The sequence below is a fragment of the Chrysemys picta genome, chromosome 6 (genome assembly GCF_011386835.1).
Source record: "Chrysemys picta bellii isolate R12L10 chromosome 6, ASM1138683v2, whole genome shotgun sequence".
In the NCBI taxonomy this organism is placed as follows: Eukaryota; Metazoa; Chordata; order Testudines; family Emydidae; genus Chrysemys; species Chrysemys picta.
Window position 1 is genome coordinate 12,695,751 of NC_088796.1, and position 139,924 is coordinate 12,835,674.

At 46.0% G+C, this 139,924-nt stretch overlaps 3 protein-coding genes and 1 long non-coding RNA gene across 7 annotated transcripts in view; 1 reads left to right on the forward strand and 3 right to left on the reverse strand.

The window, feature by feature from the left end:
- The window catches only part of LOC135972443 (RING finger protein 112-like), a 4,090-nt gene extending 513 nt beyond the window's left edge, over positions 1 to 3,577 (reverse strand). The window contains exons 1-4 of the mRNA XM_065550570.1: positions 3,519 to 3,577; positions 3,310 to 3,360; positions 356 to 412; positions 1 to 26 (exon numbers count right to left, since the gene is read on the reverse strand). The exon at positions 1 to 26 is cut by the window's left edge and continues 513 nt beyond it. Coding sequence (XP_065406642.1) covers positions 1 to 26; positions 356 to 412; positions 3,310 to 3,360; positions 3,519 to 3,572 — 188 coding nt within the window. The 5' untranslated portion in view covers positions 3,573 to 3,577. The remainder of the gene's footprint in view (positions 27 to 355; positions 413 to 3,309; positions 3,361 to 3,518) is intronic.
- Positions 3,578 to 3,842: 265 nt separating this feature from the next.
- On the reverse strand, positions 3,843 to 5,633 carry LOC135972444 (uncharacterized). The gene is made up of 3 exons (XR_010588909.1): positions 5,459 to 5,633; positions 4,518 to 4,734; positions 3,843 to 3,975 (listed from the first exon to the last, which is right to left on the reverse strand). It is a non-coding gene; the product is annotated as an uncharacterized LOC135972444 (long non-coding RNA).
- A 25,126-nt stretch (positions 5,634 to 30,759) lies between these two features.
- LOC135972331 (uncharacterized) lies at positions 30,760 to 37,808 on the reverse strand. Its single transcript, XM_065549931.1, has 7 exons — positions 37,781 to 37,808; positions 34,704 to 34,834; positions 34,430 to 34,483; positions 33,910 to 34,002; positions 33,499 to 33,720; positions 31,339 to 31,686; positions 30,760 to 31,149 (listed from the first exon to the last, which is right to left on the reverse strand). Exons 1-7 carry the CDS (start codon positions 37,806 to 37,808, stop codon positions 30,760 to 30,762), a joined length of 1,266 nt encoding a protein of 421 aa, XP_065406003.1.
- Positions 37,809 to 47,026: 9,218 nt separating this feature from the next.
- On the forward strand, positions 47,027 to 121,231 carry ARK2N (arkadia (RNF111) N-terminal like PKA signaling regulator 2N). 4 transcript variants are annotated; one of them, XM_042850701.2, is made up of 6 exons: positions 47,031 to 47,222; positions 60,086 to 60,171; positions 65,070 to 65,879; positions 87,580 to 87,762; positions 105,921 to 106,047; positions 119,063 to 121,231. In XM_042850701.2, exons 3-6 carry the CDS (start codon positions 65,156 to 65,158, stop codon positions 119,250 to 119,252), a joined length of 1,224 nt encoding a protein of 407 aa, XP_042706635.1. In that variant the 5' UTR covers positions 47,031 to 47,222; positions 60,086 to 60,171; positions 65,070 to 65,155; the 3' UTR covers positions 119,253 to 121,231. The 4 variants fall into 4 exon arrangements, with proteins under 4 accessions (XP_005305464.1, XP_005305463.1, XP_065454768.1 ...); XM_005305406.5 differs by lacking the exon at positions 60,086 to 60,171 and having other exon boundaries at positions 47,030 to 47,222; XM_065598696.1 differs by lacking the exons at positions 60,086 to 60,171; positions 105,921 to 106,047 and having other exon boundaries at positions 47,030 to 47,222; positions 119,063 to 119,231.
- Positions 121,232 to 139,924: the final 18,693 nt, after the last annotated feature.

Sequence of the window (139,924 nt, forward strand, 5' to 3'; positions counted from 1 at the left end):
CAATCTCGCACCAACAGGTCCAGGCGCTGCAACAGAGAGCACAGGGGAAGGGTCACACTGGGGCTGGGGGCACAGAGAGGAGACCAGAGCTGGAGGCTGTTGTCCAACCCAGCCACGGACACTGAGACCCTGGGCATGACGTGGGCGTGGAGGGAGAACAATGGACTGGCTGTTTCTTTGGGGTTTGTCCAGCATCTGGCACAATGGGGTCTGGGTCTAGGACGGGGGCTCTGAGGTGCTCTGGCAATAGAGACAGTAAATAGGAATAGTAAGAATCAGGTGGGATAACAGGACTGGTGGGGGGTGGAACAAGCATTATATCCTCATATGGGGGTGATGGGAAACAAGGACCCACCTGGATTGGGGCCAGACTGCAGGTCCCTCCAACCTCCTTCGCAACCTGAATGAACATCTGAGATGCAGAAAGAAAGAGAGAGAGAGAGAGAGGGCAACATTTTTCCATCTTGAACAAACCATCCCCGCGCATGTGACCAATCAAGATTGGCAATGCAAAATAAATGAGTGAAATAAATGCCACTGAAACTAAAGGGATCCCAGACAACATTCAGTGGAAACTGATCATTGAAGAGAGAAAAATTGACAAAATGAAGAGAGAAAACATAATTTCAAACAACAATAACTCAACACCAGTAATCAAAGATACAAAAGCAATAACTGAATTCAGAAAACCCAATAGTTGGTTCTAGAAAAGCAGTCACAGAAGACACAGAAAGCCAAAAATCAAACTCATCAAGCCAACAATTGGAGACCAAAAAGAAATAATGAAAAGAAGAAAACTAGTCATTGGAATCAGAAAACCAATGATTGAAACCAGAAAAGCAGTGAAAGAAATCACACAATCACTTAACAAAATCAACACACTAATAATTAATGCCAGAAAACCAATGGTCAAAAATAGAAAACCAGCATTTATCAAAGTCAGAAAAACAGTAATCAAAGCAAGTTATCGGGAATTAACGTCTGAAAGCCAACAATAAAAAATAAGTATTTGAAATAAGAAAACCAGTAGTCAAAGAGTCAAAACCAGCAATGCAAGTCAGAAAACCAGATATCAAAGTCAAAATACTGTACCCCAAAGTGAAAGACAGAAAACCAGTAATCAATATCAGAAAAGCAATAACTGAATGCAGAAGTCCAATCATCAAAGCCAGAAAAGTAGTAATGAAAATCAGAAAACCAATATCCAAAACAGAAAACCAATCATTGAAGTATGAAAACCAGATCATAAGGTTTTCAAACAAGGTCACAAAACCAAGTCAAAGTTAGAAAATGAATAGTCAAAGACAGAAACCAATAGTATAAAGAAGCAATAAGTGAACAGCAGAAATGAAAAAAAAGTTTAAAGACTCCAAATATATAAAGAAAAATTAAAAGCCGGTAATCAGTAGAGAGACACTAATAAATGAAGCTCTGTAAACAAACACTGAAATCTTGTAACCAATAAACAAAAAGCAGAAAACCAATAATGAACTGCTCCCCTCAAACCAGTGAGATCAAAATCTGACAATCAAAGAATGAAACCCAATAAATGAAATGGGAGTGGTGATAACTAAAGCCACAAAACTGACAAGCATGGACCAAAACACAATGAACGAGAACTGAAAACCAAAGGCTGAAAATCATAGATCGAAACCTGAGAAACAATGAGTGGAACCCAAAAACGTGCAGAGAGAAACCCAAGAAATGCTAACATTTGGCTGTTCTTTGAAAGTGGAAATTGGCATGAAACCATTCTGATTTTGTCAGCTTTCCATTTTTCAACAAAATTTTTATTTTCCATCTCCCCACATGGTCACTATGAAATCAACTGACAACTAATGGTGGGTACGAAATAACAAACAGCTAATAGCCAGTAGTGACTCACAAATAATCAATAACTGGCAGCTATTAATGACTATAAAATAACGAATTATACAAGTTAGTTAATTGGCTAAGTGAAGTAAAAGGCCTAAAAGACAACCGGATGACATTTCTCTTTGTCTGTCTGTATCGTGATCACTTTTTGAGACCACATCTGATCAATTCCCTAATTTCCGGGGACACGCTGGGCAACAGTTGAAAGAAGGCTACTGACTTGGGGGCGGGGGAAATTGGAAAACGGGAAAGCCCAATTTCCATTTGGATCTGGTGAGTAGCATCAGCAGCCAATGAGCCAATCACTCTGGGGAAGGAAGGTAGCAGGGACTTCTGGGTGCTGAGCAGGGAGAATGGGGAGCACATAGACCCCTGGCACGGGGGGAGGGGGAATGAAGCACACACAGAGGTGGGGCTGGGAGATGGGACATAGGTTTAGGGTTAGGGCTGGTTGGGAAGATTCCAATGGAACATTTTTCCCATCACAAACCCTTAACTAACGCAGAGCGATGCAGGGTGCCCAGGGCTGGCTCCTGCCCATCCAGACTCAGTGTCTGGGTGCAGGGCATGTGCAGGTGGCTCCTGCCCCATATGGGGCACAGGCAGAGAGCAGGGCTGGGTGCCACAGGTATATTGGAGCGCCAGCCCAAGAAGGCCGAGGTACAATTGGGCGGGCATTTCCCTTAACTCTGCTGGCACTGGCTTGGCTGAGCACGACATTCTGGCAGGGCATGTTCTGTGAGAAATGCTGATTTCTGAGGGCACCTGTATCTGGGCTACCCCTTGCTCCATGGTGGCATGGTGCCAGGGCCACCGAGAGCGGGTTCGGGCCCCCCAGCAAGGGCGGACTGGCTAAAAAGGGCCGATGAGAGGCGGGGGAAGCTGGGCTCCAGACCCTGTTCTGGACCGCTGGGCCCCGGGCCCCCTTTCGGACCACCAGGTCCCGGTAATTTGTACTGGTTCCACCCCCTCGTCAGCCTTGGTTCCACCCACCTCAGCTCTGGGTCACCAAAGCTACCACAAGGCTACCTGACCCTCCCGGAGACCTGAGTCTGCAGGAGCATTTCAGATCACTTACAGGAGTGAACCGGGACACAAAAGTCTCTTCTCCACCAGCCCCCCAGCAGGTCCAGCACTCAGCAGTGAGAACCAGAGCTAATTGGTTAATGACAAATAGCCACCAGGTAATGATAAAGAACCAGAAATATGACAGTCGCTAATATTTCATTAATTACTGCTCACGTATTACTGTTCAGACTCATTGCTCGAATCCCAGCCTGGGGCAAGATCTCTGGGACTTTCTAAACATCAATAACAGCCTCTAGACTGCCCCTCTCCAATCCCTACATCACCCAGGGTCTTGGGTTCCCCCAGCAGAGAACTGGCTGGCAGGTCCGTGTCAGTAGAGCTGTGTGTATCCTCTGCCCCACCCACCTCCAAATAATCTGCCTCCGTCTGCTTAAACGTACTGGAAATGTTAAAGATCTGGAAAATAATAATAAGAAAAGGTGAGCCCCCCTGCCAACCCCACACCTCACCCCACCGCAGCACAGCCCCCCTGCTGGCCCCCTCACCCCGCTCCCCACAGCACGGCACCCCCTGCAGAGCCCTCAGCCCCGTCCCCCGCAGCACGGCTCCCCCACCCAGTAGGAGCTGAGCAATATGCCCAACACGGAGAGCTTGATGCTGGTCTCCATGCAGCGCTGCAGGTCCAGGGAGTCTGTAGGGAACTACAGGGCTGGGACCTTATCCCCATCTGCCCATTTCTTTCCCCCCTCCTCCAGTCCCTCCCGTCCCCCTGCCCCTGCACAGGACTTTACCCCCTCCAGACTCCCCCATTCTCCTCCCCCGCCACTACTCCAGCCCCTTGCTCCCCTTAGAATCTTCCCCCCACACCACTCTCTTTCCCCTCCCCTACTGCCCCATCCCCCATTCCCCTGCCTGCTTCCCTGCCCCACTCCCCCTCCTCCCCTGGGCTTGAACCCAGAGGGGCTGGTCCCACATCCACACGCCCCTCGTCACGGTCGCTGTCCCATTGCGACACTCAACCCCCCCCAGGGCCTCGTCCTCTCGGCCCATCCATGACGCATCCACAGCCTCCTGTAGGGGGTGACCAGGGCAAGGTCAGAAGGGAACGGGGATTGGGTCTGGCATTCTCAAGGGGCAGGGTGGTGGGACACTGGGGGAGGAGGTGGAATTCTAAGGGTCTGGGGGTGGGGTTACAGCTGGAGGATGGGACCAGTGGTACATGGGGAGGGGCCATGGCTGGAAGGTGGGGCCTGTGCTGCAGGGGGAGGGGCCATGACTGAAGGGTGGGGCCTGTGGTGCAGGGGGGGGCACGACCAGAGGGTGGGGCCTGTGGTGCAGGGGGAGGGGCCACAACCAGAGGGTGGGGCCTGTGGTGCACAGGGAGGGGCCATGGCTGCAGGGTGGGGCCTCAGTTGCTCTGCCCTGGGCCTGGACAGCGGGAGGGCCCTGCCTGGGGAGAAGGGACCTTTGCTGTCGGGGGCATGCCAGTCGTGGAGGGGGCCCTTGCCGAGGTGGGTGGGGTTTGTGTTGCAAGAGGCAGGGCCCTGGCTGGGGTGGGTGGGGTCTCTGGTTCAGGCGATGGGGCCATAGTTGGGGCTCCTGTCCCCACTCACCGGGCTCTGGAGCCGGCGCAGCAGGCAGTTCATCAGGAAGGATTTTCCCCGGCGCTGTTCCCCGATGATGAACACCAGGCAGACGGGGGGCGTCCCCCACCCCACCCTGCTCCAGGCAGAGGCTCCGGGCCTCCTCGTACAGGATCAGGCTGCCTTTGTCATCCAGACGAACCAGCTGCACCGGGCGCCCCGGCTCTGGCTGAGCCCCCGGCCCCTGCTGCAGGGACAGAGAAGGTCAGAGCTCGGACCCCATCCCAGAGCCAGCCAGTCCCTGCTTCTGGATGAGAGCCCTGTGCCCCATTCCCATCCCCTGAACCAACTAGTCCCTGCCCCTCAGATCAGATCCTCTGGAGCCATTTCCACCCCCCGTGAGCCATCCAGTTCCCTGCCCTCCAAATCAGAGGTTGCGCCCCCTAGAGAGGAAAGGCCCCGTGTCCCATTCCCCACCCCCTGATCCAGCCAGTCCCCGCCCTGCGCCCCTTTCCCCTGATTCAGCCTGTCTGGTCTCACCAGCTCCATCTCTTCCTGCAGGGGTTCTGTGATTTTCTTCACCAGGGCTCTCAGCCGCGTGTCTGGGGTCATCCTGTCCCTGGAGCAGGGAGTCCGGCACTCGGGCACTGGTAGCCCTGGGCCGAGACCCCGCGCCAGTGAGCCACGAGGCAGCCCTGGCAGAAGTTGTGGCTGCACTCAATGGAGACGGGGTCGTCCAAGACATCCAGGCAGATGGAGTAGGTGACGTCCTCCCGGAGTTGATCCATCTCTCTAGACCCGCTGAGTGGGGGGAACCTACTGGGTCAGGACCTGGCACCCGGAGCAGTAGAGCTCTGCTGGAGGACGGCTGATCTCTAGCCCAGGTGTGCCCCTTCCTGGCAGCAGGAGTCTGGGGAGGAGCGAGAGAACATGGGAATATTTCTGTGAACAAGCTGTGTGACTCAGTTTACCTGCCCACTTTGTGTCCCTGTCCACCGGGCAGCACCAGAGCGAGAAGACGGATTCCAAGAAGTCATGGCGGAGATTGGTAGATTCCCAGGCCAGGAGGGACCAAGGCTGAGCTCCTGGATAACAGGCCAGAGAACTGCCCCCAGTTAATTCCTGTTTGAACAAAAGCAGATCTCTTAGAAACACATCCCACCTCGAGGGAGAATCCACTGCACTCCTTGGTACATTGTTCCCATGGTTAATTCCCCTCCCTGGTAAACACGGATATCTTCTTTCCAGGCTGAATGTGTCCAGCTTCAACTTCCAGCCATGTGGTCACGTTAGAGCTTTCTCTGCTAGCCTGAAGAGCCCATTATGAAATATTTGATCCCCGTGTAGGTGCTTCTAGACTGGAGCAAGTCACCCTGGGAGGTGGGAGCTTCTCTTTGCAAAGCTAAATAGCTTGAGCTCCTGGGGTCTATCACTCCTTTTTTTTTTGTAATCCTTTAACCATTCGCTTGGCCCCCCTCTGCCCCCTCTCCAATATATTCACATCCTTCTTAGACTGCTCCGGAACTGGACACAGGACCCCAGCAGCGGTCGCACCAGCGCCAAATCCAGAGGTAAACTGACCTCTCTGCTCCTACGCGCGATTCCCCTGTTTGGGCATCCTTAGCGCCTTTGGCCACACTGTCGCACGGGGGCTCACGTCCAGCTGATTATCCCCCATGGCCCCCTGCACACTGTCAGCGTCTCTGCATCCCTGGAGAGACACCCACCACCCCACCCCTCCGCCAGGCTGGGAGCATGGCCGACGCTCTTTGGCCATATCACAGCACGTGTTGTTGGCTTGTGCCCAGCCTACCCTAGCGCTGGGGCTGTTGGTGACACTGGGCTATTCTCTGCTGCCTACGGCCTGGCAGACGCCATGTGCCAGGGGCTAATCACTGGCAGTGCCACGCCCGGCAGGGGCACAAGCCTCTGAGAGGAGTTTGATCTCAGTCCGACTCTGCCGAGGGCAGCTGGGGAGACACAGGGGCTCCTGGAGCCCGAGTCTGGGAGGCACCGAGCTCGGCCTTAGGAAAGGCCACGCTCAGGGCCTAACAAGGAAATAGCTTCCTTCCCATCATGCAGTGAGCTGGGTGCTGACTGGCCGAGCTTTCCTCCAGCTGGCGTGAGAGCAAATTCACCCTCTCACCCCCACAGAGCCCTGGACATTGGGTGGGGGAAACTGAGGCACAGAAAGGGGATAGAACATGCCCTGGCCCAACCCCACTCCCCTAACGCTGGGCTCTAGTCCTGGAGCACCAAAGTCTCCTCTTTTTCTGCTGGAGACTCCCCAGTTTCCCACCCTGGGATCCCTCCCAGCCACCGATGTGCCCCAAAGGGGACCGCCTCTATCTGTCCTACCATCAGTGATGTCTTCTGAGCAAGCACCAGGGCCGGCCCAATTCGTTTTTTCATCCTAAGTGGACACCCCTCCCCACCCCCATCAAGATAGAAAATGGGAATTTTGTTTCCCTCCCTCTTTGGACGAAATCTATCAGGATTTCATCCACCGAAAAGTTGCCAGATTCACAGGGCAGTTGGGGTTTTCCTGCAATCCCCAGCTGCTGGAGGCATGGGATTGCTGCGCTGTGATAAGGCAAAGCAGTGCGCATCACAGGCACAAACTAGCCCACGGAAAGAGCCAGCCCCCTAAAAAAGAGGGGTTCTATATATTTGCTTGCTGGTCTTTGGAGCCCCTTTTCCAGCTTCTCCCTCCGGTGGCAAGGGCTGGAAAAGCGGCTCCAAAGACCGGCAAGCAAATATATAGAACCCCTCGTTTTTGTGTGTGTGTGGGGGGGGGAGGGGTGAACATCTGAGGGGCCAGCTCTCCTTCCATAGATTAGCTTGTGCCTGTAAATGTCCCGATCGCGGCTAACGCAAGACAAGCCACTGTTCTGGGGGATTCCACAGGCCCAAGGGTTTGCCCTGGTTTTAGCTGGTTGAACTGGTCAGAGTTTGACAGTGTTTCAAATCACACCATGAACCAGACCCAGCGTTGGGGGTAGATTAGCCGCTGTCTGAGCCTATCTTTCTGCTGGACAGAGGGCAAGGTCCGAACTGACCCTGTTCCACCCCCCCACCCCCAGCTGCAGGGAATTTCCGCCCCACAGAGAGCCAGGACTTATCATGTGACTTGGCAATGCCCTAGCACAGTTAGGGAGGGTGAAACATGGGGAACAAGCAGGGACGATCCTGCTCCATGGGTGGGGAATAGACTGCGGGGGACAATCCTGCAAGCTGGGGGAATAGAGCAGAGGGGACGATCCTGCCCCTTGGTGTGGGAGGGGGGAGGGGGATAGAGTGGGGGGGGACAATCCTGCTCCTTGGGGGGGGGATGGGCTAGATTGGGACAAACACCCTCCACACGCCCTCCGCCTCTTGCTCTTAGCCGGCCAAATCTCCGCTTCTCTCCATGCAGGCAAAATTTTGTCTGAGAAACAAAAGCGTAACTCCCTGTGTCTTATCCTTCCAGCAGCCCAGCTGGCGGGGGGTTGAAGGTGGGTCGGGCGGCCCTGCTCTCACATTGTAGCGCGAGGGGGTGGGAGGCAGAGTGCGTGTGGGAGGGGAGCACAGAGAGGCCCGGAGAGATGGGGCCAGGCTGGAAAAGCAAGTGACAGAGACTGGAGGGTGCAGAGAATCTTCATTCCCCAGATCCCCCCACGGGCTCTTTGGAGCAGCAGGGTCTGGAAGTGCACGTGCTTTAAAAGGCACTGAAAGTGCCAGGAACTGTGATCAACTTGGGGGACCGGACAGCTTGGCCAGAGATACAGCCCCTAGTGGATTTCTGGATGTGACCACTGCCTCTCCGTCCAGAAATGACATCCCAACTGCCTCTTCTCAGAAATGAGGCATTTCTTAGAACTGAAAACAAAAACCCTTAGCAAATATTGAACTCTTTCCACTGCTGGGTAATGGTCACCTGGGGCTGAGATGCAGTCACCTCTGGGGTGGAACAGCTGAGGAACAGAAGCACAGCAACACTACATGGGGATGGCTCGCCCAGCGCTGAGATGCAGCTGTCTCTGGGGTGGCTTCTTCAGATAACGTGATCTTATGAATGGGTCCTTTTGTCTTTGGAACTCACTGCCGCATGAGCCCTGCTATGTATCCTGGAGCTCTTTGCTGAGGCTTTTTACTGCTTTTTACTCCTGTTTGATGGTCTCCTGTCTGGTATTTCCCAGGTTTTGGTTCTGTAGATTAAGGGTGAACCACTCAATAAGACTCATAGACGTTAAGGTCAGAAGGTCATCTTGTCTGACCTCCTGTATATTGAAGGCCACAGAACCTCACCACCCACTGCTGTAATAGACCCCTAACCTCTGGCTGAGTTACTGAAGTCCTCCAGTCGTGGTTTAAGGACTTCAAGTTACAGAGAATCCACCATTGACACTAGTTTAAACCTGCAAGTGACCTGTGCCGCGTGCTGCAGAGGAAGGCGACCCCTCCCCTCAGGTCTCTGCCAATCTGACCTGGGAGAAATTCCTTCCTAGTCCCAAATATGGGGATCAGTTAGACCCTGAACTTGTGGGGGAGACCCACTAGCCAGACACTTGAGAAAGAATTCTCTATAGTAACTCAGAGCCCTCCCCATCTAGTGTCCCGTCACCGCCTGTTGGAGATTTTTGCTGCTAGCAGTTACAGATCGGCTACATGCCATGGTGGGCAGTCTCGTCATACCATCCCCTCCATAAACTTATCAAGCTCAGTCTTGAAGCCAGTTAGGTTTTTTGCTCTCACTGCTCCTCTTAGAAGGCTGTTCCAGAACAAACTAACTTCTGCCTGAGTCTGTAGTGGGCCTCACACAACAGCTATCGCGGGGGGGGGGGGGGGGCGCGAGCTGGCCTCAGTCCACCTCAATGTGGTGCTAACTCTGAACCCTACTAATGGCAAGCCACTTCTCAACACCCCACATCTTCACTTTGGATCTCAGGCTGGGAGGCAGGAAGGCAGTGATCAGACAATGAAAAGTTACCCAGCCAGCTGTGAATGCTGTTGGGTTTTCTCAGAGTGCATCACGGCCGTGACACCCTCCACTCTGCATTGGGTTTGTTTCCTGTCTGACGCGGGTGGAAATCGAAAGAAACATGGGAATGGCTCTTTCTGGGAAAGAAAAGATTTAGCAGATTTTATCTGCTATCTAGGCATGCAGCCAGCATGAAGCCACTCAAAAAGCACTGAGTTGCAGCTGATGCTGGGGTGGGACAGGTGGGTAACAGCTGCAGAGTCGCACTGAAGTTCTCAGTGGGGACCTTGCTGTCACCAAAGGCTGTTCCAGGGGAGCATCTCCTTTGGGCTTTTACTGCCATTGGCCATGATACACTGACACTCTGGAACCCTGTATCCCTCAGTAGCACACAGTATTCACCACTGTGATATGATTATGAGATGGTTTGTATTATGCATGCCTTGTGAGGTGGTATGTAAAATGTCTGGATCCGTTGAACATTAATAACCTGTTGGATTGGATGTGCTGTCATTGTATGGGAAGTTATGCTCTATGTGCGTTTCTGAAATATGTTGTGAGGTTGGGAGATGCCCACAGCCAGCTTTACAGTAGAAACAAAGGAGGGCCAGAAAGGTGTTGATGGCCAATCAGGAAGAATCCACTCTCTGAGAGACTCCTTGGAGAGGGCACTTAGTCAGTGGGGTACTGCCTGACCAATGGGCTTGCCTGACCCCCATGACACAGCAACGATCTTTCTAGCAACTGAAAGAGAGTATAAAAGAGGGACAGAGACATCATACAATATCAGGGTTGGAAGAGACCTCAGGAGATCATTTAGTCCAACCCCCTGCTCAAAGCTGGGCCAACCCCAACTAAATCATCCCAGCCAGGGCTTTGTCAGGCCTGACCTTAAAAACCTCTAAGTATGGAGATTCCACCATCTCCCTAGGGAACCCATTCCAGTGCTTCACCACCCTCCTAGTGAAATCGTGTTCCCTAATATCCGAGCCTGGACTCTGTGACTGCATTAGTCGCCAACAGGGGAGTGTGGCAGGAGAGGACACAGAACATGTCTACAAATAACTTTTTCTGGACTGCTGAGGTGGGGGGGAGAGGCCAGATTCCATCTGGCACTTTAGGACTCTTGAGGACGCTCTGGGAGCGAGAGCGAAGTCTCTGGAGCCTCGGGAGGTGTAGGTTTGGAGACATGTGGCTCCTACCTAGTCCAAAGTAACCTGCCGTGCTCCCCCACAAGAGCCATGTTAACAAGCAACACTGCCTCTCTTTCCTTGGCCACATGTATCGTGTCCTTTTTCTGGTGGCTAGTCCAGAAAAGGAGGACAAGCGCTCACTACTGCTACCACCTGACGGAGTTGCTGGGTTTAGATCAGCTGGTAGAAGGAGGCAATAGCCCCAGAATTTGGGACTTCAAGCCCCTAGAGTGACCTCTTACCTTTATAGACCCCCCCCCCACCACCACCACCCATCATACACAGCTATTTAAAAGTTTAGCCTGATAGTAAAGAGACCCCTTTTCAACCCTCCACCACACACGAGAAAGCCGGCAGCATTTGTCATTAACTATTTATTTCTCCTCTCCTGGCTCCCAAACGACTTCTCCTCCCTACTGCCGCCAGCCACCTTCAGGTTCTCCCTCTTCTCTCCCCGGCTCTGCTCACTTGATTGCAGCAGCTCAGTGGCTGGTCCAGCTTTACTCTTTCACTTCCATTCTTCTTCACTTCTTTGGGTGGCTGCATTTGCCATTGAGCAGGCTGATGGAAATACCCGAGTGCTCTGTCTAGGCCAGGGGTCTCCAACACGCGGCCTGCGGGGCTATTTCTCTAGGTAAGCGGCTCCAGGCCACAGCCCAATGCCATCCTGCACCCCAGCCCCCTGCCCTGAGCCCCCTGCCTGCACCCCAACCCTCTGCCACACCTCGCACTCCCTCCTGCCCCCTACACCCCAACCCCCTGTCTAGAGCCCCCTACTGCACCCCAACCCCCTACCTCACCCCTCCAACTCCCTGCCCTGAGCCCCCTGCCTGCACCTCAACCCCCTGCTGCACCCCAACTTCCTATCCTGAGCCCCCTTCTGCATCCCCCACCCCTCCTGCACCCCAACTCCCTACCCTGAGCCCCCTGCCTGCACTCCAACCCTCTGCCACACATCACACTCCCTTCTGCACCCCACACACCAGCTCCCTGCCCTGAGCCTCCTGCCTGCACCTCAACTCCCTGCCCTCAGCTTCCTGCCGCATCCCACATCCTTTCTGCACCCCAACTTCCTACCCTGATCCCCCTGCTGCACCCCTCATCCCTACTGCACCCCACACCCCAACCCCCTGCCCAGAGCCCCCTACTGCACCCTGCACCCCCTGCCTCACCCCTCCAACTCCCTGCCCTGAGCCCCCTGCACCTCAACTCCCACCCTGAGCCCCTGCCACACCCCTCCTGCCCCCTCTGGGGCAGGGCTGGGGACAGCGAGTGGGGGTGGGGTGTCAGTGATGCGGCCCTCAGGTCAATGAACTAGTCCTCATGCAGCCCTCGTGGTCATTTGAGTTTGAGACCCCTGGGCTACGCTTACAGGCCCAGCAGCTAAAGCCAAGCCCCACTGAGAGCAACGGGAGATTAGCCTGGATTGGCAGGAGTTGAGGCTTGGCCCATGGGGACCCCAGGCACTGCCGCTGCTGCCACCTTCATGGTGAATCCTCCAATGCCTCGCCAAAGGGCTCTTCCACATTCTGCAAACTGGCCTCACTGGCTGACTGTCTAGGAGAACAGAAACCCTTTGTTAGAGCCGGAGAGTCTCTTGCCACGGCTCCCTGAGGGTCACAGTCAAACACCTGCGAGTCTCTAGGAGGCTCAAGCAGTTACTTGCTCAGGCACTTGGCACCCACTAGCAATGGTCTCTGACAGCGGAATTGCCAAGGGGAGCTCAGCAGATGCTCCCTTCTATGGCTTCCTGAGTGGGAGGGAGGTTGGTCTTGTCATTTAAGGCCTAGTGTCAGAGTCAGGGCTCCTGGGTTCTCGGACTTTGGAAATGGGTGGAGTCTAGTGGTTGGAGCTGGACTGGTATCAGTCCCACGCTTCCTTCCTGCCTCTGTCAGGGATGTTGTGTGTGACCTTGCAGCCAGTTGCTTTCTATCTCTATGCCCCAGCGAACAGGGATAATACTGACCCCCCTCAGAGGGGCTGGCAGGGGTCACCAGCGTCATGACTCAAGTTGGAACGAGTTGTGCTCTTCGTAGTGAAGGGCCCAGATTCAGTCCCCATGGATGCCCAGGGTGTCTGTATTGTGGCCATGGTTTGACTCACCTAGCATTACAGGTTGTTTAGCCTGGTCCTGGCCAGGTGTGGTGCATCTGCTCCTGGCCCTCTCATCACACACAAGAACCTGGCCCACCAAGGACAATCCATCAGCTCCCATCTAGTGTTCAGCTCCAGGATGGATGGGGAGCCCTAGCCGGACCATAGAAAGACAGGGGGGTGTTCTTTGGTGGAAACTGCTGGAGCTTCAGCCTCTGCTCCCACCTCCACCCCCACGCTAAGGGCTTCAAAAGTGGTGCCTGACCCCAGGTAAACAAAGTAGCCGAGCTGAGGCCAGGGTGGGACTGATCCTAAGAAAAGAGCAGATTTCTCCTCTGCTCTAGGGAGATTCCCCTAGGAAAAGCAGCTGGGGTGGGGGTGGGGCGATACAAGCACTACCCCTCAGCCCTTGAATAGTGGGCAACTGGGACTTTGGGAGCCAAGGGACTGGTGCATCTTGCTGGAGATCAGAAAGGGGCATTGGAGAAATTGTACCAAAGTCAATGTCACGGCTGGGTCAAGGGCAGCCAGACCTACTGGTCAGAGCCAGAGTCCACACTCACATGACAGGAGTGGAGAGTCAGCCGGGTCAGGATACTGGAAGATGAGCAGCAAAAGACAAACTTGCTATCACCACCACAACTCAGATGCCCGGAAATCAAGCCAGGGGAGCGGCAGCAGAACCAGGCAGCGCACGGTCCAGAACCGGGAGCAGCCCTGGTGTTCAGTCAGCTTCGTGTTCCTGCTGCTGTCTTAAGCAGGGCCAGGGGGCCAGTGAGCTTTCCTGGGACTCCTCCAATAGGACCTCAGGAGTGGAGCCTCAAACTGGGGCTGAACTTCATGGGTCCGAGGTAAGCAATTTTCAGCAGGCTTCCAGGTGGAGGGTTGGAGTGTGGCTGCTCCCATGAACCCTGCAGACCCGGGTTGGAGACCCCTGGGTCGTGACAGTGAGTGATCTCTCCCCGCTCAAACCTCCTGTAGCAGGAAACAGACTCCAGGATCCTGGACACCGCCTCTGAGAATAAAATGAGAATATCATGAAGAGAAATAGGGCTCTGTACCAAGTCTGGGATCCAGGGACAGGGAAAGCTCCCAGCCAGGCTATACATCGGGGATGCCATTTCTCCCCCAAGAGACCCACACGCCCCAAGAAGTAAATGGCTCTTACCTCCATGAGGGACTGGGGTCTTCCATCTAAGCCTTTTTGAGAGCCGGCATTGCTGGGACAAGGTGACCTGTCCCCACTGCTCCCTGACGTGGCTCAGCTACAGGAAGCGCCCGTCTGGGAGGCTGTGCCAGATCCCAGGGCCTGAAAGACAGCTGGAAGGAGGCTCCTATTCCTGTCACACCCAGAGACCCCATAGAAGGGCCAAGTGGAGAATAAAGGGCAGAAGGTGAAGCTAACCCTGAGCCTCTGTCCCACCCCCACTGCCTCAAAAGTGAAGCTTTCCGAGCTCCAGTGGGGCTGTGGCTCTGACACAAAGGCTTTTCTGCACCATATGGGGCAGGGAGAGCTCTGCCTGGGCGCAGCAGGAATGAGGGGGGGTAGACCAAGGGAAGGGGAGTGGGTGCAAGGGAAAAAGGTCCTGCCCCATATGAAGGAATTTGGGGGGCAGAGGGAAGAACCCTGCTCCACAGAGAGGGGAGAGAGTTTCTGTGAGTGCCCGGGGGCTCCATTTCCCCTTCCACTAGCTCCCCTTCTCGCTCTCCCAATCAGAGGGAGGCCACTCCGGCTGGCCCAGTCTGGTCCTGACCAGAGTCTGCAGGGTAGCAGTGGGCCCACAATAGGGCTAGGAGATTTTGTCGGGGTTGGGACTCACCAGCATGGCGCCTCCCGCTGGTCGCTCTGGGAATTAGCTCAGTCCATGGGGAATGCCCTCTGCTGGCAGCGTCCCATCCGTCTCTTGTCCTCCGTTGGCATCTGGAGCCGCGTTGCTCACTGATTGACACTGCCCTTCAGGCCACTGCCCCTCCAGCAGTGCCCACTAGTCCATCCTCACCCCATTCCAGGGGGCGGGGGTTAGCAACAGTCCTTGCACCTGCCTCGGTGGCCAACCGCAACCCCCAAAGTCTAGCCCCTTGTCTCAAGGGCCGGTTACAATTTGTCTCGGCCATCGGATAGCCACATGCAGTACTGCCTAGCCCGAGATGCTGGTCTCCTGCTCAGGACACAGAACTTCCCCCACGAAATTCTGGGACCGACTACCTGCTGCTCTCCTGGGCAGCCATTATATAGGGCCTAGTCTAGCCCTGATTGGCTGGCTCTAATCTCGGCCCTGATTGGCTCTCAGTAGGCCCTTCCCTGAATGGCTGACGGTTTGCACAGCCATTCTGGCCTACTCTAGTTCCCTCTCACATGGGGGTGGGGCAGCCATCCCACCACAAACCCTCCCCCTTAAAAAATGCTCACGGGGGAGGGGAGGAAAGGGGTCCCTATCACCCCAGCTTCCTTCATAGTGGGGCCTGCAGGGCTGAATCCCTTTCCTCTCGCAGGCCCTCCAAAGTCTGGAGCCAGCTGCTTCCCAGCTGTAGGGTCTGGGTCCACTGTTGAACGCCCTGGTCCTACGTGGGTTCCTACTTCTGTTTGGGTTCCCACATGGACCCTCCTGGCTCCTATGTGGGTTCCCTCATTTCGGTGTGGCCTATCTGCTCCAGCCTCTTTCTCTCTAGGGGCCTCCGTCTTCACCACCTCTTCTCTGTGGCTGGTCTCTGACGGAGCCCTTGTCTCGGACACTCCCCCTTTCTGCCTCAGGGGGCAGTGCCTCTTTAAATGTTCCCGTTGGTGGCAGTGGAAGCCCCCTGCCACATCCCTATTCCTGCTTGTTTGGGCCCTAGCCCCTCCTTCTGGGCTGGCCCGGGCCTTGGGAGTCCTGTAGGGGCACTCTCTCTTCAGGTGCCCTGGCTCCCCACAGACCCAACAAGCTGGGGGCCCCCCTGTTACTCTCACAGGGGGTGCCTTTTCTGGGTGGGGCCTCTCTGCCCCCTCCCAGTAGGGACTCTCCCTCCTTTAGTGTCCCTGTCGCCTATAGGCAAAGCAGTTCAGCGTTCCTGGCCTCTCGCCTTCGGTCCCGGATCTCTTGTTTGGTCTGGGTGCCGACCTCCACAGCAGCCAGAACAACTCCCTCTGCTGTTCGGCAAGCCGAGCCACCCAGGCCCTCCAATAGAAGTCTCTTTTCTCCACCATTTTGGTCTCTCCATGTGGCTCATCTCCTTCAGGCGGGGAGGGGGGAAGCAGGTTAGCAACAGTCCTTGCATCTGCCTCAGTGGCCAACCAAAACCCCCAAAGTCTAGCCCCTTGTCTCAAGGGCCGGTTGCAGTTTGACTCAGCCACCACATGGCCAGGTGCAGTACAAGAGGGAAGGGGGGGACCCAGGCCCACCCACTACTCTGGGTTTCAACCCAGGGATCCTCCAGTGGCAGCCTCCCTGCTCTCCCCTTGTCCAACTGTCCCTTTCTATCAGGGCCCGCAGTCTGGCAGGTCTTGGGCCAGAGCTGTAGCATGCTCCCTTGAGCCTGCCCAGCACTGCTCTTTCGGAGATGCTTGTCTCCTGCTCTGAAGACAGACCTTCTCCCATCAAGGTCTGGGACAGACTGCCTGCTGCTTGCCTGGGCAGCCTTTATATAGGGCCTGATTGGCTGGCTCTAATCTCGGCCCTGATTGGCTCTCAGTTGGCCCTTCTCTGATTGGCTACCAGCCTCTGCAGCCGCTCTGGCCTACTCTAGCGCCCTCTTGCATGGGGGTGGAGCAGCCGCCCCACCTCAGCGATCAGCTGTCGCAACCAGGCTGTGGCCTGGGCTGTGGGGCTGGCTCCAGGCACCAGCGGAGGAAGCACATCCCTGGGGCGGCATTCCGTCCATTCTTGGGGCAGCACAGGCCGGGCGACTTTTTTGTTTTTTGCACTTCAGCAGTTCGGGCGGTGGCAGTCCGAGCGTTGTTGTTGGGTTTTTTTCTGCTTTGGCAGTTCGGGTGGCAGCAGTCCAAGTGGTTGGGGTTTCTTTTTGGCTTTCTTTTTGCTCACTTTGGCAGTCCGAGCGTTGTTGTATTTTTTTTTTTTTTTTTTTGCTTGGGGCAGCAAAAATGGTAGAGCCGGCGCTGCTGGGCTGAGGTCGCTCAAGTGGTCAGCCCCTCAACACACTGTATCGGGGGTGGCTCAGACCTGGGCGGGGCCCAAGCACCCCACAAACAACCAGACTTCAAGGGCGGGCCCTGGCCTGGGTGGGGCCCCGGTGGCCAGCCAACAAACAGTTCCTGTCCTGGGCTAGAGCCTCCTTGCACCGTGTAGGGGGTCAGCCACCCGGGGTGGGGTGGCAGGGGGACGCGGTCCCACCCTCCTGCCCCGCGTCCCAGCCCAAGGCGCTGGCAGGGGCAGGATTGGTTGCCCCTGCGTCGGCGGGGATCCAGCCGCAACACGCCGACTGAGCCGCGCCGGGCTCTGCAGCCAGCAGCTCCCGGGCTGCCCTTGGGCTACTTCCTGCCTCCCCAGGGTTTGGTACCTGCGGCCTCCAGGCCTCTTCCGGCTCCTTGGGGTAAACCGCAGCGGGTATTCCGGGCCAGTCCTCGTCCATGTCTGGGGTTAGGGTTAGGAGACTCTGGAGAACAGGCCAAGTGTCCTCCTCTGTTGCAGGCTGTCCCCCAACTGTGGTGAAGGGCCGGCCTTTTATATTTCCGACCCCACGCCCCGGTCCTTATGGCGAGGGGGGTGGGGTGATATAGGCTCCGCCCTCCAAGGGGCGTGTAGGGGGGCCCTCGCTCTCCCGCTCGGAGGGAGGCCGCTCAGTTGCAACAGAGTCTACCAGAGGCCCCGGTGGCCAGCCAACAGGTGAGGGGGGTGGGGCGATATAGGCTCTGCCATCCAAGGGGCGTGTAGAGGGGCCCTCGCTGTCTTGCTCGGAGGGAGGCCGCTCAGTTGCAACAGAGTCTACCAGAGGCCCCGGTGGCCAGCCAACAGGCAAGGGGGGTGGGGCGATATAGGCTCTGCCCTCCAAGGGGCGTGTAGAGGGGCCCTCGCTCTCCTGCTCGGAGGGAGGCCACTCAGTCTCACTACACTCCCCGTTTAGAGGGAGCAGGAGTTGCTGGTGGCCTTGGAGGCAGAATTCCTGCAGCGCCTCCGGCACTTGGCGCAAGTGCCGGATGATGTGAAGTTGGTTCATTATGTTGGCCGTGACGACCTCCTGCTGCAAGGGAACGAGGACCTGTCAGAGACTCAGATGCCCCCGTGGAAACAGGGGGAATTAAGGGCACCTGGGACCAGCAGCAATTCCACCCAGCACCCGCGCACCTCTGAGGGATGAAGTCCCCCTCCTGACCCACAGAATGGAGTCTTGTTTTCCTTTCAAGGGACCTCCAGTGCCAACAACCTCCTTGTAGGGGGAGCTCCTGCCACGTCCCACCCAGTGCCCCTGACAGCTGTTCCACCTCCAATCCACAGCTCAAGTTCTCTGACCCCTCTCCTCCACCCCCACCCAGGTTGGGCAGGGAGGGGGCTCTAGCGGGCCGGGGGGCGGAGGGATTCTGGCAGCAGTGAAGTGGGATGTGGGCAGCTTGATACCTTTCCCCAAGTCATCCCAGCCACTGAGGCTGAAGCCGCAGGATGGCAGCCCTGGTGAATGGGGCAGATCAGCAGCCCCTGCTGACTGAATCCTCCCGTTCTCTCTAGAGCGAGTCCAGCCCTGCCGGCAGCAGGACGAGCTTCCCCTGCCCATGTGCCTCAGAACTGCCCGATCAGTCACCATCACCCCTCAGTCCTTGGCCTCCCAGGCTGCCAGTGACGGGAACAACTCTGGGTGGTGGCACGGGTGACAGGAGAGGCTCGCAGAGGGCACGTAGAGGACTCTGCTGCCCTTCCCAAGAACAGAAGTCCGTGCTGAGGCAATGCTTGTCATTCATTAGCCTTGCTAACGAGCTGGGCTGGAGCTGCTCCGGGGACAAGCTGGCTCCCTCCTGCTCATGGAGGTGAATTCATCTCCCTTCCCAGGAGCAGCTGCTCTCACTCTCATTCCCCACCAGTCGCCTTGCTGCCAGGCCGGCGAATGGCCAGAGGATGGGAATGAGGCCTGGGCCCCGCCCCAATCTCCTGAGTCTAATGCAGCTGCTCACCTTGCTCCCCATCAGCTGCTCGGCTTGCCCCAGGAGGGAGTAAGTGAGGAGCAGCCCAGCCTGGCTGACACGCAGCAGGGGGTCGTGCATGGCCAGCACTGCTGTCTGCAGGAAGTATCTTCTCTGCCCCTCCGAGAAAAATTTGGCAAAAACCTGAAACCAACCAGATGTGAGGCTTCAGCAGATTGCCCCGAACCAGGCTCCAAATCCTGGCCTAGAACGGCAACTCCGTCACGTGGCTCCTGGAGGCAGCCACCTGCCCTGCAGAGCTGTGCCATGCCCTGGCAGAGTGTCCTTACCTCCCCGACCCTGGCTGTGTTCTTATAGCCGAGGAGCCTGCTGTCCTGGTGCCAGTCCCAGCACCAAAGGTCTTCGACCTCACGGATGTTCAGGTCTGGGAAAGAGAGAGACACATACACATTGGTCATTCTGGTTGCAGGGCTTGTGTCCTTCCAATCCCATTGGTGGCTGCACAGTGGGCAGAGCCCAACAGAACTGCAGGGGTGGTGGAGAACACAGAAAGAGATAGAGAGAGACTTATCCGCCAGCCGGGGTCACTCGGAGAGAAATTGGCTGGGGTCCCAGTCTCACTCGTCTACCCGGGTTCCTTACCCCTCTGGCGCAGCAGGAGCTGGTAGAGCCGGTAAACCCCCTCCCTGGCCTGCCGGCTGATGTCCTCATCTGGGTCACTGATGGACAGAGCCAGCTGGGCCACATGGTGACCCATCCTGGGGAATTCGGCTGAGTTCTAATGGAAGGGAGAGGGGATTCCATCAGCATTTTCCTGTCAGCTCCCAGTCCCCGCCTGGGCCAGGACTCTCCTTCCCCTCAGCCCCTCTGCAGGAGATGCTAGAGGATAGGAGCTAGAGCTGAATCCTTAGTTATCTCTGCCCGCAAGGGAGCCCGGAGAACAGAGATGTGGGCAGGGCCCTCCAGGAGGATTTGCTTTCCCAGCTGCTCCAGGATGACAAGAAGGCAAGAACCTGGAGCATGGTCTCCTTACAAGCGAGAGTCGCCACTTAACCAGGACAAGAAGAACTTGACTCAAGCCAGGCTCATTCTCTGCTCTGACTCTGCCTCCCCAAGAGGAACACTCCTAGCCCGCAGCCCCTGCAGCAGCAGATCCTCCAGCCCGTTGGAGCCAGCCCGCCTACGCCTGGAGTCAGGAAGCTGGGCTCAGAGGCCACTTACGTCAAAGTCAGGGAGGGAGATGACGAACGTGAGCAGGGCCGCGCTGCTCCTGATGGCCCTGGCTCTCTCTCGTGGCACCCTGGACACGGTCCAGTAGTTAATGTGCTGTGGGGAAAGGAGGCAGCTCAGGATTGATGAGGGGGTGCATGTATAGTGCTAATGGCCCCCCCATCCCAAGGGGGCTGAGACATTGCATGCGGTGGGGGTGGAATATCTGATTCATTGACTGCAGAGCTTTACAAGGGGACTCTTGCCCCCAGGACGATGCTTGTATCCTGCAGGTCACAACTTGTCATTGTCTCTCTAGATTGGGACAATGCTCAGTGTCGGGCTGGTCCCATCCTCCCTGAACTGCTGATTCCTGAACAGCTCCCCAGGAAGGAGACAGACCCCTCCCCCCTCCCTGGCTCTCAAGTCCTTGGCTGGGTGAAGGGATTGAGTGTGAGCACAATCCCCCCAGGAATCTTGGGGCCCATCAGAGACAAGGGCTGATTCTCTGGGGCCCTCCTGTTTCTCTAGGAATGAGGCTGTGGCTCTTCTCTGAGGACCATCTTCTGGATCTCCCAGGAGGGGTTCAGACTCTCACTCCCCAAGCCAGCCGGGGGCCCTGTGTTTAGTGCTCAACACAAGCAGGCAGAGCTCTGGCTTGAAGTCCCAGCTCCTTCCTCTGTCCTTCAAGGAGGAAAGGCCTGACCCTGCATTGCACTGACTGCCCTGACCAAGGATGGCCACTGGGGGCCCAGCTAGGAGGACAGACTGGAAAATGGATCTAAGAGTTAAAGTAAAATTACCCCCACCCCCTCATCGGGCTCACCTCCAAGATGTAGTGGAGCTTGTCCGTGTCTGGAGTCTTTGCCAGCAGGTTCCCCAGCATGGCGTCCAGAAGGTCTGGTATGACCCTATGCAGATCCTGCAAAGCAAGGGAGAGCCCTGGGTCAGAGTTAGGGAAACTGGGGCTACACCTGCCACAGGATGGGAAGAGGGGTCTCTGGGAAGCACTGGTGAGACCCCCAAACACATATCCTGGCCTCTCTCATTCACATCCCACTGCAGGCAATTAGCAAGGATTCGGGCAGGATAACAGCTGGCTGATCTACCTGGACTTGGTTGGTGTCCGTCTGCGTGCCCAGGGTGAAGACGGAGTGCAGGGTGGCTCGGAGGAGGTGGGTCTCCAGCTCCGGCTCCAGGGCAGGTGTCATGGTGCTGGCAAGAGAGAGGAGCCGGTATTAGACTGTGCGGCGCGGGGGTGGGACTGGCACCAACACGGACGTGAAACTGCAGGGAAATAGGCAGAGGCTGGCGAGAATGGAAACTGAGGCACTGAGCCAGGGAATGATAAGGCCAAGGTTTCCCAGACCGACAGTGGCAGGGCAGGAATGGCGCCTGTTCCCTGGACCCTGCTGCCCCTCCTGTATCTGATCCTGGGAGTCAGCCTCTCCCCAAAGCCATTGCAATGTGACTGGAGTGAAAAGAACAGAGCAGCCAGGAGAGGGAGTGACCCTTCCTGCCACCTCTGCCAGAGGAGCCACCCTTGGGAGGTGAGCTGGGAGTGGGAGGGGCAGTGACCCCCAGCCACAGGCCTGAGCAGCACCGGGGTTAGGGGAACCGGGCGGGAGGGTCTCGGTACCTGAGGTTGGCCACGGCAATGAGGGAGTTGGCCAGGACGGCGCCGGGTGGAGAGTTAGGAGGAAGCTCCTCAATGAGCTCCTGTGAGACGCAAAGGAGACAAAGGAGCGGGTGAGATTCGGGCCTCACTGACACTCCCCAAGGAGGAGATTACACAGCCAGCAGGATCCCCCCAGCTGCCTCCCTCTCCTCCGATTCCTGCCCACTAGTTCTCCCGTCTCCTCTCCCCAATCTTCAGCCCCAGCAATCCCTGCCCTCAGCTGCCCTCCAGCACCAGCCATCCCCCAACCCTCGGCCCGGGGAGACCCCTGCCCCTCCCATGTCTCTATCCACCCTCCAGGTCCCGGGCGCCGTGTCTCACTCACCACAATCCTCTCCACCACAGCCGCCTTCGAGCAGTGTGGCTCCAATGTGTAGTCACCTCTCTGCTGGGCAGCGAGGCACGCGGTGTAGATGGCGTGCAGGAACACGAGCTGCTGCGCCTCGTCCTGCGCCCACCAGGAGTGGGGTTAGGGGAGAGAGAGCCATTTAGCCAGGGACTTCCCTGCCCCAGCCACACCAGGAAGTTAGGCCTGAATGGAGGATAGTGGGGACCTGCCTTTTGTTCAAATCACCCACGACTCCTCCACAATCAGGGTCAGGAACTGGGACAGTGCCTGTGGGGGGAGGAGACCCCGGCTGGTGTGTGACAAACACCCCCATCTTGGGGGTCCCAGATCATGAAGGAGAAAGGTCCCCATTAGAGCCAAGACCTTCTGCAGGGGGTCGGGATGCTGGGAAGGAGCAGGACAATCTCAGTTCCAGCATAGCTGGGGAACGTTTGTACCTTTTCTCGGGCATGGAGCTGCTCTCGGATGTTCATGAGAGCAGCCTCCTCTGTCACCAAGTCTACCCGTTCTTCTTTCTCCTCGTCCTCCTCGGAGTCCCTGGCGGACGCTGCACCAGGGAGAGAAGGGGACAAGGTGACTCCTGCTGCCACTCGGGGGAAGGACAGGGGCATGGTGGGACAATGTGTCCCCTTCCCACCTCCGGGACATAGGGCAGATTGGGCCCCACACTCCCCCCTCTCAGTGATGGCATCAGCCCCCAACTCCTTCAGGAGCCCATAGCAAAGAGACCCTCCCCACTGTCCTGGACTCCCTTGGAGGTGCCTCCCCCCACCCCCGCCCAATGGAGCACCAAGGACCAAAGTAGCAGCATCTAGTGTCCGTGGGGTTCACATGGCTCATGCCAGACACCTGGGCTGGAGACCCGCCCCCATAGCACTGCTTGAGGGCCTGGGCCCAGGGTGTTCACAGCCCCCTCCTCACCCCTCCCCGAGCCCAGCCTGGCTCCTCACCTAGAGCAAAGCAGAAGCGTCCGTCGGCCAGGCTGCTGTCCGAGTCGCAGGCGCTGCTGCTGTTGGATGGGGAGCGGCCCGAGCTGCTGGGGCTGGCAGAGGGATCCTCCACCTCCTGCCCTGGGGAGGCTGGAAGGTCCTCACTGACCGGGCAGGGCGATGCCCCCTGTTGGAAGTTGGGGCTGGGCGCCTGGGGCCGCTGCTGCCCACACAACAACAAGCCCCAGAGCCACCCTGCCCGGTTCCGCCCCTGGGCTGGGTCCTGCCTGCCCAGCTGCAGCCTGGCCCAGCTCCATTTTGGCCTGGGAGGTGATGCTCCCACCTCGGCGCCTGTGCCGGGAGTGGGTTTCCTCCGCCAGAAGGCTGGGCGCTTCCACCTCCTGGCGCGGCCGGGAGCTTCTTCCCCTCCAGCGGGGACGGAGGGGCCGCTTCGCTCCTGGGGAAGATGGTGGCTGCTTCCCTCAGGCTCTGGGGCCACCTGCAGAGCCTTCTTCCTGAACATCCTCAGGAGCCTGGCCATCCTGGAACCCAGCGGGGAGCAGGCGTGAGTCTGGGGTCAAGGCAGCCTCTCACTAACCAGCCTGTTTGGTCCCTCCCCATCCCTGCCCCAGCCAGAGCAGCTCCTGCTCCCCCCACAGGGGTGCAGGTAGGGCAAGCTACCCCCACTGGCAGGAGTTCATTGCATGATCTGCTCCCCCTCAACGCTCCCCCTCGTCATCGCTGGGGCTGCAAGAACTGGGGAGTCTCGTCCTATTCGAACACTGGGGTCAGTCACAAAGACACTGGTCACTTTGGACAAGCAGCTCCCTCCTGCGACCCCAGACCACACTCACACCCCCCACCTCCCGCCTAGGCTAGAGAAGGAACAGAACCCAGGCAGGGCTGTCTTTAGGCTGATTCGCCCGATTCCCCAGAATCGGGCCCCGCGCACTCACCCCGGCAGCAGTCGTCTTCGGGGGCCCCACTCCCCTGGCCAGAGCGCCGGCCGGAGCGCGGCAGCCCCGCGGCCCCGCTTTCCCAGCTGGAGCTCCGGCGGACCATGGCAGCCCCATGGCCCCGCGACCGAGGCCGGAGCACGGCAGCCATGTGACCCCGTGACCCCGGCTGGAGCTCCGGCGGAGCGCGGCCAGCCCTGCAGTCCCGCTCTCCTGGCTGGAGCTCCGGCCGGACCACGGCAGCTCCGCGACCCTGGCTGGAGCTCCAGCCAGAGCGTGGCAGCCCCGCGGTCCCGCGACCTCCCCCAGCCGGCAATCCGAAGTGCTGCCCCAGGAATTGGGCCCCGCACTTGCTAAACCCGGCCCTGAACCCAGGAGTCTGGACTTCTCCTGGGAAACCATTCCCCACTTCAAAGTCCCTAGGCATAGCAAGGCCAGGGCCCTCTCGGTTCCCATTGATTTCCATGCTCAGCAGCTCACTGGGTCTGGCCCAGCTCACAGACTCTCAGCCTGGGGAACAGTCTCCCACAAGGGAAGGGCTGGGAGCCCCATTGCTGGGACCTTGCCAAACACACTGGAGACGGCTCTGGAGAAGCCCCTTCCCGGTCTGAGAGCGAGGGGTTCCTGGGGGCTGTTTGCAAATCCAATCTCCTTTGGGAGAGATTCTCTCCCCCTCTTTCTGCCTCTCCCCAGACAGACAGGGGACGCCACCGAGGAACCCTAATGCCACTCACTTGCTCTGGTGACGGCGAGATGGATGGAGGATGTTCAGGGTCGTCCCTCGCCCTTCTCCTCACTCTCCAAGCCCAAGGCAGGCTGGAGAGGGTGGTGGTGAGCTGAGGAGTTACCCTGCCCAGGAAGCAGGCAGGGTGATGGCACGGGGCGATCGGCTGGCTGTGAAAACAAGAGTCTGTCTTATTGTCAAGGGACAGAGAAACTCGGCCAGCAGCAGGGGTGCAGAACACCGCCCTAGTGCAGGGGAGACAGTGCCTCTGGGATCCCGACATCCCAGCACTTTACACACCTTCCTGGAGCCTCCCAACCCCCCTGGGCTGTCGGGACTGCGACCGCAACCCCACTGATGAGAACCAGGCCTGGGAGGGGAAGCTACTGGCACAGGGTCACACCAAGTGTCAGAAGAATGGATGGGACCCAGCAGGCCTTCTTTCCAGGCCCCTTCGCTAACCACTGCTGCACACTCCCTCCCACAGCTGGCAATTACAACCAGGCCCCCATGTCCACTCCCCCTGCCTTTGAGAGGGAGTGTGCTCCGCTGGAGTGACTGGACCAGGGGATTGGGAGTCAGGACTCCTGAGTTCCATTGCTGGATTTCCTGTTGGTTCCACTGATGGTTGTTTTCCTTTTCCTGTGGGACTTTGGGCAAGTTGCTCCCCCCTCTCTGTCTCTGTCTCCAGCAGTCAAACGGGGATTTCATACTTTCCCACTATTGGAAAGTGCTGGGAGAAGCCCCCAGCAAAAGCTGCTCTGACAGCGCTAAGCAGCATCTGCCCATTGAAGGTGGGAGCGCACTGCCCAGGAGGAGGGGGGTTTGGCTCTGGGGTTTCACTTCAGCCCAGTCTAGAGAGAGGGGCCCAGCCATGGAGTCTGGCTCAAGAAGGCCAAGTCTCCAATTTGTTAAGGGCGTTTTGAATTCCAATCCTGTGCTCCAAAGTGCTTGGTGTCATTTGCAAATTGTAGAAGCATGCTCTCCACTCCATTTTCCAAATCCTGAAGGAAAATATTGACTAGTACCGGCCCCCGGACTGATCCCTGCCGGACCCACTAGGTACACCTCTCCGTTGGACAGCCAGACATGGAGAAGGGCTCTTGGAGTCTGGGCTTTCAACCAGCTCTGCACTCACATTTCACTGATTACATCTAGACCACATTTCCCTCGTTGGCTTGTGAGAATGTCCCATGGGACTGTGTCAAAAGCCTTAGAAACACCAAGAGAGATCACATCTACTGTTTACCCACCTCCACTAGGCCCGGAAGCCTGCCAAAGAAGGAGCTAGGATTGGTTTGGAATGATTTGTTCTTGACAAGTCCATGCTCACTAGTAGGGTTACCATATTTTAATTTTTAAAAAGGAGGACACTCCATGAGGCCCTGGTCCCGCCCCAACTCTGCCCCTCACCGCCCCCAGCCCCGCCCCAACTCTGCCCCCTCCCCTGAACGCTCCGCCCCCTGCCCCTCCCCCTCCCCTGCTTCCCGCGAATCAAATGTTCGCGGGAAGCCTGAAACAGGGAGGCAGCAGGTAGGCTGGGGCGGGGTGCAGCGCGTCCCAGTCCGGCCCCAGTGGCCGAGCGGCTCCCTCCGGCGGCCGGCCGGCCCAGGCGAAGAGGCTCTGGCCCTGGCGTCTCCCGCCCGGCTCGGGCCCTGGGGCGCCGCCCCCCCGCCAAGTGCCCGCACCCCCGGCCGAGCACAGCGCCGGCCCCCAGCCAAGTGCCTGCGCCCCCGGCCCCAGCTCCGGCCGAAAACCACGCCGGCCCTCCAGCCAAGTGCCCCCGCCCCCGGCCGAGCACCGCACCGGACCCCCGCCCAGCACCGCACCTGCCCGCGGCCGAGCACCGCGCCAGCCCCCGGCCGAGCACTGCGCCGGCCCCTGGCCGAGCAACGCGCCGGCCCCCGGCCAAGTGCCCGCACCAGCCCCCTGCCCGGCCCCCGGCCGAGCACAGTGCCGGCCCCCGGCCAAGTGCCTGCGCCCCCGGCCCCAGCTGCGGCCGAACACCACGCCAGCCCCCCGGCCAAGTGCCCGCGCCCCCGGCCGAGCACCGCACCGGCCCCCGGCCGAGCAACGCGCCAGCCCCCGGCTGAGCACTGCGCCGGCCCCCGGCCCAACACTGCGCCGGCCCCCGGCCAAGTGCCCGCACCAGCCCCCTGCCCGGCCCCCGTCTGAGCACCGCGCCAGCCCCCGTCCGAGCAACGCGCCGGCCCCCGGCTCAACACCGCGCCGGCCCCCAGCCAAGTGCCCGCACCGCCGGCCCAGCACCGCGCCGGCCCCCGGCCTGGCCCCGGGCCCAGCACCGCGCCGGCCCCAGCCCCTGGCCCAGCACCGCACCAGCACCAGCCCCCGGCCCAGCACCGCGCCGGCCCCCGCCCAGCACCGCGCTGGCCCCGGCCCCCGGCCAAGTGGCCGCGCCCCCGGCCCTCGGCCGAGCACCGCGCCGGCCCCCGGCCAAGTGCCCGCACCGCCGGCCCAGCACCGCGCCGGCCCCCAGCCCCAGCCCCCGGCCCCAGCCCCTGCCGAGCACCGCGCCTAGACAGCAAGGCGGTGGCAGAGCCAGAAAGAGAAGCCACCAGTCCTGACTCCTGTTCTAATGGACAACAAACCCCCCAGAAGCACGGCAGAGGGGAAAGTAAACCAGTCCGGTCCGGTACAGCCTAGCGGCAAGAGCCAGTACGCCATGCCGGACTGGACCGGCTTCCACAGCGGTGATTTAAAGGGCCCAGGGCTCCAGCCGCTGTGAGGAGCCCTGGGCTCTTTAAAGCGCCGCTGGAGCTCTGGCAGCCGGTCTCCCGCGGTGATTTAAAGGGCCCAGAGCTCCGCGGTGGCTGGAGCTCCGGGCCCTTTCATTCGCCCCTGAGCCCCGCGGCTCCCAGCCGCCTCTGCAGCTGGTAGCTCCGGGGTGATTTAAAGGCCCTGGGGCTCCCAGCCACAGCCGGAGCCCCTGGGCCTTTAAATCTTGAAAGGCCCCGCCTCTTCCGGTTGAGGCCACACCCCCACTCAGGACTCCAGCGTAATGGTAAATCCTTTAAGTTCCTTTCACCCCTGGGCAGGGATAGAGCCCAGGAATCAAGATGGTGGGGAAATTTCATTGAAACCGTTTCTGTCAGAAAATCCCATTCAGACTAAACCAGTTTGTTTCTTGAACTCATAACAAGTGGGATGAAAGTTCTTTGCAAAAATATTTGGTTGCAAAACAAAAGCATCTCCTGTTTGTCACAGTGTGCTAAATTGTCTCCTCGCACACCAAGAGGAGACACTTAGATCTCGAAAATTAGATAAGATGCTTCAGTCTGAGCTAAGTAGTTGCTGCTCTTATCAATTTCAAAATAAAAAAATACAAATAAAATAAACTATTTCAGCTATTCTATTATGTCACAATCTGATCTGAGTAAATGTGATAGGACACCTCATATTATGCACTCCTCCTAGTGATACTCTTCAATGGATCTCCATCCTCCACCCACCGTGAGGTAAGTAGGAGCGGATCATTATTATATTTATTATTTATCATTATAAAGAGGGAGAAGCTAAGGTTGAGAAAGGAGAATTGACTTGTCTTAGGTCACACAGCCAGTCAGTGGCAGAGTTGGGAATAGGACCCAAGAGCCCTGATTTTCAAACTAACTATCGGATCTTGAATTTCCTGAATAAAGTGCTCTCAGATGAGTTCCAGACCAACAACAGTGCACAGTAATTATTCAGCAAGTATTTTAGGAGAACTGCAATGGTAGAGAGAATCATGAGCTGCTCAGAGACAATTAATGCAGAGAAGCAGCAAAATTCATCAAACCTAGAACTGCTTATGACTTATTGACTTGGTCTTAAAAGAGAACAAGGACCTGAGTCTCCTCCCTGTCAATAACCCCCTGCTCAGCCAGTCAGGGTAGAGGCTGAGGACGGGAGGCTGAGGGTTCTCACCAGAGAGCCCAAAGGATGGCTCCTCTGGCCGTGCCGTTCCGCCCCCGCGGCCCCCCCTCATGGCTCCTCCGGCCGTGCCGCCACCCCCCCATGGCTCCTCCGGCCGTGCTGCCCCCCCTTTGCGTGCAGGAGGTCAGGGCAGGCCAAGCTTCAGAGCGGAGCGTGGGCCCCGCCCGCTGGCGCCATGGTAACCCCTGACTAAGGTGCCACTTTTGGAAAATGTGCTGAGGGGAAGTGGCTGCTTCCCCTGCACCGCCCCTAGCTACGCTACTGGTGGGGATCGCTGCCGGGGCACTATTTCAGCCCCACATTTTTGGGTGGACCTCCCACCGTGGGAGCTGCAGAGCACTCCCCCGCGACACACAAACACACACCCCCTGGTGTTGGGAGGGGAACAGGGGAAAGGACAAAAGAAGCAAGAGAAGAAAAGAAAGGAGGGAGGGCTGGAGGAAAGGGTGAAACAAAAAGGAGAAAATCCAATGTCCCCAGTGATTCTAAGGGACAAAATCCCAGGTGCGGAATAAAATTCTGCCTCCTTAAGCTCGTGTTTTCCATGCCTAGAATTCAACTCTCACCCGATGGATCAGACTGAACAGGTTTCAAACCTCGAGGAGGCTCTTACCTTCTACACAGGGACGTCTGCTTTCTAGTACAAATCACAAAAAGGGAAGGAGAAAACTCGAAAGAGGTTCCTCCTGCCGCTCACGTACGTGAACCCGAATGTTCTCTTAGTCCTCAAAGAGAGACCTCGAGACAGAGACTTGCTGAAGCAAAGCCACAGGAGTCTCTGAGCTTTCCCGGGCCACTCGCCTCTGTCCTGCCTGGCTGATGTCAGAATCTCTCTGTGAGGTCAGCACCTTTGACCAATAGTCTGAGGTCCTGCAAAAGGCCTTTGTGATGTCACTGCCACGCCCCTCCCTTGCTGTGCTAATGTCCTGCCCCTGGCCAGGCACTTGGGAGCTTTGAGCTACTCCCTGTGGATCACCCCACTCAAGGAGTGTTCATTTTAGGAAGCAAGCCGACTAGACAGTAAAACCTCAGACGCTGCTCCCAATGCTACACTCAGTTTTTCAGAAATTAGTAGACTTGATGGCCAGAAGAGACCATTAGAGCATCTAATCTGACCCCCTGCATGTCACAGGCCTCCCGTATGACACCATAGCTACTTTGGGGGCAAACGCATTCCAGAAAGGCATCTAATCTACATTCAATGACATCAAGAGATGGAGAATCCACCACTTTCCTTGGTAGCTTGTTCCTGTGGTGAATCATTCTCGCTGTTGAATATTTGTGCTTTATTTGTAATATGAATTTGTCTCTTTTCACCTTTCAGCCACTGGGTCTTGTTCTGCCTTTCTCTGCTCGATTAAAGAGCCCTTTAATACCCAATCTTCTCTCTCCATTAAGGCACTTCAACACTTCAATGAAGTCACCTTTCAATCTTCTTTTGATAAGCTAAACAGGTTGAGCTCTTTCAATCGCTCACTAGAAGACATTTTTCTCCAGCCCTCAGAACATTTGGTGGCTCTTTGATGCCCCAGCTCCAATTTCACAACATCTTTTTCAAAGGTGGACACCAAAACTGGATGCAGTATTCCAATATCAGTCTCACTGATGCCGTGTCACCTCCTGTGACGCTATTGACATAATCTGGCAGGGAGTGCGGGGCTGGCTGCCGGCAGGGGCTGGCTGGAGACGGGCTGGTGGGGGCAGGGGTTGCGGGGCTGGAGGCAGGGCAGGGGGTGCGGGGCTGGTGCGGGCAGGGGATGCCGCAGGGGCTGGCTGCAGACAGGGGGTGCGGGGCTGGTGCGGGCAGGGGGTGCAGCAGGGGCTGGCTGCAGACAGAGGGTGCGGGGCTGGCTGCAGGCAGGGGCTTGCTGGAGACGGGCTGGTGGGGGCAGGGGGTGCGGGGCTGGAGGCAGGGCAGGGGGTGCAGCAGGGGCTGGCTGCAGGTAGGGCAGGGGTCCCCCTGCTTCTACCACCTTGGCCTTTTAAATAGCTGCCGGAGCCCTGGGGAACCTGTGGGGCTCTCGTGGCTATTTAGAGGACCGAGGTAGCAGAGGTAGCTGGAGGCCCGGCACTTTAAATAGCCCCCGGAGCCCCCTGCTACCCCAGGGCTCTGGTCCAACCACTAGACTGCCCACCATAAGCGCCATAGCTCCCCCTTCTCCTCCACTGGGTACATAAAACTACAAGTCCCAGAATCCCTTGCTCCCCCCGTCCCACCTCCTGAATGGGCAGCCAATGGGCCGGAGCCGTTTGCTGATTGGCAGGTGCACGGGCCAGTGGGGGCGAGCCCGTGCCCGGCAAGTGCTGGCAGCTGGCGATGGCCCAATGTACAGGCCCAACCACTCGGCCTTCTTCACTTTAAAGCGCTGCCCGTAGGCCGACAGGAACTGGTCCATCTGCTTGTCCAGCTCCTGCTTCAGCTCCTCCAGGCCCACCTGTTTCTGGGGGTCCTCGCCCCGCAGCTCCCCCCGGCAGCGTTTCAGCAGCTCCTGGCGTTTCCCCTCCTGGCGTCGCTTCATCTCCAGGGGCTTCACTCTCAGACAGCTGCTCATGCTCTGGTGGCCACGGGCCTGCCGGGAGGGGGGCGAGATCGTCCATGAGGGACGGGAACTAGCATTACCCAGCCACAGGGGGAACTTCTGCCTCACACACCTGTAGCCTCCTCAACTCCAACCTACAGCCCCCTGCTAGCCCAGCCCTGCCCCCCGTCAGTCCTGTCGGTGCCCCTCACTCCCGACCCGCAGCCCCTCTGCACTCACCAGCTGCTTCACAAATAGTCCATATTCCCTCCTGGCAGCTTCTACTGCTCCTCTGTTTGCCTTCTCTCTCATCTCTGCCATCTCCGTCATCTGTGGTGGGAGAGGGAAAAGGGTAGGGGTGGGGATGGGATCCCCTCTGAACTGGGAGCCCCCCTTCCCCCACTCACCACCTTCTCCTAATTCCTCCAGGACCCTGCTTGCTGCTGTCACCCCCCCACTGGTGCCCCACTGGTGCCCCCTTTGTGGTGCCCCCTCCTGGCCCCCTAATGCAATTGGCCAATGGCGGGTGGACCTGGGGTGAGAATGAACTGAAAACTGTCGGACTGGGATTTGGGCTTTCAGACCTCCCTAACCCCTTTGTATTGTTTTCAAATCAGTGGGGAAATGAGGGGAATCACCCAAAATTGTCCCCTCTACACATACGGACTGTATCGGGGAGGAGAAAATCTTTAAAACAAACACAAAATATGAAAATCAATTTTTCTCCTACTTGTTGAAAATGAAAACCAATTAAATTTGTCACTGAGCGATGCAGGGGGTAGCTCGGGGCGCAGGAGCCAGGACCGGGTTATTTATTGACTGACATCGATAGGGTCAGGGCTGGATTCTGATCTCGGTGACCCCGCTGTAAATCAATCAACCTATGTGTCCTTTTGGACACTCACCTTCTCCCCATTCTTCCCAATACACCACCTCTATCTAATCTATCTATCCCCACACACACCCTCTATCTATCTATCCCCATCCACCCCCTCTATCTATCTATCTATCTATCTATCTATCCCCCTACACCTCCTCATATCTATCTATCTATCTATTCCCACACAACCTTCTCATCTATCTATCTACCCCCATCCACCCCTCATCTATCTAATCTATCTATCTATCTATCTATCCCCACACAACCTTCTTATCTATTGTGGAAGCAGAGAAAGAACTGACAGGAAGGGGATTGCAATGCATGACAGTTTGTTAGCAAGAGTTAGGCTAACTGTAACTTTAATAACGCGAGATTTGTAGATGCGAGGATTGTGTGAGGCGAGTAGGAAAGAACTGTGTGAGAAGTTGTTGCGACCTTGTGTAGATAATGTGTAGAAAATATTGTATGTAGACTAGAGTTAAAACAAGTGAGAAAAATAAGATATTAAAATGGCCTATGTATAAACAAAATGCAGCTGTTGCTTATTATTGTTTGTAATGAAAGGTATAAAGGTTTGCTGTAACTGTTTACCACTAGAGAGACCTGTTTAGCTCTCTCCCTCTACGCAATTGTTAGAGAAAATAAAGTATCTGACTTGCTGTACCCAAACAAAAAGTGAGAACTCTGTTATTCTCCAATACTATCTATCTATCTATTCCCATACACCCTATCTATCTATCTATCTATCTATCTATCTATCTATCTATCTATCTATCTATCTATCTATCTATCTATCTATCTATCTATCTATCTATCTATCTATCCCCCTACACCCCCTCATATCTATCTAATCTATCTATCTATCTATCTATCTATCCCCACACAACCTTCTCATCTATCTATCCCCTCACAACCTTCTCATCTATCTATCTATCCCCACACAACCTTCTCATCTATCTATCCCCTCACAACCTTCTCATCTATCTATCTACCCGCATCCACCCCCTTATCTATCTATCTATCTATCTATCTATCTATCTATCTATCTATCTATCTATCTATCTATTCCCATACACCCTATCTATCTATCTATCTATCTATCTATCTATCTATCTATCTATCTATCTATCTATCTATCTATCCCCTTGCATTCAGAGGTTCCCAGTGCTGACGGCTGGGACAGACCCTTACCCAGAGTGAGGTGTGATGGTTCCTTCCCGCTGTGTGTCCCCCGCAGCAGGGGCTCCTGATCTGAACATCCTGCCCTCCTCTCCCGCTCCTTCCCCTGACCTGGGGTGTTGGTGCCTGTCTTGTTCTGGGCCATCTTCTGTCCAAACCAGGCCCGCAGCCAGTGCCCAACCCCCCCAATGAGGCCAAAGACCCCGGCCCCAATCCCAATGGCCACTGCTTCCTCCAGCCCCACTAGAGCTGCACCCGCCCTGATGCCTACTCCGATACCCGCACCCACCACTGCCAGAACCCCCCCCCCCCGGTCCAATATACAGGCCCAACCACTCGGCCTTCTTCACTTTAAAGCGCTGTTCATATCGCGGCAGGAACTCCGCCATCTGCTTGTCCAGCTCCTTCTTCAGCTCCCCCAGGGCCGCCTGTTTCTGGGGGTCCTCGCCCCGCAGCTCCCCCCAGCAGCGCTCCAGCAACTCCTGGCGTTTCCCCTCCAGGCGTCGCTGCATCTCCAGGGGCTTCACCCTCAGGCAGCTGCTCGTGCTCTGGTGGTCACGGTCCTGCCGGGACGGGGGAATGATCGGCCATTAGGGACGAGCACTAGCGTTACCCAGCCACAGGGGGCGCCGCCTCTTCACACACCCACAGCCCCCTCACTCCCGATCCACAGCCCCCTGCTACCTCAGCCTTGCCTCCCCCCAGGGATGCTGGTGCCCCTCACTCCCAATCCGCAGCCCCTCTGCACTCACCAGCTCCTGCACAAATTGGTCATATTCCCTCCTGGTGGCTTCTACTGCTCTCCTGTTTAACTCCTGTCTCATCACTGCAAACGCCTCAGCCATCTGTGTGGGGAGAGGGAACGGGGTTGGGGTGCGGATGGGATGGGTCCATCTCTGAACTGGGAGCCCCCCCACAGTCACCACCTTCCCCACATTCGTACAGGACCTGCTCCTCGCTATCACCTCCGAACTGGTCCCCAACCCCCCACATTTCAATAGAGCCAGAGGGCAGCACCTCAACCCCACAGCCATGACCATGTTGCTGCCACCCCAGTGGAGGGGCTGGTTCTCTGGCAGGGCTTCCTGCAGGTCCCCTTATCTCTTGGGTGCTAGGAGTCCTCGATCAGGACATTTGGTGGAGCTGTTGTGGTGCCCCCTTCTGGGCTAGTGTTATTGGCCAATGTCAGGAGGACCTGGGGTTGGGGTCAATAGAACCAGCCCCCAAATCCAGGCTGGAAAGAGAGAGGTGGAGGGAGGGGTGACCTGGTACCTTCATGGGTGAGGAGAAGTCGTAGCGTTGGGTCTTCCAGTATCGGAAGACGGCCTGCAGGGAATAACGCCCGGGGGAACTGGGATCAGGGACAGCTCAGCCCCTTTGCCCCCGCTGAGCCCCTTCCCGCTCCCTGCAGCCCAGCGCCCCCTACTGAGCACCCTGCCCCGCTCCCTGCAGAATGGCACCCCGTATTGAATCCCTGTCCCCGCCTTGTGGCCCATTTTGTTGTCTCCCATCCAGCCACCCCCTTTAACAGCCCACACTCTCCCACCTTGATCCTGGCAGCCAGCTGAGCCCCCGTCAGCACCTGCCCGGCTCGGTCCGTCCGGACGTGTGTCCCTGCTGCGTGCACCACACTGGTGACGTACTCACGCAGGCACTGCCGGAAATCCTCGTCTATGTCTGCAGAGGGGAAAAGGACCCAGACATCCGGGAGGGGTCCAGGTGTCCAGGGTAGGACACACGTTAAATGCGATTGGGTGGGCTAGTTTGTGCCACAGGAAATGAGATTCCATCTCTGGGCAACAGCTGCTTAACGCCCCCCACCCCACTGCCTGGGGGAAAATGGGGGAGAGGCATGAGGGGGCAAGGAGAGGCTGCAGTGGGGAGACAGCAGTCTCCACTGGCAGGGCCGGCCTTAGCAAGAGCGGGGCCCGATTCCTGGGGGTGGGGCTTGCCACTGGCAAGCCCCGTCCCCAGGAATCGGGCCCCGCTCGGTCTGGGGTCGCGGGGTTTGGGTCCGGGCCGGAGCAGCTGGGGCCGGGGCCAGGCCGGAGTCGCTCGGTCCGGGGCCGAGCCGGCGCGCCGGGACCCGAGCCAGAGCCGCTGGGGCCCGAGGGGCTCGGGCCGGGGCCACTCGGGCCAGCGCCCCAGGGCCCGAGCCGGGCCGGGGGTGCTCGGCCGGGGCCGGAGCCGTGGGGCCCAAGCCGGGCCCGGGGTACTCGGCCGGCACCGCTCAGCTGGGGCTGGGGCCGGCACCCCGGGGCCCGAGCCAGAGCCGCCGGGGCCTGAGCCAGAGGTGTTTGGGCTGGGGCCGGGCCGGCGCCACGGGGCCCGAGCCGGGGCCGGGGGTACTCAGCCGGGGCCGGAGCCGTGGGGCCGTGCTGGGGGTGCTCGGCCGGAACTGGGGCCGCTGTCCCGGGGCCCGTGCCGGGCTGGAGCCAGAGCCGCCGGGGCCGCTCGGCCAGGGCCGGACTGGGCCGCGCCGCGCCTCCCAGGAGCCCTCCTCGCGTCCCCCCCTTACCTGTTGCTGCCGCCGCCTGCCCCTTTTCAGACTTCCCGCGAACATCTGATTCACGGGAAGCAGGGGAGGGGGAGGAACAGGGGGCGGAGCATTCAGGAGAGGGGAGGAGGGGGAAGTGAGCTGGGGGCGGAGTGGACAGCTGCGGGGCCCTCTTAGGTGCTGGGCCCAATTCAGCCAAATCGGCTGAATTGGCTTAAAGCCGGCCTGCTGGGAAGCAAGGGAGGGTCTTCTGCAACAATGCGGCTTCCGCCTTGGCCCATATGCAGCTTGCCTGTGTGCAGCAATGGTCCCCCCACCCCTAACGGCACAGTGGCGCAGACCCTGTTAGCCTGACTGGGAAAAGGACCACAGTGACTCTCCCAATAAACCTGCGCAAGCGCATTGCCCAAGTTCTGGCTGAGACCTTTGAAGAGATCACTGAAGCCGATTACCGCGATGTGAGAGAGCACATCAACGCCTCTGCATCTAGGCATGCATGCAGCCCTAACCCTCCTCGCCCCAAGAGCCCGCACCGAATAACTTCCTTCCCAAAATAAAAGCTGCTTACCGGGAACCTCCTCTGGCGTTTGTCCTTCCCCAAGCACCAGCTGCCGCGACTGGCTACCTTCCTCCTGGCTTGAGAACAGCTCCTGGCTGCATGCATTTAGGGATAATGGGGTGTCTTCCTCTGCCTCAGCACCCTCGTTCCCACTTTGCTCCTCCTCCTGCCTTGTTGGACTGGGCTCTGAAGTGTCCAGGGTGGTCCCCAGAGTGGAGGTGGGGTCACCCCCAAGGTTTGCATCCAGCTCTTTGCAGAAACGGCAGGTCGTGGTTGGAGCATTGGCTTGCTAAACCCAGGGTTGTGAGTTCAATCCTTGAGGGAGCCATTTAGGGATCTGGGGCAAAAATCAGTACTTGGTCCTGCTAGTGAAGGCAGGGGGCTGGACTTGATGACCTTGCAGGGTCCCTTCCAGTTCTAGGAGATAGGATATCTCCATATATTATTAGTTATTACTTACTTACTTAAATACCCTTTCCTGGCACTGCAGTGCTAAAACACTATCCTCCCATTTTTTTCTTAAAAAAGACCACCTTTGACAATCCTGTTTTGGGGTGTCTACCTAGGGGATGTCATGTCCCTCTCTTTAGCTAGATAATGTTGAAATGGGGGCATTTTTTAGGCAATGACAGTCTAATTCAACTGCAACTCAGCCAAAGGATTGTAAATGAGTAGCCAACTTTTTGTTTTAACCCCCTACATTTCTGTGACACCTGTTGTCTTTCTACTTCCCTGACCCCCATACTTAATCTTCCAATCCATCTCCTTGACAATGGAAGATTATTCCATGAGACAAGGTGGGTGAGGGGATATCTTTTATTGGACTAATTTCTGTTGGTGAGAGAGAAATTTCGAGCTCATCTAGAGCTCTTCTGGTCTGGGAAATGTCCTCAGAGTGCCCCAGACTCTTCAGTTCCCCGGACCTGAAGTGCTCTGCGTAAGCGCGAATGCTCGTCTCTCTCACCAACAGAAGTAGGTCCAATAAAAGATATTACCTCACCCACCTTGTCTCTCTAATATCCCGGGACCAACGCAGCTACAACACTGCATACAGATTATTCCATGGTAGCTTTTCTAATCTAGTACTAAAAGTTGCCAGTAATAATGCTTGCCTCAGGAGGCAATTCCCCAGCCTAATGTTTTCTCTGTCAGAAAGTTTCCCATCCTGATATTCAGCCCAAACATGCCCTTTCTTAACTTATTCCCATTATTACTAGTTATATCCTCATTTGTGATGCAGTGTAATATTGTTGCACCATGGCTGTGCAGAAATGAAGGTTTACCCCTTGTTCTTCCTTTTTGTATACTGTCCAGACCTGTATCCGCTCTTTCTTTTGCAGCTATATCACAATACAAATCTAGCTCTGCTTGGCTGTAACCCTCAGGTCTCTTTCAGCATTAATAATTCCAGGTGTCTCCCTCCTTTCGAAGGGATGTATGCTGGAATATTTTCCCCAGAAGTAGCTGAATATATTTTTCCAAGTTGCTTCCCAGATTTTGTTTTCTGCCCATGCATTCTAATGCCAGATCACCTGCATAGTATAGGCCATAGAATTTAATCCAGTACCTCCTACATCAAGCTCATAACTGCTCATGGAGCTGAAGTGTATCTTTCATAAAGACATCCAATCTTGATTTTAAAGATACCAAATGATGGGGAATCCACTATATCTCTTGGTAGAATATATATTAATTCTATACCTTGCTCCATTTTTTATCTGTCCTGTCAGGTTTTAGAATCTACTCCCAAATGATCATCTGTTCATGCCCTTTTCCTGATTATTAGCAAGACATTAGGTCTTAAGACCTAAATTTAGAACCAAATCTGACTTGCTTGCTTTCATTTTTAAAGCAGTTTCTAAGACTCCTGCTCTTGGCTAAGGACTCTGCAGCGTGTATGAATGAGGTGTGCAAAATATCATGCTGATATTGCCGGTGTCGAACTTACTGATGAGGGTGTCATTGGTGCTTTTCCTTACCAGGTTAGTATGAATTGGAAGGGTCTTAAAGGTGTCCCACCTTACTTTAAGAAATGTTTTGCTTCCTCAGCACTTGAATGGGCAACTCTAGACGTAGCTGTGGCATGGAGCTCTTGTAACAAATCAATGTTGATCTTTGTATGCCTTTTTCCTCCCTAATATGATGACTCTAAGGGGAATAATCCCAGGAGAGGCCGTTAGAAAGCTCCACAGGGAACTATGTGTTCTGTTTCCCTAGTCTAAGTACACAACTTCTTAACAATGCCTTTAAGCTCTCCATGTCACAGGATGTGATTCTTCTGTTGTGGACAGGCACAGAAAGATATCGAATCTGTGCAATTGATTCTGTTCCTGCAAAGCTAACAACGGAAGAGCAGCACGCTCTAAACCTCCCTCCCCATCTCAAGGTATGTTGTAGTTTCACACTGATATTGCCATAGCATCTGAAAGCCACAATCAGGCACAGAACGTAGCATCAAACATACTGAACCAGTCAGTGCCCCAGCGTGTCAAGATCCTGGGCAAAAAGTAGGCGAGACTAGTGGCCAGAGCTTGGTAGGCAGGAACTGCCAGGGTTCGGAATCAGTATCAGGGTCAATAGTGAGGCCGACGGTTCAAGCCGAAGGGCAGAGCCAGAGAGAGGTTCATGGTCAATACCAGGCATCAGATGCTTAATCGCATTTTGTCTTTAAAGTATAAAAAAAATCTGCCAAAAGTTTAAGTGTTCTCAAAAAAGGAATTGTTGGTGTCACTAGGCATAGCTACCAGGTAACTTGGGGGGGATGGAAGGCCATAAGTGCTGATGAAACTCCCTTGCTCTGGGTCTAAGTGAGCCACAGTAACTCCATCTTGTGAACTTTCACCTACTTCCATGCTAACTGCTTACATGCTGTAGCAGAAAATATGATGGTCAGCTTTTCTAGCAGACAGCTGCAGTTTCGCTCACACTAGCAAACGTAGTGATAAGACGGGGAGAAAGAAGGGAGGGAAGACTGCGTGCGCACAGGCCTTGCAAAGATAAGCAGGCAAACGGGAAACTTTTCTAACAAGCCACAATGTGTACCTGCTGTAACTGCTCGGGACGGGAGGGGTAGAGGGAACAGTAATAGAACAAAGCTTACACACAAACAGCTTGCAATATAAAAGGGAAAACTTGCTTGTATGTGCTGTGCTTGATTTGAGACGTGCCTGTCTCCCTGCACCACTTTGAGATCTCAAATAAACTTTGTTTGCTTCTCCACCCCTGGTGTGTCTATTGGTGCGGCGCACACCGGGCAATGAACCCTGTTGCCCCCTCGGGGCCCATCTGGGCCGGCAACAAGAGTCTGGATAGGTGTTTCAAGGTTACAGAGGGAGTCAAGGTCCAAGTTATAGCCAAGGTCAATACTGGGAGTTCAGAAACAGAGAATGCGAAGTGGTCATGGCAACTAGCTGTTGATCCACATTGTTGCCTGGACACTTCTTGGAACGCCCTTTGGGTTTATATAGGCGGGGGAGCCAATCAGGCACCAGGAGGCTTCTGTCTATCGAATCCCTCAAGGTGGGACTTCTTGTGGTCTGTGCCTGCAGTAGGTCATGGGTAGAGGAGTGGGAGCTAGTTACAGCTGCTGCTGGGTGCCAATATGGAGGTGTTGGCTACCTGGCAGCTCTGCAGGCCTGGGTTCAAGATCTGCTGGGCCTTACACAAGGATCTTACCATCTAAGACCAATAGCATAGAAAGGGTGGGGGAAGAGGGGAAACAGTCTCCCTGTCCCCCCATCCTGGCTCACAGTCCTTGTCTTCCTCCTCCTAGCCTCCAGTCCCAAGCAGCTTGTCCCAGTCTACTCCTTTATACCCCTGGTCTGGCTCTTGTCCCTTCCGCATCCGGATGCATCCGAAGAAGTGGGCTGCAGTCCACGAAAGCTTATGCTCTAATACATTTGTTAGTCTCTAAGGTGCCACAAGTCCTCCTGTTCTTTTTGAGTCTTTTAGCTGTGAAGCTCTGAGAAGTCTTTACTGAGCATATGCAAACTGCAATTCTTCAGTGGTTTATAACTTCGCCAAATCTGGGTGGATTTTCATAAGAACAGCAAAAGGCACATTGCTGAGATGCAGACAACTCCCCAGCCAAATTTCAAGTCGTTGCTGCAAAGCATGGGGGCATTAGAGCTCATCAACAAAAAAGACTAGGAAACTTTTAACATGGCCTTTCCCTAACCTCATTCTCAGAAACGGTGGAACCATTTTGGCGGAAACGTTCCAAAACAATTCATCCCGAGGCAGACACCCAGCATGGGAAATTTCAGCCTAAATGGTTAAAGTTTGGCAAAGTTATATAAGCGATGAAACAGGGTCATATCATGGGAAGTGGGCAACCTTTAATAAATAGACCGAGCTGCAAGCACTGCCTGTAGTGCAGACACTTGAATTTGGTTTGGTTATAAAAAGTCACTTAGCTTTCGGATTGGCAGAATTTGATGTTTTTAAGAACTTTTGATGGTTGATATTAATTATTTTTAAGCATTTATTTTAACAGATATAAATTTTCACAGTTGTGTGTATTATGGGGGCGGGTCAGACAACTACTTATTGACAGTAGATGTTGAGAATCAAAAAGTTTCATAAACCATTAAAACACAAACTGTCAGGGTCACATGCTAAAATATAAACAGTAAATATCCAGATCATACCTGTTGCTCCTATTCATTCGCTAGTCCATTTTAAACAAGCCTAATTCACTAGCTAAATCACTGGATTTTTAATCAAAGTTCCCCAGCTGCATTTTTTTTTATGTTGACTATCTGTAAATTTCATTTATTATCACTGGAAATATATTTTGTGGGTTTGTGTGTGTACCATGAAATAGACATTTACTGACACTCATAAAAATCGAATCCTTCCAAGCCCTCTCCAGGGGGCTTAGGCCATTGCTAATGCCGGATTGTTTTATAGGCATCACCAGGGCCAGTCCTAGATGAGGAGTTTCTGCCATTGCCTCTCCCCATTTGTTAAACTTCTGAATATCTTATTTTTTAATTGCATTTGTAGCCCATTTCATGATTTTGATGCACGATTTACATGCATGAATTATCCTCGCCATATAAGATGATACATTTGAACGCTAGGATCTGTAAATCTGTATTTATTCATGCCATATATAATAAAAAAATTAGTTTCCTCTAAGCTTATAGAAACTTTTTAATTTTAAGAATAACTGAAATGTACTAACATCAAGAAATGGAACTGTGCATCAACATTGGGTAGACTGGTATTAAATCATGTTACAGTAGGTGACAAGCTTGGAATGTTGACCCTAGTCCTTTAGTTCAAAAGGTCGCTTTTCTCATCTTTGCCCTCGTGAACTGAACCACAGCGTCAGAGAGATCCAAAGACTGGCCAATGGCACTTTCAAGTGATAAAATAGCAAGCAATGTCAGTTTCGCATCAGCTACTGTCGATCGAATATATGTTTTAATGAGCCTGAGCTTTGAAAAGTAGTGCTCACCACTCACGACTGTGACTGGCAGCGTGAGCAGAATCCTCAAAGCTATCCACACATTTGGAAAAGTGTCCTTCAGCCCTGCATCATGAATGAATTAGAGAACTTGGGGTGGAGAGTGCTTCCCGTGTTGCAAAATGTGACGGATATTGTTCAATTCAACATAGAGATCTTTATCACAGACGTCTGAACAGGGCCGTCCCTAGCCATTTGGGTGCCCTACGCAGCCCCCCAGACCTTCCCCCTGCCGGGGTCTGGGAGGCAGGAGCTGTGGGGGGGCCACTTTTGGAGGCCCCACAGGCCCAGAGTGGCCCGGGGGATTAGCGGGGGGCTGGGAGCAGCCCACTCCGCTTCCCTTGCCCCAGCCCCAGCCGTGTCGCTCAGGGGAGAGGGCTTGGGGGAAGGGATCCCGCAGTCACCAGCATGGCGGGAAGCGGAGCAGCCCGGCCCCAGCCCACTCTACTCCACCAGCTCCCAGCCACGGCGCTCCACTTCCCCCCACTGGTGAGAGCCGGGGTGGTCCTTTCCCCAACCCGAGTGACATGGCTGGGGCCGGGGCAAGGGAAGCAGAGCAGCTGGGGCCGCGTCTCTCTGCTTCCCGCTGCCGGTGAGTGCAGGGGGCGATCCTTTCCCCACACTCACTGGTGGCGGGAAGTGGAGCGCCGCGGCTGGGAGCTGGCGAAGTAGAGCGGGCTGGGGCTGGGTTGCTCCGCTTCCCACCGCTGCCGGTGAGTGCGGGGTTGCTGGGGGAACAGGTGGAATGGGGGCGGGCCGGGGGAGGAGCAGGGGAAAGGGTAAGAGGCAGGGTGGAGGGAATTGTTCAGGGCCCCACGCCCCCCTAGGGACGGCCCTGCCCCTTGCAGGGGGGGCTGGCCGAGAGATAGGGCTGGTTGCCGGGGTTGGTGCCGCTGCGTATGCAGCACGCAGCTGCCTAGGGCACCATGAAATTTGGGGCAATTTGGTCGGTCACAATGTCCATCAACTGAGTTTGTAATGCCTTGCTTACAATGTTTACTTGGAACAGGATATTGTGCCAGACCACAACTGAGACCAGAAATTTGAAGTAGGTGATCTGGTTTTCCAAGCTTTGCGCCTTGTGTTGGATTCTGGCCTTGGCTTTCTTGACTGCACCAGTTCTATGAGGGCGTCATAAACCTCAGAAACTTGGTATCTCACTGGCCTTACACTGTCAATGCGGCTCTCCCAGCAAGCGTCACTTAGCGGCTTCACAGTCAGATTTGTAGCATTGTCCATGACCTTGAGGATTTTCCACCTGATAGCTGATGCTGAAAACAGGATGGATAGCCCTTGCGGTACTCTGAAGAGAGAGAGTGAACCTAAAGAAGAAGACACTGCATCTGACACAACCAGGTTGAGGGAATGACAACCACAAGGCATGAAGGAAGCTCTTGAATTCAGCATAAGGATTCTTGCCTGGACACCACTGTTTCTTCCCTTCATATTCACGTTGTTGTAGCCTTGGCAGCGGCAGTCCTAAAGCTTTATTTTATTCTCATTCAAAACGTTCATAAACAGTTCTGTTAGGCCTTTTCCAGTAGAGTCATCCACTGAGTGGAAACAGATTAAGTGTTCCTTTACTTGGAGACAGCCTTGCTTGTCATCAACAAATCTTACTGTAAATGACATCTTTTCCCTGTGACTAATGTTGGGAGTGCAGTCCATTATTATGGCATAATCATAATAATGGACTGCATTTTCCAAGCCGCATCAATATGTTATCAAGAGCATTCCTTGCCGTAAAGTCAATCAATTCATTCTGAATTTGTAACCCTTCTGCCAGGGGGAGCTGCAGCAACCAGTTCAATATCTAGGGGTTCCTTTTCAACAATACAACACAGAACCGGCTCAAGCCCCCACCCAGTAACCTGGGAAAATTACACACCACCCCTGGGCACCTCTGAGAGGCAATACTTTCCCACCCGCCAGCACAGAGTCTGAGTGTAGAAAAGAAACTTTTAATGAAAGTGTGCTCTCTATGCCGTTATCTAAATCACTGATGAAGTTATTGAACAGAACCGGACCCAGAACTGATCCCTGCGGGACCCCACTTGATATGCCCTTCCAGCATGACTGTGAACCACTGATAACTACTCTCTGGGAACGGTTTTCCAACCAGTTTTGCACCCACCTTATAGTAGCTCCATCTAGGTTGCATTTCTCTAGTTTGCTTAAGAGAAGGTCATGTGAGATGGTATCAAAAGCTTTACTAAAGTTGAAATATACCACATCTACCGCTTCCCCCCTATCCAAAAGGCTTGTTACTCTGTCAAAGAAAGCTATCAGGTTGGTTTGACACAATTTCTTCTTGACATCCATGCTGACTGTTACTTATCACCTTATTATCTTTTAGATGTTTGCAAACTGATTGCTTAATTATTTGCTCCATTATCTTTCCGGATACAGAAGTTAAGCTGACTGGTCTGCAATTTCCCGAGTTGTCCTTATTTCCCTTTTTATAAATTGGCACTATATTTGCCCTTTTCCAGTCCTCTGAAATCTCTCCAGTCTTCCATGACTTTTCAGAGATAATCACTAATGGCTCAGATATCTCCTCAGTCAGCTCCTTGAGTATTCTAGGATGCATTTCATCAGGCCCTGGTGATCTGAAGACATCTAACTTGTCTAAGTAATTTTTAACTTGTTCTTTCCCTGTTTTAGCCTCTGATCCTACCTCATTTTCATTGGCATTCACTATGTTAGACGTCCAATCACCAAGCAACCTTCTTGGTGAAAACTGAAACAAACAAGTCATTAAATACCTCTGCGATTTCCACATTTGCTGTTATTGTTTTTCCTCCCTCATTAAGCAACGGGCCTACACTGTCCTCGCTCTTCCTCTTGCTTCTAATGTATTTGTAGAATGTTTTCTTGTTCCCTTTATGTCTCTAGCTAGTTTGATCTAATTTCACTACCCCTGCATTCAGTACTAAAGTGATTTTTTACCTAACACCAGCCAAAGTTGATCACTTGGAGCTACACAGCTCCTATCTGCTGGATACCTATGTAGGGTAAATGTGTTCATGTAAATACAGTTTGCTCCTGAAGTCTCTCCCGCCCCCACAACTAGCTGTCAGGGAAGAATTCATTCAGACCCTGCTTACAAATTATTTTGCTGTAGTAATGGTTCATAGCTTCTTTACGAACTTCAATGTAAGTGCTCACGCATGATATTGTCATATTTCCCAAGGAGTGCTACCAAACCAAGGAAATTACCATTATGTTCAGTGAACAACTTATCCGAACCCCAGAAAGGCAAATTATTCTTTGCAGGGAAGAGGGTAATTGAGATCAGAGGCTTAAGCACGTTCCTTCAGTGCTGGATTTCTACATTAATAACGCGCTGGTTTTCTGCATCTATGCATTTATTCAGATTGAGCCTGGACTGGACCTCCATACATTTGGAGTAGGCCATAAAATGGCCAGATGCCTTTTCATGTTGCTTCAAAGCATCAGTTATGCCAGTAATTGTACCCCAAAAGCACAAGCAATGATTTGGCATTCTTGTCAAATATTCTGCAATAAAAACAGAACACATTGTCAGTTGATTTTGAGTAAACTAGCCAATGCCAATTCAGTTTCTTACCATTCTTGAGTACTCTTTCACAGTGTGACTTTGAGAAGTGTCACTTCTTCTCATTTACTGGAAACATCATATCCTCGAATTTGCCCGGCCCATTCAAAATTTTATGATCAGTATCGGCAGAGTTTAGGATTAATGGCAATAAAGCAGGAGCTGATGTATCGATTTGTGGGGTGCAATTTTTCTCATGGCTGATTCTTTTCTATCATTTCGCTCCTTTTCATGTAAACCAGATTTTTCTTTATCATCACTCTCCTTTATACCGCCAGGAAAACTGGACGATTCTTCATCACTTTCCTCACATTCCCATTCCTTATCAGGTAAACCTGCTAATTCCTTAGTAATAGGACTTCCATCATCTACACTTTGCTCCTCAATTTCTTCTGCACTGGGACAACCACTATTGCCCAAAGCCTGGTTTGTGGTGTTCTGTTTCAGATATTTTCCTATCAAACTTGCCTCTTGCTTCAAACGAGATTGCAATTGAACTTTTTGCTTCCTATACTGAGCTCCCGAAAGCTTCTTTGGGGGCATCTTTTATTTTCTATGGGGGAAAACAGACAGTATTAGGGAGAGCAAAAGTCTATGTTCTGCAGTCTTAGAAAGTCATTGAACATTATGTGTTAAGTATGGCAAAAGAAGTAACAGTATTTCTTTTATATTGTTGCATAGATAGGGGTTTAATAGATATCGCTGGTGTCTCATTAAATAGTGCTTTACTAATCGCTATTTACACTCTTCAAGTCTTAAAACACAAGTACACTTTCACATTACACAATATTGCGGCTGGGCTCTCACTTCACTCCGTATCTTACTGACTGACTAGCAACCCATTACCCCTTCCACACCCGTGAGGGCATGGCTGACAACATTCGAGGAGGTTCAAAGAAAATGTAGTCTGGAAGGTTGCACAAGATTCTACAAAGGTCCAGAACATTCTACGAGGTGAGTGAAAAATGAATCCGCGCACGGAACACCTGAAACATTTTACTTGAAACATTCTATTTTTCCTTTTGTTGCTAACAACAAAAACAGCAACCCGAGTAGGGTAACCGGATGCCCCTATTTAATAGGGACAGTCCCGATATTTAGGGCATTTTCTTCTATAGGCGCCTACTACCCCCCACCCCCGTCCTGATTTTTCACACTTGCTGTCTCGTGCTTCCCAAGCCTGGCACCCCAAATCCGGCCCTGGACAGGACCGTGAGGATGCAACTGCAGTGTTAACTTGTTTGTGTCCAAACCTCCTCTGTTTCAGACAAGGCGGCCATCCATCATGGGATTGCCAGGACTTCCCTGCCTTTCCAGAGGGTGACACCACAAGCACTGCTCACAAGCCATTCCCATGTGGCCCCAGAGGGAGAGGGAGCTGACAGGTGAGGCTCTGGGTGTCTCCCATTGGGTCCGAGTGTGGGAGAGAAGGGGGGCTGGGAAGAGGCTCTGGATCCCATCCCTCTGGACGGGACCCTAGTTAGGAGGGTCCCCAGAGGAGGGAGGGGGGAGAAGGAGTCAGGAGACGGGGGTCTCCCTGGTTCCTTTTCCCAGGGGGCCCTGGTGGGGGGCGGAAGGAAGGGTTCTGGCTGCTCCCCCATCCCTATGGGGCCCTGGTGGGGCTCGTCCGGCTCCCCCCCCGCAATCTCCGGGGAGCAGGTGGGGGGCGGCAGGGTGGACGCGCTGCAGGGGCCGCCAGGTGGCGCTGCAGGGGCCAGCGGCGGGGCCGCTCTGTGCGCCGCTCGGCGCTCAGCCGCAGCCCGGTCCCGGCCGCCGGAAGTGACGCCGCGAGCGGAGCCGAGCGGCCTCCGGTGACATTTTCTCTCAGTGGCGCTCAGGGCGGGGAGCGGGGCAGGCGGCGGCGGAGACGGAGACCCGGCTTCGGCCCCCCCATGTCCGAGCTGCTCCCCCGCGAGGGGGAGGCGAGGAGGAGCCGCGGTGGCGGCGGCGGCTGCACTGGTGAGTGACCCGCGTTCAGCCCCCGGGGGCTCGGGCCCCTCTCCAGAGCCAGTCTCGGGGGACCCGCCCGCCCTCACCGAGCATCCGGGCTCGCTGCCCCCCCCCCCCGCTCGCGTCAGGTCGGGCTGGGAGGAAGAGGGCCCGTACACCCGCCCCCCAGCGCGCCGGACTGGCGGGGGCGCGGGTAGAATCCGCGTCTCCCCCGCTCTGGCCCGGGGAGGAAGCCCGTGAGCTGAGGCAGGGCCCGGGTCCCGGCGCGCTGGCCCGGGCTGGGCCCCGAAGGGATGCCGCGAGGCGGCACTGAGGAGGGACGGGCCTGCACCCTCAAAGTGCGCAGCGCGGGCGGGAGGGGCTCTGCGAAGGGTCCCTGTGGTGCCAAGGCGCAGGGTGAATTCTGCGTGTGTGTGTGTGTGGGGGGGATTTAGGGGTGGTTGTAGCACCCCAGTGCCCGTGTGTAGTGTGAATGCCGGGCACCCTGGTGGGAGGTCACAGCCACACCCTTGAGCTCCGGGTAATGCCGTTCAGCGCACCACAGGAATGACTCTTAAAGAACCTTCTAGCTTTTGGGGGCGGCTTTTCAGGAGCCCTTAAATGTATCTCTCTCCCCTCCCCCCACACTCCTGCCCATTTTATCACATGGCAGGGAGTGTGGGAGTGCAACACTTCCCTTCTGATTTCAAGAGAAACCTAGTAGGGACCTTTAGTGTGTGTGGACTTGTTCCAGTTAAGACTGTGGAGCGCTGTTTGAAGTGGGGGCCAATAGAATTTGTTTCTCTGTCTGACCTTTCTCTTCCTCTCTCAGGCACCCCACCCACTAGCAACCTGGTCCTTCGGCCCATGAGCCCCTACACCCATCCCCTCCAAATTTGAACAAGTGATGCTGCAGTCTGGCATGTGAGGTTGCAGCACCACTCAGGTTTGACCTAGTTGCCCTTCCATCATGATGGAGGGGCAACTGGGCCAAATTTTGAGTAGGTGGCATTGTGACCCTGGTGCAAACCTGAGTGCTGCCACAACCCTATGTGCCAGGTGGGGATGCCATTCACTCAGATTTGGTTCAGCTCCCCCTCCATCATCACAGAGAAGTGTCCTGAGTGGCGTTGCAACCTGGAGTGTGGTTTGGCCAAGTCAAAAAGTGGCCAGGTGCCTCTTCCGCCCACCACCGCTCCAGCTCTGCTGCCTATCATTCTAGTCATAAACTCTTATGCTCATCCCATCTGCCTTTAGGGATCTTACTTACCATGTTTTTTTAAATCAATATTACCGAGGACAGAGAGAATACATAGGAGTAACTGAAATAATGTTTCCTGGTATTCAGGTTTACTACGTTAGTGCCAGTGAGCACTGATGTGATGTTTTGTGTTCATTGATGTCTTGACATAAAAGCTCAACTCTCAAGTTTTTCAGTTCTTTATAGCCCCATAATCGGTTGTAACTTGATTACTCTAGCTCGCTGAATCTGTCTTGACAAGGCTGGGAAGCAAATTTTTGGTTACTTAACTTAAATAAAAAGAAGAACAGGAGTACTTGTGGCACCTTAGAGACTAACAAATGTATTAGTCTCTAAGGTGCCACAAGTACTCCTGTTCTTCTTTTTGCGGATACAGACTAACACGGCTGCTACTCTGAAACTTAACTTAAATAGTTCTAGAAAGAAATTTACATAATCTGATACCATAATGTGTTTTGTTTGAGAAGTCCCTTGAAACAAATGCGTGCCTAATATATGAAATAAGTAATAGACCTGTCTAAATTTATGCAAAAGTTCCAATACAGGGGTTTGTGATGAGTTCAGATTGTGCTTTCCTTACTTAGGCAAATCTCCTATTGACTTTAATAGGAGTTTCTACTGAAAGACAGTAGGACTTGTCTCCGAAGCTTTAATTATAAAGACCTTTTAAAAATACTGTAAAATAAAACTTCACTGTCCTGCTTGGTTTAAGAGAGACACTATGGCCATGTCTAGACAACCACTTATGCCGGCAATTTATGTCACTTAGGGTGTGGAAAAAAAACCATACATAAATTATGCTGGCATAAGTGGTGGCGTGCGCTTCTTCCGCCGACATAGCTACTGCCGCTTGTTGGGGGTGGTTTAATTATGTTGACGGGAGAGCTCTCTCCCCTTGGCATAGAGTGGCTGTATGAGAGATCTTACAGTGGTGCAGCTGCAAGCTCTCTAGTATAGACATAACCTAAGCTGTTGAATGTGTTTCAGATGACATTTTCTAATGTTTGAGCTTTTCTTTTTGGTCCTACTCATTGCTATAAATTCTGGCATTATTGGACAGACTTTTCCAAAGTTGTCTTCACTCTTATTCAGAATACTGAAGACTCTATTCTTAAATCTATCTGATCCCATGTAACTTAAATACACTTCTGAAATGTTTTTAATCTTGAAAGAAATCAGCCAAATTGTGCTCGGAGAAGTTTACATATTTGCCTTTGTAGTCTTTTTGGGAAGTCATAACTCAAACAGCGTAGTTATAAAGTTTCAAAGACTGTTAGAACTCCTTCGTAGAAATGCTAGTTTTACTGGAATCAGTGAATCTTGGCTATTAAAGTCAACCAAGCATAAATCTTTGCTGAAATACCTAAGTGTTCCTTTAAATATATCTAATTTCTATTATCTTCTGAAAACAGTTTATTTAGCTTTAACCATTCTTCTGCAGTACTTGCAACCCAAATAATAATGTTATGCTATTTAGACTGATTATACACAAGTGAAGTGCTAGTCTATTTTCATTGTCTAGGCTAGTGAAATTCAAAATATAAACTGTATAAAAGGTGAAGAGTGAACAAGACTTCTTCAGTTTAGTTTTTCCGGGTCTTTAGTAAGGGATTTAAAACCTGACAATTTCTTATTTAAATCTTTGTCTTTATAAAACTTAATGTTTAGCCTCAATTATCTGACAACATCCCTTTAACCATTTTAGATAAAAGTGGTGAGGTGGGAAATGAATATAGTATCATCCTTCAGAGCAGTGGTTCTCAACCTACTTATTATTGTTATGTGGCCCATGAGGTGTTATGTGGGCCGCATCCAGTACTACCTGTATGGTCCTGAAGATGTCACATGGGCAGCAGCTATGTGCTGATTGGGCTGTAAGCAGGCTGCGGGTTGAGACCACTGCTTCAGAGGCAGTTCTATTGTGGTGTTTGCCACACCTAGCCCTAATGTTAGGTGTAATTGTTTTTCCTGTGATTAAGTGCCAAGAGCTGTGTCTGGGGAAAATGCAACTTTCTCCCCTTCTCCAGGGCAGCTGTTCTCTTAGGCCTCCTTGAAAATCTAGAATTCATTTTACAAGCTTGAAATAAAGTTTTGGGTGACACAGGATTTTGTCTGACACAGCACGCAACCTTTTTTTTCCCCTACCTGGAGTTTAGATCCATGTATAAGTAAATCGGTATCATCCAATCAGTGAGATGAAATGTGGTGCAGTTTGGCAATCAACACAGCGACCATTCCTAAGACTATAATGATGTGCTTGATCAACTTGTGAGTGCTGTACTCTTGAACAGTTTATCTGCATGGTTAATGATCTGGAAGAGTCAGGTGTTTACAAAAGAAACTGATCCAGAGAAGGGTTTCATTACTTGGAGACTTGAATGGCTGGTAAAATATCAGCTAAGAATGCCAGTGTACCTATAATACCAGTGTTTTTGTTAAGTGAATAATGGGGGGGAGGGTCAGAAAAGATGCTTGAAAATTATTGCTGAATATAGTAGCTGCATATGAACAGAAGGATTAGGATAACAGTTGAGATTCATTTTTTATATGCATACACACTTGTATTTTTTTTAATTATAAGTGCCAACTATCCCTGTCTGCTTTTCAAACTAATTAATTGGCTGACTTCTTAAAGGAATCTCAGCAGAAGTGTGTTTCGAGTAGTTATTTGAAAGAGGAAAAGAGTGACTTTGTGTTTAGTTATTTGTGTTTACTTATATTGTGGTAGTACCTGGTCCCACACTAAAATACGCATTGTAAAAACTGCAACAAAAAGACTGCATGCTCTGAAGAGCTTACAATCTATAAGATAATAAACAAATGGTACCTCAAACAGATAATGAAGGAAATGCAAAGCAACAGCGAGGCAACTAAGAATAGCATGATAGTCAGTGGTCACAGCACATGCCATGTAAATCCTCCTGAATTGTAAAAGAAGACATGGAAGCACCTGTGGGAAGCTGACAGACTGGTAGATAAGGCTACCATCAACAATGCAGATGAGATGGGGGTTAATGAAGTAAGACTGGATGAACAAAGAATAGAAACAGAATTGTGAATGACCTTGAAGATTAAGAAGGAAGGATACAGTGGAGAGATCCAAAAAAAGGGTATGGTTTGGTCAAAGCAGCAAGTAACATACTTGCTGTCAACTTTGCCTGTTGCTCTGATCACATCTCTCCTCTTTGAATCCTTCACTGTCTTCCCAATTATACTGCATCAAGTTCAAGCTTCCGCTCTTTGTTTTTAAGGACCTTCATGGCTCTGTGTTCTTACTCGCCATCTCCTTTTGTCTTATTGTGACCACTCCCATATCCTCTGCTCCACCGACAATGCAAGTTTCATCACACAAGCATCTGTGTCCCTTGGACCCTGTAGTTTCCACAGATCTTATAGTCTAAAGGAGTGGCTGCAGCTTGTATTTGCGTAAAGAAGTTGTTGGTTAGAACCCTGTTGGCTGTGTTTATTCCCCCTCCTCCCCTCCATCTACACTGCTACCTGTGAAAGCTTTTGAAAAATTGTTGTAGATTTTAAAGGAACACAATGAACTTTTATCTCTCTGAACACTTTATTGCCTACAGTTACTAGTAACCTCTAATAGTCCTAAAACTGAAAGGTCACAGGAAAAGTGTCTGTATTGACAGCACTGGGTATGTAATATAAAAATGTGACCTAAAACTGAAGATACTGGTGGGGGACTGCTGAGCAAGTATAGTAAGTCTTTCATCTCCGTTATTAAAACTGACTAGACTTGAAGCTAATGGTGTTCGTATTGCAAAACGCATATCCACATTCAACTCAGAGGGCCTTCAGTTTTGTATTTAACTTTTAGCTGTATCTGAAGCTCTAGGAGTTGCTGAGCTACCATAGCACTGGTGCCCGCTCCAATGAAATAGTATTCTCACTTAAGCTATTTATAGTGATGATGATTTCCATGGTGGACTGACAAACCAGGCTGTTCAAGTCTCACTAATATGTGTGTGTCATTAGTCACACGATCCTAAAAGCAAGTCAGTAAAATTAGTATTTTCTTCCTTTAGTTAATTGTACTGTTGTAATTGAGAGAAGTATAGGGGTTTGTATAAAGATGCATAACAAAAACTACTTGGTGTGTAGCATTAGATAAACTTCAGTACTGGTAACACCTTCATCATGGAGAATTATTATCCCTATGTTAGATAAGAAACTGAGCTAGAGAGATTGCAACTGAACTGGTGGCATAGATGAAATCCAGACCAGTGTTATAGCCAGAATTAAAACTAAATAGTTCCTTGCTCCCAGTCCTGTGCTCTCTATGGTTAAAATATGTTCCCCTGTTCACACACATCTGCAATACATTTTTCATTCATAGCTGAAGAGGCCAACACAATTGTACTATTAATGTTACCTTATTTCCCTACAGCTTAGATTTTTGACACTTGTAGAGTAATTTACTCATTCAAGATTTAAAAACCAGGCACAACATCTGAATTAGTGAGGTGGTGTTCTTATTCAATTACAGATGGGTTGCCTGAGGCACAGGAAGGTCAAGTAATATGCCCAAGGGCATGTGGTGGGTTGAGTTCAGGTCCAGGGTGATCCAGTATCATCTGTTTTCTCTGAATTTAACTTTGTAGCTGCCTTTCAAACAGAATATGCATAACTCACTTAGCATAATAACATACAGATATACTATACCTCTTTTGATGCTCAATCTTTGTGGAGAAATCTTAAAAATTGTTATGATTACATCAGGCTACTTTTAATCACAAATAACAGGTATTTATTTAAGGCTAGATGTAGACTTCCTTTAACAGAAGCTGGCATTACTGTTCCCATTTTAGGTAAACTGAGGTGAAGCAGTTAAATGACTTGCCCAAGTTTACAAAGCGAGTGGCAGAGCTGGAAATATGCCCAAGGAGAACTGACTCAGTGTACTCTAAATGTTAGATTACAATTGCTATTGTACTTTTTTTCTGAGTTAGATAATTGTCTGTTTTGCTTAAGCAATTATTCCAATATTTAAATGTACCCTATATTAGTTTGTCATAATGCTGATATCCATCTCGGGTAATGCTGGGGAATCAGGCTGACATTTGTTAGGAGGAAAACAGTTTAAGACTACTAGACTTTTCAGTTTTATCTTGGCTTTCTAATCAGTTGTCAGCTTCCAGTCCACCCACTTCACTCTGCCAGTTGTCTTTTCTGAGAATGCTTTCCCAGGGAATTCAAGATGACTGTGTAGCAAGGAATGGCAGAGCCTCTTAGGGGAAGAGGTGGTGAGTACAAGAGGGGGATTGGAGACTGACTACTGATTGCATATGCTTGTTACTGTGGCTGAAGTTAAAATATTTTAGCTGAGGTCACTTAATGTAATAGTTTCTATAAGCTGTGTGGAATCAAAACACCAATCTTCTCCCACAGAAAAAATACAGGGCCTCAAAGCAGTTCGATTCAAACTTTCTACTTTATGCAGAGCTTCTCTTCTTCGTCTTTAGATGGCCACTGATAAGGACTGTTAACATTGGGCATTGGTACAGGGCAATAATTTAAAAAACCCTAATATTACAGGTTCAGTACAAACAATATGCATGTTGACTTTCAGTATAATGCATTTTGGATAAACTTGTAACCTAAAGAGATGTTTGGGCATGCATCCGAAGAAGTGAGGTTTTTACTCACGAAAGCTTATGCCCAAATAAATCTGTTAGTCTTTAAGGTGCCACCAGACTCCTTGTTGTTTTTGTAGATACAGACTAACACGGCTACCCCCTGATACTAAAGAGATGTTGTGAGTCACCTATTGAATATATAATGCCATTGCTGTTAGATGGACTAGATCTAATACGTTGCCTCCGTTACCACTTGTAGCCAGTCAGGCACCTTTGACAAGACTAGAGGCATTCAGCAAAATAGCTGCAAAGAGAAGACTTTTCTTTGTCTTTAGTGAAGCAGAAACTGGCCTTTGGGGGGAAAAACATGCTATGACTGACTTTAACATTTGATAAATGAGAAGTATTTAATATCAAAATTAAAATATTTGAGAGATGAGTGAGGTCAAACACACTGCAGGCTAGCATGGGGACGCTGACAGTGCCTGTAGCAAACCCAGTCTCCAGGCTGTCAAGGTAGCACCTTTCACTAGAACTAGTTCACTTTAATTAAGAGGAAAAGTAGAGGAAGTATTGTAGTTGTTTATTCTCTTCTATAATATTAAAAATGTAGAGGTTAATGGTAAAATTATTAATAATGGGCTGGGGGTGCAGGCTGTGGGGTGGGGAATGAGAAGTTTAGGGTGCACGAGGGGCCTCCGCATTTGGGGGGGGGCTCAGGGCAGAGGGTTGGGATGCGGGAGGGGGTCAAGGTTTGGGGCTGGGGGTACAGGCTCTAGTGTGGGGCCGGGGATGAGGAGTTTGGGGTGCAGATTTGGGGCATCAGCTTATCTCCAGTGGTTCCTGGTCAGCAGCACAGCGGGGGTGCTAAGGCAGGCTTCCCGCCTGTCCTGGCACCGCGGACTGCACTGTGCCCCGGAAATGGCCAGCAGCAGGTCTGGCTCCTAAGGGGAGGCGTGCAAGCAGCTCCGCGCTGCTCTCACCCGCAGGCACCGACCCCCAGCTCCCATTGGCCGGGAACCGGTGCTTGTGGCGGGGGCAGTGCATGGAGCACCGTGGCCCCCCTGCGTGGAGCCGGACATGCTGTGGCTGCGCCGCCCAGTCTGGCCTGCCAGGGCACGCTGCGGAGCAGATCCAGCCAGGACAGAGACATCCTCCCCAGATAAGGTGGGAAGGGATGAGATGGAGAGAGTGTGGAGGTCCCAGGTTAGGGGTGGGATCATATGGGGGGTGGTCACAGGGGTTACTCCCCTGACTCCCAACTTCTTCCCCTCCCCTCCCCCCCCAAATTTCCCCACCAGTTGCTGTCCCGGCCTGTCAGGGTAAGCAGCTGGCGCGCCGGCTGACCCTTTGTTTACTTAGGTTTACCTCCGTACCTGTGGACGCTCGAGGTAAACAAACCATCTTGGCCCACCAGCAGCTTATCCTGATGGCCTGGGGGCCAAAGTTTGCTGACCCCTGAATTATAGGATCAGCTTATGAACGGGTTATAAAAATTTTGCATTTTTACTTATCCATCTTGGGGAGTGGGGGTGGGATCGGCTTATAAACGAACCGGCTTATGATCGCTTATATATGGTATCTTGAGTAGTTTTGTATCATCTGCAAATTTTGCCATTTCACTGTTTACCTCTTTTTCCAGATCATTTATGAATATGTTGACTAGGACTGGGCCCAGTACAGAACCCTGGGGGACACCACTATTTATCTCGCTCCATTCTGAAAACTGACCATTTATTCCTACCCTTTGTTTCCTATCTTTTAACCAGTTACCAATCCATGAGAGGACCTTCCCTCTTATCCCATGACTGCTTACTTTGCTTAAGAGCCTTTGGTGAGGGACCATGTTAAAGGCTTTCTGAAAATCTAAATACACTATATCCACTGGATCCCCCCTTGTCCATATGTTATCAGCAGCTTTCAGTTCTATTTGATCATACTGTGCTGTAGATTTCCATACAAGGGCTATCAATGATAGATGGATCCAAGTTTGAATCCATGCTCTGCCTGATTTGGAGCAGGGACCTGAACCCAGGTGTGTTCAAATAGCTGCTCCAAATTATGCAGAGCAGTGGTTTGAGGAGTTTTGTGCAACTCTGGTGAGTGCGCTAACCACTGGGCTATTTGCTATTATGGGGCAGATGTCCGTTAGAAGTGTGTGTGTGTGTGTGAGAAAGAGAGAGAGAGAAAGGGCTGACCTGGCTTAGGTGCCTAACTCCAAGAGGGGGGTTGTGGCTGTGAATCCCGAGAGAGGTAGATGTTTCCCTCTGGCCTAGAGTTAGGCACCTAGCTACCTTGGAGGGATGGTGCTTAGATGCTGCACCTCTCCTTGGAATTCTTACTGGCTAGTTTAGGCAGCTCCCCACTCAGCGTGTTGGCTTCTATGAACCCCTTTTTTAGAAACCTAACTCTCCCCCTAAAATGCAGGGGGAAGCTGGGCACTTAACTTGGGGCTGTAAATACTACTGGCCGGCAGGGCACCTGAGTCCCTTTGTGGATCTAGTGTCTTCTGTCTCCATTTTTAGGAACAAGCAGTCTATAAAAATCCATCTCTTGAATTCAGAAGGAAGAAGTCTTGTAGATTTGAAAACGCTGACCACTCACAACAATGGAATATAGACAGCCAGGCATAGTGGAAGGGAAACACTTAACAAAGCTAACACACCTTATCTTCTGTCCTCTTCTCCTGTATATTAAGCTCATGAATTTATTTTAGCAAGGAAAATGATTTTGCTTGGTTCCCTTTCAGCTGGTGAGTGTGTATAGAGTGCTGAGTGCAGGCTCATGTCCTACAAGTATGTTTTGGATTATCTTTGCTGGTCAGTCTTGACTAGTTTTCTTTAATATTCTCCCTTTTTCAAGTTCACCTGTATTAATATTTTTAAATGGAGATTTTTTTTTTTTTACTCTAAGATCTTGCTTACTCATGCTGGAAAAGGACGGTCTTTTTCAAGAATGCAGGGGTGTTTCACAAACATACCATCTCTACTGAGTCTTGGATGGTTTGTATACACAGTCTGAGGGCTTAATAGAAATAGTTTATTTTTTAACCTCATTTGTTTATGCAAAACCTGTTGAAGCAGAGCTTTAGTTTCATCCTTTCATCTCCTGTTTCTGTAATCATATTGGTTGGAAAGGGTGGGGTGTCCAACCTTTTAGGATTGCTGCTGGGCCTGAGTTATGAATTAACTGGTTAAACAGCCAAGTCCACTCCCCAAAAATGTTCCATAGGCAGAATGGTGTGCTATTGAATCAGCTTTAGGAGAGTATTTTTCAAAGGACCATTTATATAAAGTAGTACAGCATCCAGAAGGGGGTGGTATAGTGGTGTGAAAAAGGCTAGACGTTCTAGAGCAGCCCAGGTTCCAAATTCAAGCAAAGGTGACTCCACCATCTTGAGTTAAACTGAGTACCATGCAGTGGTCTGTTGTTTTATGGGTATGGATATGCCTGGCACCTTCTACGAGCAGATAAAAAGATACAGTCTTGGAGCTTGCAGAGTAAATCAGATCAAGAGCTCAGTAAAAATGACAGATTGTGGTGGGTGGGAAGGAAAACATCCATACTTGCACACCTGTCTTGAGGGAGGCTAGTATTTCCAGCAGAGAGAGGATCATTTGAATTGATTTAGTTTTGCTTGTTTTCCTTTGGTTACTTAAATATTTTTGTTATTGAACATTTATATAAAACTTGAATTCAGTGTTAGATTATCATTGATGAGCTTCACGGAAGGAGTAAAGAAGGGTTTTGAATTGAGAGGGTGGCCTATTGGTACTAAAGGGGAGGGAGGGAGTTCCAAGCATAAAGGGGGGAGGGGAGAGTACAGCTGCAGGGTGATCTCCTATGCCAGTGTCCTGTACTTCCCACTTGGGGGTGTCAGGGGTAACAGAGGAGCTGAGGGAGAGGGAAGTAATCTCTGGGAAGGAGCCTGAGTGTGAAATTGGAAGGTTGGGCGTAAGTGAGAGAAGTACGGAACAAGGGTTTTTTGGGGAGGGATTGTTAGGGAGCCTCCACGATGCAGACCCTGGCTGACCCCTAGTCTCTCTCAGTCAGTCAGGCACATCTGAGACTGCCCCAACACAGCGCAAGGGCCGGGCCTGTCCCAGAAACACCCTGGGTCCCTACCTCTCCATGCAAGGCACACCAGGTGTGGGCAGGCAGGATCCAAGTGTGGAGGGGCTTGGTGTGGGATGAGAGGATTCTGTGTGGGGCAATCTGGGTGTGGGTGGCTGGGTGCAGGGCAATGGGATTCTGTAGGGGGATCTGGGTGATGGTGGTTGGGCCTCAGCAGGGAAGTCTGGATGTCGGGGGATGGGGCTCGGCGCGGGGGGGTCTAGGTTGGGGGGGGCTCAGCAGCAGGGGCTGGGTTTTAGGGGCTTGGGGCTTGGTGGAGTAGGGGTCTGGGTGCAGCTGGTTGGGGCTCAGTGGGTTTGGGGGTCGAGGTGTGGGAGGCCTGTTGGGGGAGGTCCAGGTATGGGGGGTTCGGGCTTATCAGTGTGAAGGTTGGAGTGCTCTGGATGCAGGGGGTGAGGCTCAGCGGGATGGGGGTTTGGGTGTGGGAGGCTCGGTGGGGGGGTTCTATGTGTGGGGGAATCTGTGTATGGGGGCATTCAGATGCACAGGGGTTGGGCAGATGGGGGAGCAGCTCCCTGTCCAGTAGCTCCTTCCCGCATGGTTGAGGAATGATGGGGGCAGGAACTGGGGGTGGGGGGCCTGCAGAGCTTCCTGCAGTCAGTGGAGGTTTCTGGGGGTGGGTTTGACCTGGCCCTTGGCCGCTCCTTGCAGGGGAAGAGCAAATCCTGTCTCTCCCCCCACCCAGCAGGGAATAGCAGCTGAACCCAATGCATGGTAGGAGCCTCTAGTCAAGGTATTCCTAGTCCCTGCAGTGGTTTACCTCTCTGTCGGCTGCTCCAGGTTCCCGAAATGGTGCACCCGCGCTGCTGGGGAGGGTCGCACGTCTGCTTTTGCGGCTTCCCTTTGCTTCCCCCATCAGAAAGTCATTTTTCTCTGAGGAAGCAAAGAAATCTGCGAGGGACATGAATTCTGCACATGCGCAGTCGTGCAGATTTCCCCCAAGAGTAATAGAGCAGTAGACTGAGAACCAAGGCCTTTTGGTTTTATTCTTTATTCTGTCATTGTCTTGGTGTGGTGTTTGGACAACTTTTTGTGCCTCTGTTTACCCATATGTAAAATTGAGACAGTAATACAAGTATTATGGAGATCTTTGCGGTATAATTGGATTTCTGAAGTTCTTTAAGAGAACTTGATTAAAGGTTAGGAAGAAATGCTTAGGGTTGATGCATTGAGGCAGAACCCTTGAGTTTCGCAGTCCTTCTGGATCAATGCCTGAATTGTTTGCAAGATACACTGTAATTCAAGTAAAGGTGCCCTATTTGATAGTGTGTAAATTGCATAAATTTTTATTAAGTGTAGAAGTCAAAATGAGCACGAGTTGATTTCTGTGAATACTTCCTTCATAAAGATCATGTTAGATATTTAGGTGTCTTTACATACGTGCATTTTCCATGCACTGTTGGGAGGAGAAAATCCTTTGTGTTACATGGATCTGACAGTGCTGTTTTATAGAACTGTTTTCTTAATCTTCAATCAAACATTTGTTCACTAAGAAAATGGACAAAATTGTTTTGGCTGAATGGAATTCTAGGGCATTGTGTAATTAAATATCCATTTGAGCCTGTGATGTTTCACAAACTAGTTTTCAGTGCAGTGGTTTTCTGATTTAAGTAGCCTGCTTGGTTTTCCCTTAAGGTTACCTTGAGAACTTATGTACTATGTTTCCAGGAAAGGGTGGGAGTATTTCAACATAACCTTTTTGCTTTTCTTTCCTCTTTATATTTCTCAAGTAGAACTAAAATAATATTTCTTGAAGATTTGTTTTTCCTTAGCTTTTTGCAGAGACTGTCATCCCTGTGTGTTCTTCCCTGCAGCACAGGAACACTTTGAATCTTGGCAGACATCTCTGTCAGGATTGCTGTGTACAAGGGACACTTTTACTAATACTGATTTTTTTTAAATAAAAGATTGAGAGATGTGGAGACTGCAGACCTGGCTCCTCGGAACAAATATTTCCCACACAGCCTAACTAATGTGCATTGTTCCTGGCCAGGTGGGTACTTCCAAGAGTGAGTCTAATAAATTATCAATTACAGGTGACTGACTAAATGCTACTCCTTACTCCATGCCACAGCTAGCAGGGAGAGGTACTGCCACCAGGAGAATTGTTGGTACCCTTTCCCTGTGCCAGTACATCTTCCATTAGTCCTCTTTGGGGAAATGAAGTTGCATGTTTCCTGAAGGTGTTTCTGGGTGCTGAAAAGACTATGGGACATGAGCCCTTTCCCCACCCTTATGCCACATTAAGATTGGGGAGAGTGACTTTTTTTTCTTCAATCTCAGTGCCTTTAAGTCTAAGGCCAGGTCTTCACTACAGACATATATCGGTATAACTGTCGCTCAGGGGTGTGAAAAATCCACAGCCCTGAGAGACATAGTTATACCGACCTAACTCCCTGTATAGACAGCGCTGTGTTGATGGGAGAGCTTCTCCTATTGCAGGATGTAGATTAACTATGCTGATGGAAGAATCTCTCCCGTCGGTGTAGGAGCATCTTCTTAAGTGCTACAGTGGCACAGCTGCAGTACTGTATGTGAAGACGTGCTCTAAAGCACTAGTCCTCATGCTTCTAGCTGGAGCATCTTTATTTCTGTGAAGCAGCAGGGTGCAGATCTTGATTTCAGAATGGAATCTTTAAAATCACCAATCTGCAAGGGGCATGTAGTGGTGTGATTTCTGGTGTCTAGCGGTGATATGGTGGTATCAAAATCTTCATGCTCTTCAGTTCAGGGGCAGAGGTGGAAGAATATATACATACACCTGCAAAGATCAGGCAGCAGAATTTTCACACCTCTGCCTGAGATCTTCCCCAGGAACATAACATTTCTTTGATCCAGTGAGAGGAAAACAGGGAAGATTATCTTGAAGAGTATCATGAAATCCAGAATTTCCATAAACATGATTACAAAATCACCAGCATGCTTTGGGACTTAGTGTATTACCATATGTGCAGATAAATAGTGGAGAAGCAGCAGGGATCTGTATCAACAGAGCTGAAGCATGACTGCTGAACATCATCGACCATTTGCCCTGTTGACTTCTGTACGTTATGTAAATCTCAAGTTCCCAGAGCTTCCCCTGGCCCAGGCATATGCTGCTTCCCTTCTGACTCCCTAGCTCAAAAGGAAAGGGAATCATGGACTTTGTTTCCACAAAGTTTTCTTGGACCCTTAACTCCCATATGGTATAGCTTCTCCAGTTATAGCATGGGGAAAATTAATGTAGACAAAGCTTGGAGGACTCAAGGTTAAAAATGCCTGAGCCCACATGAGTCTTGTCTACTCTGCTGCTTTAACCAGTGCTACCAACAGAGAACTGCACCCATAGAGAATTACAGACTAAAAAAATCTAATGTAGACAAAGCCATGGGATCCATTCCCTGGTATAATATATCCTATGTTTGATCTAGGACAAGTCACTTAACCTCTCTGTGCTTCTGTTTTTCCATCTGTATAACCGGTATATTACTTAATAATAATGAGATTTGCCAGTGAAGTACACAGAATTATTATAGTATTAGGATGCTTTTACATCTCAGTATATTCATTTTCCTAGTTATAAGTTTTTTTTTTTTCCTTTTTGATGTATGCTGTAACATTTGAAAAGAGGCAGAGAAAGTGGATCTTATGAAGTTATATATTGTCCATAAGAATTCTCTGTAGAAATTACCAGCTTCAGAAGGGCCTTCTCATATTTTGTCCAGCGGAGGGCAAAAAAAATGAATAGGGGGTTGGAGCACATGACTTATGAGGAGAGTCTGAGGGAGCTGGGCTTGTTTAGTCTGCAGAAGAGATGAATGAGGGGGGATTTGATAGCTGCTTTCAACTACCTGAAAGGGGGTTCCAAAGACGATGGATCTAGACTGTTCTCAGTGGTACCAGATGACAGAACAAGGAGTAATGGTCTCAAGTTGCAGTGGGGGAAGTTTAGGTTGGATATTAGGGAAAAACTTTTTCACTAGGAGGGTGGTGAAGCACTGGAATGGGTTACCTAGGGTGGTGGTGGAATCTCCTTCCTTAGAGGTTTTTAAGGTCAGGCTTGACAAAGCCCTGGCTGGGATGATTTAGTTGGGGTTGGTCCTGCTTTGAGCAGGGGTTGGACTAGATGACCTTCTGAGGTCCCTTCCGACCCTGATATTCTATGTTTCAAACTAGTTTTGCTCATTTAAGTACTGTCAAATGCTTTTTCTCTATATACATCGCCATTCTTTCTTCTTCAGCATTTGTAATTGTGATTCTCTCTTAGAAGTTTCCACTTTCTCATTTAGTAAACCTTGATTTGTCATTCTTGTGTTTTTTCATGTTGCCCAACACTAATATGACAAGTCTATTTCCTTGTTTAAGTAGCCAATACAATTAATAAATGTCAGCACAGCACTGAAAGTTTTGTTAATTTAAGCTTTCCTTCCTTCACTGGTGTCTGTTTGAAGTACATTTATGATTCCCTCACTCCTCTCCCCCTCCCGCCCCCCCACTGTAGCATCTGACAATCAGGGCACTTAGGGAGGAGTGAAATATATTTAAAAAAAAAAACCCTCAAGATTCAGGATGATTCAAGGGATTGGTAACATAATCTAGAGCTTTTTCCAGAACCCTCTGAGGTAAGGAAGTACTATTATTCCCATTTTACAGAGAGGAACTGAGGAACAGATGCACCCAACATCTCATAGGAAGTCTGTAATGGAGCAGGGAATTGAACCTGGATCTCCCAAGTCTAGATTAGCACCTTACCCATTAGACCATCCTTCCTATGGGAATGGACAGGGATGGTGTCCCTAGCCTCTGTTTGCCAGAATCTGGGAATGGGTGACAGTGGATGGATCGCTTGATGATTACCTGTTCTGTTCATTTCTTCTGGGGCACTTGGCATTGGCCACTGTCAGAAAACAGGATACTGGGCTAGATGGACCTTTGATCTGACCCAGTATGGCCATTCTTATGTTATACAAGTACTCCTTGTCTTTTTCTAGATCCTACAGAAATAGTCTTTAAAAAGCCCTCCCACAAATTAGAACATAGCACTGTATACTTTTTTAAAATAATGAATGTTGACAGTAGTAACTATTAAATTACCTTGTTAGCACATGCAAATTTTTAGGCTTGAACAGATTGTCTCCTTTAATTTACATATAAGTGGGAATTATAATTGAAAGATTTTTGCATGGTTTTACACAGTGGTGAGCTGGAGCCGGTTCGCAAGAACCGGTTGTTAAATTTAGAAGCCGATGTAGAACCGGTTATTAAAGGGGCTGGCGGGTGGGCAAACTCTGGTCCGCGGGCTACATCCTGCCCGCAGGACCGTCCTGTCCAGCCCGCCTGAGCTCCCAGCTGGGGAGGCTCCCCCGGCCCCTCCCCCGCTCTCCCTCCCCCCCCCCCGGAGAGAGCCCCAGTGTGCCACGCCGCTGGCGCCAGCGCTCTGAGCAGCCCCTGCCGCTTTGAGCAGCATGGTAAGGTGGCCGGGGCTGGAAGGAGGCGTTGAATAAGGAGCAAGGAGCTGTTGGAGGAGGCAGAGGTTCTGCGGGAGACGGTCAGGCGACAGGGAACCGGGGGGGCTGGGTAGCCGTGGGAGTTCCGGGGGTCTTTCGGGGTGGTGGTGGATGGGGTTGGGAACGGGGCGAGTTGGGTAGGGGGTGGGGTTCTGGAGGGCAGTCTCAGGAGGTGGTGGTCAGGGGACAAGGAGTGGGGGGGGGAGTTGATGGGTTGTGGGTTCTGAGGGGGGCAGTTGAGGGCAGGACGTGGGTTGGGGTCGGATGGGGGGAGAGGGGAGACAGGCACGTAGGGCTTGTACTCACTGCGCGGTTCACTCACTCCGGGTGAAGGACCTGCCGTCTAAAACCCGGAGTGAGTGAAGATGCCCCCGCCGCTGAAATGCTGCCGAGGACCCGGTAGGGAACCGGTTATTAGGATTTTGGGAGCTCATCACTGGTTTTACGGTATGTTGAAGTTGAAATTAAAATGTGGATGGAAGGAATCTATGATAAAGATTAAAGAATTAATGCTATTTTTATTTATAATACTTTGGAGTTGCTCAGATACTACAGTGGTTGGGGACCTATAAGTTAGCTTTCTATACAGCTTGATTTTAACATTTAAGATGGAACAGTGCTGTTTATCAAACTATAACGTGAAGTAAAAGATGCGATTGAAACTTTGTGTGGACAGAAAGTGTTTCCTGTCACCGGCCATGCCATTTTATGCTGTTCCTTTGACCAATCTTATCAGCTAAACCAGGTCAGGATGGGTCAATTCTCATATCTGAGACCTTCTAGGAGCACCTAAATGTTGTATGAAGTATTGTTAGTACTTCACTGTAAGTGAACCATCAACGCCACTTCTCTCTGCGCTGGTACTAAACCAGAGCCTCAGCAGATTTAGTGGTACTCGAAGTGGACTGCTAACACTCATTGGGTTCCCACTGGCATGGAAACTGAACTATGATGTCACCCCTAAAGGTGGCCTCTCCAGGGGTGACGACATAGTTTCCTTTAACGTGTATTAAAAGTGTATTAAAAATTGCTTCTAGATAAAAGTTCAACATCTGCTTATATTGTATTAATTTAAACTTTCCAAAGTAAGAGTTTAGAAACTGCAGTCATTTTTAGTTCTGATCTGTTGTGATAACTACCTCAGATTGAAGTGTATTTTGTACAATGATAGTGCCATCGTTCATTAAGAAAGGGAAAGCATTAAGCATGTCAGTATAACAGACTGAGTTAACCAGGAAAAGGCAGAAGCTAAGGAAAAGTACCACAGCCAAAATTGTAATGTACCATACAAGCTTTAACTGAATAAAGAAGTGGTCTCACTGGGTGAAATTGTGGACATGACCAAAAAAGTAGAAGTGATTCTGCTATTTGAGTAAATTGTCATTACTGTTCTGTTCTTATGCAGGTTGCTTTGCTGTTGAAAACCTAATCTAGTTCCCTCAGTCCTCTAGACTCCATGCTGTGAGACAAGGAGGAGCTTGGAACTCTGAAATGAAGATGGAGGCGGTGGGAAAAGTAGAAGAACTCATTGACTCAGAAGTCTCACCAAAACTCTCTGAAAAACAAGAGGCAGCTCCTGGTGAAGATGGACCTATAGAACTAGACACATGTGCTCAGAAAGATGGTGTGCCCATTGTAGCAGATTCTGTGGTGCTCTCCTCAATGCCATGCTTACTGATGGAACTGAGACGGGACTCCTCGGAGTCTCAGTTAGCCTCTACAGAGAGTGATAAGCCAACAGCAGGCCAAATTTATGAGAGTGACTCTTCTAATCACTGCATGCTTTCCCCTTCTTCCAGTGGGCATTTGGCTGATTCAGATACGCTGTCTTCCGCAGAAGAGAATGAGCCCTGTCAGGCTGAAGCTCCTGTAGAGGGAGACCCTTCTGGAGTTTCTGGGGCTGCAGTTGGGAGAAAATCCAGACGATCCAGGTCTGAAAGTGAAACATCAACTATGGCTGCCAAGAAAAATCGACAGTCTAGTGATAAGCAGAATGGACGAGTCACCAAGGTAAAAGGTCATCGGAGCCAAAAGCACAAAGAAAGAATCCGGTTATTAAGACAGAAACGGGAGGCAGCTGCTCGCAAGAAATACAACCTGCTGCAGGACAGCAGTACCAGTGATAGTGACCTGACCTGTGACTCAAGCACGAGTTCATCAGAAGATGATGAAGAGGTTTCAGGGAGCAGCAAGACAATCACTGCAGAGATACCAGGTAGAGGATGTTTTTTAAACTGAACTGTAAAGTGCCTGACGTCGTTTCTCAGCTGTCATGCTAAATTAGATGAGTGACCCTTGAGAAAAACCAGGAGAACTGCAGCTCTATGTAAATTTGAAGACTGCAGTGTATTAACAAGACATGGCAAATTTTAAAATCTGTTCTGAGGTTTTCAGTTTGCTTTTGCACAACAGCAAATTGTAGAAGGGACTATCTTAAATCTTGGAATTTTCAGATTTTTCCTTGTAAACATATATGAACTCTTATCAGCGCTGGTTAGACGGTGGTAATCATAACAGCCTAATTAGCCAATACATTATTATAAGTGGGCAACTGCACTTTAATATATTACAACAGCACCTCAGCATCTGTGTTTGAAATAACATGGCATATCTATTGCCCATTTTACCATAAGGCCCCATTCTCCAGTGTTGCACTTATGCTGTGCTTTCCAGCTCTACATTTCAAATTATAAGTTTACTTAACCTTTTTGTTAGTTACATTCATGCAAATTGAATCTGGCCACTTACTTTAGTGCATAAATAAGAATTATTCGTACATGCCCCAAATTGTCCCCACTCCTGGTGTGTCAAATTTTTAGGAGTAGGCCGGTTCCATCCTTCTGTGTTCTATAAATCTATAATTTTTATATTTCTGAATTCTCCGATATATCCATATTGACAAGTTGGGTGCAGCAAATTATTGGGGCATTCTCATGATTTTTATAGCAGATAAAGAAAGATACGTTCTTAAAGTTTCTCGTCTGGTGAGTCTTCGTTATTTAATTGGTGCAAATACCATGGTCAGGATTATGTGTGAACTATTTTTCCAGTATACTATACCTCAAAACCTTCATCGTATGGCAACCTTAAAAAATAAAATAAAAATTTAAAATAATATTTTCGGTTTGCCAGTCTTTCCTGGGTGGATCTGCCTTCCCCCCCCTTTCTGCTAACTAAAGAGGATGTTTGGGGGATAAACTGCATGCTAAATAACAGCATATTTCTGTAGTTTAAAGGAAGATTTAAAGGAAAATGGCAGTCTTAATAACTTTGACAGCTAAATATATATAAAGATGAATTTACATACAATTTTACAAATAGCTGTAACTGTTTCAACTTTAATAATGGTGAATGGTGCTGGTCTATCTGTTTGAAAACTGATATTTTGCTTATACTCTGTAAGGCTGCATCTCTTTGCTAGGATGTAGATTGAACACATGAAATGCAGTTTATCATTGGAAGGTATGGAAAGGTACAGAATTCCATAATTATGTGGTTAATTCTCTTTTTTGTTTTTAAAAATAGAGGTTTATTTAATAGTGGTTCAGTAGCTATATTTACCAATTAAAATAGTACAACGTAACTGATAACTTTGACAGTCACTTGTCTCATTATTTATTATTTTTAGAGCGTCCTCAGCACTTGGGGCCTGAATTAGAACCCATTGAAGACTCCCATTGATTTCAGTGGGCTACAGATCAGGTCCTTCGGAACAAATAAATAGACCAGGGCCAGCTTTTCAAAGGTATTTAGCTGCCTAAAGTTGCAGATAAGCCCTAGTGGGGTTTTCAGAAGCACCTGGGCACGTAGCTCTCATTGATTGCAATGGAAGTTAGGTGCCTAGGAATTTTTGAAAACCTCACTAGGCACCTGGCTGCATCTTTAGGTGCTTACATACCTTTGTAAATCTGGCCCTCAGTCCTGGCCCTGAAGAGCTTGCATTCAAAGGGCCTGATCCGGTGTCCACTGAAATCAATGGAAGGACTCTCGTTGACTTCAGTGGACATTGCATCAAGGCCTAATTTTACATGTGACACAAGGAGTGAGCATACAAAACACTAGGGGACAGTAGTGACCTGCATATCTTCTTTCATAGCCCATGTGTTCTGATTGACACTAAACAGTGGGTTTCTCTTTGACTATTCTTTTTTTTAAGTGATTAAGACATACTTCATCTTTTTAAATGAATCCTTGCCAATTGGATGCAGTGATTAGAATATATTCACATTTCAGTTACCCTTTAAATGAAAAGGGTCGTGAGAGAGATGATCAAGAATGCATCCTATTGCTCTGTGGGCTGAAAATTAATAGATTTTATAGGTGTACTTGAGCCTTGAATCTGATCTGAGTTTCTAACTGTCCCATTGTAGGTGACTCACTAATGATCTGGCATGACTACTTTTACTTAAATATTTATTCTGCTTGATCCTTCTTTGAATTGGGTGAACTGGTTATATTAAAGTCATAATTATTTCTCTTAATAGAGAGCATTGAGAGAGCATAGCGAGTTGACATTGTGTTGTGAATAGGACCCTCTAAAGACTTCAAAAATGAAAGACCACTCAGACACTAGTATAGAGCGGCCCAAAGTGCAGCCTGAAGGCCAAGTGCAGCCATATTTACCCCTATTGATGATAAAAGGGTGATAAACTGCAGGTTTAATTGCACCGGAACTTCAGTAACAAGAAACTGTTGTGCATCTATCAAGGGAAATATAAGAATGAGCAAATGCGTTCACTTATTTTGAAAAATTCTGTACCTCTTTATGCAAATGACTTATGACACTGTAACCCTCAGTGTCCTAAAGTTTGGATGCTCTTGCACTAATGAGTTGTTTCAAAATTGGCTCAGCAGCTTACCGTAGATGCTGTTTTGCAGACATGTCTAGCATGCGCATGAAAAATAGCTATTCCAGCAAAGATGCTCCAAGATTATAACTTTGCTATAGGTGTTTTTCTTAGCACAGATATGTAGAGATGCAGTAAAAAAGAATAAAATATTCCTGCTGTCATCTTCTGTCAAAACATGTACAATTATTTTACAGTTATAGAGAAAAAAAGAATTTGTTTTAAACCTGTGGGTAGGTTGAAAATTAAAGTGATGTACTTAATAGGATACAATTGGGTCTTTAATGCTAAAGGATTTCACTGAACATCTTCCATTTTAAGAGTGAAGATAAGTAATTTTTGAACCCCACAATATGATTGCTTTTGCAATGAGTTTGGAATGATTATTAAGAAGAAAAATATCCCAATAAATGCATAATGATGCCATAAACATAAACAATCTTACTAGCTTTTCTGCTTTCACTCAAACACACGATTTCTGAACCAGACTATTTTGCAATAGAATTTCAATTCTCACTGCTAATCTGCAAACCCGATAATTTTCATTAAAATATTAGCAGTCTTATTTCACTTCTCAGCAAAGGCTGAATAGCAAAGTGTTATGATGAGGTTTCATTACTAATTGTTCATTACAATTATAACTAGATTAGTGGCATACATGACAAAAGTACATTCTGTGAGGCAGTATTCTTGAATATTTGACGTTGTTCCTTTACGCACTATAGGCACTATCCCACACCCATTGAAGTTAGTGAGAACCTTTTCATTTATCTCAATGGGCACTGAATTGGGATCCAGTCCACTAAACCACAATGGCTTGCTAATTAATGCAAATTAAGATGCCTCTATTGTATGCCAATATTGATGTTCGATCTTTAAAATACAAGATGCATTGTATCCTTGGATACATGATGGCATTCACTTTGGGCACTGATAAAATATGATACAGCAGCTTCCGCTAGCACTTCTGTTATTGTTTAGGGTTTTGTTCTTTGTGGATTTCCAATTTCACTGTACAACTGGCTCTGGATGAAGAAAACTCGGCATGCAAAATGATCCTAGGAATCAATATTTGGCTTAAAACAATTTGACTCTTCTTAAACTATAAAAACATAATATTGTTATTCCACACACCATTGTGCGCTACTATAAGTCAAAAACAGTTTTGAATGTTAAAAAGAGCATTAATCCATGTTTTAGGCTAATATATGGGGGAATATTGTTAAAAGCTGAAATATTAAAGTTGGAAAAGTTGCCATTTCATGTATGTAAATTACCTATATATTCATAAGGATTTTTAGTATGCAGGCCTTTCTAACACATGGTGCAATTTACATCGGTGCAGAGGGCCAGCGCAAAGCATATGAACCATTTCAGTTTCACCTAAGTTTCGTACCTAGGTCTTTTGTTGGCACTCTGCCAAGGAATGAATTTTAACCGAAGAGAATAACTGAGGATGATTTTTCAAGAGCAGATATATTTAAAAATCTGTTTGGAAAGATTTAGCTGTAAAGTATGCAATTTTCCTTAAAAGTACTGGGCTGGTGTATCAACAAGTCAGACTCCCACTATTAATAGCTAGGGACAAGATGCAGCATACCATCTTAAACTGATCTTGCCAGATCTCATAAATTAAACAACATTGATCCTAGTTGTTACTTGGGTGGGAGACCGAAAGAACGCACATAGTAGATTCCGCTTAATAGCAATCCTGATATTAGCAACTTCCGGTTAATGGCAACATATTTCCAGGAACCAATCCCATCCCATTACCATCAATTTGAAATGCGCAGAGTACCCCCTGCAGGCAGGTTTGTGAGGCTGGAAAGGTAGTGCTGGGACTTCTTTTCTCCGGTTGCAGCCCTGCAAAAATACAGCACATCCTAGCAGTTCCTTCTGGGGCTTCAGCCTCTTAAACTCTCCTTCACACAGGAGATGGGTGAGCTGTCGGCAGAGCAGTAGCAGGAAGAGGGGCTGCAGCCTGGATGCTAGAGCTGCGGTACCTCCCCCTGTGCTCTCTGGGTTGTGCCATACCAGGGGACCCCACACAGGGAAGGAAGCTCAGGGAGAGAGACTGCAGCTCCATGGGTTCCAGCACCCCTGCTCCTTAAGCAAAGCCCTGGCATGTGCCCCCAGCAGAACTTCCTTCCTTGGCTGCTGTCTTCTGCTTATCAACAACTGATGGGTAACAGCAACTCTTTGCTGGCAATTGAAGGATTACTAATAAGAGGGATCTATTGTACATAGACAGTGTTGGTGATTTCAGTAGCTGGTGCTCTAATCTCTAAGTCAGTGTTGAAACCACTGCCCCAGTGCAGTGCTGAGGGATGTTATTCTGCTGGAGCTGCTATGTTTCAGATGAGGCATAGTATTTATATCCTGATCCCTTTCATAAAAGTTTCCAAGGCTGTTTGGTGTCCTAGCCAAATTCAAAAGCTATAAAGTTTACAGAGTGCAGAGAGATCTATTAGATAAATGTTGTTTTAATATCATGCAAAAAGCACCTTGAAACTAGACTTTATGGCACGCAAATCTGCCAATAAAATTGAACCATTGACCGAGGCATGTTGCAAACAGGCCTCCTGTAAAATTTCATGTACAAAATCATACATCATCTTTTACTCAGAAGTGCAAAAGAAGTATCTCAAACTGATTGATATGTTTGCTACTACTATTAAGTTAAAGTGTAATTATACTCTGAATAGTGCCTCTTTAAAAATGGTGTAGGATTACATATTTGTGTCTCAACAGCTATCCTATCAAATTCCTTCAGCTGACAAGTTAAAAAAGCATGTTTTTTTTTCTAGCTTCTAGCCCTGCAAACTCATCTCAGGGTTTTGAACGTCAATCTGGGTTATTTCTTATCCATCATCACCAATAATAAAAAAAGGATTGGACAGTTAAAACTTAGTTAACAAGTTGTTGGGATCTGATCCAAAACCCTTTGAAGTTTCCCATTGGTTTAACTGAACTTTGGATCAAGCCCTTGATGAGCAAGCATGAATAGAGTTCAGCTTACTCTTATTGTATTGATCGGCAGTAATATTTGGAAGTAAAAAGAAGAAAATGTAAGTAAATAGATGTGACCCTGAATATACGCACAGGAAGCAGATCTGTTGAGCAAGATGCCATTTTTAATTATACTTTCTAATCACAACCTTGTTTTAAATAAAATGCAGCCCACACAATTGAGACCAAATATTACAAAACAGTTTGCTATTGAATAGAGCACTTGAATGCTGAGTTTTAGCCTGTTTGATATGAAAACAGTTGAGTGATAAGCCCTTAAACTGGGGCTTGTAGTGGAAATGCCCTGTGACCCTTAACTATAGTATTGCTAATAATAGAAAATAAGAACAGAATAATCTTAACTATTGGTAGCTATCCAGAATTTAAGGATTCTTCTACATGTCTCATTTAAATGGCTTCTCAGAGAATGTTGTTTAAATGACACTGTAATTTCCTATAAAAGATAAAGCCCCAATAATGTGTTACTACTGTATCTCATTCTGGGTCTAGGTCATCCAGTGATTTCTCTGCATTTTAAGGTATTGTCTGTTGTTCATAAGATATGATAGCATATGGATTTTGTAAACAATGATGACTTTGTTTACTAGGACACCCATATCCTATAGCAAGTCATTAGGTTTATAAAGAAAATTGTAAACATCCAAACAGACTCTTCCAGAAATTTAGCTGCATGAAAAAAGCCACTTAAATGTATTTATTAATTTATTAGTAAATACTAATAATTTAAATGTAAACTCTATTGGTTAATTACCTGTTTTTAATAGCTTAATGTGATCCTTGTCTAGTTGTGAAAACATCTAAATAAAGTAACCCTTTATGTATTAGAACAACATAACTGTTCCAGGTATACGCTGTTGACTTTTCCTCATACAGGTTCAGATCCTCATGTTACTGTCTTTTTTTGAGGTGGCATTTTGAGGAGTTTGCGCACCAAAGCATAGGTTACTGCTGCCTTTCTTTTTTGTTTAGAAGCTAAAATAATCTAAGATGGGCTTCTCTGCTTAGATTGTTTCTGACCCTTCCAATGACAGTCATTTTAGCACCTCACTGAGAAGGGAGAGCAAGCAGTTTCCTTCTCACTGGACCCAGGAAAGAGGGACTCCTAGAAACAAAATGCCATTTTTCTGATACTGTGGAGAATAAGGGTCAGGTCTTGCTCACATTTGAGTCAAAGGGAGTTTTGCCACTGATATCAATTTGAGCAGGCTAGGGCTTTACATGGGTTACCCCTGTGGTGTGGTTAGTCTTTCCTGCCATCAGAAACAAACAGAAGCTGTTTCACTCCTCCTTTCCCTATATAGCAGCATGGTGTTACTTACTACATGCAAGATTGGGGTTTTTTTTTTTTGTGTGTGTGTGATATTTTATTCTTCCTTTAGTGTCCAGTGTTGTTTTAGAAGTAAAGGCTGACAGGGCTAAAATTTGGGTTTTGCTACTTGAAACAGTACAATTTTAGTATCAATCTCTATCTCTGTTATGTGTACAGTTGTGTGTGTGTTTACCCATCCCTTGATGGTGGTGGCGGTGGTGGGCTAACTATTTAAGTAAAATGTGTATATTATTGAGGTTTATCCATTAAAATCTATGATATTTTTGTATTGCAGTTTAATGGAGGTATGCACTGTATCGTTACATATTGTACGATGTTTTGATTTTTTAATCAACAGTGAAAGCATCTAAAGTTTCTGTGGGAATCGGACTAAATTTGGTTTCCAAAACCTACAAGCACATTCTGACAGCAGAGTTACCAGAAAAATCTAGAATGAAATATTTTTAAAGCCAAGAACTTGAAGTAATAACTCTGTGGTGCCCAGTGGGTTTTTACTTTGAAGTAAATGCTTCTGGTTAATTTGGAGGCTGCAGATTGGTCTCCCAATATTGTATCCATCTGGCCATAGTTAGAAAAGTTAATACTGTTTCCTGAGTTAGCATGCCTTAATAAACACTATAATGTTCTTACTTAACGTTGTCTTATCAAATGGCCTCAATGTCTTTAAAGCTGGCTACAGTCGTGCTGGGGGATCTGGAGGAGCGACCAGGGAAATTCCAGGATTGCTTGACAGGGGCACCGTGTGGGATAGGAACTGCATAGGCAATGTCCTGGAAGAGGCCATGAACTGCTTTGCCGAGATGCAGAGGCAGACAGAGGAGAAATTTCGCATGTGGATAGAAAAGCTAACCCGTCTTGACACAGATGAAGAAAGCAAGCAACAACTGGAGCCCAGGGAACCTAAAATGCAACTAGTTGGCCAAAGAATTCCCCCTACCACACAGTCAGGGGCATACATGCAGATGCCTGATAGCCAAGTACTTCCACAGCAGTCCTTTAATTCTTATGTGAGCTATCAAAATGTTGACACTACATTAGAGTTTCCAGCAACTTTTAATAACAATTTTCCAGCTGTGTTTCCAGAGAATGGGAATATTGCAGAGCATGATTTGAATCAATCAAAAACTTAGTCTTTAAAATCTTGACATTACCTTGTACTGTGCTAAGAACAAAATTTGCTTTTCTCCATGCAAGTATTTTTTTTTGTCCGTGATGGGTTTTTAACATTATACCGTAAATGTTTTATTTAAAGAAAACTTATGTGGTTTTTAAAAACAAACAAACAAAGGAAGATGCACACATACACAAACACACATGCAAAACTCAAAACAAAAACCTCCTGTCACCAACGTTTGGCAAGATGTAAATTAGAATCCTTGTTACATACCCTTGGAATGGTAGAACTATGTTTGTTATAGTAGAAGCAATCAGTGTATTCATTTATATGTTCCTCTTGCATGCCAAAAAGTTTATATAGGGAAATACAAGTTTAAATTTAAAGACTTAAGGAATCTTAGTGAACCTGACTACTTAATAACAATTAATACATACTTAAATATCTGTTTATACCTTAAATTCTGCAGCTTAAACTTGTCTAATATTGACCTTCCTTCCTCCTTTTTTGGCAGAAGTCGTAAATAAGCATACCCTAAAGATTAGCTATACATACTGAATGTGCTCAATAGTTGATATTCATGTCCCATTTGGTAGTTAATTTTCCTCTCAAGAGCTTCTATTAACGACATTGCCATGTTGCATACAACATTCATATTTAGGGGAAGCACCAGTTTTGTATGTATGCTTGCATATATATAATTATGTATACACATACACTTTTGTGTGTGTGCAATATATGCACACAAATAAAACACTGATGCTTTCTTTTGTGTGTGTGTGTATATATATGGTCAAACTATGTCTTTCATGCTGAAATAAAAAGAGCAGTGTCAGTCCTGAGATAAGCAAACTTTGTAGGTGTAGATTTGAGTCTTGGGCCAAGAACTTTAAAACCGAATGTCTGACATTCAGATTGGTAAACACTGTGGTGGACTTAATGCACTGGTTGCTTTTGGGTCTTAAAGCAAGAGCATTTTCTGAGCCTCCTCTCTGGCTGCCATTGAAATGATTACCTGTGATTGGGAATGCCATAGCATTAGTTTTGTTTAAATAATAGAACAGCTGTCTACTGTGTGGGTTTTGTTTTAATTGTTATACTGATAATTAGTTATTCTGATAATGAGTAATCAGGCTTGAAAGTTTGATGTTTAAATTAGGATTAAGCTATATATTATAGAAATAACTTATTCTCACCTTTGCCAGAATACATGTTTTTCTGTTGCCTTTATAGTTGGGCCTTCATAAGAAAATAATTTCCCCTTAGTTACCAAAAGTGTACATTTATATAATTTATTATCCCTTAGTATTGGTGAGATGTTTCTAATGCATATAAAGTCAAAACCATAATAATGGGAATTAAAAGTCTCTACTTAGATGTCTTTTAAGTAAAAATAACGGAACAGATCTTTTGGGGCTCTTAGAATTTCAGTTTTTAAAACATGGTGACTTCATGAATTTTTATTTAGATCATTTCAAAAAAGCTTTTTCTTCCAGTTAGAAGTACCATTGTGTATTCTATAGGCCTGATACAAAGCCCAATGAAGTCAGTGGGAATCTATCAATTTATGTAGCCTTCTGATCAGGCCCTCCATTAATAACTTTTTTTAAACTTGTTTTAAAAATAAAAGTAACCATGGTGTTTTTAATATTTTTCCTATCCCAGCCAATTTAACAAACTTGTCTTCATCTGTTTAAAAGTTAAGATCTTCCAGGGAAAATTGATTGCTGATTTAAAAAAAAAAATCTTTAGTAGTCATAGATTTTATATACACACACATTCAGTATGTTAAGCATGCTCTGAAACATAACTTTTTTTTAAAAAATGGAGCAATTTAAGGCAATTTGTTTTCAAATGCCTAGAGTTGAGCAGAATTTGTTCATCTGTTATACAGACTTTTATATACTGATTAGAAATCTCTTGTAACTGGATAATAACTTTGCAATGGTTGTAGTCAATTAAATTTCTCTCTAACTTCTGTGCCTTGTGTAGGTCATAGGAACCTTGAAAAAAAATCTTCGCATTGAAGCTGGATGGGATTTTTTTTATTGAAACCGACCTTTGAAATTTAAGTGTTAATAAACAGCACTCCTAGCTTTGGTTACTACCTGCAACAACAAAAATATGCTTTCTGCTTCAAAAAACCTTTTCACCACCAACACATTACTTGATTATTTTTACTTTGTAAATTACTGTGAATGTTAACAAATCAGAAAATAATAGTGGTGGAACATATATATTTCGATGCATATGGGATGATGCTTTTTAAGATGGTGCCCTTTTTAGGGTAGGTTAGTTCAAAGGCAGCCAGTTGATTGTTAGGAAAATGTTTCAGATTAGAGATGTAGAATTTAACAGTATTTCCACATATGAACTACACAATATTCAAAATATCTGTAATGTGTAAATGATTTTAGTTTGGTCAGTTGCTCTATCTGCCTCCAAAACATATTGAGTCAGATCTCAACTGGCATAAATCAGTATCGCTTCCTTGAAGTCAAATCCAATGCCATTTTATACAAGCTGAGGATCTGTCTGGCCCATTAGCTTGTGTTCTGGTTTCAAGAATTATATTCCTCCTGGAAGGGGCCGGGGGGGGGGGGGGAAATCTCCACTTGCATTGTTTTGGTATAAATATGATATTTGAGACAAAGAATAGTCTGTTTTTATGCTCCTGGAAAATATGCAATAATTTTGGTTGTACAGTTGAACAAAAGTATCTATCTTGCTGCTTTAGATTATGAATTAAAAAGATGTGATGTGCTCCAGGAAAACTGACCTTTTTATGTTGACATTAGTGTTGAGTCTGTATTTGAATTGTTTATGCCAGCACTTGACATCTTTTTAACTGAATGGAGTTCTGGACTTCGGTTTCATTATACAGTTTGAAAGTATTTCTGAAAAACTGGAAGTATTTTTATTTTATGGTGGTATATTCATACAGCTGCAGTTAAGGTTGTCACGGTTTCTGCTATAAGCTCCTATTTTCAAAGATTTTTGACTTGAAATTAATATTTTCAGGGAATTAAAATTTGCTCTGAGCTGAAATTTTAGTATAGAAGGCCTGGCCCCCACCTTGACGTCCTGCTAATAAAATAAAAAAGGCCAGACTATTTTAAGAGTATGAGCCTTGCCTTTAAAAGTGAAATTTAATTAACTGTTGTGTTTAATGAATACACTTGTGGGAGAGTCCAATAGGAATTCTACATATGTTGGGGAAACAGCATATTGGAGTCTAGATTGCCTTTGATTGCCCTGTGGTTTTTGCTTCAGAATGGAGTAAAGAAACATTCTAGTTTCTTAAGAAAATATTACTTGCAGTTTTACAGACTCCTGTGAAAGAATAAATATGCTAGGACAGATTGTCAGCTGGTATAAATTGGCATAGCTCCACTGAAGTCAGTGCCTATTCAAAACCAGATGAGGCCATTAAATTTTATATGCTCGTTTATGCAAAATCTTGAATGAAAAAGACACCTAAAATACTGCAGACATTTATGCATGTGAATAATGAAAGTACACGTATAACTGGAAATTCAGGAACTAGGAATTGGTGCTTCTGTGCACTTGAAATAGATTTACTTCATTTATGATTTTTGTAACAAAGTGCAAATGAAACTTAAATCTTTGTATGCTCTCTTAATTTAATTGCCACTGAGGATATGTGTCAAGCTGATGAATCGGGAAATTCAAAATTCAGGTACTGGAATTTGGTCTATGTGTAGAACTCCTTTGAAATCTCAGAGGATTTGCAGTTCAGTTGATTGCAAGCTCAAGTTTTCCTGTAGGTCCTTATGGAGGCTTGGAGCCACTTCTCTCCCCCCACAAGTGGGGTAAGTTAAGAAGGATGTGTTGGCTGTAATTATGCATTTCCTGTCTTTTACTAGTTTGTTACACTAGTCTTTTATTTAAATAAAGAGTTTCTGTTTTACTTAGAATACAAATGATAGTTTGACACTGGTTTAATGTTTTATAAATTATATATTATTGTTCACGTTAGAGTCCTATTTTAAAAGGTTTATAACTTTAAAATATTTTAGATTTTTTTTAAAATAGTACATAGCAAAACAAAGTGTAGTAAACTGTAACATAACAAATTACCCTGAAGTCCAGAGTTATAAAACATAATGGTTGTCTCTGGGACTGAAGGAAAAGTATTTTTAAAGCAAGGTAGCCTAATGTTGTTCAATCTCTATAATTTAACTCTAAACATTTTACTCTTGGCTGAAATTTGTCATACATCGACTTCACCTGAGGGCAATTTTTTAAACATCTGGTTAAAAAGTTAATTTTAATACACTGATAACTTTATGCTATTAGATCCTATTCTTATCTCTCCAAAGTATCATTTGATTTCAGAAGTCACATTTGACAAAGGGTTAATTTGGCTAAGACACTAAAATCTGACATGTGGCCATGGTTACTGTAAATGCACAAAAACTAAATTTAAACACAAAACCAATTAAATTGCTATGCATTTTTAATATGCATCCTTTGGCCCCAGTCCTGCAGATATGATCTGTGTGAACAGACTCTTATCCCAGTTAAATGAATAGGTTTCTCAACGGGGGAAGGGTCTACCCTCTTTGTTCTGCTTATACACAGCAAGAGCTCCAAAGGAGGCATCTTGATATACTGGTGATAGGGACATTTAAAAAATGGTTGACGTGCCCAATGATACTACTGAGATAGCTCTTATGATTTCATGTGATGCATTGAATTCTGATACTTTTGCATTGCTCTAATTGAAGTTAGTAGGAGAAGTCCGTACATACATCCAAGGCCTGAATCTGCCTCTTTGTTCATAAAGTTCATAAACTTTCTTAAACATACATTTACATGAGCTGAATGCCATTGGAAGAGTTCTTCTAGTATTTTAATTAATAGATATTTTATTAGAGAGACATCAACTTGAAAACTAGTCATTTTAAAAGAGACAGACAGTTTTCCCTGTTTGTGTAGTCACAAAGCAACATGTGAGAGAATATTTTTGTTAAAATAAATAGGAAAATGTGATAGTAAAACCACAAAACTCACAGAAGGACTCTGGCCAGGTGCAATACCTGAAACTGACTGGCTATTGGGACTCCATAGGTGAAAGCATGAAACTGACTACACAAAAAGTGCTGTCAGATTCACAAAGTAAAGAAATCGAGGTCTGGTCTATGCTAGAAAATTAGTAGAGGGGTAGCCGTGTTAGTCTGGATCTGTAAAAAGCAACAGAGAGTCCTGTGGCACCTTATAGACTAACAAATGTATTGGAGCATAAGCTTTCGTGGGTATTCAGATGCTGACGAAGTGGGTATTCACCCACGAAAGCTTATGCTCCAATACATTTGTTAGTCTGTAAGGTGCCACAGGACACTTTGTTGCTTTTTACTAGAAAATTAGGTTGATCTAGATGCAAAGCTCAGGGATGTGAAAAATCCATATCCCTGAGAGTTAAGCCGACCTAAATCTCTTTGTGGACTGCGCTAGGTTGATGGAAGAATTCTTCCATCAGCCTAGCTACCACCTCTTGTGGAGGTGGATTACTTACAGTGACAGGAGAACCCCTCCCGTCAGCGTAGGTATTGTCTACACTGAAGCGCAATGCTGTAGCATTTCAAGTGTAGACAACCCCTGAGACAATAGAGGAAAAATATTTTGCCCAATACCTTTCACTTATACTGATCCTCAGTGTGACTCGTAACAATGTTAGGTAAAAAATGATTGTCAGAAATACTATTTTTTGTCTAATATTATTTAATGTCTATGAAAGGAATATTTTGGTTATTTTTCAGAGCTGCTAAAGCTAAGGATGGATTATCAATCTGAACCTAAAATTTTCTGGGATTATTTGTGGCAGTTGTTACAACCTTAAATTTATTTAAATGATTTTGTTGTTACAGGAAAAGACAATATATAACTTTATCACATACTGTATGTCTCTACTGGCCATTTTAACACAGAGTGAAATCCTGGTTTCATGGAAGTCAGTGGAAAAAAGTGGATTTCCATGGAACCAGTATTCAAATCTTATTTTTAATTACGATGGAGCTAATCCTGCAGTTCTTACTCAAGGAAAACTCCCATTGACCTTAATGGGGCATTTGCATGAATAAGGTCTGCAGGTCAGGCTTCTAAGTGGATGCTTGATTAGATTCAGCATAACAAAGGTCTGCAACATGACACTACAGTTACAAGAAATCATTAGAATGAGAGTGCTGTATATGTACTGTATAAGCTAAATATTCAGGCTGATTGATAAAGGTGGACAGTACCTAGCAAAAAGTGAAGTAACAAAAACCCACTTCTGTGTGTTTTTTACAAATTCTATTAATCCCATGTAGTATTAGCTTGGGAAAATGAGGGCACATGGAAAATAGTTTCGTTGGCTGAAAGGGACTCAAAAGGTCAGATGGAAGTTTACAGACTGGCCAGCTAGAGTGCTTGGACATTCAGTTTTTGTAATGTTTAGCTCACAATGCAATAACAATAGAAACAGAACATACCATCAGAAGATAAACATGCACTGTAAAACAATATGCACCATTTCCTGAATCTTCAGGACATAGCCATGTTCCATGTGCCTTTATTCAGAGCACAACTAAGTGACTTTATCCCCCCCACCCCCCAAAAAAGATATTTTCCATCTAGCCATCAAATAGCCTGAAAGTATGAATGTTGATCTACAAAGCTTGAACATCTGGGCATAGTATCTTAAAATGATCTTGAATCCAATCTCATAACAGATACTTATCTACTTTTCTTCTGATTTTGTTGCCATGGTGTAAATTAAATTATCTTATTAAATGAAGGAAAAATATGAAAAACACTAATTTCAATAGTAATTTTTGTTCGCTTTATGATTTTAGGGAGAATGTAGTTTCACTATTGTTTTTATTGTATTCACAGTGTGTATCTTTTGCCTAACCCTGTACATTTTGAAATGTAACTACTGTAACCTAGAATGAATAAATATAAATAGTAATAAAATGTTTCTTGTTACTAAATTATAGACAATGGGCAAGATTTTTTTCCTCTTGTTTGGGAATCATTTTATTGTTCAGCTAGTCTGGTTCAATGCCACTTGAACCATGCATGTGTTATGAAACTGTTGTTCTGACTCATGTCTTGAGTAATATCAAACTTGTATTGTGTTTTTTAAAACAAAAAAAGTATCTATCCAGTCCAAACTCTTTACCTTAAAAAAAAAAATCCTTCTATGGAGTCAGAGGTATTAGTATATATTGCCTAAAATTAATTTTGCAAGTCATGTGGGGCAATATTCTTAAGCATAACCTATGTTATGCAGGATGTCAAACTAGATGATTCTAATGACCTTTTGGTCTTAAAAACTATAAATCTATGAAATTCCACTGTTTTTAAATTTTGGTGTAACTCCATGGATGTAAACGAAGTTACCTTGGATTTATACCAGATATAAATGAGAGCAGAATTTGACCTTTTATTCTTGCGGGTTTTTTCTTTTAAATTTTTTAATATTCTCACATGATAGATACAAAAAAATTAAACCTCTGTTGTGGGGTAATGCAGTTCAAATACTACAAAGCATTATGAGTACCCATAAATAAGATCCAAAAGTATTGCTAGAATAAAAGAAGTCTTATCTTTATTGGTTTGCCATTAACAGAGTGCCTCTCCTACTTCTGTCACTTTTTTTAAATTTTTGTTTAAAAAAAAAATACTCTGAAGCTAATTTTTTTAACCATTAGTAATTTACTGTTTAGAACTATTCCAGCATCCTGATTGGAGCGATCGACTAGGACTCAGGAAACCTATTCCTAGCTTGGCTGCTGGTTGACCTTGGGCAAGTCACGGCTGTGGGCCTCAGTTCTTATAGTGCCTCTATAAGATGGAGATAATGATGCTTACATCCTTTATAAAGCGATTTGAGATCTGCTGATGAAAAGCACTTTGAGAGATTGTTTTACCTGTTTTATATATAAAAACTGTAGTGGCTAAATTCTCCCTACAGCATTAGTTAGTTAGTGTTTGCTTCCTGTCCTAAATTCCTACAGTATTATATGTGTCGATATACAGCTGTTAGGTTTCATCACAAAGAGGCTGAATTTTATATACAACAATCATCACCCACCACTGAAATTTTAATTCTGCCACCCTTGCTCAGGCTCAGTACCATTTCAGCGGGACTTAGAGAGCAAGGGTGGCTGAATTTGGCCCAAAGTGTTTTGGGGTCCAGCAGGGAGAGCGGCACTATAACTGATTAGTAAACATGAGTGAGATAGTGAACTAACTATATTGCAAACTTAAAAATATAAAAATTTGACAATTGAGGCCTGAGCCTGATTTTTACACTGGTTGAAATTCCATTGACGCTGCTGTAGACAATTCTGATTTACATCAGTGTAGGTGAGAACAGACTCAGACCCTTGATGTTTTTATGCCAGGGATGGCCTCTGCCTTTGAAAGGAAAAAAATGGTCTCTGTTTTTTGCAGCATTAATATTAAATGTCAACAGCTGTATTTTGCTGCTGATGTATGTTAACTTTCAGACTTGTCTTTTCCCGTGTGTTTATTGCATTAATCATGGATTTAAGCTTTCCACCAACTTAGCTTTTTAAGCATTTCTCCTAAATTGAGTCTCAATAAGTCTGATTTTTTTAAAGAGAAAAAAATTGTTTAGCTTTTGTCAGCTGACTAAAAATCTTCCTGTTTCTCTCATGTGGAATATCATTTCTGATTGTGCGAGAGTCTGCTTTAATTACTCTGTGCCTTTTTGAATTCCCTTTAGTCAATCCACTCCTTCGAAAGAGTAGCCTAATTCTTGTGAGAAAACTGGAAAAAGTAAGAGGGTTGAATTTGTTTCTTTCATCCTTTTCATAAGGATATTTGTAATAAAAACAGAATTTTTCTTCAGTAAAGTTAATTGTTATTCCCTACCTAGAGTCAATAGGAAGGGGACGTGGCCAGGACATCTTATTGCCCTTATATAAATCCATGGTACACCCACATCTTGAATACGGCTTACAGATGTGGTGGTCTCATCTCAAAAAAGCTATACTGACATTAGAAAAAGTTCAGAAAAGGGCAACTAAAATGATTAGGGGTTTGGAATGGGTCCCATATGAGAGATTAATGAGGCTAGGACTTTTCAGCTTGGAAAAGAGGAGACTAAGGGGGGATATGATAGAGGTATATAAAATCATGAGTGGTGTGGAGAAAGTGATTAAGGAAAAGTTATTTACTTGTTCCCACAATATAAGAACTAGGGCCCACCAAATAAAATTAATGGGCAGCAGGTTTAAAACAAATAAAAGGAAGTTGTTCTTCACACAGCACATAGTCAACCTGTGGAACTCCTTGCCTGAAGAGGTTGTGTAGGCTAGGACTATAACAGGGTTTCAAAGAGAACTAGATAAATTCATGGAGGTTAAGTCCATTAATGGCTATTAGCCAGGATGGGTAAGGAATTGTGTCCCTAGCCTCTGTCAGAAGGTGGAGATGGATGGCAGGAGAGAGATCACTTGATCATTACCTGTTAGGTTCACTCCCTCTGGGACACCTGGCATTGGCCACTATCGGTAGACAGGATACTGGGCTGGATGGACCTTTGGTCTGACCCAGTATGGCCGTTCTTATGTTCTGATGTCCTGATTTTTCTGGTGCTATATTGTAGTTTTGCATTGCACCACTAGTGTAAACTGGCCTTAAAGCTGGCGTAACTGGTTTGTAAGGAGGAGGTGGGGGGAATCCACCAGTGGTGTGGAGCTAGCATGGGAGCCCTTATGCAACTCCCACTTCTGCTGGGAAAAGAGAGCCAGCTTGAAGGAAAGGGGATGTGGCCAGGACATCTCATACTGTGCCAGTTTTTGGGTTCAGTTTTGGCTGCAGCTGAATCATATCCGCCAGGCTGCCCTAACCTAGTGCAAGAGCTTCATACGCACCCTCAATCTCCAGTCTGGGTGAACTTTGCCCTTGTGCAGAGAACCAACACAAGGCCAATGCAGTAAGACCCAGATTCTCAAAGTACTTGTGCTCCGACTTCAATTGAAATGGGTATTTGCAGTGGTGGTGCATCTATGTTGGTCCCAGGATATTAGAGAGAGAAAGTCGGTGAGGTAATATCTTTTATTGGACCAATTTCTGTTGGTGAAAGAGAGAAGCTTTCAAGTTTCACAGAGCTGTTCTTTGGTCATTGAAATCAATGGGAGTTAGGAGCTTAAATACCTTTGAGGTTCTGGGCCTCAGCCCTCAATATAAAGTGTAAGGGAGATTTAAATAGTGCATAGATCTTTTGTCCCTTTGCAGAGGGTGCACTAATGTCACCCTTTGTGCTTATCAGCTGCACCGCAGGATCTAGCCCATAACTTTTTCTTTATCCAGATTGTGATGGCAAATGCCAAATTGACAGCCCTAACCTACAGAATTCTTTTTATCCGTTTGAAAGAAGTGCAGCACTGACAGTAACACTGTTAGCTTCCCCATGTTGCCCTGTTCCTTGCCATGGATGAGGGCATGGAGTTCGTCAAGGTTGCCATCAAGGATTCCATTTGTAATGGTGGCTTTGGTCATGTGTATGTCTGTCTCCTAGGAAATCAGACTGAAAACATCAGCTCTTTTAACATAGGCCACTGACAGCTATCCGATTGCAGCAACTTTCAGTCTGTGCCAATATGAACTGGATTTAAAACGGCTACCAAGGGGGGAAATGCTACATATTGCTGTACAAATCTTCTAAGTGCTCTAGTCCTTCTAGAGTTCTTTTTAAGGAGAAAGTCTTGGGTTGGTTGTTTTTGTTTTGTTTTTTAAAAGGGCATCACAGTTTTTCAATAAGGTGTATATTCTAGCTTCACGCATGCTGACAGTCTCAGGGTTTTGCTCCAGTCTTGCAGTCATTAAGTTGGCGTAATCAGTCATTCACTGATGATAGGTTTAGATAGCCCTGATATTCACGGCAGCTTTTGTTTCCAAATCTGATTTTGAAAGGCAAGACTGAGAAAAGCAAAAATCTCTCTCTTTTTGTGGATGATTTGTAAATAGTCCGCTTGTGATTATGTGGATTTTAAAGATCCTTTAATTGTAGCTGTCAAATTGACAAAATTACTGTACAGTAATGTAAATTATATTGAAGATATTTGTCTGTTTGATGTATACTAAATTTAAGCTAAGTTATAAGGTGTGCTGTTTGGAAGTGTGGAAGATACAAGAGTGGAGCTACAGATAACAAGTTTATGCTTGTATTTCCTACTGATGAAGACTTTCACACACGTTATTTCTATGGGTAGGTGAAGAGAATATCACTCTGCATGTATATACATTTATTATACATTTTTGCATGATTATACATGTAGGAGTGGTACAATTTTGACTTGAGACTTTTGATGCCATTTTCCAACTATAATTTGACTCGTGTAGACATGCCTACTTAATTTAAATTTGGCTTCTACTCTTAGAAAGATTAGTAATAACCAAAAGAGAAACCAAACATTGAAGGATTTATACACAGCTCCTTAAATTTTAGATAACGTTCTTACTGAAAACATGGTCAAATAGTCAATATTGTACTTGACCCTCGTATCTTCTGCACTCAAGTATTTATTTTTATAGATCACACAATATATTGATACCATATCACACTGAACTCTGATGATAAAACTGTGAAAATATGCCTTTGCATCATTCAATTATATTGTAAATTCTGCATGTAATTTAGTCTAAAATGTGCAAAAAAAAACTTCAAAAACAACCAATTTAATCATAAAGTTGGTAATCTTGTACTTTGGATTTGCCTTTTTAAAAGAAAACAGTTGTCTTTCTACTAGTCATCAGGATTTTTTTCCCAGTAATAATCATCAGTATTTCATGTTGTGACATATTTGCTCTTTTATACATTGGCATTTAACTATCCATTTATTTTTATGTTGGGTCTGTTTTGAATTTGTAATGTAACAACTTTGTTTTATGAAACTGATGTTGGGGGGCCATTCTGACTTGAAATGGTCTGTGATTTTTTTCATGTCAGGTTGCAGAACTGATCTTCAGCACAGTTTAAGCAAGATTCCTTCATAATATTGTGCTTTAGTGAAGTGGGTTGCTAACTGCAGAATAAGAATTCTTTAAAATTGTTGTGTTGGATGATTTTCTGAAGGAATAAGTTAAAAACAAAACATGCTCTGGTGGAATAAGTCGTGCAGTGACCCAAGTTTTAAGCATACATGATCTTTTTTTCTTCAGTGCCAAACACTTTTCATGTTATGCCCCTAAATAAGCCGGAGTTTCCTGAAACAAATGTTTCTTTTAGAGAACTGCTTTTTTTATTTGTATTTTAGTTGTTTTATAATTTAGAAGGTTCTATACGACAAAAGTAGTAGTAGCCTTGTCAATGTATCCTATTCCTACTGCAAATAAAAGCTATGCTATGCTGACATCGGCCGAGTCTTGGTCCAGATATTTGTACATGTGCCACTCAAAGGCATGATTCCTTTGGAGGAAATATTGGCCCTGTTGAAGTCAATGGGAGTTTTACAGTTGATTTCAATGGAGCGAAGATTTCATCGTTTACAATGCCTTCAAAACTGTCTAGATCAGTTAATTAGAGCTATTAAGGGACGCAGGCTTTTTTGAATGAAAATGGGGACTTTCTTAATGATATTTATTTATTCTTCTGCTTCCATATGACCCTTTAAATTGAATTTGATTTTATTTTGAGGATGGGCTGCTTCTGATACCCCCTCAAGCTACATGTTATTTTCATCCCTCAAGGAAAGAAAATGGGCATTTGGCATATGGTGCCCACCGCTATGCAAGAAAACAAAGCAAAGCAAAAACACGCCCTCCCCCCCGCCCCCCCAAAAAAACTTCTTCTTGCTGCAAAATCCTGAAAGTTTATATCTTTCCCCTCACCCCCCCACCCCTTGGTGGTAGTAGATTCATACTGTGAAAACACTGTGCTAAAAGCATACTTGTCGCTATGCTTTGCTTTTAAGAGAAAACTCTGCCTGAAAGGGTATTATGCACGTGTATATTTTTACCTTTTTTTGCACTTGTATATGAAAAAAGCCACTGCAGTTTTGACAAATGCCAGTGTCCTTGGCAGGTGGATTTTATGTAAGGAAACTTGCCTGGTGTTAGATGTATTGTAGTTTGATCAGTTACAAAAAAAAAGTAGTTAGTTTTATCCAAATTAACCCCTAAAAAATGTAAGTTGTCATTTGAATTGGGTACAATTCCATAAACATTTTCTCTTGCCATACTTAATGTCCCGTCATTCAGAATATTATTTCTTTCCTTAAACTTATCCGTTTTAGTGTTATAAATGTAACATTGTTAAATATGGAGAATGTTGCTGGGTTAATGTAAAGTATAATATGTAATTAGCAGATATGAGAGGGCAAGCTTAAATGAATGGTTATTCTGTATCTTTTCTATTTATGCAAAACTTAAAATGCCTCTGGTGTCAGACTTCCTTCCTCCAGTTGAAATTTAATCGTTATCCTACGTGACTCTGACTGTTCCTTGAGGACGTATTTAGGAAGATGTGATGATTCTAGAGCTAGAGGTTTGTTTTAAAAGTGTCTTTCACAACATGCATTCATCTTATGTCCATTGCTTTTCCTTTCCTCCTCAGATGGACCTCCAGTTGTAGCTCATTATGATATATCGGACACAAACTCTGACTCTGAAGTGGTAAATGTGGACAATCTATTGGCGGCTGCAGTAGTTCAAGAGCACAATAATTCTGTAGGAAACCAGGACACAGGAGCTACCTGGAGGACCAGAGGTCTGCTAGAGGAACTGAATGCTGATACAGGTTCGTCTAAATTAACCTCCTCTGATGCTGTAGCATGTATGTGGCCTGACACCGGTTATAAAAAGTATAGAATAGTACAGATCAGGTGTAAAAGGTTATGTTGAAGAAACGTGTGTTCTGAATGTACCTGGTTCTTATTTAGGGACAGATTCTGCCATCCTGTCTCATGATGAGTAATCTGTTACTCTGTGACTCGTTCCATTGAAATCAATGGAGGGACTGCCCATGCCTGGTCTGTACTACCAAGTTACATTGATGTAAATCACCTTGCACAGACCTATTTGTGCATGTGTCTGTGCTCAAATCTGCCTCTGGCCGACATAAGCACCCTGTTACAGCGACACAATAAAACTACCTTCAGGAATCCAAAGGTTGCGTAGCTACTGCTTGTCATCCCATACCTGCGTTACAATGCGATCCCACTTGTCAGGGCTCATTTCTAGGGCCCAGAAGGCAGCTCTGTGAATGCTACCAACAACCTTGAATTTTTTGCTATGTCCCTCAGCAAACTGTCCTTGAAGACATCCTCATGTCCCCAGTTGTTGTGGTACTTCCTGCAGGTCTGCAAGTACAGGAGAATTATGCATCCTGTATTTTCAACGTTCATGAGAATAGTGCAGAGCTCTGCAGGCTCCATGCTTCTGTCAGAAGTAGCGGAGATGGAAAAATGCTGCATGGGTTTGTGAGATTTTAAAAAGTGTGAAAATTATGGGATATGGATGGCATTATGGGATGGCGAAAGTTGAATGCTGGGAACTTAATCCCTAGCTCCTAGATCCCTGGGTATGTCATTTCTATCCCACCAACCCATGCAAAAATTTCCCAAAAGGCAATGCACTGGATGGTGGCACGTGGCACACTGGGATACTAACCTGTGGTGCACTGCACTTTACATCCACACAAACACTCCTAATGAGTATGACGCAAGCTGCCAAGTGTGCACACACACAAGCAATGTACAAACTTAGGCGGATGTATGCTGACATCATCATGCTCTGACCACAGTTAGTAGCTTGGAAATTGCCTACTGACATAAGATGTGATCAGCTACAAATGAAGACAGCTGGAATCAGTTTCCAGGGGAAACTGAATCAGGCCTGTGTGTACTATGTTAGATATACTCCACACTATCTGTAACCATAAAGTTCAGATTCCAGCAGGGTCAAACTCAACCCTTCAATCTTCCAAATAAAATAACTCCCATGAAATGTACTATATATATAGGTCTTTTGGATGACACCGTTGAAAGCTAAGAACTCGAGTCTGCAAGATGCTGAGCACCTTTGCCCCAATCTAGCCAAGCACTTAAACATGTACTTAGCTTTAAGTACTTAAGTAGTCCCTTTAAAACCAATAGACTAATCGTGATTAAAATTAAGTATGTGCTTAAGTGCTTGGCTGGATCAGAGCCAGAATCCCAGCATCTTGCAAGGTTCAAGCCCTAAGTGATCAATCCTGAAAACACTTTTACTCCTACTTCGATTGAAGAATCGGTCTACTCATGGTACTATGCACTATAATTAGTCGTAAGCGTTTGCGGGTTTGGGACCTAACCAGATCCTCCCTTTGAAAGCAGTGGCAGTTAGGCACCTAAATATCTTTGAGGATTTGGGCCTTAGATCCTGTGTGTGCACATGGACACTGAAGATCCTAAAAGTTTGCCCCTGTGTTTTTAAGCCAAAATTCCCCCTTCGCCTTACAGTTCACCAAAGACCTGGTTGCATTTCAATGCTCTATGAAGGAATTCCAGTATTTATATAGTTTTTAAAGCACTATGGGGAGCTTGGATAGAAGATGCTATAGAAATACAACATGTATACCTTTTTTTTTTTTTTTCTTCAATCACAAGGAAAAATTTATTAGTACTTAGAAAAATGCCTGACTCTGATTTATCTCATCGCAAAACTGCTGGGAATCTGTTCTCTTCCCCCCCATCCCCAAAACAATGCTTGGAACCTTAAAACTGAAGTCTTCTTTTTCTGACATCCTGCATGCAGACTAGCCTTGTTGTTGAATGGTTGGCTGTGTTGAGCTATAACTTTTTTTCTCCTAAAAAACCAACCAGCCAATGCACCATTGAATCATCTGGTTTGAGAAAAATAATCTCATCTCAAGAAATTACATGGATCTTGCAAACAGGTGGAAGGTCATGAGGGAGTCAGATTTTGGACCTACTCCTCTTATTGTCCCCTTAATATCAAAATTACTTATTGCCCACATTTCCAAACACGTCACGGAGAATGGGCCAAATCCACTTCAAGTCAGAGTGGGAAGTGTTGGTGAATGGGATGGGATGATAGAGGTGAATGGCTTCCATTTACCTCAATGGGCAGTTGACACAGGAACCTAATGATGACAATTTAAATGTCACCATTTACTGTTTCACTACAGATCATTTTAGCAGAACTAAGCTAATGCTTATCCATTGTTGTTGGATATAGTGGTAGATATTTAGTCAGCGAACTTAAGGCCAGAAGGGACCGCTGGATCATCTACTCTGTATATCACCACCCCCCCAGCAGCCACACATTAAACCCAGCAACTGAAATTAGACCAAAGTATTACAGCTCACAGGAGACTAACGAGATGTGCCACAGGGAGAGAATAGGACAGAGGTGCCTGAAAGGCAGAGGCCCTTGCAGTGGTAAGGACATGGTTAAGTGAGATATACCCAGATAACCCGGGCAAGTGACCTGCACCCACATGCTTTAGAGAAAGGTGGAAAACCTCCAACGTAACTGCCACATATAGCATTGTTAGATCCTGAGCATGTGAGCAAGAACCAGCCAGCTTGGTGCCACTTCAGACCCTTGGCCCACCCTGGCCATTTGTGTTTGTGACACAATGCAGTGAGGTAGGTAGTCGCTGTCAGTGTTTGCTGGAGAAGGTAATAAGTAATTCAAACATCCCTTTCTCTAAGTTGAAAGTCACCACCGCTCTTGCCTAAAATGGGGATGGAAAGAAGAGAAGTATTCCTTCCTCAATCCCAGAAACCTTAACTGCTTCTTGGGGACAGCTCCAAAATGTCTCAGTTCCTATAGCCAAGTGTCCTCTATCGAATTATTGAATCCTCCAGCTTTTCCCAGGCAAATTCAGTGATACAGTTATCTTTGTCAACAAAAAATCTGCAGCACATTGAACGTTTGGGGGCAGCATAAAATGGACTGAATTGAATATAAAAATAAATAATACATGGTGTAGTGGATTGGACTAGGGGCATAGAGAGGGGAGAAACAGAGAAGTAAGCAGGTTTGGGGTAGGTAGTATGGCATAAATCCAGCATTCTTACTGCATATTTAGGTCTTTAGCTGCATAGGACATGGGGACTTGGCTGTACTGATGGCATGAGAGTCTGAAGGTTTGGCCTTCCTTATGCAGTGATTTTAAAATGTATCTTCAAGGCAGATGAATACAAATGGTCAGTCTAGTGCACACTAGTGCAGTTAGTGCACACTAGTGCAAATATTGTTCACAGATCCACCCATGAAGATGAAGCCAGTGGAAAACTAGAAAATGTTGAAGTGATGTTGTCTGCATTTTGGTGGAAACATCCTATAAATGCAATCTATTTTCTGTATTTAAAAAGTCGAAGATACTTTTGGACTAATCTGAGCTGACTGTCAAGGGCTTTCTTTTCTTTGTCCTAATAATGTTTGTAATACCAGCCACCTGAAGCATTTCCATTTTCTTCTTGTGAGTCCTGAGCTACTCTGCAGTGTCAGTCAGGCTCCAGGAAAGACAGCTGCTTGAAAGGCTTCTCCAAAGAAGCAGGACTAACACAAGTGCATAAAATATAAGTTGGTTAACATAGACTCTTGATTAACTTAAGTTAGTGATGTCCACTAAAGCCCTTGAAGATGAGAAGACCAGTCTGTGAATCAATTTGACGTTCTTTTCACTGAACTCAGTGGCTGGGTATCAAGCCCTTCATCTTCTAGCATTAGTCTCAATTTTATGGGGTTGGCTCTTCAAGTCTGTCTTCTCCATTCCAGTCCATGTTGAAGCAGTTCCTTGGAAACTCCACAGCACGGCAGGCCTTACGTAGGGGCAAACTGGGCAAAAGCCCAGGGAGCTTTTATAAACGGGGCACCTCCGGAGGAGAGGTACTCCTCCTCCTGCTGCTTTGCTGGCATCTGCAGCCCCACGGCACTGCCCCCTGCCTTGGAGCTGTCCCTGGCCAACTGCTCCTGGGAGCTTCTCGTTTGCTGTACGGGGTGTGTGTGCTGTTGTCAGGGTGTCCCTCCCCCCTCCTCCCCCCAGCCCATGTACTCCATCTCTGCAGAGTGGGGTGTGTGAGGACAGGGATCACCAAGAGAGGGATGGCGCTGCGAGCGGCTGCTGCTGTGTCTGAAGGAGCTTTCCTTCAGGCTGTTGAGTGTTGCTCTCTTAGGGTATGTCTTAACTTACCGGAGGGTCCGGCGGCAGGCAATCGATGTTCTGGGATCGATTTATCACGTCTGGTTAAGACGCGATAAATCGATCCCGGATCGATCCCGGAAGTGCTCGCCGTCAACGCCGGTACTCCAGCTCGCCGAGAGGAGTACGTGGCATCGACGGGGGAGCCTTCCTGCCGCGTCTGGACCCGCGGTAAGTTCGGACTAAGGTACTTCGAATTCAGCTACGTTATTAACGTAGCTGAATTTGCATACCTTAGTCCGAAGTGGGGGCTTAGTGGGGACCAGGCCTTAAAGGGGCGGTGCATGGTCTCACACTCCCCCAGCTCACACACGCTCTCTCTTTCACACTCACTTCCCAACACATACTTATATTGTTGTTACTTGTTGGTACTTCCTGTAATGCATATATGTTCTCTGTAATTTTATTTGTCCAAAGTGCTGTTTGTTTTAATTTTTTGACTGGTCTGTGCATTTTATAATTTTATTTCTCTCTCATGCTTAAATTTAATTCTTTGAGTAGTGAGTTCTAAAATGCCTAAGCTGTCCTGGCTGGAGTAATTATCATTATTACTTTTATTATCATATTTTGCTTTGTCATTCATTATTTAAAGTGGTGCAATCAAATAATAGTATCCTTCTAGAATGTAACTTTAGCTTGTACTAACCTTAGCAGTTTTAGTGTTAAAAATCATTAGCTAAACACAACTTTAGACACTGGATAGATGAAGGTTGCTTATTTTCAAATTGTATTTTTAGTTATATCTGTAAAATAACTTAAAATTTTGCATGAAAATAAATGCAGTTCCAACTATGATACCAATGGCAATGATGGAATCAAATGTTAGTGAGTCACATACAAGACTGTGATCGGTAAACATAAATGCCAAAATAATTAGAAAATTTCCCTTTCTTAATAAGAGGAAAAAACCCTTAATCACATATGTTAAAATTGTTTTTAGTGAAAAACAGTTGACTAAAATAGAGTAGATAATGGCAGCAACACAGATTTTAAGCAGATTTTATTTATTTTTATGTATTTCTAATAAAGATAGTGTACAAAGTATCAAACGTGTGTTTCTGATATCTGTGTTAAAGCTCTAGCACTGATACCTCAAGATTTGGGATTGGGAATATTTTGCTGTAGTATCTCCTTATTCTAATTTTGCACATAAACTTTAAACATGGCTTTCACTGGAGTTTGTATATATTTTTTCTTTATATAACAATTAGATACAGGTTTCAGAGTAGCAGCCGTGTTAGTCTGTATCCGCAAAAAGAACAGGAGTACTTGTGGCACCTTAGAGACTAACAAATTTATTAGAGCATAAGCTTTCGTGGACTACAGCCCACTTCTTCGGATGCATTGTATTTTTCAGTTAATTCTCCCCCCCCCCCCCCCCCCAAAATCTGAAATGGCGCTCTGGGTGAGCCAGGAGGGCCATGGGCTCTGGCAAGATACAGCCCCCATGTGACAGCACAAAGCCCGCCTTGAGCCACATGCTGAGCATCAGGTACCACAAGCCACAGCAGCAGTGCAGAAAGGTGGCAATACACCATATACCAGGCCACCCTTACTTCTGCAGCCGCTGCAAAGTGGTTATTACGGAAGTATTTTGCAATTTCAAGAATATTAGCCTTTATTTCTGGAACACTGAGTCCTTTGGCTAGGAGGTGCATCAAATGAGCACTGCAACCATATGTTGTTAGCTTGTGTCAAAGTTAGACTCAGGACTCATAGTTTGTAAAATTTGCATAGGGCACAATATGCATATCCTGCTTCCTTAACTCTTATCTATCTAAGGCTAATGCTTCACCAATTGCCCTTAAGTGGGGCAATTCATTAAGCAGTTAATGTCTGCTTTCCTGCCCCTGGCTTGCAGCATTTCTACTTAAAGGTACATACAGCATTCTTTAATTCATTCTGTTTCTTTAATATAATTCATTTCACTTTCACAATCCCTCCTTTTGGTCAAGCTTACGCAAAGACCAACAATTACTGGGTTCCACATATTAATTGTTCTTTATCTCTTCGTTCATCAGTGATATTTCAAAATCATCATATTAGCACTCTGTTTTGAGGCAGTCACTTGGATGGCATACCTTACACAATTCTGGATACAACAGGAGATTAGCTGAAAAATACAAAAATCATTAAGATTTCAAACAAGATAGTCAGGGCCCCCTGAAACCACCAGTTTCCTATGCCAGAGAAATTGAACAGGTTACTTAGCCACTTCCATAAAGAACTCAGCTCTTCATGGGGAAGATATGCGATTTGTTCTAAGTGACTAGCACGATCTATTACCTCATTGGTGTCGTCAGGTATGAACACACAACATTCTTTTCCAATGAGAGCACAGGTCCCTCCTTTGGCCGCCAGCACAATGTCCAATGCCTGACGGTTTTGGAGGGCCATCTGTCGGATCACCCCTGTTTCTTTGGCCAGGGTTTTTTAAACTCTCTCCAATTTCATTTGCCATTATTTCAACTACTGCTTGTAACCTTTTTGCGTGGTGTTGAAAGATTGTATTGTTTTCACTAAGGTTTCTGTAGGGGGAACATGAAATTGATTTTTTTCTGTTTGATCCTCAGGTCAAGAAAAAATTCATATCCCCATACCCAGCCTGCCACTTTTTAGTTTTATTCGAATAATCCCAAACACCATTGGCCACAATATGCTGAAGGCAACGGCTTTTTCCCAGATCCAGCCCTGTCCATTACACACCCAACACCAATGACCTTTTCCCTCCATCACACTTATCCATTTAGATACATTTATTCCCACTGCTTCCCAAGTGTCATTATTGTTCCATGTTTTGTTAAACAGACGAGGTCCTCCAGTGAGGTCTGGAGAATTAAGTGGGATTGCCAGGACAGGAACACCAGCTTGAGAGTGGGCTGGGATGTGGCTGCAGACCCAGCAATTAGAAATATTAAGGGTCTGAGCTATCCACACTTGCTGCTGGATAAAAGAATTGTCATTGTGGACTCCCCAGACCTTAAGACACCAGCAGAGGAGGAACAGGCGCCACCAGAGGCGCATGTTGGAGGCAAGGCCCTTCTGATTCTGACAACCTCAACTGAGGGAACTGCAGTCACGGTTTTACATCCACCAGGCAGCAGGCGCTAGGCTCACTACTGCTTCTTTGGGGGCCTTGCTTTAGGTCCTCGTCTGCTTCTGGCAACCCTTACGAGAGCGTAGATGGTAAGGTATTGCAGGCTGTTCCTCTACGTCTTCTTCTGGAGTCAAAATTGACTCTGCGTCGTCCTGAGGTGATGATTGGTTTGCTGGGGGTGGTGCCTTCTTACACTGCAAAGCATGTATTCACACTGTGATGCCAGACAGTTTAACAGCCATCTGGATAGTAAGCAGTACTGATGATTCTTTGACGTCCTTTAAGTCTCTTTACTTCTTCTTCCTTGACTCTGGCTATAACAATGGCCTTCACATCTTATCTTTTCCTGATGCATACATTCCTTATTCACACAGATTGAGAATACAAACAGTAGTATTTTATATCGAGCAAAAAGGCATTGCAAATTAAACCTTGCTAAGTTTTACAATCAATAACCAAGACAATTTACATTGAGACCCTGGCCTTCAATGTTCCTCTAATCTATTTAACATAGACACAATAGAGAATCCTGTTTCTTACTCACTAAACCTTAAAACAAAGAAACGTATATTTAACTAGAGGCCAACTTTGTAAGACATATAGGAAACCACAGTAGACATTATAACTTTTTCTAAAACAAAAGGGTGACCATAATCAGTCATAAGGATTGTTCTGGTCTGTCATTCCTTTCTGCTATTCAAAAAGGGTGGCTGATAGGATGAAATCAAATCCTATATTAATTCTTATGGGACATTATAAAATCCTGCTCCTACATATCCCCCTTTTGACACTAAGATTATTAATCGCCAGTGTCACTTCTTATTTAGTTCGCGTAATAGAAAATACAGGGAGGTGATTTGGGCCTGTAGCTCTAGCTTTGCATACATTTGTTTTATCCAACAGCCCATTTCAAACATTACAATTAAACACATACAATTTAAAACCAAAAACAATTAGGGTTAGTAACATTAGTATGCCAGTAGTTGTGGGAGACCATTCAGAAAATATATTATACCAATGGTAAGCAGTTATGTCTTTCTGCAGTGGCAATTCTTAACATGTTCCCATTTGCGTGTATAGTATGAATGGGTCGGTTTCCCACATTGCCTTTTTGTTTGTTTTAGGAACTATGTTACCTTTTTACCTTTTGTAAACACAGTACTTGCCTTACATTTACATTTGTCTATTGGAAGGTTGCTAACACTTCCATTCTTTTAAAACACTTTTCCCCCAAGAATTATACAGTTTTTTTGCTGTAAGATGGCTACCTTTACATCTGCCAACTCTGCCCACATATCTACACCAGCAACACCATCACAGGACCTAACCAGACTAGCTACAACATCACCGGCTCATTCACCTGCACGTCCACCAATGTTATATATGCCAGCAATGCCCCTCTGCTATGTACATTGGCCAAACTGGACAGTCACTACGCAAGAGGATAAATGGACACAAGTCAGATATCAGGAATGGCAATATACAAAAACCTGTAGGAGAACACTTCAACCTCCCTGGCCACACAATAGCAGATGTAAAGGTAGCCATCTTACAGCAAAAAAACTTCAGGACCAGACTCCAAAGAGAAACTGCTGAACTCCAGTTCATTTGCAAATTTGACACCATCAGATCAGGATTAAACAAAGACTGTGAATGGCTATCCAACTACAGAAGCCGTTTCTCCTCCCTTGGTGTTCACACCTCAACTGCTAGCAGAGCACCTCACCCTCCCTGATTGAACTAACCTCGTTATCTCCATACTGATTTATACCTGCCTCTGGAGATTTCCATTACTTGCATCTGAAGAAGTGAGGTTCTTACCCATGAAAGCTTATGCTCCCAATACTTCTGTTAGTATTAAAGGTACCACAGGACCCTCTGTTGCTTTTTACAGATTCAGACTAACACGGCTACCCCTCTGATACTTTATCAGTTAGGTAATTTGCATCAACACAGGCTTGGCTTTTGGATTCAAAGCCATCAGCAGAGCTCAGAGACTCTGTCTTAAAAGGAACACAATTACCTTTTTACCAGAGTTTTGATTACTTTTAACTCTTGCTTCCAAAACACACAGAGAGCTGAAAAAGAAAATACAGTCTATTGTGGCTCCTTTGGAGCCCTAATAGGATTTTAATTAAGTAGCATGTTTCGTTTGCATTTCTTTTACCCCCTCTATAATATACACTGCACATGTCTGCACATTCCTTCTATACTTAAACTTTTAAAACAGTAGCCATATTAATTTTTACATAAGGTGTAACTTTCTTTTGTTCTTAGAGTTTTATGTACCCTTATCAAAGTGACAGTCTGATTACACAGAGCCATTTTAAGACTCAGTGTTTCTAACATTAGTTCTTTTTGTTTTGTGCACCTCACCCATGCTGTTGCTTCAGAGGGGCACTGTCTTTATTCTTTTACCACAGCTTTCATCTGCTATTTTGTTACAAAAACAAACAAAAAAGAATCCAGAATCTCTCCCTATTCTTCTGATTTTGACTGCCCTGCTGCAGTCATGACTTGGTCTTTATTTGAAAACATTTAAATTTTGTAAAGAATCAAGTTACCCCTTAAGGGTTAAATACCAAATCTCAAAGCCAACCAACACTTGATTACCTGTGTCTGGCAAAAAGGTCTGTCAGTTTTGCAACTTTGAATTAAAGAGTCAAATGGATTTTTAGTGGCATTATAAACAAAACAAAACCAATTTATCTTAAATCTACAAAACGGGAGTTTTACAAACCTCACATATTCCCACAGACAGACCGATACATACACGTTTTCTTTTACTTAACATCCCTTTTACACTGCTTTGTTTTTACATAGCTGTACATAGATTACATTACCTTTATACATTTGGGGCAGTTAAGTTCCAATAGAAACCCCCCCCCCCCATGTTCTTTTAGCAGATTTGACTCAATTGTCCATAGTCAAATGGTTTTAATTAGATAGTCTCTTTACTTGGATTATTTACAGACATTCTTTTGGAAAAGGGCCCATTTTTCCTTCAGAATGGCTGCAAAGAAACTAAGAATTCTTTTAACAAGGTCCTTTTAAGCAGTTAAACCTTGTAAAACTGTTAAATTCTTTTCAGCCTCTGTAGAGTTAACTTTTCACTCTTTCCTTAAATCACATGTTTATTTCCCAAAATGACACCTTTATCAACTCAGATTTCACCATTTTAAGTTTTGTTCCAGGGGTTCATACTTGCACTTACTCCTGACACTATGCCCTTAGGGCTTCCAACCTGTTTTTCAGTTTCTTTATCTGTTGCTTGCCTGCTTGTCTGGGCCCGATCCTGCTTTTTCCAATGAACCGTTTTTGAGAGGGATATTGTGGTCATTTCACAATTTTGAAAGAAATGTTTAAGGAAAAGGACCAGGAAGGGAGTTGAGGAGCCCACCCTCCTTGCTGAATTGGTAGTGGAACACTAAAGAATCAGTTTCTGAGGCAGACAATGAAGGGGAACAGAACAAGGAGCTTTTTGTCCTTTTTACAATGAGATGGGAGTATGGAGGGGGTTGGGATCGATCCGGGGTTGTTGGGTTTTTTTTCGGAGAACGGGATAAAGGGAAGCGCTCGGTCTGGTGGTGGGAGAGGAGGCTTTTAATAAAGCTTTTAACTTATTATCTGAATATTTGAGAGAGGCGAGTTTTGATTTTGTCCACCTATGATTTGCCTCTTCCCACCACTGCATGAAACAATTAACCTCTCCTTTTCCAATTTAGTTTTAGATTGGCCGAGTTTGTCTTTTAAGATGTCCACTCGTTCCTTGTTCCAAGATTTTAACAGTGGCCACTGAGTTTTGGGATCTCCCTGAGTTAGCCTAGACCATTTTTCCAGAAATTTACAGGAGTCCGGACCCTTCCTAAAACTGAGCCGGCGTTCCTTTAGGGAACTGTCCCAATTTAGACGTCTGGTTACCAATACAGGAGGACTTTACACACACCAATCACACAGAAGGAAATTCGGGTTCATCAGAGCGATGCCCGGTGCAACACACAAAAGGAGCCCAGAGGCTACTGCCTCAATCGCCCTTGCTTTCACACCAAGGGTTTTACCCAAGGTGAGGTGCGGCTGCGATTGTGCAGATTTCACTCACTCAGACCGCGGGGACAGGAACCCCTTGGTCGGCCGATCCCCGGACGGAGATGGCACCCAGACTCAGACACTCCACAGGAGGACGAATAGACACAGAGACAGGACAGTCCTCAGTCCAGACAAAATACAGAAATAATTACCTGACCAGATTCCTGATGTCAGATCCCAGGATCCCTACCAGAACAGAGTTGGAACCAACAGGTTCGATGGCGTAGACCTCACTGTGGTCGTGCGCCCTTCCGTTCAGGAGGAGGACCGCTCGGGCCAAATGCCCAGGTGCCTGCTGCCACGGTCATCCTACAAAAATTGGTCAGGAATCACACGGCCCCAGTGAAGACGGTTGCCATCTCAGTGGGACCTCCAAATTGTCAAAGTTAGACTCAGGACTCATAGTTTGTCAGGCCACTCTGTTTTATTAGCACAGTGCTCTGCTAATACATTCAGATAATGTGAGCCCCCATGCAAGATTCAAACAGTCTTATTTATACAGATAAAAGGGTGCGAACTAAACAAAGGGACAGAGAGAGCAAAATTGTAAAATTTGCATAGGGCACAATATGCATATCCTGCTTCCTTATTAACTCTTATCAATCTAAGGCTAATGCTTCACCAATTGCCCTAAAGTGGGGCAATTCATTAAGCAGTTAATATCTGCTTTCCTGCCCCCTGGCTTGCAGCATTTCTCATTTCTACTTAAAGGTACATACAGCATTCTTTAATTCATTCTATTTCTTTAATATTAATTCATTTCACTTTCACACTTGGGGCTCTTCTAAATTTCTTCTCATCTTGGATACATTTGCAGCATTGTCTGTAACCAAACTGCACACTAGACATTTGATATTTTTTCACAGTTTATTGTTTTTACTGATACTTCTTGTAAGTATTCTGCTTTATGTGCATTTCCTGATGTATCAATTGTTTCTGTAGGGAAGACATTCCCTTCTTCTGTTGTCACACAAGCACATACAATGGGATCATTGTGGACATTGCTCCACCCATCAAGACTCAGGTTAACAATTTCACCCTCTAGACCTTTTGCACACTGCTCAGTTTCTCTTTCATACACTTTATCCAACAATTTATCTGGGATAGCTCAGTGGTTTGAGCATTGGCTTGCTAAACCCAGGGTTGTAAGTTTAATCCTTGAAGTGGACCATTTAGGGATCTGGGGCAAAAATCTGTCTGGGGATTGGTTCTGATTTGAGCAGGGGGTTGGACTACATGACCTCCTGAGGTCCTTTCCAACCCTATGATATTCTATGATTCTATGACATCTGCTCTGTTGGGTGGACTGTATCCTGGTCTTAATGACTGAACCATGTTAATGAAGTGTGGATTCTCAATCATACGGAAAGGAGAGTTTGTTGCATAAACAAACTGGGCAATTTTTTCATCAATTACCTCTTTTTTTAGTCTGCTGGTTCTTACACAAATTTCTCTGTTGTTTCTGGATGATGGCGATTTTTTTTCCGTTTTGCTACAGGTGATATACTGTGGTTATGTGACATACATGATGTGACTGAAACACTATCATTGGCAGATAACTCAAACTATAGAAAATGGTGATATTGAAGGTGGATAGTCTTCAGAATCCTGTATGTTGAGGATGGATTGTCCTAAACAAAATCAGTCAATGCAGTTATTTAATTATTATTACCATACTGCTCATTTAATAGTACTCATTTCATTCACTGACACTCAGTACTCCTTTAAAGGTGAAATTGTAAAAGGAAGATCTGCCTATTTCAGCTATTTATTTTTTATCACAACTGCATCTAAAATGATAGTACCATAGAGTAGCAACTATATTTTTTGCTCAAACATGAGAATTCAAAAATAGTCCAGAAGGAAGACAGGCAGTCCTTAAGAAAGAAGTATGAAATAAAAAAAGTTTACGAATCTGAAGATCCTGCATGTTCAGACATGTTCCTTTCATCATCTTCAACGCAGCTTCCTCCTGAGAAGGAACGCTTCTCATGATGTTGTTTCATTTGGGCAACCAGGTCTTGCATTTCTTTGTTGCACTGTTTGCATTTTGCACACACGCCTGTCTTACCCACAGCTAGAGGAACTTCATTAAAATATTCCCAAACTGGGTCTCTTTTGTGGCCTGCTGCCATTATAGGTTTTTCCTTCTAGTGAGAGAATGGTATGGTAGATCTCAAATCAATGAAGGCTACACTTAGACCTCAAGACTTCTGGAATATGCTGCTCAAACAGTTTCACTTTTATAATGTAAGATCAGTTTTTCATGTACTTCTGCTTGGCTTGGTTTATCAGGAGGTAATTTATCTGTACACTCATATTACCATTCCTATCCACAACCACTACACATTCCTGCATCGCTTTGTCTAAAACCATACCAACTCAGTTTCTCTTATTCAACGTCCATAGTATAGTAGTTTATAGCCTTTCTCAATATCTTTTGTCTTCAAGAGACATTCCACTTGGTCTCTTGAAAGCAGGAAATCTGTACTCTCTTTTTCATCAATGTCTGCACCAGCTCTGTACTTTTTTTCCAGTTAATGTCCCAATGTTCAGGAAATCAGTCTTATTTTCTGGACTCTCTTCTTTGACCACATCCATCATGATGCAGTAGCCCTTTCGGTAGCAGAAGGTGCTTCACTTCAGAGGAAAGCCCTAGTCATATAGGGCATATAAAGGACTCATTTCATGGATTTATTTGGGGTTCCAAGCCCCAAACATTTTGTAAGCTGGTTGTGTTCCATACTCACTGGTCTCTCTTTACTGTGCTCCAGGATTGGGAATTTAGAACACAGTGTTTTCTCCCCTAATTGGCTTTCATCTTCATCCAACCCCCTCTTTATCTGAGGCCTTGTCTACACTCTGGGGGTAAGTTGACCTAAGTTACGCAACTCCAACTACGTGAATAACGTAGCTTAGGTCGACTTACTGCAGTGTCTGCACTGGGTTGACAGGAGAAACTCTCCCGTCGTCTTACCTTACGCTTCTCATTCTGGTGGAGTACTGGAGTCGATGGGAGAGTGATCTGCGGCCGATTTAGCGGGTCTTCACTAGACGCGCTAAATCAACCCCCGGTGCATAAATCGCCTCAGCGTCAATCCCTGGTAAGTGTAGACATACCCTAAAGGCTTTGGGTTTCTTTGGATAAATGCTTGCACCGTGCTTGCCAAAAAACCTAGCTCCTCCATTGAAGAGAGTCAGAGTCCAGCAGATCATACATTGTGGGCTTATATGAGAAACTTTCTTTGTGTTAAAGTGAAAAATGTCTTCTAGGAAGTGGTAACAACTCTTTGATGGGGATGGAAATACTTTGGGTGGTTCTGCAAGTGCTGATCTTGGAGGGTAAACAAAATACCTTCTGTGCGTGTTAGTTTGATGCTTGTGAAAGTGAGAAACGAACAGCCCAGGCATGACATTTGTGTCTATAAGAGTTTGCATATTCAAGTCTGCCTCTGCACCTCAACCCTTACCTGTACCCGAGCTTCTCATTGTAGTATTTCCTCGTATTTGCTGTCCTAATCATGCTTGCTTGGGTGAATTGCTGAGCTATGGTAATATATAGCCCTATTCTTTAGCACTTCCATTTCATGCTTCACAGTGTGCTCTGCCACTTTATTACATACGAAATATATATAACAAAATACTCTGAAGTTCTGACAGCCTGATAACAATTGTCAAGGGTTATTCAGTTGAACTTGAATGGTCAAAGTAGTTGGCCTTAGCTGCTATTCAGTTAAAGTTCAGCTGACAAGTTATCTTTCTTTTATCTTCATATTTTATTTGTGAGGCGGCAGGCCCCACCCCACATCTGAGCCCAGCACTTTCATACCCCTTCCGACTCTGATCAGAGGCTGTGCCAAGGCGGCGGCCCTCACTTCCCAAAAGCGGTGATCAAGAAGGTTGGATCGGACTGAGTAGGTATGGTAAGGTGGACATTCAAATAACATCATAGAAGTTGAGGATGGAAGACTGATTAGGTCATCTATCAGTCCTGTTCCCAGTGCAGGGTTGTTTTCTACAGTGTATTCTCTGCTGTTGTGCTTTGTCTAGAACAGTTTTAAATATCTCAAGTGATATTGCTTCCAGTGCTTCCCCAAGGGGTCATTCCACCATCTAATAGAGATCTTTACAATTAATAGAATCCCATTAGAAAGTTTTTCTAGTGTCCAGCCTAAACCTGCTCTTCCTAATCCTTTTCCTTGTATCACCCTAACGTGTAACCATTTCTCAAGATCTTTTCAAATACTAGAAGTTATCATGTCCCTTCCTCCTCCTCTGTCCATTTAGCAGATGTTCAGCCAAGCTAGATGTATACACACCCCTCCCTTCTTATCTGAGTGCTTTTCCTCTGGGTGAACAGCACTCCCACTGTGTAGTGTGGCTAGTGCAACAACCAGCTGTTTCCTCAGGCAGTTGGAAAAGCAAGCAGTCTCCTTCTAGGCTGCCCAACCTCTCCCAACTCACCAGTATGCACTAAAAAGAGATACAGGTTTTAACTTTCCTTGGAGCACTCCCTGGTAGTAGTTGACTTTTCTAGAGAACTTATCACCAGAGCACCTGAGTGCTTTTTTGGTGGAGTATCTATTTTAGGTGTTTTTTTAAGACTAACACATCTTCACTAAATTACGCTAAAGATTTAGTGCTTTCCAGTTCAAAGCTAGGACTTTACCTACTGCGTCATGGTAATGTGGTGTCTGGCACAGTATGTAAAACAGCTTTTAAAACATCCTTATTGTTTGTTTGGTAAACCACTCAAGTGAATGTCCAGTGAATGATACTGTTTAAAGGACAATTTTTCTGTAGACACCTGCAGATTTTTTTTATGAATGTTTTTCTAAAAGATTCTCTGATAGTGTTTGTAGGCAGGAGATGCATTTCAGGAGAGTCCATTGCCAATTCTGTATTTTTCAGACTGTATTTTATGTTCTCGGGCCATCTGTATTTTAAATATCTGAATTTTGTAATTTGAAATTGATAACTACCATACTAGTTATCAACAACAACTACCTCTTGTGTTTAGCATCATATTTCCTCTCAGATCCTTTCCCAATGAATTCAGTGCTAAGGACAAGGTACCCTTTCAACCAACATTCTCATCATCCGCATAGCAGATACACAGAGGTAATAGCAGTGAAAGTTTGTCCACATTTCCAGCCCCTCTGCTTTGACTCTGTTTGAAAGAGACCATCTCTGTAGGCAAGAGAGTAGTTCAGTTTTCATGTCCATTCTCTCTGCTTAGACTAATAAGGGCCAATTGTGATGATGGTTTTTATGATGCGGCCAGTGGGAGTTAGAGACAAAGATCACCAACTCACTTCCTAAACCTCCAGACAGCTTCATGTGGAAAAAACCTCTGCTGACCTTGGCTGGATTTCACTGACAGCCAAGAGGTGGCAGAATGTATTTTGTTCTCCAACCCTTTCACTCATCAGTCACCAGAAAAACTATTTATACTGTAACTGCCTGTTAGTCTGTGACATGAACAGACCATTTGGCATGTTCTGGAAGAGGGCCTTTTGCCATAACACCCCTCTCCCGCAGCCTCCTAGGGGAAGTCCTGTCCAGCAAGACAATGGCATAGGGCCCTGGGATGGAATCCTAGCAGGGGTTTCAGAGTCCCATCTAAGAGGGCCTCACTGATATGAGGTACTGGCAGTCAGCTTGTAGAGGGGCTAGGCTAGTTTCATGTGAGAGAGAAATTTGTTTTCTAGAATTAGGGAGAGAGCACTCTGCCGACAGAAGAGCTACACTAGTTATATTGGTTGCTTTTTGTACATGTTGGAGTTGAAGGGTTTAAGCTGCATGAAGAAGGGACTGATGGTTTGTGTTGTTTTTTGATTGCACAATTTCTCCTTCCCCTTCCCTGACTTTTACAAAATAAACCTGAAACACCACAGAAGATTTTATTCTGCTTAACCTGTGACTCTTGATTTATTCACCGTAATGTTTCCTTTTCTGAGTGATGGGTGAGCGTGGGCTTATGACTATGGCACTGCTAATTCCTTGTCTAGTGATTTTCATGCATTCATTGCTTGTGCTGGAAGTTGCATTCAAAAATAGTTCTTAGAGTAAATGGCTTAATCTTAAGAAAAGGTACAATGAAAACAATTGTTATAAATTTCCCTCTTGCTACTTTAGTAACTGACTTGAAGGAACTTTCTTTTCTCTAGGGTAAGGCATAATTTGGCCTTCATTTGGCTTTACCTCAGGGTTGGTCAGGAGCAGTCTGCCTCTTAAGGCACTTCTGAAGTACTACAGGTGAAGAATCTAATTATTTCTAGAGTTGGAAAGCTCTCATAACAGTAATTGGGTAAGACCTTTTGTGCGACAGCCCTATCACTTGAGTCATTCAAAACAAGATTGGACAAATCACTTCAATATACAGTATCAACCAGTCCTGCAGTAGGAGGGAGTTGCATGAGATGATCTAATAGGTGATCTAATAGATTATCTCAGACTCATTGATTATTTGTAATTAGTTTGATGGGAAATATCTTTCAGCATTGGTTTCCTGAGTTATTTAAGCTCAGGTTGTGTTTGCATTTTTTCTTCTATGCAGGTCATCTGGATCCAGGTTTCCTAGCAAGTGAGAGAACCTCTTCTGGCAATGCACAGATCAATGAAGAAATTAATATTGCCTCTTCTGACAGTGAAGTAGAGATCGTGGGAGTTCAAGAACATGCAAGGTACTTATATTTTTTGCTTTATATTTTAATTTTGAATTCTTCATTTTATCCAAACTCTTAAATAGCCAAAATAAATGAAAAAGGAAAATGCTGACTGACTTCTGATGTTACAGTTCTTCAGACATGGCCCGTGCCAAACATGCGAAATATATACTGTTTTATTTAGGTTCTTATACTCTACCTATCATTGTGATATCAGAGTGGCCTATCTTTTTTAGCCTATTCATGTTTTCAGATGTACACAGATTAAGCATGTGCTTTCTATATCAAATATATTGATGATACTGATGTCACATGTTTAATCCATGTACAACTGAACACACTAATAGGCTTACAAAAAATAGGTGTTTTAAGGGCTTCCACCGTGTATGTACACAGTGCCCTTAAAAATGTGCGCTTACTGCATTTCAGTATTGAAATGGTTTCTTGGATATTTGATTTAATTTCCCATTTTAAGAACATTGACCATTAAATACTTGCATGGTCAATGTGATAAATGTCAGGATGCTCACTATGACACTGCACTTCATATTCACCATAGTGGTGATATTATGATATGGTTATAATATCATTATGATGCATCTTGTACAAAATATGTCAGGTGAGGGGTTAATGGAAAAGTTTTGGTTGCTGAATATGATTATCCTATTTGTATGCATGTATCATTTTTGTATCTGGAGTTGACTGTGCATCTGTATTTCAAATGTGTTTGCTCCTGGGTAACACCCCCAAAGTTTGGTTACATCCAGTCTAGCTAGCACTTTGTGAAGGGGCTATCCAAGGTAATGGCTCATCAGCGAAGACAGTGGGCCATGGGAAAAGCTTGGCCTCACCTGATAAGCTTTCCTGTGAATGCTTCAGCCAAAATATAGGTAATATAGGCTGCCATTACTCAACCAAGCATGCAAGGGCATGTGACTAAATCATCTGATACTGAACTTCATCTCATTGCTTGTACTTTTTCACAAATTGTGCTTTGGGGCTTGGCGTGAAACAAAAGTTCCCTCCACATGGAAGAAGCTATAAAAGGGGAAGGTGACATGACCACTAGGCCTCCCTCCCCCTACAAGACAACATCTGGAAACACCTGAGGAACAAAGACTGAACTGGGGAAGGGGGGGTCCCAGGCGGGAAAGAAGGAAGCCTGCCTGTGTATGGAAGCTTGGTGGACTGTTTGTACAATTTAACAGGGTGAGATTCAAATCCTATCAAGTATAGACAACTTAGACTGCATTTTTGTTTTATTTCTTATGGTACTCTACTGTACGTTATTACTTATGATCACTTAAATCTATCTTTTGGCAGTTAATAAATTTGTTTTATATTTTTACCTAAAACAGTGTGTTTTGCTTGAAGTGCTTGGGGAATCTCAGGAATGGGGACTGGTGCATTGTCTTCTCCACATCGAGGGAGAGTGGTATTCTTTACTGGTCAGGCTTTTGACCAGGGCAAGATGGTACAGCTCTGGGGTCCTAGGCTGTGGAGCTGGGCTGGGGAGGTTACTGGCTGTAGCCTCTCTATTGTTAATTCATGAATGGCCGAGGAGAAGCATTCATGTAACTGCAGCTGGGTGTGTCCCTGCCTGTGTAAGTGTCTGTGTAAGTGCAAGTCCTGCAGAGGACTGTAGCTTGTCACAGCATCACAGTGTGACAGGGAGCCTAGACTGGTGAGACAGAGGGCTCAGTGATATCCCAGTTCCAGGTTGCTCCCCAGGGGGCCCATCACACCCACTATAGCTTAAGAATTAGCCAATGTTTTTACGAGTCGTAATTTTATTTCAGCACATTTCATGTGCTCAACCTGAGATGAGAATTAGGGACCAAAATCCTAATAGGTGGCAGTCCCACCTTGTTTTAATTTATAATCTTTAAGCGTTACATATTTCTTTCCTTGAATGCCTTCCAATATCTATCTTTGGACCCAGGTATTACGAAGTAATTAACAGATTGAGGCCCACATAGAGACTTTCCTATATTCTGGGAAGCTAAATTGGGAAAACAAATCAGTTGTTATTGTCCACACAAAGCTACGTTTGGAACATGCATAGCTCTGATGTTGGGGGTGGGGAGGTAGAGTCCTGGCTCCACCTACTCTTCACCCTCTTTGCTCCTTCACCACTTATGTGCTGGTGAGAGGAGGGACGTATGAAGTATGCAGTACCCAAGATCTCAGGCCTTTGTAGTCATGCAGGAGGCCTTACTCGGTCTGACGCCATCGGACCGAGGCATAACCTAGCCCTGTGGGATTGGGGGGACGACAACAGATAAACGGATGACATTTTGTGTGCAGGTTAAGCCTTATCTTATGGAATATTGATAATTCTTTTAAAGACGATCTCACTTGGAATACATCAGGCGTTTTCAAACTGGGGGTCGGGACCCCTCAGGGGGTCATGAGGTGGTTACCTGGGGGGGTCGTGAGCGGTCAACCTCGGCCCCAAACCCCGCTTTGCCTCCAGCATTTATAATGGTGTTAAATATATTTAAGTGTTTTTAATTTATAAGGAGGTCACACTCTGAGGCTTGCTATGTGAAAGGGGTCACCAGTAAAAAAAAATTTGAGAGCCATTGGAATACACGGTTTCTATATACTGCAGATCTACTATTTAGAAGACCTTTCTCCTCAATTGTAAATTAAATTTATTTGTCCTCCACTACTAGTTTGTGTAAATGCTAACACGAATTACATTCATGTTTCATCCCTTTCTCTCTTTTTTTAACTTTCTAAGTTGTTTGCCTCAGTAATAGTTAAAATGCAAACCTTTCTAAATTCAATGCACAATTGCTAGTGAAAGTTAGTTTTAGTGGACATAGGCTTGCTAATGTGGAAATATTTCCTGCACTTCAGAAAGGAAGGAGAGAGGATGTTGTTTTTCCAGCACGTTTTTCTTAAGTCATCCTTAGCTGTGTTTTCCTTTGTGCTTATAACTATTTTGCCATCTTTGGGGAGACCATCTCTCATCAGTTCTGTTTGAAACTTGCACCTTTTGGTTGTTTGTTTCCTATTTAGAATTTTATTTCTCTTGCAGGTCTAGGCTTGCAGTTATGAAGTATTGATGGGCTTCTGGCAGGGTTGTCATGTTGAAAAGGTTTTAGGTTTTTGATCAGTATTTTTTTGCATGCTTAGTTTGTATGATTGGATTCAGATCTGTTGTTCACACTATATTTCTTTGCTCCATACTCTGTAGTGTTGCTGGATTGGTGTGGGCTGTGAAACTTGAATTTGTCTTTCATTTGTGGTGATTTAGATTCTAGTGATTTGATTACATTTTTCATCATTAGAAACTATTTGGCATTTACTTAGAGCACTGATTCCTTTTGGTAGCTATGTCGTGTTTTTTGTTTAGTTTTGTTGAATGGATTTCCTACCATGCATGTATTTAAAAAATAAATCCTCTGTTTCTCCTTTTCTGTTTTGGTTTTGTTGCATTTACTTCATGATGTATTCACCTTGTGCTAAGGTTGTCAAGCATGTTTCCTGAGCTAATGTTTGATTGAACCTTCTGCAGTTGGCTATGTGATTTGTTCAAGGATATGAATTTTTGTTAGGAATCATTTCCACGTAGTAATCTATAGCTAGATTTCTGTCATCTTCAGGGTGAAAAGTTACCTTTAGTTTTGCATAGGTCCCAAAGGCCAGTCCACATTGGCGCTTAAGTCAATGTAAGGTACGTTGCTCTGGAGTGTGAAAAAATCACACACACCCCGAGCAGTGTAGCTTGCATCGACCTAACAGTGTCTACACCAGGGGTCAGCAACCTTTCAGAAGTGGTGTGCCAAGTCTTCATTTATTCACTCTAATGTAAGGTTTTGCGTGCCAGTAATACATTTTAACGTTTTTAGAAGGCCTCTTTCTACAAGTCTATAATATATAACTAAACTATTGTTGTATGTAAAGTAAATAAGGTTTTACAAATGTTTAAGAAGCTTCATTTAAAATTAAATTAAAATGCAGAGCCCCTCGGACCGGTGGCCAGGACCTGGGCAGTGTGAGTGCCAGTGAAAATCAGCTCGCGTGCCGCCTTCGCCACGAGTGCCATTGGTTGCCTACCCCTGGTCTATACCACACTGTGTCAATGTGAGATGCTCTCCTGTTGACTTACTTTTCGCCTCTCAGGGAGGTGAAGTACTGAAGTTGACGGGAGAGCCCTCTCCCATTGACTCATTGCGTCTTCACCAGACCCACTAAATTGACACCGCTGCATCAATTGCAGCAGCGCCGATTTAGCACGCAGTATAGACAAGCCCAAAGAGATTGTCATTTTACACTGGAACGATGCACCGTAACTATTATGTTCTTGCAGACTCGAGCATCATGAGATACTTCTGCTTTGGCCACTGTCTTGTCTTGTTAATTATTATTATTATTAAAGGCATTTCTTAAAAAAAAAAATCTAGATTTAGCTAGAGCTCTAAACTTCTTATAATGAACCTTTAGTAGATATATAGAACTCCAAAAGATTTGAGAAAACTGATGGAAAAGCCACCTTGAACTTTAAATTTAAGGTTAAATAGCAGGTCGCAGGCAGAATAGGAAACATGAATGCAGTACTTTTAAAGAGCAGTAAAAGAAACATTAAAAAAATCAGCTTGGACAAGGAAGATTTTCATCAAATAGAATTAGAAAAATCTCAGTCTCCCATCACAGAGAAATGCAGGGAATGTAACCTGAATAGATCTGGGAAAATTCATCTATCTTTCATCATACAGAATTTAAAAATATAAATTTGGAACACATGGAGTGCTTTGAAAGATTTACTAGCGCTTATTTTAAGAAGGTTATCAGTGGCAAGAGATGCGACAATCCTAAATCAGTGCCAGTAAAAACTTTTTTACCACTCCATTTTGTAGCAAAATACATCTGTATATTTTTGCTTTGCTTTGTTTTGTTTCTTCCTAAATATTACCAGGTACTTCTCTTGCTGTCTGTCAGTAATGCAGTATATCAATTAGAAGTATGTTGTAAGGTAACATATTTATGCCTCAGTTTAACAAAGCACTCAAGCATGCGCTTAACTTCAAGCCCATGCTGAAATCCCATTGTCTTTAATCATTACAAGCTTAATTGTTTTGCTAAATTAGTGCCTTATATTTGGACAGTTACAGTATCCATATTTTCACATATATGCAGGTTGTCTTGAGTTAATATTGTAGCCTGATCTATAGATTATGAATAAGAATTCCCAGTTATCACCTTAAGGTTAGACAGGTTCTTGTCCCAAGATCAAGCCCCATATTATTAAAATTATTATATAATCAGGAACCCTGATGTGCACAGGTGCAACGCTCACACTATAGGAAATCTTTTGTATTTACAAATACATCTATTAATACACTTAGCAAAGTCACACACACTCTAACTCAGTAAGGTAAATAAAGATAATACAGAAAGTACATCTGAACATCCATACTCACACCATCCCTTGCAGAACAGCCTGAAATGTTAGCCATTATCTTCCTCATCATCTTCCTTATCTTCACCAATGGCCATCATTCTGGCCCCTCTCAAGGGCTACATCTCTCTCTCTCTCTCTCTCTCTCTCCAACTGACCACTCGCTGGTATGCCACTTTTATAATATGTTACGCTGATGTTACCATGTCTAATGCATATTCAACAGGGGTTTCTCCACTCCTCCTTATTTGTATTTCCTCCCCTTACCAATCTTAAGGTGTCCTTCTATAGGTTAGTATATTTATGATTTTAACTCATCATATATGTCAATTCGTTGCCATGGCACTCTTGCAGTTGGATATTCTGTCCAAAAGTTTCCAGAAGCTGGTGTTAGTTCATGTTCTTATGGTTGGCTGATGTCATTATGGACAAAATTCCCCCCTACGTTCCACTTCCAGTTCCCCAAAATGTATGTTACCTAAGTTTATCTATGCTAAAGTTCGTATGCCTCAATCCTCATGTTAACTTGTAAGTTCTTTGCATTACTGCTGAATACAATAAAGCAGAATGTAATATAAAGCCGTGAATATAATAGAGGTAAGGCTGGCCCACAGACACGTCTTCCTTGATAGGGTGATAGTTAATGAAGCTTATCACATTAATTTAGGGCCTTACCATATGCTTAAAACCTGTGCTTTACATAACCCAATAGATGACTGGTAAAAGAGAAGTGCCACCTGCCCAGTAAGTATATGTGTATAGGTGCCTGTGGGGTGTAACAAAAATATAAACCTGTGACTTTGCACTCCAATTGACCATAAAAATACCTTGATATTCAGTCATTACCATACTAGCCATCTCTACTATACGTCACCATTCTTATACAAACTACTCGGTTAATCTGGTAGGCTACCAACAACGATGACAACAAATTCTGTTGGTACTTTCCTTCTGGCCACGCTGCTGTGTGTCCACCTTAAACATCTTGTATCCGCCAACGTACTGATACCCCTATCCAGAGCAACAGGCCATCAATGGAGTTTCCTGTGTTGGGTGATATGCTACCGGAGGAGGTACATTGATGCATTTAACGTAGATGTTGTCTTCAAGATGACCTAATGAGTGAATAGCTGCCAAGTGACCGAACACATCCTCATCTGGATTGAACACAGACAAGGAGGTGCCATGATGTAATCGTAGTTAAATAAGAGCCTTAATTAGGGTGCAGTGTCACAGACCCCATATCTGAGTTCTCAGTGGCAGGTCTTAATAAGAATTAAAGCAAGTGGCTTTTCCTGTTCCATATTTAAAAACCGTTTCAACAATATAATTTAGCAACTGCTAATCCTTGATTAAATGTGGGGCCTTTCCCAATTTTAAATTGTGTTATGTGTGTGTACTGTATGCAGAAATTGATATGACAATTGTATCCATTACTACTCCTGGCATTAGTGTAGCCACCTTCCACCCTGGAGTTACTGATTAGAGGACAGACCTTTTTGCAGGTTACTAAAAGTGACATAGCTACATTCATTAGCTTATAGCTAAGGTTTGCCCTTTTACCTGGTATGCCCTTTACAATAGGCCCATTTTAGATACAGTAACTCCTCACTTAAAGTCGTCCTGGTAAATGTTGTTTCGTTGCTGATCAATTAGAGAACATGCTTGTTTAAAGTTGTGCAATGCTCCCTTCTAATGTCGTTTGGCAGCCGCCTGCTTGGTCTACTGCTTGCAGGAAGAGCAGCCCGTTGCAGCTAGCTGGTGGGGACTTGGAACCAGGGTGGACCGGCAGCCCCCCTATCAGCTCCCTGCTCCCCTAAGTTCTCTGTGCAGCAGCTGTCCCTCCCCCCACTGCCATGTGTTGCTCCTGCCCTCTGCATTGGAGCTGCTCCCCACGATTCCCGCTTGCTATGCGGGGGGGAGGGAAGGAAGAGGGGGGTTAATGTCAGGGTGTCCACCTCCTCCTGTACCCCGCTTACCCTATCTTCCATAGAGCCGGGGGGGGGGGGGGGACACCAGGACTCAGGAGGGAGGGAGCTTGCAGCAGCTGCGATCTCAGCAAGCTGATCTAATTAACAAGGCAGTGCACTTAAAGGGGAAATGCGCATATCTCCCTCCATTCCGCTGCCTGCCTTGTAGAGTGAGAGCGTTAACCCTTGAGGGCTCAGCCAATTGCTAGTTCATCATTTAGCAGTAATGGAAATATAGAATCATAGAATATCAGGGTTGGAAGGGACCTCAGGAGGTCATCTAGTCCAACCCCCTGCTCAAAGCAGGACCAATCCCCAACTAAATCCCCAAATGCCCCCCCTCAATGATTGAACTCACAACCCTGGGTTTAGCAGGCCAATGCTCAAACCACTGAGCTATCCCTCCCCGATCCTCTGACTCCTCCACCTCAACCAGGCTTCACAATCATCATCACTGTGTACCAGTATTAAATTGTTTAAAACTTACTCTGTGTGTGTGTGTGTGTGTGTGTGTGTGTGTGTGTGTATATATATATATATATATAATATGTGTGTGTGTGTATATATATATATATATATATAGTCTTTTGTCTGGTGAAAAAAATTTCCCTGGAACCTAACCCCCTCATTTACATTAATTCTTATGGGGAAATTGGATTCTCTTAACATCGTTTCGCTTAAAGTCGCATTTTTCAGGAACAGAACTACAACATTAAGTGAGGAGTTACTGTACATATTGTTTTCTAGTACATATATACATTGATACCATCAGTTCAGGCAATAAATTCAATACTGTTCCATGATAATTAGTCCTCCCCAAGTTCAGTATACTGCCATTTGGGGACGAAATAATATGGCTTTGAAGATGATACCAGTGCACCAAAGAGTGTCCTATACCGGGCTGCTGCCATTGACTCCCGACCATAGTTACTTCAGCGTTAGAGGTCATCATTTGGAGGTTTACAACAAAGTCTGTTTTCTTTGCTTCCTTCACATGGTACAAACACTGGAGCTTGCGAGTCTGCATGTAATTGGCCAGATGCTTCCCTGAACAAACTGTCAGGACATCAAGACTGCTGCACTGTAGCTGTAAGATAGCTATTAATCCTACAGTAATAGGATGGTGGTTTGCTCAATGAACTTCTGAATTTTAATCTGGGTTCTGCCAGACTGGCCATGTTGCCTGACAAACTCCAAATCAAAATTGCGTGTGTGTGTGTGTATATATATATATAATGTGTGTGTGTGTATATCAGTTAGTTAAAATTAAATTATTCATTGAGACAAACATACCTATCTTTGACTGATTTCTGCAAAGATTGAACCATCCCAACTGTCTTATAGGGACACACCCATCGTAATTAGATTTTAATTCTAATACTGAAATAGTGTGGTACCACAAAGAAAAATGTTTTACTGATGATGATTTTATTATTTACACCTTTGCACGCAAAAAGATTGTTGTTGCAATAAAACAAAAGTATGAAAAATCATAACCTAGTCACGTGACACAAAACATAAAAATTAATCCAAACAAGTAATCCCAACACACCACAAACCATACCACCAATGGATTAAATATTGCTGTTCAGAGCAGGTCCAGGAAACCTAAAGGTTGAAATTTATTAATTGTCCTGGGTTTACAACCTTGGTTTGTCTATAAAATAAGTTTAATGATTTAGTCAGGAGATTGCTTTTCTTTAGTCTTTAGATCCTAGATTAAAACAGAAATGGGAGAAAAAGAAAAATATGAACACATGCTTTATTTAGGAAATATAAAGGGAAAATTGCAATTAGATAAATTCAACATTTTATTTTTGTGAATTAGGACCTATAATAATAAGCATGATTTATATTGTAGTAGCAAAGTTTTCTACCTGTCGCTTGTGAGAGACTTTGATAGTTCCTTAAAAGAATAATTCCTGTGTGAAGCAGAAAGATAACTGACTTCCTTTACCATGTTGGATAAGTCTGAAATTGCAACTAACTTGATACCTATTTTTGGAATAATAATGCACATCCGATCAGTTAAATTAGGAATATACCCAATACAAACACGCAAGTAACAAAACGGTATAAATACTTAATGCTTGACTATTCCCTAAAGGCGTTACCTCACTCCTTTTTATACTTTTTCTCATAGAGGATAGGTCCATCAATGGCTATTAGCCAGGATGGGCAGGGATGGTGTCCCTGGCCTCTGTTTGCCAGAAGCTGGGAATGGGCGATGGGATGGATCACTTGATCATTACCTGTTCCGTTCATTGCCTCTGGTGCACCTGGCATTGGCCACTGTTAGAAGACAGGAAACTGGGCTAGATGGACCTTTGATCTGAACCAGTATGGCCTTTCTTATGCACTGCTTCCCCCACCACTTACAGGTTAGAGGAGTAGTAAACAGAGTTTGCTTTACCTTGTACATGCACATTTAGACAAGGTTATGTCTAAAGGATGCTGAACCTTATCTCTTCATTTATGGGAGATATATATATATATATATATATATATATATATATATATACATACATAATATATATATATATATATTAAAAATTAGATGTTTTATGGATCCCTACTTTTTAATATTCTGCCAAATTCAAGTTAGAAGCAATTTTCTTTTCCTGCTTCCCCTTTTCCTCCCAAGCACAGAGTGCAGAAGTACTTCCCCTGTCAGCAACATGTTAGTTGCTGGTCAAAGCCTAAGTGATTTAGCTGCTGAGGGTTACTTAGAAATTACAAGTTAAAGGCACAGAGCCTGTTGTCTTGGTTGAGTACAGGGTATGGGCTAAATGCATAGTTACAAGGTCTCTAAGACGAAGCTTTCGGTACTTTCTGGTAAGTCAGGGTTTTCCCCTTGTTCCTTTGATACTACTTATTCAACCATTCCTTTATATTGCTGTTTAATTTAGTCTCCTGGGATTTTAACACTCTGCTTTGGTGGAAGTTGGATTTATACTTATAGCTGTGCTTACAGTCTTGTTGCTTCTCATTTCTCCATTTGAGTCATTACCCACTGACAAGCATTAGTTATGTTACAAACCCACAAGTTAGGGTGATGAAAAATTAGCCTATGTTGCATTCGTATGAAACCTCCTCCATAATCTTTAATATGTTTATGTGCTATGTTTTGGTCAACCACAACCGGACTTCTGAGCTGACTCTACTACACTTACCTCCAACTCCTACTTCAAACAAGCTCAATTAAATCTGACTAGCTAGCTTCATTCTAACTCTGCACAGTAAGCACTTAGCACTGTACATATGTAGAAGCGACCCTCCTTAAATAATTAACCCCTTAACCGGTTTCAACAATTACTTGAACAAGTCTCAAGAAAAGCGGAGGGGATGGGGGTTCTGCTCCCTCTCTCTTCCCTCGATGGCTAATGTGCTCTTAGCTGGTCGAAAGGTAATTACCCAGTCCGGACCTATAGAGCAGCAAGGGGGAGGCTGCTGATAGATGGATCTGGGCTCAGCCCGGGAGAGTCCCGGACCGTACAAGTTCTGAGCCCCTGCGGCCTCTTGGCACCACCTCAAAGTGTGGGTCATTGGGCTAAATGCAACTGCCATTGTAACTCTTATAGGTACCTCAAAATTACAACCAGTTTACAAGCCCCCTTAACGTGTATAAAGGAATCCCCTCCTTGCGTGATTCTAAACCCCAGTGACTAGTCAATAATACCCAGTGAGGAGTGCAATCAGGCTGATGTCCCGCATCACCCACTTGCAGTTACAATTTCCATGGGCATCTAATGGTGGGAGACAAGTGCTTACCCACGAGTGTCCTACATTGCTTCTGCCTCTGGCATGCCAAGTGAATGTGATGGTCAAGAAATCACGTGCTCCTCTGTTTGATGTGGGTGTGTGTTACTGCTGTCCTCCAGGAGGGCATACCCTCCCCCCTCTTGCTAAGAAAAGCAGAAATAGTAGAACTAGAAAAGAGGAACAATAGCTGAGGGGGAAAAGAGGAAGTCCCTGGTGAGTTACAGTGAGTGTTTTTGACAGGAACCAAATTGTGACTGAGAGTTTTACCTAGATTTTAATTTAGATTTTACCAGAGGTGAGTTTACCTATGCCAGGTAGGGAGATTATAGCTATATGCCCTTGGGGCCCCTGTTCGGGCACCAATCTGTAGCCTGATGCTACTGATTATGAATAAGAATACCCAGTTATCACCTTAAGGTTAGACAGGTTCTTGTCCCAAGATCAAGCCCCATATTATTAAAATTATTATATAATCGGGAACCCCGATGTGCACAGGTGCAACACTCACACTATAGGAACTCTCTTATATTTACAAATAAATAATCTATTAATACACTTAGCAAAGTCAGTCACACTCTAACTCCAGTAAGGTAAATTAAAGATAATACAGATAGTACATCTGAACATCCATACTCACGCCATCCCTTGCAGAACAGCCTGAAATGCTAGCCATTATCTTCCTTATCACCATCACCTTCCTCATCTTCACCAGTGACCATCATTCTGACCGCTCCCAAGGGCTACATCTCTCTCTCCCCATCCATCTGACCACATGCTGGGATGCCAATTTTATGATGTTATGCTGACGTTACCATATCTAATGCATATTCAGTAGGAGTTTTTCCCCTCTTCCTTATTTGTATTTCCTCCCTTTAGGTTCTATAGCTTAGTATATTTATGATTTTAACTCATCAGGTAGGACAATTTGTTGCCATGGCACTCTTGCAGTCGGATGTTCTGTCCAAAACCTTCCAGAAGCTGGTGTTAGTTCATGTTTCTATTGTTGGCTGATGTCATTATAGACCCAATCCCCCCCTACTTTCTACTGCCAGTTCCCCAAAACTTATGAGTTACCTAAGTTTATCTGTGCCAAAGTTTGTAGGACTCAATCCTCATGCTAACTGCTGAAGCCAATGTCTTACAAGATACAAGCCTGTAGGTTCCTTGCATTACTGTTGAATATAATAAAGCAGAATATAATACAAAGCAGTGAATATAATACAGGTATGCTGGCCCACTGGGCTACAAAGGAAATAAAGTATAATGGCTTAATTAAAAAAAATTGTACAAAACATAGGTAGATTTCTACTATAATTGCTGTAAGGCACGTATCATCTTCTCTGTTAAAGGGAATCTGGTCTCATATAATTTTTTTTCCCTGTTTTCTTCATGAAGGTTTCTCCTATTGAAAAATTTCCTCTTTAAAAAGACTAACGGTTGTAATTCCCAGCAGAAAAAATACCCAATTTCCCCCCCAATACAATGCAGTTATCTGAACAGTACATGTTACACATTATGGAGCATATTCTCCCTGTAATATTGGGAGCCATGCATGCATGACTTCCTGGGAGCTTCACTCACTTCTATTGGCAGAATTTGATCCTTTGTATTTCAGTAACTGAGTGCAGGGAAATTTCATTCTAGGCTCTACATTGTTTGTGATTTTGTGAGCTCAAGTTCAAGGGTTTACTGTTCAGTGTGTGTGTGTATAAAATCTGTAGTACGTCACGTTGGCAGGCCTTCATGGACTCCACAAATGGAAAAGGCACGAGCAAATTTTGAAGAGACCTGTTAATCAGATGCAAATTAACACCTTGAAATATTGCAACTAAGGATCTTGTATGGAGAGTTGACAGTAGTGTTAATGCTTTTGCTCTTTGCTTTGTTGCAGGTGTGCCCATCCTAGGGGAGGTGTGATTCAGAGTGTCTCTTCCTGGAAGCATGGCTCAGGCTCGCAGTACATTAGCACTCGACAAACACAGTCATGGACAGCAGTGGCCCCCCAGCAGAATTGGTCTTCACCCCCAGAAGTAGTTGATCTCACTTTGGACGAGGATACCAGACGCAAATATCTACTGTAATGCAATGTCACTGTGGTTTTGCCCCCCATCCCTTCCCCTCTTTATGGCACGGAAGTTCATTGTTTTAGCTTCAGCTTCAGAAGCCCTGTTCTTAGCATTATGGACTTCAAACTCCTGGAGAATTTCCTTTTCCATCAGAATGCAGTGTCCTTTTAATATCGCTTCAAATATTTTACCTTCTCAAAGGAGGATTTTTCCTAGTACGAAAACGTGATAGCACTGAATTTAAATGACACCTACAGTTATGCATTGTGTGTGTTAATCTAAAGAAATAATTGTGCAGACGGATACACGCTCCCATCCTCTCCCACCACTGATATCAAAATGATTTTAATTTACCAGTCAATTGATTTTGTTTGTAGAAGCTAGTGTTTTTGCTGTGTGAGCATCGGAGACAGTGATCTGATCTTGAGAGGTGCTGAGCCCCTCCATTGATTTCAGTGGAACTACAAGTGCTCAGCCCTTCTGAAAATTGGACCAACAGTATTAACCCAATTTGATTTGGTTTCTTCACCAGCAGGACTGTCGTTTTATAGAAAGGCCCATACCATGTGCACTGGACAACTTTTTAATTAAAGGTTTGTTGTTTTCTATGTAATTTATAGTTTACATTCTGTTCAGTGCTGTCTCTTCTGTCTTCTTGGCTATGGTGTTTTACTGGTCATTTGCCACAGCATGTTAATTTTTTTTTCCAAATAACAATGACTTAATAGCAGCTGATCAGCACAAAAGCATAAGAAAATAGTAATAAAAAGACCCAGCCTCCCTGCCCATTTTAAAGGGATCTGAATCCCTTGCATTATAGGATCCTGCTTTTTTTTAACCATGCCTCTCAATCTTCAATGGGGCTACTCACATGCTTAAAACTGTGAATGTGCTTAAGTACTTTGCAGGATCAGGGCCTACGCTTATCCTTTGGTTTTAAGTAGTTCTGCCCCATTTGCCTGTTCTTAGGTCATGTTTTCTATCCTTGTGTTTGAACTTCTCTTAGGGTCTGATCCTGCAAACACTTACCTACCAAACTGGGTGTTTACTAAAGTAAGAGCAATTGGACAAGACACTCTAGTAAGCATTAGTCCCTATAGTAAGTATTGAAGTAGCCCTTAATCACTCACACTGGCTCCTGTTCAAGGTAAAAACCAAAGACTAAACTTCAAAACAAGAGGATGTTCACTTTAAATATCTATTGTGCAATTGAAATGTGTCCTTTTGTATTCAAAATGCTTTTAATGGAATTTTTCTACAGTTCCAACACAGAATTTTTACCAGCTAGGGTTACACAGCAAATAGAAAGGACACCATGAGTCCTGATCTGGTTGATTTGGTGTCAATTTTCAAGAGTGCAGGGTGGCTTCCAAAAATTTGCTGTATGGACAAGAATTTTGCCTTTGGTAGCACAGATTTGTTTAAAAAAAATTGATTCTAGTATTGTTAATAGTAAACAGTTTGCTTTGCTTCAAAAAGTGGAAAGGTTGTGACTGCACTTTAAAGATCAAATAGGTAAAGGATTTATGTTCTGTTTTAAAAGATTCTAAAACATTAAACGGTGATCAGCGTGTTGCATGACCATAACTTCTAAGATGTATTTGGTGCTTCTAGTAATTGGTCTTTGTTTGGGGGTGGGAGGGAGTGTAGTGAATGGAATCCATACTCATTGCAATAGAGAACTGTCCTGTAATATTGGTACACTATATTAATAGTGACTATTGATCTTTTTTTTCCCTAATTGGTTAATTTCATAACTCATCCATCATTTTAGCAGATTAGCACCATGCTGTAGGTTAACTGGGAAAGATGATTTAGTGTGGCTGCTTTTTACTGTTTCATGAAGTTGTCTTTAAAAGATCAGTTTCTAAGAAAGCTACAGGGACCCGTTTGTAGTCCTTCCATTTAAAAAATTGCAAACAGACTTTCTGTTTCTCAGTTTGTATATGATGTGACTTCCATGTATATATAAAAATGACTGCATCCTAACCAAACTTCCTTCAATTGTGCACTGTGTTTGTTTTAAACAAATCATGTATTTTAGTCTGATGCTGGTTTTCTTTTCTTTTATTTAAAACACTACATATTTCTTTTATTCTTGTAACAAATTTTAAAGGGTAGTGATCTAAAAACCACAATCACTGGATAGCTAGGAAGTATTTCTTCTTTTGTTTTGGGGGATTTTTTTTAAGAGAGCAAAAGGCGCCTGGACAATTTTGCTCTTCTCGACAGGAAAGTGAAATGTTAGCCATTGTATGGCTAAGAACCAATGCACTTGGGGCCTGATCCCAAAGCCCACTGAAGGCAATCGGAGGCTTTCCATTGACTTCAGTGGGCACCGTCTTAAGCCCTTTATGGTTCAGCAGTTCTAGTGTTTGAACTTGGAATCTTCTGCAGTGGAGACAAATCATTGCTTAGAATTTAATGTTTAAAATGTGCAACTCTAGTAAAAATTTGGTTCTTCTCAACACTCATTATTTAGTTCTAATTTTCCATCTAGTATTTAATGGTCTTTGGAGGAAAAAATAATAATAAAAGAGTGTTATATATCTATATATATATATATATAAATAAATATATATATATTTTTGGTGCAAGATGAGACCTTCTGTTTTTTGAAACAAGTCTGTAGCATAAAGGTTAAACTATTTTAAGACAAAATAAAATAGAGTGTATTATTTAAACAATATTGCCTTGTGTGGGAGTTTTTTTCCACTTCCATTTGATACTGTGATATTTGAAGTGCCTCCAAAATAAAGCCTTTAAGCTCTGAGAGTGGGTTATATACTTTTAGAATTCAGCACTATTTCCTTTTCTGACATTCAGTTTGATGTCTAGTATGTTAAATATTTTATTTCTTCACCACAAAAGCTTTCCTTTATCCAGCATTTCAAAGACTTGGTCCAACACAACAATTTTGGATTATAGTACTGATAGGATGGGATTATAGTACTGATAGGACCTAGGTACACCAGGGATACCAGCAAGACAGGTTTCTACAAACTATTCCTACCAGGTGCCTTAAACCTTACTGGCAGGGACCACCCGTAGGGATGAGAATACCATGTCCAATTCAGTCTCAGTCCTGATACTCAAAGCCTTCCATAGGATTCACCCCAGCTACCTGGGGGGGGTCACACCTCTTCCTCTGTGACCACCCATGTCAGCCAAGTTCTATTGGAACCATGAAACTGACCAATAGGAGGAGACTTCTGAATTTCTGAATGTGGAAGACAAAACTTTCCCTGGAGTTGGATCTAGACCAGGGATTGGCAACTTTTGGCATGCGGCCCACCAGGGTAAGTACCCTGGTGGGCCGGGCCGGTTTGTTTACCTGCCACGTCTGCAGGTTCGGCTAATCGCGGCTCCCACTGGCCATGGTTCACCGCTCCAGGCCAATGGGAGCCACAATTGGCCAAACCTGTGGATGCGGCAGGTAAACAAACCAGCACGGCCGGGCCGCGTGCCAAAGGTTGCCGATCCCTGATTTAGACTATGGAACTTGCTCCTGCAGTAGATAAGAATGACATGGGCCTCTCCACATTCAGAATTAAATGCAAATTTCCTTACTTTGACTTAACTTTCCCATTACCTTTCAGTCTGCTCGTGCATAGGAGGGAAGCAAAGGGAAAGAAAAGAAACCTGCTACCTTTCAAGCTATTCCTGCAGGAGAAGAGGGTAGAGGAAGAGTTTTGTTTAGTATCAGTTTTTTTGTTAGATGAGGGCGCAAGCTGGTACTACACTAAGTGCCATATATACTAAATACAAAGATAAATCAGGAAAGGTGCTGAGGGTAGTTCACTCTTCATACCCATTCACGCCTTAGTATTGAAATTACAAATTGTGGTGGTGGTGACGTGTAGTGGACACTAGTACAGGACTCCCAACTAATTTCACATCGGGCATCAGAAGAGAGGTTGACACTTTAGAGTTTGATGCAAAGCTAGAGAGGACAACTGGTGCACCTGCCAGTCATTCAGCTCCTGATTTGATATTGATGCTTATTTTGAAAGATTTCAGTAATAGGCTGGATATGTTTCTAACGATTTTTTCACACCCAGAAGGTACCATAAACAAAGCCTTCATAAACTGAAATATACAGCATCTGAAGTTCCACCCCAGTCACCTACCTCTTTCTCCTGGCTCAAGCTGATCCACTTCGTATTGCTTTATGAAAATCATGATTCCTGGGACAACACAAGAGCTAATAGATCAGTCCTGATTTTCCTTCCCTTCCTCACTTCCCCTCCCAGCCCCCACTCCTCCCCCTCTCCTCGCTCCCCGGATCTTCTGGTTGCAAATTAATTTCTTGGCTGAAAAGCTGTTCCATCTGCTATGAAATGGGAATTGAAAGTAAATGGATTGAAAGGTGGTCTATTTTCACAGTAGCATTTGTAAATACCTCTGTGTCCTTTGGTGAAATGCTGTTCCCCTCCCTCCCGCCTTCTTAGTGTCATAGTCTGAATGACAATTGCTATCACTTTGTTTCCCAGAGCATCAGTGAATTACGACTACAGTTTACATTGGGAAAAGAGCAGCACTCCACCAAAGACTGGGTTACCACCAACAGGTCCTGCATTTAAAGTGGTCTGGAACAGGTAAAAAGAATAGTCTCCACCTAATATTGAAATCAGATGGCAAAGTCCAGGAGTTCAGAACCCTGAGTCTTTCTTGATACCAGGGCTGAGCAAAATTCGCAAGTGTTCCTGAGCAGATGGGTGTGTTCTGTACAGACTCGATGAGAACACTGGCGTGTAGAAAACACCCCCGCACACCCTGCCTGCATTCTCTTGGAGATGGTTATTCAGCTGTATTTACAATTCAGCTTAAAATTAAAATTGGCTGCCAGCTGCTGATGGGGGGATGGCATTTTTCAAAGGGTAATTCTAAGGAGGCAAAAGGGGTGAAATGGGAAGTGGTAAACCCAATGAACTCATTTAACCCCCGATAAACCTCCCGTGTTACTGTCTTGATTTGCCGATTTAGGGATAGCATGTGAGAAATTGGCAAGAGTCAAGTGAGAAACCATGCCAGAGATGAAAGGGCAAAAGAACTAGAGCACATGTTGTTTTTCCCAAGTTCCTGATGAAAAATCTTAAGTGTTTGATCTGCTGTTGCTTCCAGTGGGAAGCCCTGATTAGACTGACTGTTTAGAAAGCAAAGTTCTGCAGAACACTAAGAAAGGGAGAATCACAACGTGCCATCCATCCATCAGGGAGTTACTACACGTTCCTAACCTACTGAAGGTCCTGTCCTTTCCATCACGTTAAAACTGCTGCCCTCCCAGGACCTTTATTGTGTCATACTGCCGAAAGATTTTATTTAAAGGTATTTCTTGTGTGTTCAGTGGTTAGGGAATGGTAATTGGGTATGGAGCCTATTACCTAGGATTCTTGTTTGAATCCCACTAAGGTGGTAGTAACTGAAAGTCATTTTGCTGGTTGTTGGATGGCCAATGTGAAGGGAGTTACAGTGTCTGTCTAGTTTCTAACTGATAAGTATCTGCAGCACAACTGGCACCTTTCTTGGTATGAAATTATCTTCTCATTCTTTGCGGTGAGTCCCTCCAGCTCAGGATTGAGGCATGTTTTGGAGAGGGGAGAGGCAACGTAAGGAAGCCGGCAGTAGCTCTTCTGTGGCTAAATAAAGGAGTTCCATTTGCAGGGCTGTCTGATGGATATCTCTCATGAGCACGGTATGTCTGAGACAATAAATTAAAAACACACATTCAAGAGCTAACATTGCTGCTGAATGATGAAAAAAGCATCAGCCCTGTTTAAAACTGAGGCATGTATATATGTATGTGTGTGTGTATATATAGATATATATAGATGGTGCCTGTTGGAAAATGGTGCTTATTATACATGGCAGTTCAAACCCCCTGCTTTCTCCCCAAGACTCCCTCATCCTCCCAGCCACCAATCTCACATAGCCCTGCTGAAGTCCCACTTTTCTCTTTTTAAACCATAATCCTCAAGTGAAGATGCAGAAAATTACAGCATCTGTTTCCAGATCTGCCAGCAGATCGAGGAACGTGATCGTTCCTTTATTCGACATTGGTGAGGCCTCATCTCGAATACTGTGTCCAGTTTTGGGCCCCACACTACAGGAAAGATGTGGAAAAATTGGAAAGAGTCCAGCGGAGGGCAACAAAAATGATTAGGGGTCTGAAGCACATGACTTATGAGAGGCTGAGGGAACTGGGATTGTTTAGTCTCCAGAAGAGAAGAATGAGGGGGGATTTGATAGCAGCCTTCAACTACCTGAAGGGGGCTTCCAAAGAGGATGGAGCTCGGCTGTTCTCAGTGGTGGCAGATGACAGACCAAGGAGCAATGGTCTCAAGTTGCAGTGGGGGAGGTCCAGGTTGGATATTAGGAAACACTATTTCACTAGGAGGGTGGTGAAGCACTGGAATGGGTTACCTAGGGAGGTGGTGGAGTCTCCTTCCTTGGAGGTTTTTAAGGCCCGGCTTGACAAAGCCCTGGCTGGGATGATTTAGTTGGGAGTTGGTCCTGCTTTGAGCAGGGGGTTGGACTAGATGACCTCTTGAGGTCCCTTCCAACCCTGATATTCTATGATTCTACTTAGTTTATAGTTGTGTGTAGGGGCTCGCGTATTCCAGTAGGCATTCAAGTACTATGGCCTTGAATGTAATGTAGAAACCTAGCTAGAGCTCTTCCTGTTCAGCAGATGTAGCTTTTCACTCATTTGGCCTTCACCTTATTAAAACAAGTATGTCAAGCCTTCTGACTTCGTTAGTTACCGTTAGTTGAAAGAGGTGGAAAAGGCCTAACATCATCTGGTATGTCCCTTGCCCGTTGCAAGTTTATTCTCTCTTATTTAAATACTAGAATAATCCTGGGTTTACTCTGTGTGCTATTTGGGGAAATGGACTAGATAACATCATAGAACTTTTCCCTCTAGTTTGGATGATGATAATTTGTATTACCGTAGATGCCTTTAGGGCTCCATTCAATATCAGGGCCCCTTTGTGCTAGATACGGCACATACACCTAAGGGAGACAGTCCCTTCCCCAAAGTGTTTACAAGACGGACAGATGGAGATCTAGAAAAATGAAGTGACTTGCCCAAGATCACACAGGCAGTCTTTGGTGGAGCCACAAATTTGTACCCAAATCCCCTGAATCCCAGTCCAGCGTCCTAATCATAAAACCATTGTTCCTCTCATGATGTGTTGCCATTTTCTTTGGAAGATCTTTCAGATTTTAATGGAAATTAAATAAATAGCCCAATTTCATCCCAATACTCCTCATGATAACCCTTTGGAAAACCCTACAGCTCTGCAAATTGTAACCTCCAGGATAAGGCTGAGGACTAACTGACTTTGTAACAGCAGGTATACATTTTAAATTCTCCATCGGGATGTGTTTCTGTTATCCTTTGTATTATGCTCTGGTGATGGCCTCATTATTATATGAACCCAAAGGGGACCATTAGTGTCAGAGATATTTGGCTTGGAGTTATGCTTTTAAGAGCCTGATGAGCAATGTGTTGCTATTACACAGCTTTATGAGATGTGTTCTTACTCTAAGCTCATCTCACCTGCTCGAGTGGATGTGCAGGATACGACCGGGATTCATGAAAGGATAATTGTATTGCTTTTCCACATGATTACATTTCCCATTTGTGGCCATTTGTTAACACTCTCCCTGGGGTCTGTGAGACAAAAACACCTAATAAAAATACTCCTTGATGGGATATGAGCAGCCAGCTACAAATCACAAGCTAAACACTGGTGCTCTATTGTCAGACATCTTAGTAACACCTTGGTCCTGCCAACATTTTACAGCTTTAATGGGTTCTGTAACCTGCACAAATAGCCAGAGAGGAGCCCTGTTTAACAATGCAGAGAACTGGCTGACTACTCGTTACAAGCTATTTTCTTTGCGGAGTTTTCTTCTGGTTGTGCATTGTCCCTGAACAGATTGTGACTTTTTCCTTATTTGTTCATTATTCAGATTAGATGGTGGGGTGGAGGGATAGCTCAGTGGTTTGAGCATTGGCCTGCTAAACCCAGGATTGTGAGTTCTAGTCCTTGAGGGGGTCATTTAGGGATCTACGGCAAAAATCTGTGTGGGGATTGGTCCTGCTTTGAGCAGGGGGTTGGACTAGATGACCTCCTGAGGTCCCTTCCAACCCTGATATTCTATGATTCTATTGTTTGGGCAAACAGTTCATACTGGGGACTCTTCTGAGCATTTGGGGTTAGATACTGAGCTGTGTGATTAGTAATTTGTCACATGATTCATATACAGTAAGACTGGAAGGGACCATTATGCTCATCTAATCTGACCTCCTGCATAATGCAAGCCATAGAAACTCACCCAGTAATTCCTGCAACAAGCCCATAACTTCCCTTTGAGCTATAGCATATCATTTAGGAAGACATCCAGTCTTGATTTAAAGACTACAAGTGATGGACCACCATGGTACCATCCACTTTGTGCCTTAGTAAGTTGTTCTAGTGATTAATGACCCTCCCTGATTTAAAAAAAAATTGCACCTTATTTCTAGTCTGAATTTGTCAAGCTTCAGCTAGGTTCTGGTTTCTGTTCTTTGATTGGATGACCTAGCCTTTGTACACAGGAGGAGTGCCTGTAAATATCATTGGAGTGTTGAATGAGGAGATGCAGGACACAGCTGCATCCTCTCGGAGCTTCGTGATTGTGTCCTGCCTGTGGATTATCAACAGGGCTTCTGCACAGAGTGAGGGGCAGTTCACCCTGACTTAGGGTGGCAAAACTGGGATCTTAGCATTAACAGGGCTGCCCGGGGGCGGGGGGCACGACAAGTGGGGCAATTTGCCCCGGGCCCCGCAGGGGCCCCCACGAGAATATAGTATTTTATAGTATTGCAACTTTTTTTATGGAAGGGGCCCCTGAAATTGCTTTTCCCCAGGCCCCCTGAATCCTCTGGGCGGTCCTGAGCATTAAAAGTAGTATTTGAAGTCATCTGTATGTGATGAAGCTGAATGAAACAAGCGACGAAGAAAAAGAAATCAGCTCTGTGGTTTTTTTTTTTTTGGTCAAATCACTCATCTTTTTAACACCTTTTTTCTGTGTAGCAAGGTCTTGGCCTTGGGCTGCTAGTGTGAGCTTTTCCAATCCTAGAATGAATATTAAATGTTGGGGAGATACAGGGTGGTCAGATTTTCAGAGTGAAACACCAGGAAAGCTTTTCAAAGTGAAGGAAGGAAAAGGGAATCTAAGGGAGTGTGCTCAGGTGTTGCAGTGATGGCATAAAACCCAAGATGAAGAATAAGACCATGTCCACTTGAGGGAAAACTGTATATTTTTAACACAGGTTAACTAACAAGTGTTAAAAGCCTCATGTGGACAAGAACAGTTGCCATTTTAACATTTGTTAGCTGGTCTAGGTAAATCCTAGCAGAAGCCTAGGATTTACCAGCTAACCAGTGTTGAGATACAATTTTTGTTCCCCAGTGAAAACAAGGCATTAGAGAACGTTTTGATTGGGGGTGGGGGGTCAGGACAGTACCCATAGGAGACTTTTCAGAGCAGATTTTCAAAAGATCTCAGCTCCCACTTAAGAACATAAGAATGGCCATACTGTGTCATACCAAAAGTCCATCTAGCTCCGTATCCTGTCTTCTGACAGTGGCCAATGCCAGGTGCCCCCAGAGGGAATGGACAGAACAGGTAATCATCAAGTGATCCATCCCCTGTCGCCCATTCCCAGCTTCTGGCAAACTGAGGCTAGGGACACCATCCCTGCCCATCCTGACTAATAGCCATTCATGCACCTATCCTCCATGTATTCATCTAGTTCTTTTTTGAACCCTGTTATAGTCTTTGCCTTCACAACATCCTCTTGCAAAGAGTTCCATAGGTTGATTGTGTGTTGTGTGAAGAAATACTTGGTTTGTTTTGTTTTAAACCTGTTGCCTATTAATTTCATTTGGTGCCCCCTAGTTCTTGTGTTATGAGAAGGAGTAAATAACATTTCCTTATTTATTTTCTCCACACCAGTCATGATTTTATAGACCTCTGTCATATCCCCCCCCCCCCATTAGTCGTCTCTTTTCCAAGCTGAAAATTCCCAATCTTATTAATCTCTCCTCATATGGAAGCTGTTCCATACCCCTAATCATTTTTGTTGTCCTTTTCTGAACCTTTCCAATTCCAATACTTTATTTTATTTTTTGAGATGGGGCGGCCACATCTGCATGCATTATTCAAGATGTGGGGCGTACCATGGATTTATATAGAGGCAATATGATATTTTCTGTCTTATTGTCTGTCCCTTTCTTAATGATTCCCAACATGGTTAGCTTTTTTGTCTGCTGCTGCACATTGAGTGGATATTTTCAGAGAACTATCCACACTGATTCCAAAATCTTTCTTGAGTGGTTACAGATAATTTAAACCCCATCATTTTATATATATATATATAAACATAAACATTATGTTTTCCAAGGTACATTACTTTGCATTTATCAACATTGAATTTCATCTGCCATTTTGTTGCCCAGTCACCCAGTTTTGTGAGATCCCTTTGTAATTCTTCACTGCTTTGGACTTAACTATCTTGAGTAGTTTTGTATCATCTGCAAATTTTGTCACTTCACTGTTTACCCCTTTTTCCAGAACATGTATGCATATGCTGAATAGTACTGGTCCTAATACAAACCCCTGGGGGACACCACTATTTACCTCTCTCCATTCTGAAAACTGAACATTTATTCCTACCCTTTGTTTCCCATCTTTCAGTCAGTTACTGATCCATGAGAGGGCCTTCCCTCGTGTCCCATGACAGCTTACTTTGCTTAAAAGCCTTTGGTGAGGGACCTTTTGTCAAAGGCTTTCTTAAAATCTAAGTACACTATATCCACAGGATCACCTTTGTCCACATGCATGTTGCCCCCCTCAAAGAATTCTAGTAGATTGGTGAGGCATGATTTCCCTTTATAAAAAACATGTTGACTCTTCCTCAACAAATCATGTTCATCTACGTGTCTGGTTGAAACTATAGTAAAGAACAGAATTATCAGTTTGCCTGGTACTAAAGTCAGGCTTACCGGCCTGTAATTACTGGGATTGCCTCTGGAGTCTTTTTTTAATAATTGACATCACATTAGCTATCCTCCAGTCATGTAGTACAGAAGCTGATTTAAATGATAGGCTACATACCACAGTTTGTAGTTCTGAAAATTTCCCATTTGAGTTCCTTCAGAACTCTTGGGTGACTATCATCTGATCCTGGTGATTTATTACTGATTAATTTATACATTTGTTCCAAAACCACCTCTAATGGCACCTCAATCCGGGACAGTTCCTCAGATTTATCACCTAAAAAGAATGGCTCAGGTTTGGGAATCTCCTTCACATTCTCAGCCGTGAAGACCGATGCAAAGAATTCATTTCGTTTCTCTGTAATGGCCTTATCGTCCTTGAGTGCTCCTTTAGCATCTCGATTATCCAGTGTTTAGCGGGCTTCCTGCTTCTAATGCACTTAAAATTTTTTTTTGCTATTACTTTTTGAATCTTTGGCTAACTGTTCTTCAAATTCTTTTTTGGCCTTCCTAATTATATTTTTACACTTCATTTGCCAGCGTTTATGCTCCTTTCTATTTTCCTCACTAGGATTTAAGTTCCACGTTTTAAAGGATGCCTTTTTGCCTCTCACTGCTTCTTCTACTTTGTTGTTTAGCCACGGTGGCACTTTTTTGTTCCTCTTACTATGTTTTTTAATTTGGGGCATACATTTAAGTTGAGCTTCTATTACAGTTTCTTTAAAAAGTTTCCATGCAGCTTGCAGAGATTTCCCTTTTGGCGCTGTACCTTTCTGAAATTAAATGCTAACACGGTGGGCTGCTGTGGTGTTTTCCCCACCACAGAGATGTTAAGTTTAATTATATTATGGTCACTATTACCAAGCGGTTCAGTTATATTCACCTCTTGCACCTGATCCTGTGCTCCACTTAGGACTACATCAAGAATTGCCTCTCCTCCTTGTGGGTCCAGGACTAGCTGCTCCAAGAAGCCATCATTTAAGGTGTGAAGAAACTTGATCTCTGCATCCCGTCCTGAGGTGACATGTACCCAGTCAATCTGGGGATAGTTGAAATCCCCCATTATGATTGAGTTTTTTATTTTTATAGTCTCTCTAATCTCCCTGATCATTTCACAGTCACTATCACCATCCTGGTCAGGGGGTCTGTAATATATCCCTAGTGCTATATTCTTATTATTCAAGCATGGAATTACTATTCATAGAGATTCTATGGTACAGGTTAGTTCATTTAAGACTCTTACTTCATTTGACTCCACGTTTTCTTTCATATATAGTGCCACTCCCCCACCAGCACAACCTGTTCTGTCTTTCCATTCTGTGCCCTGGTATTACTGAGTCCCTTTGATCATCCTCATTCCATCAAGTTTCTGTGATGCCTATTATATCAATATCCTCATTTAATACGAGGCACTCTAGTTCACCTCTCTTATTATTTAGACATCTAGCATTTGTATATAAGCAGTTAAAAAAATTGTTACTTTTTAGCTGTCTGCCATTCCGTGATGTAATTGAGTGGGACTTTTTTTCATTTGACTGTTTCTCATCCGATCCTACCCGTATTTTATCTTTCATCCTCTCCTCCTTACTAGGACACAGAATCTCTGTTAATAGATCCTCCCCTAAGGAATGTCTCTGTCCAAACCACGTGCTCCTCTGCACCTGTCGGCTTTCCCCCAGCCCTTAGTTTAAAAACAGCTCTACAGCCTTTTTAATTTTCAGTCCCAGAAATCTGGTTCCATTTTGGTGGAGCCCATCCTTCCTGTATAGGCTCCACATTTCCCAAAAAGTTGACCCCAGTTCCTAATAAATCTAAATCCCTCCTCCCTACACCATCGTCTCATCCATGCATTGAGACCCTGCAGTTCTTTACTTGGGGTAAATTTACACTACAATTGGTGTGTGTGTGTGATTGAAGTACATGAGCTAGCTTTAATCTAGCTATGCCGGGTACCAATAGCAGTGAAGCTGTGGCAGCCCAGATTTCAGCACAAGCTTGCTGTCCGAGTATGTACGCATGGGCCCAAGCTTGTCGGCTCTATGCTGAAGCCCGTGCTTTGCTGTTCTTGGTACCCGGCAGTAGCTAGCTTAAAGCTAGCTCAGGTATGTCTACATATGCTGCATTACACCCCCGTGACTGCAGTGTAGAAGTACTCTTAGGCCAGGTTGTCACTGGGAATATTGGGCTGTTTTGAAAATCTGATCCCCAGTGAGTGTCAATGAAAGTCTGGCCATGGGAACTATGGGAAGTTGGTGGCTCTCCCACTCCAGAGACTCTGGATACCATCCCTGGGCTACTTCATTAAATTAATAATCAGCTTGAAGCTTAATTCCAAACTGGAACTATCCCTGAACCGGATGGTTTCAGAGAGGCGGGACAGCAGGGGGGACTCATTTCCCAATATGTTTCATTGTTAGGACCGCTTCTGGCTCTGTCACTGGCAAGGTAAGTGTTGCCAAGGAAAGACTCTTCAAGCAAGATTTCCATCTGAATTCTGCAGATTTAGGAGGATCAGAGAAGCACCAAACATCTCTGTGTGCTTAGCTGAAATTAACTTCCAGACCTTCTGAGGCTCTCCAACCCTGTTGGACGGTACAGTTCTCTGCAGGTACCAGATTGCCATGTGAATGTAGCTAGACATTTGGAGTGAAGGGGGGTAGCATACGGGCTAGGTATGTCGAAAAAATGCTCCCAACACACTTAAAAATTCAGAAACGGAAGCCTTTCGTTCATTGGACAGACTCTCATTATTGGTATCCTCCTTCATGACATAGGAAATCTTATCCCTTTAGGTCCTATGTTCACGGCCATCTAGAAATTAGTTTATTTTGCTTTTGTGGCAAGTTGCTACGTATTGACTGAACCTGTGGGAAAGGTGGTAGAAATAACTGAGGACCTCATACTGCTCCCATTGATATCAGTGGGAATTGAGCCCAAAGGAATAAGACTCTGCAACACCAATTATGCTAATGATGTTCAATGTTCTGTTTAAATCCCCATCTCCTGGAGTCCTGTGATTATGTGAGACTCTCTGCTTCAAGTTTAAGTAAAAAGTGTCACGGGGTGGCTGGCCCCTGTAACTGAAGTAGGTCCTGTGCCAGAACAGGTGCTCCCAGTCAGGGCAATTAAGGGGCCAGGGCTGCATCTGGAGCTATAAAGAGAGAGAAAGCACCACTGAGTCACAACTGGCTGAGGCAGCACCAATACAACCATCACTACCACCACAACTGCTGCCGCCACTGCCACCAGAGTCCCCTGGTAGGGAAGGCAGTGAGCCTAAAATGTAAAGGGTGACACTGAGGAACTCCTTTGTTTGGACAATAAACATGTCTAAAAGAGACCGTGGGAGTGGCAGTGAATCCCCAGCAAGCTGGGGAGAAGCCCTGCCTTGTCATGGTGAGTTTTTAGGCCTCACCATTGTAGAGAGTAGCCTTAAAACTTGGCCCGAGCACTCCCAAAAGGCTCAGAACCAGCAGGCAAAGAAAAAGAACCCAACTGTTCTGTTTTCAAATCTCATGATTTTGCAGGACCTGACTCTTGATTTTGGAACCTCTGGAGTTGGCAATGCTGGAATATATTAAATAAATAGACCCAGTACTCATTGCACAGAGCATTGCCTGGTAAATAACTTTAACAGAGTCCTTTGCCTTAACCAATAAATACATAAACAAAAAGCTCAAGGCTTTGTATTTATTTAGTGTATGCCGGCTTGGAAGACAGTGTGTGCTGCTCGAATGATCATGTATTACTTAAACTGGAGAGAGTAAATAGATGCCTTCTCTTCAATAATTGAAGAAGCAGTGTCTTTTTTCTATGGCATATGCTCTGCAGAGCAACTCAAAAGACTGTTGCACAGTTTCTTATAGAACAGTTTAGCATAAATTCATATTTCAGCTGAGAAACTTAGCACCCACCCACCAAAAAAAGCACAACATACATTCATATGCTGTGGAAATGTTTCAGTGTTTTATTCCAAACCAAATAAGAACAGCTATAGTGAGTCAGACCATTGGTCAGTTTAGTCCAGATGCCTATCTCTGACAATGTCCAGTGTTAGATGCTTCAGAGGGAATGAAAAGCACAGGGCAATTTCAATTGATCCATCCCCTGTTGTCCAATCCTAGCTTCTGGTGATTGAAGGTTTAGGGACACCCAGATCATGGGGTTGCATCACTGACCATCTTGGCTAATAGCCATTGAACTTATCTAATCCTTTTGTTTTTAACTCGGTTATAGTTTTGGCCTTGCATCCCCTGGCAATGAGTTCCACAGGTCGACACTGCATTGTGTGAAGAAGTACCTCCTTTTGTTTGTCTGAAATTTGTGAAGTGCAGTTCAGGAGCGATCATGCCATTAAGCATATATGTAAAAAACCCTGTGACAGGACGTGCATACTCCGCACTAGGCAAGAAAGGGTTAATCTCATACTATGGGCGGTGGAAATCCCACCCCTTAGACCAGACTGGGCATGCTCCAAATACTGCACTAGTATAAAGAAGAGCAGCCCAGCTTATTCCAGGCTGACCGCCAGGGAAGGAGGACACTCGGTGGAGGCTCCAGCCCGGGAGCCACTTCAGCCCCTGACTGCAGGAACCAGAGAGTCGGAGGCCCAGACCAAAGACCAGTTGCCTACAGCCAGTTGACAGAAGTCGGAGTCCCAACAAGCTACCTGCGCCAAGGAGCTTGGAGACCCTGATGATGAATGGACCCTGGCTTCAAGACTCATGATAGGAAGTGCCCCAGGGGTGTGGAGTGAGTGGTACCTCACACCCGAGGAAAGTCAGCGTATTGTGGAAGAATCCCTGCTGACTGGGTGGTGACCATGCTCACTACTGGGCCAGGACCCAGTGGAGAGGAAGGGACTGTACAACAGAACCAAGAGGTGAACTGGAGTCTCAAGCAGGCCCAGACAGAATTAAAAGACTGCATAATATATAGAGCTTTCCCTCTCCAAAGCTTTCCCTCTCTTGGTTCTGTTGTACAGCCCCTCCCTCTCCACTCTGTAGCCTAAATGGCGCAGCTATCTGTGAAAAAGAAGGGAGAGATTGGAGACTCTAGGGCAGTGGTTTTCAACCTGTGGGTGGCTGCAGACTATATCTAAGATTTACAAAGAGGTCCACACTTCCATTTGAAATTTTGTAGGGGTCTGCAAATGAAAAAAGTTTGGAAACTACTGCTCTAAGACCTCAAAATTCATGCGTATGAGGACAAGGGTAAGTTTCAGCAAAATTAGTGAGATAGTCCCTCTGCATTAGGGATCCCTTCAGAGGTGAGAGCTTTTACCCTTGTTCAGGTGCTTGATTTATAAGACTGTACCCATTACTGGCCTCTGGGCACTGGTGCAATATAAACAGATGCTAATTATATGTGAACACATTGACAAATAGTGAATAGAGAAGCTTTCCCTTAGTCATCCCAACTCATCCAGAACTTCAGCTCAGAACCCAGGTCCATCTAGACCTGTAACCCATCTCTGACTGAGGCCAGCACCAGATGTTTCAGAGGAGGGTGTAAGAACCCCACACAGGCAGATGTGGGGGCAGGAGCGGCCCTAGCCATTTCACTAACTGAGGTTGGAAATGTTTTTTGGGGTCCCCCACTCTGCTCCCCCAAGTGGCCAAGGGTGTGTGGAAAGCCAAGCAGCACAGTTGGCTTCCAGGGAAACTGCCCTGTTTGTCCATCCCTAGAAATGGCCCTGTGTGGGGTGGTCGGTCCCCAATACTAGATGTCACCCTGATCCTTTAGTAGGTAGAAGCTGGCTTAAGCCCTGAAGCATGAGGCCTATGTGAACAGATTTTACAGCACTTACATTGTCTGTTGAACAGTAAACTGTGTGTGGAGCTTGCTCCAACCCTCCAATGCTGGGACACCAAAATGAGAGCTTCACTGACAGTGGAGAAGTAAGCGGCGATTGCATTGTGGAAACTTGCAATGCCAGATTGCTACCAGCCACTGGGAAATAATGTTTGAGTTCGAAACTCCACTGTCAGGGCCATTGTCATGCAAGTGTGAAGGGCCATTAATTGTCTCTTGCTATGCAGGACTCTTGGCAGTGTGCAGGACATAATGGATGGCTTTGCAGATATGAGGTTCCCAAACTGCGGTGGAACAATAGACATGCATATCTCTATTTTGGCACCAGACCACTTTGCCACAGATTACATCAACAGAAACAGTTACTTTTCTATGGTTTATGCAAGCATTGGTGGATCACTGGGGTGGGGACACTTCAACAACATCTTTGTTGGCTGGTCAGGGAAGGTGCACGACACTTGCATCTTTAAGAACACAGGACTGTTCAGAAAGCTACAAGTGGGGAATTTCTTTCCCAACTGGTGGATTACCATTGGTGATATTGAAATGCCAGTAGTGATTCTGGGGGACCCAGCCTACCCCTTATTGGTGAGGCTCATGAAGCCATACACCAGCCACCTTGACAGCACCAAGGAAAAATTCGATTATTGACTCAGCAGGTCAAGAATGACAGTTGAATGTGTTTTTTGGTAGATTCAAGGGGCGCTGGCATTGTTTATTCATAAGTTTGGATCTCAATGAGAAAAACATCCCAATGGCCATAGCTGCCCATTATGTCCTGCATAATATCTATGAGGCAAAGAGGGAAAAGTTACCACTGGGGTGGAGGTTGGAGCAGGTGTCTGCTGCGTTTGAATAGCCAGACACAAGGACTATCAAAAGAGCTCCATGCAGAGCTATACAGCTCAGGGAGGTTTTGAAAGAGCACTTTAACAGTGAGCCACATTAATGCATTGTGGTGTACTGTGCTCTACTTGGCCCTGCAGTTTGTGACCCCGTTAGGAACTTTGTGGTACTTGCTATATATCTGTGAGTGTAACATTGTCAAGACCCTTATTAATTTTGCAGTGCTTGCTGTACATGTATGATTATTACACTGTGTCACTGATCCTATGAGTTGTGTCAAAGCATACAATCCCAAGTAAGCGAGTGCTTTCAATACCACTAGCCATTCTGCAGCATATGTTGGGAACTAATAAAAATGAATTATTTTCCAAACAATAGAGTTTTATTGAGTAACAGAAACACTTCACAATAATTCTGTGCAAGTTAAAAGCAAATCCACTGAAACCTTAATAAATTCATGGAACAGAGCTTAAAGAGGGGGAAGGAACATTAATGTCCATTTTAGTTACACAGAGATCAACGGTGGCTCTCACAGATCAGTGTATGTGAAGCTTTGATTGTCCTTGGTGTCCCCTGGGGTGGAGTGGGAGGGGCAGGGATGGGGTCCCTGATATCACATGGAACGTTGAGGGGAGGTGTAGGGAGGTGCTATATTGGGGTTCTCCATGGACTGCAAAGGGAGGTGAGCCTGGGATTGTTAAACATGCCGGTCCACAAGAGTCTGTGTTTGCTGTGGGAGAAGCCCCATTATGTCCTGGGCCTTTCTCCTGTACACTCTTTCCTTCTCCATACAGTATTCATCCTCCGGGCCCTCTGTTCATGGTCTGATGCAGCACTGGCTTGCAGGATCTCACTGAACATGTCATCCCGAGTGCTCTTCTTTCTCCTCCTTATCTGGCTCAGGAGTTCAGCAGGTGTGGAGAGGGACCCCCTCGAGGTTGCAATGGCAGCAACTATATAGATAAACAAACACCCAGAGGTGCCATTGTCAGTATAGTCACAATGGAAAGCCAAAGTTATAATTCAGAGCTCCATTCCTTTGCTCCCCTAAAAGTTTAAATAAGACAAGCTTATTGACACTTCTGCTTCAGAGTGCTTGTGCCCGGCGCCGCTCACAGCACCTGCCGTGGTGAGTATGGCCCGCTGGGGTGAGGGAAATGAGAATTGCTCAGTTGCATGAAACTATGAATCTAGGGCAACAACATCCAATACAGGCACCATTTTCCACAGGCAGTGATAATTGTAACTAGTCTCACTCCTGAGAATAACAAAGGCACAGAGAGCCATCTGGGCCCCGGTGCAGCTAGGCTGCATACTTCAGTGGTGCCTGCCAAACGTATCGTCGACTGGCGGGGGAAAGTGTCCTACCGTGCATGAAGAAATAAGGCTGCCATCCTCGGAAACCTTCGGGCAAGGATTGCAGAGACCTCCATGGAAGTTTCATTAAGATGTCTCAGGAGGACTCAAGTAGGATGATGAGACAGCAAGTGTGAAAAATCGGGACGGGGGTGGGGGGTAATAGGCGCCTATATAAGACCAGGGGCGGCTCCAGGCACCAGCACAGCAAGCGCGTGCCTGGGGCGGCAAGCCGTGGGGGGCGGCCTGCCGGTCACCGTGAGGGCGGCAGCCAGGCAGCCTTCGGTGGCATGCCTTCGGGAGGTCTGCCGGTCCTGTGCTTTTGGCGGCAATTCAGCGGCGGGGACCGGCGAACCTCCTGCAGGCATGCCACCGAATCTCTGTGACCAGCGGACCGCCCGCAGGCATGCCACCGAAAGCCGCCTGACTGCCGTGCTTGGGGTGGCAAAAGCCATAGAGCCGCTCCTGTATAAGACAAAGCCCAAATATTGGGACTGTCCCTATAAAATCGGGACATCTGGTCACTCTAGACTCAAGGGACCTCCCTGTGTAGATAAACAGACTGCCCCATGTGCTTCTCTCCTTCCCCCCACCCCACCTAGCTCTACAGGGGAATGAGAGCAGATAACACTGCCTCTGTGTGTTGTACCCTTAGCTCTTCTAGTAAACGTAAATTAATGGAAAGTCAGTGGCTGTGTCCTGCTAAATTGTGGAGGCCATTGCTATCATGGGAAATAAATGTACATACTTATTGAGGTTCCTCCCCTGCACTGGACTAGCCCATGCTCGACTGCTGGGATTGACTGGACTGTGGTGGAGTCTCAAACAGCTCCTGGCTCACTGCGTAGCTGTACCCCTCGGTTGCTTGTCCCCCATCCTCCTCCTTTTCCGCGTCCTTGTTGTTCATGCCAGGGGCCTGTGAGTCGGGCTTCTTGCAGGTATCCACGGTGGTGCTTGCGGCGGTGGTAGGGTCTCCGCTAAGTACTGCATTCAGCGTTTTGTAAAAGCAGCAGGTCTGCAGCTTAGCACAAGATCGACTGGCCTCCCTGGCCTTCTGATATACTTGACAACTCCTTTGATTTCCTGCAGCACTACTGCTGATCCATGGCGTACCTCTTCTCCTGCATCCCCTGTGCCCTCTGCTCATAGATGTCCACATTTCTACAGCTGGTCTGTAGCTGTGCTTGCATACAGGGCCGGCTCCAGGGTTTTGGCAGCCCCAAGCAGCCAAACAAAACAAAAAAAGCCGCGATCGCGATCTGCGGCGGCAATTCGGCGGAATGTCCTTCACTCCGAGCAGGAGTGAGGGACCATCGACCGAATTGCCGTCGAACAGCTGGACGTGCCGCCCCTCTCCGAAGTGTCCGCCCCAAGCACCTGCTTGGTAAGTTGGTGCCTGGAGCCGACCCTGCTTGCATAGCTCCTTCTCCCCACAGGCCCAGGAGATCCAGTATCTCCGGTCTACTCCTCTCGTATGGACAACTGGGCAGTTGCACACAACAATGGCGTGCTGTTGGGTGTGCTCGCCAAGCTGGACAATCAGAAAAAGGCATTAAAGAAATTGCTGGGGCTTTAAGTGAGGGGGGTGGGAGTCTTCTGGTTTGCATAACCCCGGGG

Bases quoted from the DNA above. Each gene is read 5' to 3' on its own strand.
- ARK2N (XM_005305406.5), top strand. From the start codon at position 65,156: ATGAAGATGGAGGCGGTGGGAAAAGTAGAAGAACTCATTGACTCAGAA. The intron at 65,880-87,579 runs GTAGAGGATGTT...TTTCCTCCTCAG, and splicing joins AATCACTGCAGAGATACCAG to ATGGACCTCCAGTTGTAGCT. The intron at 87,763-105,920 runs GTTCGTCTAAAT...TCTTCTATGCAG, and splicing joins GGAACTGAATGCTGATACAG to GTCATCTGGATCCAGGTTTC.
- LOC135972331 (XM_065549931.1), bottom strand. From the start codon at position 37,808: ATGAGCAGTTATGAGCTTGATGTAGGAG. The intron at 31,687-33,498 runs GCCGAGTGGTTG...CAAAGGGGTTAG, and splicing joins AGCGCTTTAAAGTGAAGAAG to GGAGGTCTGAAAGCCCAAAT. The intron at 31,150-31,338 runs GTGAGTGCAGAG...CCCTCCCGGCAG, and splicing joins GACTATTTGTGAAGCAGCTG to GCCCGTGGCCACCAGAGCAT.